This window comes from Archocentrus centrarchus, unplaced genomic scaffold (assembly GCF_007364275.1).
Source record: "Archocentrus centrarchus isolate MPI-CPG fArcCen1 unplaced genomic scaffold, fArcCen1 scaffold_30_ctg1, whole genome shotgun sequence".
In the NCBI taxonomy this organism is placed as follows: domain Eukaryota; kingdom Metazoa; phylum Chordata; class Actinopteri; order Cichliformes; family Cichlidae; genus Archocentrus; species Archocentrus centrarchus.
This window is the reverse complement of record NW_022060259.1, coordinates 1550860-1695038: the sequence shown is the minus strand read 5'-3', so window position 1 is coordinate 1695038 and position 144179 is coordinate 1550860. Positions and strand designations below refer to the sequence as shown.

General features: G+C 41.7%; 5 protein-coding genes across 9 annotated transcripts; 3 read left to right on the top strand and 2 right to left on the bottom strand.

Annotated features, from left to right (window-relative positions):
- The first annotated feature begins 61295 nt into the window (after positions 1 to 61295).
- On the top strand, positions 61296 to 73448 carry wdr45 (WD repeat domain 45). 3 transcript variants are annotated; one of them, XM_030724061.1, is made up of 12 exons: positions 61296 to 61423; positions 61568 to 61684; positions 64311 to 64385; positions 64968 to 65072; positions 68919 to 68984; positions 69354 to 69459; positions 69542 to 69636; positions 69718 to 69797; positions 69884 to 70092; positions 70537 to 70638; positions 70720 to 70865; positions 73042 to 73448. In XM_030724061.1, the coding sequence occupies exons 2-12, from the start codon at positions 61636 to 61638 to the stop codon at positions 73149 to 73151; spliced, it is 1143 nt and encodes a 380-aa protein (XP_030579921.1). In that variant the 5' UTR covers positions 61296 to 61423; positions 61568 to 61635; the 3' UTR covers positions 73152 to 73448. The 3 variants fall into 3 exon arrangements, with proteins under 3 accessions (XP_030579921.1, XP_030579920.1, XP_030579922.1); XM_030724060.1 differs by having other exon boundaries at positions 61313 to 61684; XM_030724062.1 differs by lacking the exon at positions 68919 to 68984 and having other exon boundaries at positions 61313 to 61684.
- Positions 73449 to 80199: 6751 nt separating this feature from the next.
- Positions 80200 to 82015, bottom strand: lage3 (L antigen family member 3). Its single transcript, XM_030724019.1, has 3 exons — positions 81931 to 82015; positions 81301 to 81429; positions 80200 to 81204 (listed from the first exon to the last, which is right to left on the bottom strand). The coding sequence occupies exons 1-3, from the start codon at positions 81960 to 81962 to the stop codon at positions 81090 to 81092; spliced, it is 276 nt and encodes a 91-aa protein (XP_030579879.1). The 5' UTR covers positions 81963 to 82015; the 3' UTR covers positions 80200 to 81089.
- A 745-nt stretch (positions 82016 to 82760) lies between these two features.
- LOC115776344 (cGMP-dependent protein kinase 1-like) lies at positions 82761 to 107616 on the top strand. Of its 2 annotated transcripts, XM_030723979.1 has the most exons (22): positions 82761 to 82864; positions 82951 to 83048; positions 85439 to 85675; positions 89059 to 89185; positions 90567 to 90633; positions 90713 to 90812; positions 94885 to 94998; positions 97451 to 97556; positions 97650 to 97713; positions 97839 to 97916; positions 99916 to 100010; positions 101251 to 101316; positions 101424 to 101498; positions 102170 to 102266; positions 102351 to 102490; positions 103447 to 103536; positions 104343 to 104484; positions 104570 to 104733; positions 106747 to 106869; positions 106948 to 107010; positions 107092 to 107158; positions 107234 to 107616. In XM_030723979.1, the coding sequence occupies exons 3-22, from the start codon at positions 85462 to 85464 to the stop codon at positions 107330 to 107332; spliced, it is 2091 nt and encodes a 696-aa protein (XP_030579839.1). In that variant the 5' UTR covers positions 82761 to 82864; positions 82951 to 83048; positions 85439 to 85461; the 3' UTR covers positions 107333 to 107616. The 2 variants fall into 2 exon arrangements, with proteins under 2 accessions (XP_030579839.1, XP_030579840.1); XM_030723980.1 differs by having other exon boundaries at positions 82828 to 83048.
- A 2589-nt stretch (positions 107617 to 110205) lies between these two features.
- Positions 110206 to 120011, top strand: nadk2 (NAD kinase 2, mitochondrial). 2 transcript variants are annotated; one of them, XM_030723998.1, is made up of 12 exons: positions 110206 to 110987; positions 111068 to 111156; positions 111239 to 111327; positions 111510 to 111591; positions 112055 to 112138; positions 113180 to 113319; positions 113458 to 113551; positions 113740 to 113835; positions 115277 to 115332; positions 117366 to 117419; positions 117507 to 117630; positions 117718 to 120011. In XM_030723998.1, the coding sequence occupies exons 1-12, from the start codon at positions 110766 to 110768 to the stop codon at positions 117854 to 117856; spliced, it is 1269 nt and encodes a 422-aa protein (XP_030579858.1). In that variant the 5' UTR covers positions 110206 to 110765; the 3' UTR covers positions 117857 to 120011. The 2 variants fall into 2 exon arrangements, with proteins under 2 accessions (XP_030579858.1, XP_030579857.1); XM_030723997.1 differs by having other exon boundaries at positions 113692 to 113835.
- A 4215-nt stretch (positions 120012 to 124226) lies between these two features.
- skp2 (S-phase kinase-associated protein 2, E3 ubiquitin protein ligase) lies at positions 124227 to 131404 on the bottom strand. The gene is made up of 10 exons (XM_030724024.1): positions 131265 to 131404; positions 130438 to 130691; positions 130212 to 130323; positions 129121 to 129264; positions 128801 to 128935; positions 128205 to 128303; positions 127969 to 128096; positions 126192 to 126243; positions 125603 to 125710; positions 124227 to 125264 (listed from the first exon to the last, which is right to left on the bottom strand). The coding sequence occupies exons 1-10, from the start codon at positions 131276 to 131278 to the stop codon at positions 125045 to 125047; spliced, it is 1266 nt and encodes a 421-aa protein (XP_030579884.1). The 5' UTR covers positions 131279 to 131404; the 3' UTR covers positions 124227 to 125044.
- Between the last annotated feature and the right edge of the window lie 12775 nt (positions 131405 to 144179).

Genomic DNA, 144179 nt, shown 5'->3' with positions numbered 1-144179 from the left:
CATCACTTGACCCAGCAGAAGAGTTTCAGTCATCACAGTACAAATAGCATTAACAACGGTTACAAATGATCATCTTATGGCCTCTGACAGTGAACTCATGTATCTGCTTGTCCTGTTAGACCTCAATGCAGTGTTTGATACCATCCATTCTCTTCCACTTATCCTGTTCAGGGTTGCAGGCGGCAGCTGACATAGGGCAAGAGGCAGGGGCCAAGGTGAAATCAAACCTAGGACCTTCTTGCTGTGAGGCAGCAGTGCAGACCACCACACCACTGTGCTGTTTGATACTGTTGACCATAATATTTTATTACATACATTAGAGCATGCCATAGGTATTAAAGGTACTGCGCTGCAGTGGTTTGAATCATGTTTATCTAACAGACACCGATTTGTTCATGTAAATGGGGAGTCTTCTTCACACACTAAGGTTAATTACGGAGTTCCACAGGGTTCCGTGGTAGGACCAATTCTACTTACATTATATACTACTCAAAAAAATTTAAGAACCACTTGTAATCAATAATTAATCATTTTGCATCCAGTCAATTAAACTTCTGGGATATTGATCTGGTCAATTAAGTGGCAGAAAGGGTTGTTAATCAGTTTCGGCTGCTTTGCTGTTAATTAAATTAACAATAGGTGCACTAGGGGGCAACAATGAGACAACCCCCACAACAGGAATGGTTTTTCAGGTGGAGGACACTGACTTTTTTTCTTGTTTTTTCACTAGTTTTGCATTTGACTAGGGTCGGTGTTACTACTGGTAGCATGAGGTGATCTCTGGACCCTACAGAGGTTGCACAGGTAGTCCTCCAGGATGGCACATCAATAAGTGCTATTACCAGAAGGTTTGATTTCCTACAAAAAGACCTCCAGCAGCCACTGGTGTGAATGTCTCTGACCAAAGAATCAGAAAGACTTCTTGAGGGTGGCCTGAGGGCCCAACATCCTCTAGAATGCCCTGTGCTCGCTGCCTTTTGGTCTTTTGCCCTCCCCTCACCCCCAACCAGTCGCTGCAGATGACTGCCCCTCCCTGAGCCTGGTTATTCCGAAGGTTTTGTCCTGTTGAAGGGGAATTTTTCCTTCCAACTGTCACCACATGCTTGATCATGGGGGGTCATTTTTATTGTTGTGTTTGTATTATTGTAGGGTCTTTACCTTACAGTTTAAAGTGCCTTGAGGTGACTGTTGTGATTTGTGCAATTTGGGTCCTCAGCTCCACACATACGGGACAAGTTCTGTTCGAGCAGCATGGACCGAGCAGACACAGGAGGTTTTTTACCTGGGCAGCCCAGCTCTGTGGACTATGAGTCACTGATGTGTTGGCTAACCTGGGCTATGTGGACCATTTGCCTGGTTGTACTCAGCCCTACAAGCCTTAGAAACATGGTGGAAATATTAGAAACAAGAAGATCTATTTTGGCTGCAGAGAGCTCTGGTTTTGTCATAATGAAGGTTCAGAGTTGGACTCAATCACTAAGAAAAAATAATTTAAAAGGTTTATTGAGCACAGCGGGCTCACACGTATTCAGGGAATAATATTGTGCAGTGGGTCCAGAGCCAAACAGCAGGTAAGTCCCCAGAATCTCTCTCACAGGAATCACTCCACACTTGTCTCTTGGACACTCTCCAACACGGGGCTCAGTTGGGTTCTAGAAGAAAAGAAGGCAAACTAGAACACAGCGTAAACCTGAGGAGCCAAACCACACTGCCACAGTTAGTGCAGCAATCAGGCTTTGACTAGAGAATTTCTTCCGGAGGTGATGAATGATTGCCAGCAGGTGTGAAGACTCAACCAGGTACAGGAGCCCAGGAGGAATCCTGCCCCTGAAACACAGTCAGGGTTACCCATTCACACACGCACATGCACACAGACAGAAGAGAGGGAGAGAGAGAGAAAGTGGTGTTAGCAGAAGAGGACTGGAGGACACAACAGGTTTTGTTAAAGCACAAAACCAGAAGGGAGCAGAAAGTCTTCTGTTATTCCAGTAGGTAAAAATGAACCTCCTGAAGTGCCAGTTATTGCTGCCGGCCACCACAGAGACCACATTACAGCCATCTTGGCCTCTCTCATATCTGTTCCCATCTCACTGTCTGCCTCCCCAGTCCCAGAGATTCAGCCGTTCCCATCTGAGCCAGCCTCACCACTGCCTGTCACAATGTTGATCTTCTAAGCTCCCGTACCACAGGAGACTGCTATATGTCTCTGGGCTGAAGTATCAGCAGACTACACCCTTTCTAGCATCTGAGATGTTGCTGATCTGTCGGGGGGGGGGTTTCCCTTATCTTTCCCAGTTCCAAGCTTTTGTGACAAATCGGATGAATAATGATAGGATGCTTGAATCCCATGAGTCATGAAGGCAGTTTAAGTTTTTCCTTCACATCTCATCATCTTTTCTGTTTGCAAATGAACTTTGTCAGCAGATGAGGAGACACTGCTCATTAAAATATGTGTTACAGTCTGCCGGTTCATCCAGACAGTGCTGTAATGGATCATGCAGTTATTATTGTGTTTGCACATTTGTCACGCAAACAGAACCTCTTGCTTTTAGTAGGCACTTATGATAAGACACATATGCCAACATCCAGGTGGCAAACATCACTCCAGTACAAAAAACAAGAACACTGTGTCCCAAATAAAAGGATCTCTCTCTGTCCTCATAAATATGTGCGTGTGGGTGTCAGTAAACTGCAGAATGTATATTAATATTGAACAGAGCTTCACAAGTTTGCCTGTAATATTTCACCGGCAGGATTTTTATAGTACCTTTCTCTGTCACGACAGTTGTCCTCTTGTCATATTCTATCTTCTTTCAGCTCTTTATGAGGCAAGGTTAATGAGCACAGTAGATGATGAGATGAGCTGCTTTAATGGTGATTTAAAGTTTTAATACAAAGAAAGTGTTCCACAAAGGTTTCCTACACAGTGGAAACTTGAAGTGCCAATCTTAATGCTGTACAGTGTGTCTGTCTGTGAGGGCAGTGAAAGTGCTTTTTAACAATTATGTGCAGCCAGAAAGCTAAATAGAGACCTAATATTGTAACTTCCTTGAATAAATGAGGGTGTGCACATGCAATATTCAGAGGGTTCAGCAGCTGCAGTCACACTAGTTGAACTTGTCAGGCCCTCAGCTAAAACTTGCTGCATCTCAGCATTAATGATTCAGCAGTAGTTACCATTGGACTGAATATGTGATCTGTGTTTCATATATTGCTCCTTTAAACCCCTGCAGGACACTTCATGGGAAATGTTTCATGATGAATGCTTTGTGCCTTCTTCAGGGCATTTTAGTTCACTGTAGACATTTAATGCTGTGCTGGTAGCAATCAGCACGGTTCAGTAAATGGTAGAGTGGGTGATTGCTGGACTCACAGAGGCCCCTGTCCATCAGAAACACCCACTGCCCCTTAATGTAGGAGTATGAGGGAGTAAAATAGACTAGTCTCTGATGGACTTACTGAGTACAAACCTGCAGATGGGCACAGAAAAGGGAAAGTGTAAGTGAATACACACTAATACCAGCCATACCTGCCTAATATTATGTGTAGTGTACTTTACTTACTTTATTCATCCATAACGTGTGGATAAATTGTGGCTTCAGTAAAGTAGCTACTCTCAGAGAACTGTGATAAACTAAATGAGTCTATAATCCTAACTGGGCTGTCACTGGATTGTCATTATTCTGCACAGTTTTAATACACATTAATTTTTCGCTTTTTTAATAGCAGTAGACACCTTAATGGGAGTTTAAGAAAGATTGACATGAATGCATAGAGCATTGGCTTTAAAACTCAGGCTGATCGGTGTTTATTCTTTCTAAATATTTTAGGTCAGTTTTTGCTGCATTAATAGAGGAGGTTGAATTCTCCTAGAGAAAGATGTTTCAATGCTCCTTATTCATTACAACCTCTGCTCTGAAGTAATGTTTTCACTGGCTGTTCATATTTAAAGCCTGCATCTGCAAAGTGCCTAATGAGTGTTTTTTTTTTTTTTTTTTGGTCATCTTTGAAATATTGTAGTTCCAACATAGCAGATACATGTAAATATCTGACATTGCATATTAAGTATAGTAAGATTCTCTGAGCACCTCATTTGACAGCTTTTAATTGTTATAATATTGTGTTATCTTATTCTTCTCTGAAAAAACTACCCAAAAAAAATCTTTCACTTTCTTTTTTTTTTTAACTTCTTTTTAAAATAACCAAAAATTCTGTTTGGATTTGGAAAAAAAAAAAAAAAAAAACAGTGCTTTTCAATCTTGTGGCATTTTGGATTTTATTAACACAGCTAAACAGGGCGACACATTCACAGCAAACCTGTTTGGATAATATAATGATAGCATCCACACCCACAGAGCTTCATCTTTGTAAATGTTACAATACCTTGAATAGATGCAGCAAAATAAACAGCAGAGGGTATACATATTTTTCTTTCCTCATATCTGTCCTTACATTTATATTCTTGGCTTCCTCGAGACAGGGAGAGCACAATAGGCCTTTTTTTCTTCTGCTGCACATGTTAATTTAAAATGACTCCTTGGTTCCATCTATTGGGGTGACACAGCATATGTCTGAGGCCACAGACAAGTCATGAATAAATGGAATTGATGTAATATATGTGTTCTAGCAGAGCAGTCTGGGGAAAAATGGTGACCACAATTCCCAACAAGATCTGTAATATGTAGAGGTTCTGACAGGCACGCCTTCATTCGTTTCATCATTTGCAGATGATGACAATAGTCATGACTCATGCAAACAGGGAGCTAGGGCAGAATACACAAACGCACAGAGGGAGGGAGAAAGCTTCCTTCTAAAAGTTCTCCCACTATATATTTCTCTACATTTCCTTCTTTGTTCTCACCACAACAGCACCATCAGCATGGATCTTCTGACATTCACCAACATTCACAGGGGTTGAGACCTCTGTGTCTCACCTTTTCCCTCTTTTATTTCCTTACAGGTCTGTCCCTCAGGCTGGTATTGATCTAAAACCTCTTGTAGGCTCAGCTCGAACAATGAACTGAGCAGCAGCTGCTGTTACTTTTCCAAGTTATATTTTCTAAAGTTAAGTAACTTCTTCCACTTTGGTTATGCCTGATGGAGTGTAGACACTGGTGGTGGAGCAGGGGTGAAGAAGATCTAGATATCAAAGTGACTAATGATGAGCTCACTGAAGCCCTGGATGCTGACTCTTATGAAAATTTGAAGTGGATGTGGTGGAGGAGGGTTGTATTGATCTCAATATGAAAAGAAATGAGCAACCCATGCTCATTCCCGAGTTGTACATGTACATGAGCTTCTTTGGCAACAATGCAAACGCAGGTGTTATCAATCACATTCATTAAAGATGAGCCCCTCAACTGAACAAAATATTCATTAATGTAATGTAAACACAATTATTGCAGAAGTAGCACCGGGTTTTTGCACAATGTCATGTCAAAATGGCTGCTTTAGTCTAAAGCCAAAAATCTCTGCTGGTCATTTGTAAAAGCTGTTAATTTGACCTGTAGGCATGTTTTTCCTGCTCCTCCATGAATCGCCACCTTATAGTGGAGGAGCGGTTTGTGTGTCCCAGTGATCCTAGGAGCCATGATGCCTGGGGGCTTTGCTCCCTGGTAGGGTCTCCCATGGCAAATTGGTTCTGGGTGAGGGGTCAGACAAAAAGCAATTCCAATGACCCCTACGGAAAAGACATTAAGGGAAGAGTTTACCCTGCCGGGGATAGCGTTACCAGGGCCCCACCCTGGAGCCAGGCCTGGGGAGGGAGCTGGGGAAAGCACCTGATGGCTGGGCCTTACCCCATAGTGCCAGGCCAGGTGCAGCCCGAAGAGGTGACATGGGTCTTCCTGTAGACCCACAACCTGCAGGAGGTGTTGTAGGCACTGGGTGCAATGTATGTCAGGCTCTGGTGGACCGATCCCAAGGGTGGCTATCGGGACATGGAATGAACCTCTCTGGTAGGGAAGTAGCCTAAGCTAGTGCATAAAGTTGAGAGATACTGACTAGATATAGTCTGGCTCACCTCAACGCATGGCCTGGGCACTGAAACCAATCTCCTGGAGAGGGGTTGGACCCAGTCTGGAGTTGCCCTTGGTGAAGAGGGTGAAGCTGTGGCAGGTATTCTTGTATCCCCTCGGCTTTCTGCCTGTACACTGGAGTTTTCACCAGTGAATGACAAGGTTGCTTCTTCAGGCAGGAGAATGGGTCCTGACTGTTGTCTGTGATTAAACACCAAATGACAGTTCAGAGTACCCAGCCTTTTTGGAGTCACTGGGTGGGGTGCTGAAGGGTGCGCCATCTGGTGACTCCATCATCCTACTAGCAGACTTCAACACTCACATGGGCAATGACAGAGACCTGGAGGGGTGTGATTGGGAGGAACAGCCTGGTAGATCTTAACCCAAATAATGTTTTGTTTTTGGACTTCTGTGCAAACCACAGTTTGTCCATAATGACTCCATGTTCGAACATCAGAATGTACATAAGTGCACGATGCACCAAGACTCCAGCAGAACTTTGACAGAATTCTAAGGGTGGCTGGACCATGTTCCGCTCCTCCACTGCTGAGGCTGCTGCTCAGAGTTGCAGCTCCAAGATATGGCTGGTGCCTGTCATGGTGGTAATCCCCAAACCAGATTGTGGACACTGGAGGTGAAAGGAGCCATTGAGCTGAAGGAGTCATACTGGGCTTAGCTAGTCTGTGGGACTTCTGAGGTGGCTGACGGGTACTGGCAGGCCAAGCGGAACGCGGCTCAGGTGGTGGCTGAAGCAAAAAATTTGGGTGGGGGAGGACTTCAGTGAGGCCATGACAAAAGACTTTCGGATGGCCTCACAGTGACAAATGGGTATGACAAATATTGACAGAAAACAGCCATACAGGTCAAAAGGATAAATAAATGAGAAGTCTAAAAATCTAAAATATGTCAGTAAAAATTAAACAAAACATCTACAGCTCATTGCAGTCATTGGCAGGTTATTTAAAAGTGCCTTAAACTCTAGTATTCGCCATGATTTCCTGAAGGCTCTGGATGCAACACAGTCACTGACGAAAAACTCTGGTTATTGGCGACTCTGTTTTGAGAAACATGAAGCTATGTGAGACACCAGCAACCATAGTTGACTGTCTTCCAGGAGTCAGAGGAAATTTGAAACTGCTGGCTAAGGTTAAATGCAGATTTGGTAAAATAATAATAATTCACATCGGCAGTAATGACACCCGGTTACGCCAATAGGAGGTCACTAAAGTTAATATTGAATCGTGCATAACTTTGCCAAAGCAATGTTGGACTCTCTCTGCCCCTCCCCAGTCAGACCAGGAGTGAGATGTTTAGCCACGTGTTCTCCTTAAATTTGCTGACTGTCTTGGTGGTGTCCTAAAAACAATGTGGGTTTTATAGATAATTGGGAAAGTTTCTGGGGAAAACCTGGTCTTCTTAGGGCAGATAGCATCCATCCCACTTTGGATGGAGCAGCTTTCATTTCTAGAAGCATGGCCACATTTACTAAACCCCCCAAAACATGACCATCCACATTTGAGATTAGGAAGCAGAGCTTAACAGCTTCTTTCCACCCCCAAAACCCAATCCCCATAGAGACGGTGACTGCTCCCAGACCACCAAGAAACAAACCAAAGCAAAACACAATTTAAGCATAGAAATTCACAAAGAAAGAACAATATAGCATCCTCAACTGCACCAAAGAGTAAAACAATTAACTGTGGATTATTAAACATTAGGTCTCTCTCTTCCAAGTCCGTTAGTAAATGGTTTAATAATTGATCAACATTTTGATTTATTATGCCTTACAGAAACCTGGCTAGCACTGTATGAATATGTTAGTTTAAATTTATCAACACCCCTGAGTCACAATAATTGTCAGAATACTTGAAGCACGGGCCGAGGAGGAGGAGTAGCAGCAATCTTCTAATCCAGCTTATTAATCAACCAAAGACCCAGATAGAGCTGAAATTATTAGAAAGCCTGACTCTTAGCCTTTTTCATGTAACTGGGAAACTCAAAAAACAGATTTATTTTTTGTTATTTATTATCCACCTGGCCCTTTACACAGAGTTTCTGTCTGATTTCTCAGATTTTTTTATCTGATTTTGTGCTCAGTTCAGATAAAATAGTTAAAGTAGGTGATCATAACATCCATGTAGATGCTGAAAACAACAGCCTCAACACTGCTTTTAATTTATTATTAGACTCAATTGGCTTCTCTCAAAATGTAAATGAGCCCCCCCCACCACTTTAATCACACTCTGGATCTTGTTCTGACATATTGCATAGAACTGAACATTTAACAGTATTCCCTGAAAACGCCCTCCTGTCTGATCATTTCTTAATAACATTTAAATTTACAATAATGGATTACACAGCAGTGGGAAATACATTTAATGACAGTAGCTGTCTTTCTGAAAGTGCTGTAGTGCTGTAGCAAAGTTTGCCATGTGCCAACACAGCGCAAAGCAGCTACCTAAACCCTACTCCACACGTGTCAAACTCAAGGCCTGCAGGCCATATCTGGCCACGAGATAATTTAATATGGCTATGATTAATGGTAAATAGCACTCCAACCACTTATACTACAAATCCCACCATACACTGCAAAAGACCTGTGCACTAACCAGTTTTCCTGTGTTGCTAATGACACATTGATCAGTGGTCAGTGGATAAAAATATCGGTCAGCACTTTTCACAGTGGCATTTAAGCTAGTCTGACCCCCCAAAAATGGCCAAACAAAAAGTGGACTTTGAAAACAAGTGGGAAGCAGAGGACCTGTTCAGTGACATCGGAGGCAAACCCTGTCTCTTTTCCCCACCTGTGATGTGTAGAGAAAAGAGTGAAACTGTGGGACAGATGTGGGAGAAGATGCAGAGGGAGACCTGCACAGGTGAGCTGACAGTGCATCACTGAATCACACACCAGGAAACACTGTGCAGCAAAGTCCTGAAGACAGAATATGTCATAATTCAATTCAATTCAATTCAATTTTATTTATATAGCGCCAAATCACAACAAACTGTCGCCTCAAGGCGCTTTGTATTGTGGGTAAAGACCCTACAATAATACAGAGAAAACCCAACAGTCAAAACGACCCCCTATGAGCAAGCACTTGGCGACAGTGGAAAGGAAAAACTCCCTTTTAACAGGAAGAAACCTCCAGCAGAACCAGGCTCAGGGAGGGGCAGTCATCTGCCGCGACCGGTTGGGCTGAGGAGAGAGAAAAGACATGCTGTGGAAGAGAGCCAGAGATTAATATCAATTAATGATTAAATGCAGAGTGGAGTATAAACAAAGTAAATAAGGTGAATGAGAAACAGTGCATTATGTGAACCCCCCAGCAGACTAGACCTATAGCAGCATAACTAAGGGATGGTTCAGGGTCACCTGATCCAGCCCTAACTATAAGCTTTATCATAAAGGAAAGTTTTAAGCCTAATCTTAAAAATAGAGAGGGTGTCTGTCTCCCGAATCCAAGCTGGGAGCTGGTTCCACAGAAGAGGCGCCTGAAAGCTGAAGGCTCTGCCTCCCATTCTACTCTTAAGTATCCTAGGAACCACAAGTAAGCCAGCAGTCTGAGAGTGAAGTGCTCTATTGGGGTGATATGGGACTATGAGGTCTTTGAGATAAGATGGGGCCTGATTATTCAAGACCTTGTAGGTGAGGAGAAGGATTTTAAATTCTATTCTAGATTTAACAGGGAGCCAATGAAGAGAAGCCAATATGGGAGAAATCTGCTCTCTTTCTAGTCCCTGTCAGTACTCTAGCTGCAGCATTTTGGATCAGCTGAAGGCTTTTCAGGGAGCTTTTAGGACAGCCTGATAATAATGAATTACAATAGTCCACCCTAGAAGTAATAAATGCATGAATTAGCTTTTCAGCATCACTCTGAGAAAGGATGTTTCTAATTTTAGAAATAGCTTCTGAATTTGATGACGTGCTTTATCACACAGGTGCGATTAGCTTCCTGAGGAAATTTGTCACTTCATGGAAAGTAAAAAAGAAATGAAATAAGAGAGGAAACTAAATAGCTTTTTTTTCCTTTTTCTGTACTTTTTTCTGATATCACATCAAAAAGTAAATTAGCAAATTTTAATCAGATTGAAATGTTCTCATTTTCCCTGATTTTATTTTTCAAGAAAAATGTATTTTATTTAATGTGTTGAGAAAATATTGCTGTATTATGGCTATTCAAATTCATGTTGCTGATTAAAATATTTTCAGTTTTAGACTGTTCAATAAAGGTTAATCCTGTTTGGCCCGTGACTTAGACTGGTTTTTCAATTTTGGCCCATTCTGTGAATTAGTTTGACACCCCTGCCCTACTCCCACAGAGGTGGATTATCTCGTTAATAGAGTGACATCCTCACTGCGTGGGACTGTGGAAACTGAGAGGAAATGGTGGTGGAGCTAATTTAGAAGCTCTTCATTTAGCCTGGAAAGAGTTTGTCCTTCTGACAGTGCTTTGCTTTGGCAACATGTTCAATATATAACCTGTTAAGTGATGTTTTAAGTTTGTATTCATGTACAAATAACTGGATTTGTCTTAACATAGAAGCTTACAGTGCTATACATGTGTACACACAAAAAAGTCATAAGAGCAAAAACAATGGCTTTTAACAAGAATGTCACAGTTCTTATACAACTAACATCTGCATGCGGAGGAAAAGAACACAAAATCTACCCAAAAGTCACAGATCCAACATGTCCCCATGCTGTGACTCATTGGGCTTTGCTGGTGCCCTGTGTGCAAGGCCACTGTCAACAAAGTGCTGTGGGGTGTGTACAAATCCTGGCCCTTGAGCATATGTGCAAAATGGTATGGCTGCTGCTGCTGGGTCATTAGTTGCCCAAGAAGTGAGAAGCCCTCTCTAATACTGGCCGTTATTGTGGTAATGTTCTCAGAAGTCTTTCAGAATTGCGTCTCTCCGACTCTTACAGTAGGTCCACCATCCTGCTCTTGAGGTGGAGGTCTTCCTGTACTGCTGGGTCTGAGTGCACTTTCCGTTTTAGTCTGTCCTTCCTGTGGCCAGGCAGCTTTGCCTTAAAAACAAACAGCAGTATTGTCTTGGCACTGTGGTGAATATCTGAGAAATTTTAAAAACACACACCCACAACCCCTTAAAGCAAAGTTTATGAACACTTACGTCTATAGCTCAGCCCATCAGGCCTGTAACACGCTGGGCAGAACTGAGGAGCCAGCTGGGTCATGGCTGTGTTGGTAAAGGCTGGCAATGACAAAGAGCTCCATCAAGTAAAGGCTGTGCTGTCCTCAGCACTGTCTTCTAAGGCAAGGCCCACTTCCAGGGTGTAATTGTTTTGAGACATTTCCACTGAAAATGTTCTTGTGTAAACGGGGCCTCAGTGGACACACGCTTACCTGGCTTAGAAAGCACCTCCCTGTTCCTCCCATGCCCCATGGTTTCCCCCTGAGCCCTTCGAGTGAAATAAATCTATTAAAACAACCTCTTGTGTTTGTAGTGGTGCTGAATTTGGGTCCAAAGAATAACTATTGGCCTTTCGGCTGTGACAGTGTTTGGCAAAAAAAAAAAAAAAGACTCGTCTGAAGTTTCATGGTGTGACGAGGACTGTGAGAACTTGAAGGGGTTTTAAATATGAGGGATGTTTGTTGCACATGTGAAAGTCATGCTCTCCAGCTTTAAATCTAAACTGAGAAGCATTTACATGGACCCAAATCACTGATATACATTTGTCACATAAACAGATCTGAGCTCTCACAGCGGCTGAGTGAGAAGACAGCAGTAAGTAGTCTTTTGATGACAGCAGGTCACCAGAAACCTCTAATCATCCTCACCTTTTGGACAGAGAAAAGCCAGCACACAATAAAGCTGCTGTTATGAATGCAGCACTGCAGCTCTTCAGTCCTCTCGCTGTGCTCTTTGGAAGTGGAGGAAATGCCAGCGTATACCCTTCACTCAAAAGCCAAGGTAATTAAATGGAAATGATCAACAATCTGTGCGTCTCCCACAATTTCCTCAGTATTTTACCACCCTGCAGAGGAGGAAGAAAAAAGAAAGGGATTTTACAGTCAGAGTAGATTATTTCAAACCATAAAATCCTTCAGCGCAAAGTCATAAACTGACCTTCAGCTCAGTGATGCTATAATGACAGGTGATTAACCAATCTGGGGAGAAATCGAGAAGTTTAAGGAGAGGGGAAATGTTATCTTACAGTACCATCTGATTGACTTCTGGAAGAATGATCACTGTGATGAGAGGGTAGCTTCAACAGAGGATGCAATGGGAGAGAAATAGATTGTGAAGATGAGAAAAGATAAAGGCAGAGAGCTGAAGACAGATAAAGGGATACTGAATCTATTCCTCACTGATTTTCTGCACTATATGCCTCCTCTAGCTAGGTCAGCAGTCTGAGTAATGAATGGATATTTCTGATCATTTTTCACATTGCTTCCTTTCTTCATACATTTGCACATTCTACACACTGCTGCAGCTCTGTGGTGTTCTGGTTGGGTAACTGCTCCACTTTATATTTGGGGTTTAATGTTCAGTTCATGTTTGATTAATAATGCATAGGTGTTCATGCTTTCCATAATTAATCATTTCAAGATTAATAATTTGAACATTTGAGTTATGTTTAGCTAAGGTTAACCACCTAAGGTAATAATATTGCACTGTTTGTAATTAGAAGCTAAAATAAATGCTTACTACTTTAAACACGTTGGTGCAGTTCCAGTATGAGAACCTTAGAAGATGTTAGGAGAAGGGAAAACTTAGGGACTACACTGTAAACCCAGATTTTGATTCCACTTAAAAATATTGAGTTCATATTACTTAAAATTGCCTAGAATGTGAACATTACTTGTTAATGCTGAGTAGACTGTACTTTTTAAAGGTCTATCTTATTGCAATCATGTGTTTGAGTTCAAACAAGTTTAGTTTATACCAGTTTTAACAGACAGGATGCATAGAGGCATGATGGTTCACAGTGCTACCTCATGGGTAGAATACCATCTAGAAGGTCTGGGTTCAATTCCGGCTTGGCCCCGGCCTCTCGCTGTTTGGAATAGTAGAAAGTTGGTGTTTTTGTTCACAACGCTCTCTCGTATAGTTTTTTTTTATTGGTCCATGGACAAATGTTATTTGTAAATGTCAATGTACCAGCATTCAGCAGGGCTGAGTTTTATCATGTTTATTTACCAAATTTAAACAGACACAGTTCAACACTGTAAAAAATATCCGTGTTACTGGGCAGCATGGTGGCGTGGTGGTTAGCACTGCTGCCTCACAGCTAGAATAGCTATCTGATAGTCTGAGTTCAATTCCACTTTAGCCTGGGACTCTTGCTGTGTGGAGTTTGTGTGTTCTCCCTGTGTCTCTATAGGTTTCCTCCCACAATCTGAAGACATGCAGTTACTGGGGTTAGGTTAATTGGTCTCTCTAAACTGCCCACAGGTGTGAATGTGTGTGTGTGCGCAACATGCTGGTGACCTGTATGGGGTGTACCCTGCATCTTATTGCCTTGTCAGCTGGGATAGGCTCCAGCCCCCACCACCCCCACACAACCATGAAAAGGATAGAGGGAATTGATTGATAAAAAGACATTTCATTTTTTCATGAACTATAAAAGATAAGTTTGGTCAGTGAGAACATACAATTTAGTTCAACTGGAAATGGAGTAGTGCTTACTTAACAGGCTGAGTTAAATGAACTGTTTCATTACTTTAAAAATTTAAGGCAACGAGTTACCTTGGTTTTTTTAAGTAGATTCAACTTATCCGGGTTTACAGTGTAGGGATAGGGATCATCTTTAGCGTCGGGGAAAACCAGAGGCTGGGCAGAGCAGAGGAAGTTTTCAGATGCTTGTTTCAAGATTCGTTATTGTCATCTCTGCAGTTGCGAGATACAACAGAAACAAAACAGAGTTTCACCTGGAACGAAGCAGTGCAAATAAATGCAAATAAAGTTCAAAAGTAACTAAAATATAAATATACCAAGATATAAAAACAACAATAAGGCCAGCATCCAGCAGCATTCACACTGAGTACTGAGAGTCTCAGTGTTTAAGAACATGTCCTGTACTGTGCAATTAAGATTGTGCAAATGTTAGATTTGTGTTCTATTTATATAGCAACAAATCACAACAAACATTTGCCTCAAGGTGCTTTATACTGTAGGTAAAGATCCTACAATAATTACAGAGAAAACCCAACAGTCAAAACGACCTCCTATGAGCAGCACTTGGTGACAGTGGGAAGGAAAAACTCCCTTTTAACAGGAAGAAACCTCCAGCAGATCCAGGCTCAGGGAGGGGGGGTCATCTGCTGTGAGGGGAGAGAGACAGGACAAGAGACACACTGTGGAAGAGAGACAGAGATTAATAATAACTAATGAATAATGAGTACATTTGAGTAAGAACTCAAATTCAGTTCCACTTATTTATCAAGTTAATCCTAAAACACTTGACTCTGACCATGACTAGCTCCTGTTTTCTTTAAGGCAGAACTCCCTGCTTCATTCCTGTAAAAGAAATTCTTACCTTACTTGTTCCAAGTCCTGTTTTTTTCTACTCCTAGTCATTCGTGTAATTTAAAAACTGCTGCTGGTTTCGGGGTCTAGCTTCTTTGAGTCCAGGCTTTTGGTTAAACATGACACACATACAGATAGAAATGTAGAATTTTTCAAACTTCTCTCTGTTAACTGTAAAAAATCAAGCTGTTTTCTCTCAGTTGGGGTAGACATACAGTCAGACTGAGCATCACTCAGATCTCACAGCTAGCTTTATGTTAGCATCATACTGTAGATGAAAAGAGGAATAAACCTCAACAACCTAAACCTTCTGCCACTAACCTTAGTATTCATCAGAGCAGCATCCTCCTGTTCTGTTAGACATAAATAATGCATGAAATAATTCAAACTAAAAAGTTATGTGAGGGGTGGAACCCGGATCCATGTGCCACCCCTTGTGGGCAGGGTTTTATATAAGGGCAGAAGCAGGTTATTATGGCAGCCGTTTGTTTGAACCTGGAGTTGTGGTGCATGTGTGTGGAATTCCCTGGCATCGTGTGGTGTTTCCTGGAGACTGATTGACTTGGATGGCCTACCTTCCCTTTTGACTGGGGTAGACCAAGGGGAGACTGTGTTCCTTTTTTCAGGTTAATGTGGAGCTTAGTCCTAAGGATCATATTCAGTTTGTAGGATGAAGGTTTCACTTCCCTTCAGACTGATGTTTGTAGTGAACCCCGCTGAGTCTTCTCATACCTGTCAGGGTGCGAGCTTAAATTGGAGACAGGTCACTAAAAGCAGGGGTGTGGTATTGTAGGATGGATATTCCCTCTGAGGTCATTTGTTTAACCCCCTTTTGCCCCGTCTTTCACAGATCACCAAGCTGCTGCTTTGTCGGTGTGGATTTCTTCTGGTCAGAAGGTCTCCAGCATTAACCTGTCAGATTAATGCTGGAGACCTTCTGACAGTGTGATTCCTGTGTTTTTATTTATCCACCAGAGTTGGTCTACGCAGACTTTGGGTACCGTGATTAATTTATTGAGCCTAACTGTGTTTGTTTTTTGACAGTTTAATCACTGCAGGGGAGCGTGCATGAACATTTTTCTCACTTTCAGATGGGTCGTGGTGGATTTTAGTGGTTGTGGGAATAAAACACATTTGGCATGTGTTTTGCTAACTTTGTTTGCAGTGTAGTTTGCTGTACATTTGAGGTGCAAACCATCGGGGTTTCTTCATGTTTTTTTAATTCCCTGCAGCAAATACCCTGTCTGGGTGTTGGGCAACTCATTGAAGTGCAGCATTATTTCTTCTTTTCTTTCTTTTAAAGCATTTAACTTCTTTTAAATAAAGTTTTATTTCTGACAATTGTGTATATTAAAATTGATTCCTTGTGAACTGAATGCATGCCTGCAGCTTATTCCTTCTATTAAAGTGGTGTGTGTCGGTACAGTGTCAGTCGGTTGAACATGTGTCCTTATGTCTTCCAACAGCCACATTTTCTACAAGTGCCTTCAATTCTTTCTCTCTGCTCTCATATATGCTGTGTAATATATAGCAAGTTGTCACTATTTTAATTGTTGTGTGTTTGTAATTATGCCTTTGCAGGTCTTGTGGCACGCTCTGTCCTTCAGCTTGTAGTCTGATGCGTTGCATCAACTAGTAGAGAAAAGGGGACAACCAACATCCAGGAATTCCAGAGAGCGGGATCTTCAGTGTCTTCTTGAAAAAATGAAGCATTTGCAAACATTCTTATATCATGTACTTTTCTTGACCAGCCTATACTTTTTTACTACTAAAACTGCAGTTTATAGTAAACTACAACTTGCACTGTTTGCCTTTATGATCATAATAATCTGCTCTGTTGACACCGAGGCTATGATGGACACATGCTGAGGTCAACCACCTGAGCGTACTGTGGAAATCCCCATCCATCCCTGAATGTCACTTAAAACAGTCCCTCTGGGGACTTTGACAAAGTATGGCTTTTGTAAATATATAATGAGGGAAACTGTTTCATTTATCATGCTGACAGTGGAGATGTCCAAAGACATTTGAGACTGAATGATGTTCCATAACGTCATGGGTATCAACTATTGAAAGGCCCCAGCCAACTGACCAGGTCATGTTTGTAAATGAGAACTGGTTCTCAAACATTTTACCTGGTAAAATAAAGGTAAAATAAATAAAATAAAAATACCTCTCAAAGTAAGATCTGAGATCTGCATCCCTACCCCGTCTGAAGTTCCTGGAAGGATGCTAAGAGGTGGCAAATGCACCAGATGACAATTATGGACAGGTCAGCTGCATATTTGTCATAAGAGGAACCTATAATAATACAAAATTTACCCACATGATTAATAAAAATTTCTTGCTATGATGTATTCTTATGGTATGTGTCAGTATTCTTCCAGCCTCCGCCTTGACAGTGTTCCTGTTCACTGTTATATCTACTTGGACTTTGATTGTTATAACAAATGTCCAAGTGGTCCACTTGTTATACCTTGGAGTCCATTTGGGTATAACATAAATATATTTCATATAAAATGTATAGCCGGTGCCCAGAACTTAGATTAATCTCTGTAAATGGTTTTCTCACTTCTTGGGTATGTAATATAGCACTTTTGTAGGTTCAATGACCATATTTTCAAACTTTACCCCTTACTTATAGTTTAATTGAATAAGTAAAGAAAAGGTGTCTCCAGGTATATACATTGGTGGTGCATCACCTGCTATGAAGAGAAGGTAATCAGGAGTGACAGTGGAAGACAGCAGCACAAAGGCTTTCCACTGTGAAGCAGAATTAATGGCACCCACACAGGATCCCACAGGGGAGAAGCTCACAGTGTAAGAGCTCTCCAGAGAAGCCTGTGGGCAGTGCTCTTAATGGTGAGGTATTAAAAATCCCACCCATCTTCCTGGTGAGTGAATCATTTGTCTGATGGTGACTGTTATGTCAGAAAGTACAAGGATAAAAAAATGCATTTATGAGCGGCTTCCTCCTGAAGACAAAAGAGAACAGAGATTTTTTTTTTTGAACAGCAACAAAATGGTCTAAATTATGCATAATTCAGACATCTATTAAGACAAATGCATGTCTGGCATCAGTTCTATTCAAATAAGATTCTGAGAATATTCTCAGAAGACTGTCTGATAACATTCTTGTAAGGCAGAAGTGTTTTCCCGCAGACAGTAACGTGTATGGCTCAAGGTAGTTTCAGATTTAAATTACAAATCTACCACATATATGGCAACAGTGGTCCCGGAATACTCGGGGCAGTGACCCCCAAACTGAGAGAGTGGCTCCAGCAGATTCCAGGAACGACATATAGGATTAAAGAAAAACGTATGTATGCATATATTTTTTCTTTAATCCTGTTTTATGCACTTTTAAAGAATATACCTTTTGTTACATCCTAATGAATCCATAGTGCACAATCTACCTTTCATCTTCTTATTTGAAGTCTCAGCTGCAGTCATGTTTTCACTGCTGACTCCCCCATGTTTCACCTCTCTTTTCCCTTCCTCGCCTCTTCCTACGGCTGATTCGCCTCCTCTCTCCATCAGATGGCTCAGTCTGCAGCTAATGCTTTTCTTTGTGATGAATTATTATTTTCCTGAGATACTTCATAGGGAGAGATTTCAGTCTAGAGAGAAAAACGCTGATGCATGCGACGCATAATAATTACAGGCCTTACAGTAAGTAAATTAGATCACTGAATGAGGTTTTAGGAGAGTCAGAAATATGAATCTGTTTGGATGTTTGGGTTTCATCTTTATCTGTAGCGCTGAACCAAGATAACCTATGTTTGTTGGTGATGGGAGTTGGCATTTTCAGCTGCTTTCTCTTTCATGGTAGATTTCACTGTGGTTATAATACCGCCAGCCGCCTTCCTTCCATCCTGATGGTGTCTGACCTTAATGGATGACTTTTATGTGCTCTGTACAGTAATCTGAAATTAATGGCTATCATTATTTAATGTTTTTCAAGCTTGCTGTTAGTTTGGCAGTGTGTGTCTTGTGGTGGGTAGGTCAGACATGTGTCTCTGTATTATTAGAATAACTTTTCTGTAGTCGTAGCTCTTCTGTCTTTTTTAAAGACTGAGGACCATTATGTTTTACTTATTATTAATAAAATATAATAAATTACATGTAAAGTGCAACTCCTGAAATACCACCAACATATCGCTGTAGTCCTTAAAAGAGTCATTGAGCAGTCATTAATGAAAAGTGAAAATAATAAGTTCTGGATACAAAGTAATGGTTTCATTGGAAACCTTGGGTTTTGTCATTCATGTTGATCTTGCTTTGACACCTAGCATTAAACACATCAATCCCTCAGTGGCAGTTTACTGCAGAACAGTGTGCCACGCCACATTGCAAAACTGGTCAGGAATGGCTTCAGGACCTCCACAGAGATTCAAAGAGGTGACCAAGCTTCCTCAGATCCCAATCCAGCCATGTGTCCCAGAGTAAGCCCAATCCACTGTCACTCCAAACTTCAACCCCCAGGACCCAATGCTTCAATGCTTCAACGCCAGACAGCAAAGACTCAGATTTCCTGTGAGTATGCCCAGACTGATCAGAAGTGTTTTGGCTATACAGTAAGTGTTTTTTTAAGTTGGGGCTTTTTGAGGTACAAGTTTCAAACCTTAAATTTATACTTCTCTTTTAATTGCTGTCACAAACAGTGTCAAACCATTTTAATCTCTTCGTGTGTGTGCATGAGAGGGCGACGGGTGGAAAGGTGACTGTGAAAGAAGTAGAGAAGGTTAAGGTAGATGATTTTAAATATCTGGGTGACAGAGAGTACACAAGAGAGGTGAAGAAGAGAGTGCAGGCAGGGTGGAGCGGGTGGTCAGGGGTGATTTGTGACAGAAGGACAGCAGTAAGAGTGAAAGGGAAGGTTTACGAGATGCTAGTGAGACCTGCTTTGATTTATGGTTTGTAGATGGTGACAAAAAGACAGGAGGCAGAGCCAAAGATGTTAGTATCTTCATTGGGAGTGAGCAGGATGGACAAGATTAGAAATGAGTCCATCAGAGGGACAGCTCAGGTTGAGCAGTTTGGAGACAAAGTTTGAGAGGAAAGGCTGGCATGGTTTGGACATGTGCAGAGGAGGGATGGTGGATAGTGGAGAAAACAAGAAGATTTTTGGATGTAGTGAAGGAGGACATGCAGAGGTTGGTGTGACAGAGGAGTAATGTAGAGACAGGGTGAGATGGAGGCAGATGTACAATACCCCAGTGTTCATACACAGAAGGTATTCAGGGATGGTGATAATTGGCAGATTCCCCACTGGAAAGGATCAGGACAGTCACACATGTAAAATGCAAAAATATATTTACAAGTAAAATTTCCAGTGCTGCTATTGTAGACAGATGGACTGATCCACTTGAGCTTGATGACCAGGAGTCAAAGAGGGAATTGGTAGGTGGGGGAACCCTAAGATTGGATATAGTGGTGCAGCGTGGGGAAATAAACCACATAATAATTTGTTATGTCAGGTGTATGGTTGATGCTTAACAGTCCTTGAAACTAAAGCTAACGTAAAGGTAGAATTCAGCGAGTGAATTTAATCAGCATCATCACCTTAAATGTAAATGTCTGCTATCCTTGATGTAACTATTACCACTATCTTAGACATAGCCAGTCCAACATAGAACATCAGTGTAAACTAGCCAATGTAGCCTAGTATTTTAATAACACAGAATTAGTATACTTCAGTTTGTTTTGCAAGATATTTCACAAAAACATAATTCAGCAACACGCCATGTATAGATCCAGTGTGTGATTTAAAAACTCTAAAATTGAGAATATTTTATATTTCCAATTTATAAAATCTCACTTTATCAGCAGTGCTTGTATTTATTGAGTGTTTATGCTCTCTCCTCTTCTGTAGCTAGCTATGAAAAGGAAAAAGGGATGCGTTGAAGGTGTAAGTGGGCTGTGTGATGTCATTATTTTCTCCATGCTGTCATTGGAAGCAACGCCAGGCTGCAGCACATGAAAAATTCACCCATTCAGTAGTAATATACATTGACCTGCCTATCAGATTTTATTCCTCATTAACTGATATTGCGGAACACCATTCCAGATTTCCATATAATAATAATAATAATAATAATAATAATAATATAACCTTTTGGTGGTGTTAGAACTTACAACTTATTCTCTGGGCAATCCAAAAGCAGCTGTAGAGAGAGGCTTCTTTAGTAAATTTTTATTACAGCAGAGTGCAGCAAAATAACCAGCATTATGCAGCTTGTCATGAGACCAAGAGTCTACACCCCCTCCAGTAGGTGCAAACACAAACACCAGGCAAGACATGTGAACATAATTCAGGCTGCTGCTGATAGATGTGCAGATACAATACAGTGTAGTTATAATTCCTCATTTCAGTTCTTCCTTAAGTGATTTGCAACAGTCCAGATCTGAGAGGAGTAAATCTTGGTTAAAGTCATTTTCTAATGAAGAATAATTTGTTTAAAGGACATTAATGCTAAAGTCGTAGCTCATGTATGACAGCTCACGGCCTGTGAGTTACAGTTTTAAAGAAAAGTAAAATGCAATCATTCTTCATCTGTGTAGAAAAAAAAAAAAGCTTTATTTTGCCTAATTTAACACACATCAGGACACCCTAGGTCACAGGTCGATGTTTGATTTTGTAATCATGTCATCAGATCTGCAGCCATATATTGTAGACGTTTAGGTGAAGAGAGGAGCTGAGCTGTCAACTGATCACCCCCTGGTGGTGAGAACTTCAACAACATTCTGAAGGAGGCTGAGGACACTGAGTCAGAATGGACCGAGTTCTGCACCTCCATTGTGGAAACTGCTGCACAGAGCTACAGCTGCAAGGTGGTGCCTGTCATGGTAGTAATCACCAAACCAGATGCTGGGCACTGGAGGTGAAGGCAGCCATCAAGCTGAAGAAGGAGTCCTATCGGGCTTGGTTAGCCTGTGGGACTTTTGAGGCAAGTGGTGGGTACTGGCAGGCCAAGTGGAATGCAGCTTGGGTGGTGGCTGAAACAAAAACTTGGGTGTGGGAGAAGTCAAAGTAATTCTGGCAAACAACAGGCAACTCAGGACTGGAAAGCGGTGCTCTGTTCACATAGTGTATACTGCAGGTGGGTTGCTGCTGACTTTAACTGAGGCTATAGTCAGGCGGTGGAAGGAATTCTACAAGGACCTCTTTAATATCAATATAGAGGAAGCAGAGTCTGGGGATTAGGGGGTTGACTCGCCCATCACTGCAGGTGAGGTCACAGGTGGTTGTACAACTCCTTGGTGGCAGGGCCCTTGAGTTCCTGAAGGCTACGGGTGTTGTAGGGCTGTCTTGGTTGGCACACCTCTGCAACATTGTGTGTAGATCTGGGGCAGTGCCACTGGATTGGTAGACTGCAGTGGTGGTTCCCATCTTCAAAAAGGGGGACTGGAGGGTGTGCTCCAACTTTTGGGAGATCACCCTCCTCAGCCTCCCTGTAAGGTCTATGCCAGGGTGATGGAAAGGAGAGTTTGTCCATTTAGTCAAACTTTGGAGGAACAATGCAGTTTTCAACCTGGTTGCAGAACACTGGACCAGCTCTTTATTCTTTCAAGGATAATCAAGTGTGTGTGGGAGTTTGCCCATCCAGTCTATATGTGTTTTGTGCTGTGAAAGTATGGGGTGTCTGGCCCATTGTTAGCCAGTCATTCCCTGTACCGTATTTTTCGGACTATACGTCGCTCCGGAGTATAGGTCGCACCAGCCAAAAAATGCATAATAAAGAAGAAAAAACATATATAGGTCGCACCGGACTATAAGTCGCACTTTTTTTGGGGGGGGGGGGGGGGGGGGGTTGATAGAATCCGAGACCCAGAGCAGAAATTCCATCTTGAACGGCAATTTAAAATAATAATGGATTAAAGAACAGGACGAACACGGTTACACCTACGTTATGCTAACGTAGCACATTCAGCTACATGACGCACAATGAACACGTGTTCGGTATTGTAACGTTGTAAACACACTTCCAAAGTCGGCGATATTCACAACAAAGATCGTCTTTATTAGCAGAAAAACGGCTGCTGTAGGCCACAGCCACGCCAACCACAACTACAACAGCGGAACAGCAACACACACACACAGGCAAGCTCTCGGTCTTTTTCTCTCTCTCCATGCTGCCTTCACGAACCTCCCGAACAGTCCGAAATCCCACAACATCAACACGCTCTCTAACTAAGAGAATCGCTACAGTATGTTAACGTAACATTAAGTTATTCAGATAACCATAGCATAAAGAACATACTAACAAGTTAACCAAACCATCAATCCATTGAATTCTTCATCCTCGGTGTCACTTCTAAACAATTCCGTACACTCCGTAGACGAAGCGCCGCTTCCTCTTCTGTGTCACGTTAGTCAGACTCGTCGTCAGCTGCAGTTCCAATTATTCCAGCCTTTCTGAATCCCAACAGGATGGTTTGTCACTGAAGCCCATGTTTTCTTGATCCATCCAATGACTTCCAGGAAAGTTGGGTGGCGCATTCTCCCAGTTGCCGTTAAGCTGTGCTCTCCGTCCATCATCCACTGCGCCCACAGGTTACGCAAGACTGCCTTAAAGCTGCAGCTCACGGAGATGTCAAGTGGCTGGAGTATTTTGGTTCATGTGTTATAAATGTCACATATACGTCGCTCCGGAGTATAGGTCGCACCCCCAGCCAAACTATGAAAAAAAGTGCGACTTATACTCCGGAAAATACGGTACAACTGCAGTGAGAGCTTGGCCAACATTGCCAGCGATTAGTCGGTCTCATTTGCAGTGGGTGTTGGACAGGGCTGCCCTCTGTCACTGATTTTGTTTAGTCTGCCTCAGTGGCCTCAGAATCTCATCTCTGCTTTTTGCAGATGATGTGGTTCTGTTCGCTTCATCGGGTGGTGGCCTCCAGCGGTTTGCAGCTGAGTGAAAATTAGCACCTCCAATTCTGAAGCCATGGGCCTCAGCCGGAAAAGGCTGGAGTGCCCACTGCAGGCCAGGGATGAGTTGGTGCCCCAAGTGGAGGAGTTTAAGTATCTCAGGTTCTTATTCACAGGTGAGCAAAGAAGGGATCAGGAGACTGAGAGATGGATTGGGGCTACAGTGATCTGGACACTGCACCAGTCTATCATGGTGAGCAGAGAGCTGAGCATAGAAGTGAAGCTAAAGATTTACCTGTTACTATATGTCCCTATCTACTGTCACCAGCTGTGGGTATATTTTGTTTTTTTTTTGTTTTTTTAAATAGATTTAGATTTTTCTGCTACTGAATTGAGCTCATTATTGTTGATGTGGCTGCTCTGTTGGAAATGTGTTAGCACTAACATTACCAGCACATATCCATGGCCACTGTAAAAGTGCATACTGACAGGATGATGCAGCTATTGTAATGTGCCATGAATCCATGAAGGGACTGCAGTAATAAAGAAAAGCACTGCAGTTAATGTTGCATGGATCTGGCCTTCCTTTCTTTTTGTGGGATCATAAAAAAACTGCCTTTGCAAGCTGTTATACTAAAATGTGGGCTTGTTGAGATCAATGTTGGCGTGCAGTTACCATGTCGTTTATCCCGTCTCTCTTCCCTCTGCCCCAACCAGTCACAGCAGATGACCCCCCCTCCCTGAGCCTGGTTCTGCTGGAGGTTTCTTCCTGTTAAAAGGGAGTTTTTCTTTCCCACTGTCACCAAGTGCTGCTCACAGGGGGTCATTTTGGCTGTTGGGTTTTCTCTGGAGTTATTGCAGGGTCTTTATCTGTAAAGCGCCTTGAGGCAACTGTTTGTTGTGATATAAATATAATTGAATTGAACTGAACTGAATTGAATTGAATGCAGTTCACATAGACTGAATGTATGTGCTGGAAACATTACTTCTCACAGACTCACAAGAGTGTGAGAGTCTCACTTCTTACGAGGCTGGACCCACGGGTACTGTACATCTTCCACAGGTTACCCACAGGGACTCTGGTCAACTGGTATCAATAACATAACACACACACACAAAAAAAAAAAAAAAACAGGTCTTCACCAAAGTTTAAAAAAAAACATCCTGATAGTAATTTTGCTTGCAGTCAGTTTCACTATTAAAGTTTGGTTTGACTTGTTTTTTTCTCACCTTTCCTCATTTTTACATGTATAAAGATGTAACATTTCATATAAAATCTGGGATCTCAGTATTTGATGGGGTGGATTTCTCTTCCACTGCCTTTACGCTGTACAGACGCCACTGACTCTTTTAAACAGACAAGCTTGAAATGACGTTGTTGTTTTATTTTGTATTCTGTTGCTTTCTATTGTTATAACATGTTATCATTTTTTTGTCTTTTACTGTGAAGCATTTTGTGATTTTTTTTTTTAATCTGTGAAAAGTGCTATATAAATCAATTTTCCTTTCTTGGTGACTATTACTCAGAAGTCTTCTTTATACTTTTCTTTGAACTCATGTAAATTAAAATCTTGACATTTTGATGGACTGCTTTAGATACACATAGACACATCTGAAATCATACATAACTGTCTATATGTATTAAATTGTCAACAAGCATGTGTGTGTCACATCCTTATTATGTTGTCCAGTTTTGTAATTGTTTACTTTTTAGAAATACAGATGCTTGGTTAATGAAGTATGTTTTGTTTATTGCCTTACTACTTTTAAACATGTTTAGGATTAATATTGTAGGCAGAAATGCTAAGAAATACTGAAATCATAGTAAATATAAACCACTGAATATTTTTCTGTGATTGGTATTATTATGGTATTATAACCACGGGGGTTTCTGAGTGATATTCTGCTCAACTCGATAATGTGTGAGCTTTTCTTTCTCAAATGAGATTTTTCAGAAAACCTGTCCACTCACTGAGCATCAAACTTGTCTGAGATTTTTATTAAATGCATCAATGGTATCGATTTGAAAATCCTACGTCACATCTTTCTGGAGTTATTGCGTTCTCAGTGTTAAAAGTTGGCCATCTGTCCAGCAGAGTGACAACAATACCCCATCAGCTTTTTCAGCCTTTTCATCAGGTAAATTCAAAGGACTTTTTTTTTTCAGCATACTGGAGAAAGTAATCCTGATCTACACCAAAACAGTCATGTTAGTTCAAAGTATGTGAAGCTGTCTTACTTTTGGCTCAAAAGGTTCCTCTGTGGCATATCCTTGCTTGGAGGTAGAACATTTACGAGCAATGGAAACAGTGACATCAGCGCTCAGAGGGTCCTGTTTACAGTCTGACTCTGCTGAGCTGAAGGCAGCTAGTCACAGTGTGACCTAGAGGAAGAGGAGGAGTTGAAGACTGAAAAGGCTTTTTTTGTAGAGCAAGAAGTTCTTCTAAAACATGTTTCATCCCTAAACAACAAACAATTTTTTTCTTTGACTTGTGTTTTCAAAAGTAATTCAGTAGAAGTCACAGATTTCCTGCCCCCAGCTGCCCCCAGCTGACCAGTAGGTTCAAACCTACTGGTCAGCTGGGGGCAAGTTTTCTGCAAATCAGGTGAACACAATAACTTGAGAAAGAGGTCACCTAGGATTTTCACATTGATACCAGAGGCACATCTGTGAAAAATCTTAGTTTGAATTTTGGGGACTTTGACCTCAAAGTCAGAGGTCTGAAAATCTTGTGAATGCTATAGCTCAAGGAGGTCACGTTTTTAAAATGCCATGGGTGCATTTATTCAGAAAGGATGTCACACAGGCTCCTCATACTGATCGTTGAGCTGCATCTGCTGACGGTCTGACACATCGGAATTTGGCAGCTTTGATACAATTCATGCATTTTTTATTTTGCAGGTTTCTCAGTGGTGCAGTGTAAATATGCACTGTAGCTATACCAGAGACACTGTTCCAGTCTTTTGACATTCAAAGCTTTTCCTTAATTTGCATTCAATGGATTTTCATAATGACAATGATAAAAACCCTTCTGCTGTCAGATTGCTGTAACTGTATGCTTTTTCAGAATTTGATAGCAGACGTGTTAAAATAGGATCCACCCTTGTTGTTTCATTTTTGTTGTTTTGCCTTTTATGTGAATGTGGCCTGGAACCTTCTGTCAGTATTGCTGCAGTTTGGGGTCAGAATGATGATGAGGTTCACAGATTTAAGGGCTTCATTTTTTATTTGTTACTGTTATTATTTAAATAGACCTTTGACAAATTACAGCCAATGAAGTATAATCATCGTTTGGTCATGCTTACTGTCATGACAATGCAGGTGAGAATACACTGTGATTCAGGGCATTCATACAGTAAAACATAATAATTTATGTTTGCATCTGGTGACCTGGAGAAAGATATGAAAGAGTAACACAAAATTCACTGCTGGTCATTGAAGGTCCACAAAGCAGTGACTGCACTCTGAAGAAGACCGCGCTGCATATCTGAGGTAAAATACCACACAGCTAATATACTGTATTAGTAATGTGTCTTCCTTTTATGATGACCCAGCAAAAATAGCATCAAAAAGGTGTCTCACTAACAAACAGCCTTCAGGGACAGAGGAGATGGCTCTGAGAATTTGCTGGATGTAGCAGCTCATCTGGAGTCTATCCCAGCTGCCATGGGGCAAGAGGGGGGGTACATCCTGGACAGGCCTCCAGTCTGTCACAGGACTATGTAAATGCATATAAATAAAAAATGTATAAAGGGGCTACAAAATATAATGTTTTGTCACAAACTGAGCAGAAATACAGTTGGAAATATATTTTTATTGGCAGAAGAGTAAGTTGTTGTTTTGAAATGTGACAATACCAAATTTAGTAACACAATCTGTATTTAATATGAGGATGTTTGAAAACATCATTTTGAGATATGGATGAGCAGTGAAGAAATTTCTTTCACACATTCATATCCCCACAAGGATCAACTGTAATATGATGTGTGCTCAAAAAGTTGGAAATGGGCACATGTACAGGTGTACCCTGCCTCTCACCCTGTGTCAGCTGGGATAGGCTCCAGCCTCACTGTGACCCTGATCAGGATAAGTGGAAGAGGATGGATGGATGGATGACTCATCTTGTGTACCATGAATTTGTCCCCCAGGCTGAAAATGTCCATCTGATGGAGAATATTCAGAGGAAACCATCTAAACTGTTGTGCAGGCATAGCATTTTTACCCATCTTCACACATCATCTGCCCCCTTCACTAAATGTGACCTTTGTCCACTTCCCGGAAGAATGAAAATTAATGTATGTGAATGTATCTATATATTGGCATATAATGCATAAAACATAAGGTCAAATGAGTGATCTTCACAGCAGCTCCTTAACATATAGAATTACTCACTGTGAGACAGGACAGGCAGACACAGCAGATATTTGAGTGCTTGGAGGTATTTTATTTACAGTGTGCTCCATGACTTGAGAAAATAAGACAAAATAAATGAAAAAAACCTCAAAAGTAACTAAACTTTTCCTCCCACTAACATCACTGGGATAGATGGCTGCATGAAGCAGAGCAACCTCAGATGACAACTGTAACTGAAAAACTGCCAAACATCTAGAAAAATCTCCAAAGAATGACTCTTTGACCCCAAAAACTCTGCAGCGTAACCAGAAGGGATTTCACACAGATAGCTTGACTCAATTGCAGCATAAATGCATGACTAATAACTATAACCCCGAACTCACTGCAAGCTGCCTCTGATGTAAATATCCACACTAAACCAGCTCCCAAAATCAATTATCTGCCACTCGGGCTGGTGAATGACCCTCCAGCTTGTCCTAAAGGTGCGTACTCCAACACACACTGCAGCCACTCATCAGGTGTTTTACAAACTAAAAATATTCCCAGGAGAGGTACACTGCTGATGTTAGATGTAAATTTTCAGAAATGTTTATTTAACACAATAAAATCCAACAGTTCAGTCAGTCACTGCTGCAGCTGTGGACATAAACAGGTTATTAATGAGGAGATGGAGATCTGTGATAAGCTCCAGGTTTTAAAAAAAGACTCCAGGAATTATCACAAAATAGCCAATAAAAACAGATAATGCTCCTCTAAGGAAAGCTGGTAACCTGGTAGACTCCCATGTTAAAACGGTGGGCGGTGATTGACAGGTGTTCTGACACAGGTAGCTGCTAGCTGTCTGCTAGCTCTCCACCATGAATTAGTCACTGAAGTAGGCCTCTCTGCCATGTTTGTGCTGTTTGGAGAAGTTCAGTGGAATTAACTTTGGTAAGTGAAATCATTTATATTTTATTAGTTTATTTAGCACTAATTAGACATAAGTGTCTGCACATTTCATCAGTACAGTTTATGAATGCTGTTTGCTAACCAAGCTTGCCAAAAATGGTGACTTCTGGCTCTAAAAACTAACATGGCAGCTGTTAGAGTGACACTTAAATATGTGGAAATCCAGTGGGTGATGTTATAGTTGCTCTATCCATCTTTTATATAGTCTATAGCTGCAGTCATTAAGTTTCTGGCTCTAAAAACTAACTAATGGTGGTTATAAAAACATGATGCTGAGGTTTCAAAGTGTTCAGAGGGGTGACATCATGGTGGCTACAAGCCCATCGCAGCCAAGCTGCCTCTTCTGTAGTGGCATGTGGAGCTTTCCCTTCAGACTACTTAACTGGCATAAACAGAGCAGGTGAATTACCTTTAAATAAAACACATCTGTATGAAGCTTTACATGTATTAAAAAAGAACAAAAAGATCTATGAATAATAATTTGGCAGTGAGACTGTTGGAAAATTGTCAATTGATATATTTGGTCTCATGTTGGAAAATATGTGATTATCTGAGTAAAGATGAGTATGCTGAAATGATTTAACTGATATGAAACAGATCTAAATAATTTTTTTAACATGAAAATGTAATTCCTTAACAGTTAATGCAACACTTTTGTTAAATGCCTTGAATTAAAGCTGAAAGTCTGCACTTCAATCACATCTTGACTGTTTGATTTAAAATCCATTGTGGTGGTGTACCTACTGAACCTAACTGTATGTGATGTGCTGTTTATGCTACATTTAGTAAACATTTTTAAATTCTGTTTTTGCTTTGTTGAATTTAAAATACTTTTGCTTTCTTATATACTTTTATCCAGTATTATTTCATTTTTAGTTAGCTCATTCACCCCACAGCGAGCAGGATGACTCTGAGACCTGAAGGGCAGGGTGGCTCAGTGGGTGAGCAGGTGACCATGTAGAGTACATGGCTGTGGTGCAGGCAGCCTGGGTTCATGTCTGACCTGTTGCCCTCTGCTGCATGTCTTCCCCATCTCTCTCCACAATTTCCTGTCTCTGTTCTCTATCTTCTAAAAGGCCAAAAAAAAATCCTTTTTATGCTGCAAAGAGAAACCACCAGTTGTTGTCAATCACTTTCGCCTTGCAAAGTTAAGACACCGTAGAACCTTCAGCATCACTTATTAAAGGATTTAAGTGAGTATATGTATATATTTGAGCCTCTTTGTATAATTTAATAATTTTCCATAATCACTTATACGTGTGTGTGTGTGTGTGTGTGTGTGTGTGTGCGTATGTTTATAATACCTTGTGGGGACAATTTTCCTGACATATACTACGTTGTGGGGACCAATTGCTCCTTGTGGGGACTGGAACCTTGTCCCCACAAGGGGAAACCCTGTTTTTGGGTCAGGGGTCAGAGTTAGGGCTAAGGTATGAATTGAGTTTAGGTTAGGGTTAGGGTTAGGTATGTGATGGTTAGGGTTAGGAAAAGGGTAAAGGTAAGGTTTAGGCTGTAGAAATAAATGGAAGTCAATGGAAATTCCCCACAAAGATAGAAAAACACACTTGTGTGTGTGTGTGTGTGTGTGTGTGTGTGTGTGTGTGTGTGTGTGTGTGTGTGTGTGTGTGTGTGTGTGTGTGTGTGTGTGTGTGTGTGCGTGTGTGTTAGCCTCCAAAGTCTGACATTTAACATGTCACAGTAAGCCCCCGAGCACAACTGTTACTTTCTAACTGGATAACATCCCCTTTTGTTGGAATCAAACACAATTGAATTATTACAAACACTGACAGTAACACTGTCACAGTTTGGTTGGTGCTATCTCTTGCTGACCTATCTGTTCATTTATTCTTTTCCACAATTATCCATTCAGCACATAGAAATAATGAGGTAATAAAACTATGCCCGGTAGCATCAGGAAAAAGACCCCGAGTTGACTGATTTAGTCATGACTGTCCTGGTCCTGGGCTGGAGCCCAGTGTTTTGTATTTGTTGAAATTCCTCTGTTGTGTTGCTGAGTTTGCCTCTGGTTTAGATTCCTTGTTTGTTATAGTTTCTGAGTCCTGGTCGTAGTTATGGTTATTTGTATTTGAACCATGTTTTCCATGTTCACTTCTCTTGTCTCCATATTTAGACTGTGGCGCCCTCCCTTTAGTCTGTCCCCTTTGCCTCCTTTCAACATAACCAATACACCACATTAACCTTAAACATCTGTCGCAGTAACACTGATCCATATAACTCTGATGGGAAGTATTTTTCAGAAGTTTTATATGTAGTGTGCTTTTTTTCATAGTATTTTATTGGTACTTTGTTCTGAAACATTCCTCCACCACTTGTCATGGTCAGCTAATAGTAAATAAATAATGATAGTACTAATAAAATTTTACAATTCTGGAGTGTGTGAGGAGAGCATCGCTTTCCTCTCCTGAGTCACCTGACAGTTTGCCAGAATAGCTTTGAGGCCATCCGAAAGTTTTTTTCCATGGCCACCGGCCAAGCTTGGTCCGCTTGGCCTGCTGGTACCCGTCAGCTGGCTCAGAAGTCCTGCAGGCTAACCAACCCTGATAGGACTCCTTCTTCAGCCTGATGGCTCCCTTCAATTCCAGTGTCCACCATCTGTGCCTGGGATTACCAACATGACAGGCACCAACCACCTTGCAGTCACAGCTCCATTGTTGTGGATGCTGCATGGAGCTGCGACTGTAAATGGACACACAAACCCCTCCACCACCACGACAAGGTGGTGATTTGCAGAGGAGTCAATGCATGCATATTCACTGGAATCTCAAGAGTTGAGTTTGACTCTGTGTAACTCACATAAGCTCAGCACACGTTTGCTGCTACATGTGTACAGCTGATTAAAAACAATGATGCACAGGAAAACACAGAAGCACATAACCAATGTGAGTACTTCCTGTCCATTGGTGCAACTGTCAAGCCAGTGCTTAGCTGTACAGAGGAGAAGTCAATTTTGTCGCCCACCTCTGCTTGGACTTTGTCCACACTAATATGTATCATCCAGTAAACTGAGGTGTCTTGGAAATATTTTCATGCCGACCCCCTTCTCCTACCTTGTTACCTCCTGCATGCAGAAGTGTCCTTCTCAGTCAAAATACTCAAATCTGTGTATCCGTGTGTGTGTTTGCATGTGGTGTATTTATATAATGTACAGTGTAGATATTTAACATATCAGTGGTCAGCTTTAAAGGCAAACTCTCACATGGCATGGGCTTAATATGGTACCATAAAAAAGATATTAAAAATCCAATAGCATAATGGCTTGGAGCTGTGAAACTGTCATTATAAATATGGAGAATTAATATCATATCATATCTCTTTCACAGTTTGAGATTATTCGACACCTGAATGGACTTCCTCATTAGATTTTATGGGAAAAGCCTGAGCTGGGTTGATTAGAGTTGGAGTGGTGTTAAGATCCTATTTTAACCGCTCACCTAAGAAAATCTAACTTTTTGAGCCATTTCTTGAGCACAAAGAGTCAGAGTGGGAGTTCATTCTGAGTCTCTCTTGAGTGGATTATTCTTTCATGACTTTTTTATTCTTCTCACGAATGAGAATGATTTGTTTTATTTATATACATATATATATATATATATATATATATATATATATATATATATATATATATATAATAGTTATATATAAATATAGTTAATAATTATTTTACATTTACTCTGTCCTTATTACTGCTTTCTTATGTCCAGTGTAAAGCATAACAGGCTGCGTGATCCTGGGAACTTTAAAAAGTCTGGATGGAGCGATATTGTTGTGTATTTTAGAGAAACATCACTTCTGTGTAACCTAAAATTCTACATTACAATAACAATCCTCCATATAATTCTGTTGCCATGTTTTTTAGTTACTACTGTTTAGAAATGTTAACATTCACACACACAAAGATGATGCTATACTTGTTACTGCATGCACTGACAAGAACAAAACAAAGAGCAACACAGCTGACAATAATTTTAACTTCAGTGTGGTGGCGCTCATAGTCAGTCTCATCTGTTGCAAGTAATTCTGAATAATTAGTGAAGTTACTGCTGTACTCGGGCATAAATCTGTGAGTTTGCAAACTTGAATCTATTCTGAACTGATTAAAAATAAACCAGAAATTAACTGTTATGAGTTCTGTCTGTGGGAGGGTTACACTTGTTTCACTTTATGTCCAAATATTATTTTAATAGCCTTGTTGCAGCTTTTCATCAAAGAGCTACAAATAAATAAAGGCTCTATGTCTTTATTGGAGTTTGTCTATTATTTTCCAGTAGAAAATCAGTTAAAAACAATGAACTACACAGGCAAAAAATAGGGGGGGGGGGGGGGGGTAAAAATATGGTAATGATTCATTTAACTCTTCTGCTTCAGTGGATCACCCATCTTTGATTTTAATCAAGATTAAATGATGCTGTTACTTAAACCACTGAAAAAGCATGTTTGCACTCCATGAAGACTAACTGACAGAAATACCCCGGCATGTGGGACCGGGCACTGCACCATCTGAGCTGGTGATGTGCAGGAGCTCCACAGGGGACTGTGCTGTCTCCATTTCTGTTCACCTTGTACACCTCAGACTTTCAACACAACTCTGGACCATGCCACTTACAGAAATACTCTGATGAGTCTGCAGTGGTTGGATGTATTAATGGTGGGCAGAAGGAGGAGTACAGAACATTAGTGGATGATTTTGTGGAGTGGTCTGGAAGGAATAATCTGCTTCTGAATGTGAATAAGAGCAGAGGGATGGTTACTGACCTCAGAAAGAAGAAGATAGGTACATGACCCCTGCCTATCCTGGGACAGGATGAGGATGTGGTGGAAGAGTACAGCTAAGTGCCTGAGTGTCCACAGTGACAACAGGCTGAACTGGAAGACCAACACAGAGGCTGGATACAAAAAGGGGATGAGCAGGTTCTATTTCCCTAAGAAGCTGAGATCCTTCAATGTGTGCAGCAAAATGATGGAGATTTTCTATCTCACAGTTGTGGTGAGTGCAGTGTAGTTTGCTGTGGTCTGCTTGTGGAGCAGCATCCGAGCTGGTGACACCAACTGACCAAATAAACCGATCAGGGAGATCTGTGATGAGGTCACTGAACAAACTGTTGTCCATCACGGATAATCCTGAACACCCACCGCTTACTGGACAGGCAGGGGAGCACCTTCTCTAACAGAGTGATGTCAAGTACAGAATCATCTGCTCTCTTAACAGTTTACAGTCTTGCACTATCAGCACACTTAATACACACTAAACCACTGTTGCACTACACTGTCAACACTTTATACTGTGATATTGAACCACTGCTGTGCTGTTTTTTATTTACTACATTATTTAGTATCCATCCATCAATTTTTTCTGTTTATCTGGGGTCAGGTCACAGGTACAGCAGCCTACGCAGAGAAACCCATACGTGCCTCACCCCAGCCACCTCCTCTGCTTATCCAAGGGAACACTGAGGTGTTCCCATTGCTGGCCAAGAGATATAATCTCTCCAGCATATCCTGGACCTGTCCCAGGGCCTCTTTCCAGTAGGACATGCCTGGAACGCCTCACCCAAGAGGTGCCCAGGGTCATCCAAATCAGATGCCCGAACCACCTCAACTGGCTCCTTTTGATGTGGAAGAGTAGCAGCTCTACTCTGAGCCCCTCCTGATGGCTGCAGCCCTCTCCCTATCTCCAGGTGAATTCCCGTCCATGAATTGCCACCCTATCGTGGTGGAGGGGTTCATGTGTCCCAGTGAACACAGGGGCTATGTTGTCCAGGGGCTCTTACCCCTGTGTGTGTGTGTGTGTGTGTGTGTGTGTGTGTGTGTGTTGTGTGTGTGTGTGTGTGTGTGTGTGTGTGTGTGTGTGTGTGTGTGTGTGTGGTACCTTGGTGGTATATTTTGACACCTTTTGGTAAATGTGTCAATGAGGGAGTTGTTGTTGGGGTTTATTTGTTTTTTACTCAATGAATAAAATGACAAATGTTTAAAAGTAAACTCCAGAAAATGAATTAATAAATAGTGGCTGAAACAAATAATGGACAATTAAATAATACATTGGACAGAGAGTGACAGATAGATAGTGCCAGACCAGCTTCACGGACTTTGGGTGATATGTTTATCTTATTTATGACCTTCTCGGTCTCAGAGAAGAATATGTTTATCTTATCCTTAAATGTTTTGCTAATACATGTATATCTGTGTCTAAGGAGAATAAAACCACCAAGTCATGATTAGGAATATATGAGAGGGGAAGGTGTGTGTTTGTTTTACTGAGCTTTTATTGCTGATTGGAGAAGCTTGTTCCATGATGCCGGAACCAACCACTGGATGAACCAATCAGAGAAGGCCAAATCTAAGCCACGGCTCTCTCCAACTGTTTTTGAATTGATAGCCGTTGTAGTATAAAATTGTTATGTTTAGCTTAGAGTGGTGCTTTTCTGAGGAGGGGAGCACAGACAGCTGGCTGGGAAGGCCTGTGTCTCCCTGGACAAGATTGCCCACATGTACATGTGATATCGCCTTCTTTAATAGATTACATGTTATAATTTTTTAATTAAAGTGTTTTAGGTGTCTTCCTTCAAAGTAAGTGTGCCTGGAAAAACTTTGTGCTTCTTTGTATGGGTAAAGATAAAAGTCAGATGAACAGCACGTCCAGGAGGGGGTCATTATCACCTCTTCCTGGATGTGCTGTTGATCTCACTTTTATCTTGCTCGTCTCTTCCAAGTGAGATTGATGTCATGGGAAAGGCAGATCAATATCCATGTTTCCCAGGAGAGAGAGATTAATGTGGGATGAGGAGCTGCTAGAAAGGAAGATAAGTAGAACACTTCCCCCAACGAGACCATTCATATCTTAATTAGCCACTAATGGGACAGAAAGTGACAACTCTGTGCACATGTTCGAACGCACAACGTGTGTGTGAATTCGTGTCATATGAGCATTTAATAAGATTTAAAATCACTGCAGAAACTCTCAAGTGGGCTGCAAAGATGCTTCTGTCTCTAACATCCTTGAATTAATCACATCTTCACGGTGTTAAATAAAGTTCATAGTTGCAGTTTGAATGAGCTAGTTATAGGTGATCGTGACATGATATCATGATGATGTTTACCACATGAACATGTGAAGTTTAGCCAGTTCTAGTCACATATTGCTGATCACTAATCAAGGCTGTAATCTATCACAGCCTGGTGCTACTCAACCTTCTCTTTTGCCGAGGTCTACCAAGCTCAGTAACTAGTAACTGGTTTGTGAATAACTAGTAAAGTAACACTGACCCCTGTCTTAAAGCACACCTTAATAATTTCTGTTTAGTTTAATCTGGTAAACTTCACAGTTATATGGCTATTGTGTCTCTTTGAGTCATGCTAACTGTCCATCATGGTTGACACTGAAATGAGAAGTCTGCTAATACCTAGGCTAACAGTACAAGCTCTCTGTAGGGCTAACAAAGCTATCCATACCTTTTTTTAGAATATATAGATATAAAAATGACATGGGCATTATCATTGACTATGGAGGTTTACATCTACAAGTGTTTTAAACCAATGCTACATTGGGGTGGCTGTGGCTCAGGAGGTAGAGCCGATTGTCTACTAACTGGAATGTTGGTGGTTTGATTCCTATTCTTGGGAAAGCTACTGAATCCCCGGTTGCCACTGATTCATCCATTGGAGTGTGAGGGTGTGTGAATGTTAGGCTTAGGTATAAAAAAAAAACACTTGTATGAATGTAAGTATTAAGAAAGCACCTTGAGTGCTCATACTGAGCAGGAAAGCGTGGTAAATACAGTCCAGTTACCATTTCAGGATTATGTGGCTCCTGATGGTGGAACTGTAGTTTTGGACCATATATCAAAGCTTATGACTGGTCTTTACTCTCCAGAGCTACATGTTTATTTCCTTTTTCTGGGGAAACAAACACCGTACACAACCATTCAATAACTGTTATACTCAGTTGTGCATCTCTACACACTTTATGGCTGATTTCAGGAACTTGATAACCTCTGTGCTGATGACATCACTTCTTATGCACTCGAAACACAGACAGAGACTCACTCAGTTCCCACAATAAGAACCCACAAGGTCATTTTCTAAACAGGGAAGATTCAGTGACTAACACACACCCTTGTTGCCACACCTTGTACATGTTTTGTGCACATTATTTTTGTTATATACATTTTATATATTGTATCAACATCATCTTCCTCAAGTGAACCTCATGTTTTTACTTTTCTATCATATAGTACATATACTGTATATACAGTTATAATGGAGCATGTTCACATTAAATAAGAATTAATATGATTAATAGGAGCGGAAATACAGATCTTGAACTGGGAATCATGCAAAGCATATGCAGTACAAGAATAAAAATACAGATATTTAAGGTACTCTTTAAAAATATGAAGATGATGGGGTTTTACACATTTCTGTCTAGCCTAGTTTGTAGCTTTCAATGACAATTGATTATACATGAGTCATTTTAAACATTTGCATTCAGTCTAATTGAAATTTTGTACCGTCACTAAACATTTTACTAAATTAATCTCCACTGGGGGAGTCTGACCTAATATATAATTATATTATAATAATATATTGGCAGTTTTATCCAATTTATTGCTTAGAACAGATAAATTTATAACAGCATTTATGTAGATTTTAAGAAGAACAGCATCAACACTGCATGTTAATTACTATGAGTTATACCTGCTAGCCACAGACTGTATATCAAAGAGTACATATCTTTACAGCACCGGGCCCTGAGCTGAGTGTTTTTACTGTCCCATCATGGTGTTTTGAAACCACATGTAAAGAGCAAGGGGTGGACCCGGCTGAGACACCAAGGACACTGCACACTCATACTGTAGCACCTTGTCAATCACGAGGTAGGTCAACACAAATGCAGATCCTGAAATAGCCCACTGGTTTAAGGCTTCACTGTTCAACCCATAGGCTTTCAGATACAGACTATCATACCAACACATGTTAAACAGAAAGTTATTCACAGTCTTCTACATTAACAAATTAACATTTGTGGATAAATATGCAGTCAGGTCAGCCAGCAATTATCCTCGGAAGACTCTAGAGCCCCAATTTCATTAGCAGAATGGCCGTTCCAGGGAGCTGTTTACTGTGATTACTTTCAGTCAAACAGAAAGAAATACCAGTTTGATATTTGCTAGAAGGACACATGAGCTTTTTCTGCTAAGACAATACATTATTTTGCATTTTAAAAGGCTCTACACCAAAGTTTATTATTCTCTCTTGCCATTCTCCACCACTCCACCAGAGTTTCAGGAAATTTTTGTAATGTTTTTGTAATCTTACTGGCACTGAACACTCTACTTGAGCTTGCACCATTGTTGGGAATAAATATTTTTATATCCGCTTAAAATAATAACATACCCCTCTGTGAATCACTGCCTTATTTCAGTGGAGAGGTTTGTGTGTTACAGTGATCCCAGGAGCTATGTTGTCAGGGGCAGTTTGTCCCTGGTGGGGTCTCCAGAGGCACACTGGTCCTGGGTGAGGAGCCAGACAAAGAGCCCAGACAGGTTCAGCCCAAAGAAGTTACACGGTTCCATCCTCCTATGAGCCCACCACCCACAGCTTTGTGGATTGGGTGGTGGTTAGAGGCAAAGGTCCTGGCGCCCCAATCCCTGGCTCCCAAAGCTGGCTTATGGCACATGGAGCATGAATCCTCCAATGGAGAAGGAGCCTAAGCTGGTGCATGAGGTTGGAAGATACCGGCTTGATATAGTCAGGCTTACCTCAACACACAGTTCAAGCTCTGGAACCAGTCTGCTGGAGAGGGGTTGGACTCTGTTCCACTCTTGAGTTGCTCTAGGTGAGAGGCAGCGGACAGTGGTAGGTATGCTTGTATCACCCTGTTTTGCCGCTTGTGCATTGGGGTTTTCCCTGGTGGATGAGATGGTTGGTTCCCTGCACCTTTGGGTCGGGGAACAGGTCCCGACTGTCTTTTGTGCCTATGTACCAAATGACAGTTTAGAGTACCCAGCCTTCTTGGAGTCACTTTGTAGGGTGCTTGAAGGTTCTCCATCTGGTGAATCCATTGTCCTACTTGGAGAATTCAACATTCACGTGAGCAACAACCCTGTGACCTGCAGCGTCATGACAGGATCATGACTGTACTAACCACAGTTTGACTTTAAAGAAAACATGTTCAAATTTAAGGGTGTTCATAAGTGCACATGGCACCAGGACACCCTAGGTTGCAGGTCGATGATTGTCTTTGTAATTATATCATCAGATCTGTGGCCGTATGTCTTGGACACTCAGGTAAAGAGAGGCACTGAGCTGTTGACTGGTGGTGAGTTGGATCAGTTGGCGGGGGAAAATGCTGGACAGACCTGGTGTAGTCAAACATATACTGAGGGGGCACTGTGAATGTCTAGCAGAGGCCCCAGTCTGTGAGATCTTCAAGTCCTACCTCCCGCATAGCCTGGATTGCATTCCGAGGGACACTGGGAACACTGAGTCTGAGTGGACCATTTTTTTCCACCTCATTGCTGTGGTGGCTGCAAGGAGCTGTGGTTGCAAGGTCACTGGTGCTGGTTATGGTGGTAATCCCAGAACCAGATGGTGGATGCCAGAGGTGAAGAGGGCCATTAGGCTGAAGCAGGAGTCTTTGCAGGCTTGGTTAGCCTGTGGGACTTCGGAGGCAGCTGACTACTACGAAACGGGCTCTGGCAAAAACTCAGGTGTGGGATGAGTTCGGTGAGGCCATGGAAAAACCTTTTGGACTGCCTTGAAGGGATTCTGGCAAACCATCGGATGACTCAGGAGAGGGAAGCAGTGCTCTAATTACACTGTATAAAGTGGTAGTGGAACACTGCTGACCTCAACTGAGGATATAGTTGGACCTCCTTAATCCCACCAACACACCTTCTGTAGTAGTAGCAGAGTCTGGGCATGAGGGGGATGAGTTGCCCATCACTGGGGATGTGGTCACTGCTGTAGTTAAACGACAACATGGTGGCAAAGCCCCTGGGATTGATGAGATTCCCCCTGAGTTCCTGATGTTGCTCTGGATGTTGTAGGGATGACACGTCTCTGCAAAGTGCCAGGAAGTTCTATACCATGGTGCTGGAAAGGAGAGTACGTCCCAGAGTACGATATTTAATGGTGCATGGGAGTTTGCCCATCCAGTCTATATGTTTCATGGATTTGGAGAAGGCATTCAATCGCATGCCTTGGGTATCCTTTGGTGGTACTGAGGAATGTGGGGTGTCTGGCCCATTGTTATGAGCCATTTATTCTAGGGGTGGGACTCGATTAAAAAATTAATCGAATTAATTACAAGCTTTGTAATTAATTAATCGAAATTAATCGCATTTTAATCGCATTTCAATATTTAACATGATAAATATTAATTTAAGTTTAGTGATGAATAAATCATATACATAAGCTTAAACTTCAAAATCTTGTTTATTTTCCCACCAGTCTGCTACACAGACCAACGAAGGGAGGAAGTGCTCCTGTGATAAGCAAACTCCTGAAATTAAAGTTAAGCATCATAACTGGATAGTTTTATTCAACATTAATGTCTCACTTGTTATAGTTGGAAATTAATCATTCTCTCAGCTGTATTCCTTGATGTTGAAATGTGTTATGCTTGTTTTAACAGCTTATTTTGAATTAAAGATTTAAAATTAAACCACAAAAAGGAGAAAAAGTTCGTTCTCCGTTTAACAGCTGCTTTTACACAGCTGTGCTTCGCACTCACGGTTGCTAGGCGACATGAGCTACACAGAGGTGACGGCAGCTGATATGAAGGCTAGCTGCTCACTTCCGGCCTTTGTGGTGTTCGTGGGCTGCGAAAGACGTGGGCCGGGTCCTTCGCAGGATGCGGCCCCTAATTTGGACATTGTACGTCGATATAATCTGTATGCCGGGAACTCGCGCACTGAGAAACGTTCCACGGTGCAAAGTGCGATTAAAATGCGTTAAAATTTTTAACGCGTTAATTTCCCCGTAATTAATTAATCGAAATTAACTCGTTAAAGTCCCACCCCTAATTTATTCACTTTACAACTGCAGCAAGAGCTTGGCCCACACTGATGGCAGTAAGTCAGATTCATTTCCAGTGGGTGTTGGACTCTGCCAGGGCTGCCTTTGTCACTGATTCTGTTCACAGTTTTTATGGACAAAATATTTAGGTGTAGCCAAGTGGTGGAGGGTCTCCACTTTGGTGGCCTTGGGATTTCATCTTTGCTTTTTTACAGATGATGTAGTTTTATTGGCTTCATCAGGTGGTGACCTTCAGCTTGCAGTGGAGCAGTTTGCATCTGAGTGTGAAGTGGCGGGTATCAGAATTAGCACCTCCTAGTCCGAGACCAGGCTTCTCAGCCGGAAAAGAGTGGAGTGCCCACTCCGGGTCAGGGAGGAGTTGCTGCCCCAAGTGGAGGCGTTTAAGTATCTCGGGTGAGGGAAGAGCGAAGCAGGAGATTGACAGATGGATTGGGGCTGGGGCTGTGGCTGCAGTGCGGATGCTGTACCAGTCTGTTGTGGTGAAGACAGAGCTGAGCGTAAAAGTGAAGCTGTGGTAGCTGTGAAGCTGTGTCAGTCTACGTTCCTACCTTCACCTATGGTCACGGGCTTTGGGTTGTGACCAAAAGAATGAGGTAGCAGATACAAGTGGTGGAAATTAGTTTGCTTTCAAAGGGTGGCTCTCCCTTAGAGATAGCATGAGGACTGCAGTGATTCAAGAGGGGCTCAGAGGAGAACAGCTGCTTCTCCACATCAAAAGAAGCCAGTTGGGTGGTTCAGACATTTGACCAGGATGCCTCCTGGGTGCCTCTTGGTTGATGGGGTTCAGGCATGTCCCACTGGGAGGAAGCCCTGAGATAGACCCAAACTTCAGTGTTTTTTGAAGCTTCCACATGGTTCATATCCCATCCACGTGGTTCTTATGTGAGTCGGACAGATATTGTTCTTGTGTTAAAAACGTGTAGAAACACAAATGTGTGAAATTGAAGAGCCCTGTTCCAGACTCAGTGAGGACATTATATAACTGATTTAACATCAGGATGTCCACACATACGACGCTATAACACTAACACCATATTCTGATTCTATATGATCCAAACTTAACAGATGACCCAACAGTCTCCCGCTTCCTGAAAGTGAGAAAGAGTCCATTTTTGAAATCGCACACTCACAAGTTTAAAGTACTCCACAGCACTGTCAAGAATGTGACTCATGTGCTTACACAACATCTAGTCCTACATAATCATTAATGTGTAAATGCAGAATGAAAAGGGCTGTCTTCCTATCTTTGTGAGGGCCTTTTTGTTGCTCACCTCTCTGTAGGCCCAAGCTGGTTGCTGCTGGGCCAAAGAAGCAAAACTCAGAGTGAGCTGATGTGGCTGCATTAGTAAGAGTGGGAGGCTACTCCATTGTTTTCTGAAACACGGTTTGTCAGACTCTGTGACTCAGACATTCCCATCATGTAACAGTTAAAACTGAGCTTTGTGTTTTGCTCCTGCACTCAGGCAGTGTTTACAAAAATGATTAACACTGATAAATTCTCTGGGGAAGGATAAATAGCATCACACATCTCTACAAAGTAGGGAAGCTTTTAACCATATAGCCTTTTTGAATTAATGAAAAAAAAAACTAAATAAAAAATAATAATTTATTGTAATGATAAGGTTTGGCACCAGGTCCCAATCACTACCAATGAATTCAATTCAATTCAATTCAATTTTATTTATATAGCGCCAAATCACAACAAACTGTCGCCTCAAGGCGCTTTGTATTGTGGGTAAAGACCCTACAATAATACAGAGAAAACCCAACAGTCAAAACGACCCCCTATGAGCAGCACTTGGCGACAGTGGAAAGGAAAAACTCCTTTTAACAGGAAGAAACCTCCCGCAGAACCCGGCTCAGGGAGGGGCAGTCATCTGCCGCGACCGGTTGGGCTGAGGGGAGAGAAAGACATGCTGTGGAAGAGAGCCAGAGATTCATATCAATTAATGATTAAATGCAGAGTGGAGTATAAACAAAGTAAATAAGGTGAATGAGAAACAGTGCATTATGTGAACCCCCCAGCAGACTAGGCCTATAGCAGCATAACTAAGGATGGTTCAGGGTCACCTGATCCAGCCCTAACTATAAGCTTATCATAAAGGAAAGTTTTAAGCCTAATCTTAAAATAGAGAGGGTGTCTGTCTCCCGAATCCAAGCTGGAAGCTGGTTCCACAGAAGAGGCGCCTGAAAGCTGAAGGCTCTGCCTCCCATTCTACTCTTAAGTATCCTAGGAACCACAAGTAAGCCAGCAGTCTGAGAGCGAAGTGCTCTGTTGGGTGATATGGTACTATGAGGTCTTTGAGATAAGATGGGGCCTTATTATTCAAGACCTTGTATGTGAGGAGAAGAATTTCAAATTCTAGATTTAACAGGGAGCCAATGAAGAGAAGCCAATATGGGAGAAATATGCTCTCTCTTTCTAGTCCCTGTCAGTACTCTAGCTGCAGCATTTGGATCAGCTGAAGGCTTTTCAGGGAGCTTTTAGACAAGCCTGATAATAATGAATTACAATAGTCCACCCTAGAAGTAATAAATGCATGAATTAGCTTTTCAGCATCACTCTGAGAAAGGATGTTTCTAATTTAGAAATATTGCGCAAATGCAAAAAGCGGTCCTACATATTTGTTAATATGTGCATTGAAGGACATACCTGGTCAAAAATGACTCCAAGATTTCTCACAGTTTACTGGAGGCCAAAGTAATGCATCCAGAGTAAGTATCTGGTTAGACACCATGTTTCTAAGATTGTGGGGCCGAGAACAAGAATTTCAGTTTTATCTGAATTTAGAAACAGGAAATTAGAGGTCATCCAGGCCTTAATTTCTTTAAGACATTCCTGCAGTTTAATTAATTGATGTGTGTCATCTGGCTTCATGATAGGTAAGCTGAGTATCATCTGCATAACAATGAAAATTGATGCAGTGCTTTCTAATAATACTGCCTAAGGGAAGCATGTATAATGTAAATAAAATTGGTCCTAGCACAGAACCCTGTGGAACTCCATAATTAACCTTAGTGTGTGAAGAAGACTCCCCATTTACATGAACAAATTGGAGTCTATGAGATAAATATGATTCAAACCACTGCAGTGCAGTACCTTTAATACCTATAGCAAGCTCTAATCTCTGTAATAAAATGTTATGGTCAACAGTATCAAAAGCTGCACTGAGGTCCAATAGGAAAGTACAGAGATGAGTCCACTGTCAGAGGCTCTAAGAAGATCATTTGTAACCTTCACTAATGCTGTTTCTGTACTGTGATGAATTCTGAAACCTGACTGAAACTCTTCAAATAAACCGTTCCTCTGCAGATGATCAGTTAGCTGTTTTACAACTACTCTTTCAAGAATCTTTTGAGAGAAAGGAAGGTTGGAGATTGCCTATAATTAGCTAAGACAGCTGGGTCAGTGATGGCTTTTAAGCAGAGGTTTAATTACAGCCCGCCTTGAAGGTCTGTGGTACATAGCCACTAATAAAGACTGATTGATCATTTTTAAGATTGAAGCATCAATAATTGGAAAAACTTCTTTGAACAGTCTAGTAGGAATGGGATCTAATAAACATGTTGCTGGTTTGGAGGAAGTAACTATTGAAGTTAACTCTGAAAGATCAACTGGAGCAAAAGAGTCTAAACAAATACCAGCAGTGCTGAAAGCAGCCGAACATGAAGAATAATCTTGAGATGTTATGAATAATTTTTTCTCGAATGTCTAAAATTTTATTTGTAAAGAATCCATGAAGTCACTACTAATTAACGTGAAAGGATACTCGGCTCTACAGAGCTCTGACTCTTTGTCAGCCTGGCTACAGTGCTGAAAACAAACCTGGGGTTGTTTCTTATTTTCTTCAATTAATGATGAATAGTAAGATGTCCTAGCTTTACGGAGGGCTTTTTTATAGAGCAACAAACTCTTTTCCAGGCTAAATGAGCATCTTCTAATTTAGTGAGACGCCATTCCCTCTCCAGCTTTCGGGTTATCTGCTTTAAGCTGTGCGTTTGTGAATTATACCACGGAGTCAGGCACTTCTGATTTGAAGCTTTCCTTTTCAGAGGAGCCACAGTATCCAAAGTTATACGCAGTGAGGATGTAAAAACTATTGACGAGATAATCGACCTCACTGGGAGCAGAGTTTAGGTAGCTGCTCTGCACTGTGTTGGCACATGGCACTGAAGAGCATAACAATGAAGGAATTAGATCCTTAAACTTAGTTACATCACTTTCAGAAAGACTTCTACTGTAATAAAACTTATTCCCCACTGCTGTGTAATCCATTAAAGTAAATGTAATGTTACTAAGAAATGATCAGACAGGAGGGGGCTTTCAGGGAATACTGTTAAGTCTTCAGTTTCTATGCCATATGTTAGGACAAGATCCAGAGTATGATTAAAGTGGTGGGTGGGCTCCTTTACATTTTGAGAGAAGCCAATTGAATCTAACAATAGATTAATGCAGTGTTTGAGGCTGTCATTCTCAGCATCTACATGGATGTTAAAATCACCCACTATAATTATTTTAATCTGAACTGAGCACTAAATCAGATAAAAAGTCTGAGAAATCAGACAGAAACTCTGAGTAGGGACCAGGTGGACGATAGATAATAACAAATAAAACAGGTTTTTGAGTTTCCCATTAGGATGGACAAGACTAAGAGTCAGGCTTTCAAAAGAATGAAACTTTGTCTGGGTCTCTGATTAATTAATAAGCTGGAATTGAAGATTGCAGCTAATCCTCCTCCTCGACCTGTGCTTCGAGCATTCTGACAGTTTACTGTGACTCGGGGGTGTTGATTATTTAAACTAACATATTCATCCTGCTGTAACCAGTTTCTGTAAGGCACAATAAATCAATATGTTGATCAATTATTAAATCATTTACTAATAGGGACTTGGAAGAGAGAGACCTAATGTTTAACAATCCACATTTAATTGTTTTATTCTTTGGTGCAGTTGATGAAGCTGTATTATTTATTGTTCTTGAATTTTTATGCTTAAATAGTTTTTTGCTGATTTTAGCTTTGGTTTTTGGTGGTCTGGGAGCAGGCAACCGACTCTATGGGGATGGGGTTTTGGGGGGATGGCAGGAGGAGAGAAGCGCAGAGAGGCGTGTAAGACTGCAACTCTGCTTCCTGGTCTCAACCCTGGGTAGTCAGTTTTTAGGAGGGTTAATAAATTTGGCCAGATTTCTAGAAATGAGAGCTGCTCCATCCAAAGTGGGATGGATGCCGTCTCTCCTAACAAGACCAGGTTTTCCCCAGAAACTTTGCCAGTTATCTATGAAGCCCACGTCATTTTTTGGACACCACTCAGACAGCCAGCGATTCAAGGAGAACATGCGGCTAAACATGTGGCTCCTGGTCTGATTGGGGAGGGGCCCAGAGAAAACTACAGAGTCCGACATCGTTTTAGCAAAGTTGCACACCGAGTCAATATTAATTTTAGTGACCTCCGATTGGCGTAACCGGGTGTCATTACTGCCGACGTGAATAACGATCTTACCAAATCTACGATTAGCCTTAGCCAGCAGTTTCAAATTTCCATCAATGTCGCCTGCTCTGGCCCCTGGAAGACATTTGACTATGGTCGCCGGTGTCTCTAGCTTCACGTTTCTCAAAACAGAGTCGCCAATAACCAGAGTTTGTTCCTCGCGGGTGTGTCGCCGAGTGGAGAAAAACGGTTAGAGACGTGAATAGGTTGGTGGTGTACCCGGGCTTCTGCTTAGGACTACGCTTCCTCCTCACCGTCACCCAGCTGGCCTGTTTTCCCTGCTGCTCGGGATCTGCTGGGGGGGAGCTAACGGCGGCTAAGCTACCACGGTCCGCACCCGCTACAGGGGCCTGGCTAGATGTAGGATTTTCCAGGGTGCGGAGCCGAGTCTCCAATTCAGAAAGCCTGGCCTCCAGAGCTACAAACAGACTACATTTATTACAAGTACCGTTACTGCTAAACGAGGCCGAGGAGTAACTAAACATGTGACACCCAGAGCAGGAAAGTGCAGGAGAGACAGGAGAAGAAGCCATGCTGGTAGTGAGTCGGCTAAGGGCTAAGCTACTAGCTGAGCTAAGCTAGCGAATTTCTAAAAACAAATAAAGTGAGTAATGTGAATACAGGTGATTCAGCAAGAGTATGCTATTTAAAGTAGGTGAAGATTACACTAAAATAATGTTATTATCCAGATAAATCGAGTTATACAGAATATACAGCTACAGACAGCAAAACACTGTGCTCCGAAACAGGAACAGGAAGTGATACAATACCGCAGTGAGAGCCAACACCAAGGTGTCCAACAGAGGAGCAATCTGTGTCCATTTGGATAAGGTATTTATATGAATTGGAATCCTCCCATTATTCAGCGTTATTGTGTGCTCCAGATATCCTGTGAGTGCTAAAATCAGATTAAACCAGATTAGACGGTTATTGAAGGTGCCATTATAGCTTGATAGAGCTGTGGAGAGATGAAAAGAGATTGTGCACTGATATTTTACACCACAGCTTCATCCTTGATTGTAACACCTTATCCATGTATCTTGACTCCAAGCAGCTGTGGCTCTAATAGTGAACACTGATTGTTTTGTTCACTAATGATCAGTACACAGTGATCTCAAGAGTAAACCCATCTCAAGAACTTCCACAAATGAACTGGTACGTGTGTGTGTGTGTTTATTTATATATATATATATATATATATATATATATATATATATATATATATATATATATATATTATATACATATATATATATATATATTATATATATATATATATATATATATATATATATATATATATATATATATATATATTATTATATATATATAGATAGGTATGTATGTATATATATATCTATATATATATATATATATATATATATATATTGTATATATATATATAATAGAGAGAGAGAGAGAGAGAGATTGCTGAATGTGAGAGTGTGAATGTCTGTCTGTCTCTCTGTGATAGCCCTGTGGCAGGCTGGCACCCTGTCAGGGTGTACTCTGCCTCTCGCCCTATGATAGCTCGGACAGGCTTCAGCCTGGATAGAAGAAGAGAATGGATGGCTGGATGGATATTTAAATAGCCCTTGGTATTTATCAACTTCTCATGTTCCTCTTCTTGATGTTGCCATCACATGGATTTGCTACATCTGTGACTACAGCCTTCCTCCTCTCCTTGTCTACACTGCTATGTGAGGTTGGTTAACCATCACCAGTTTGTTTATCTGTATCTGAAAGTCCCACAGGAACTTACTCGGCCATTCTCAACCACTCTTGGGGCCAAGGTTCTTGCCTCATGTGGTAAACCCCAGCCTCTGTTGACCTTGGTACTTGTAGCTCTCCTCTGTATCTGCAATTGTGGCCAGACAGTGCTCTCTCTCTCTTTGCTCCAGCTGCTTTCTCTCATACTCCTGGCTGTTGTTGTTTTGAGTGGAGGTGCACCTCTGGGTTAATTGCAGGATGCCGTCTACTTTGGTATAAATTTACGTGGGCTGTGGGTCTTGCTTATTAATTCCTCTTGCCTTCCCTGGTGTGCAGCAACTCAGCCAAATGAAGCCATCTGGATCAGGTTTTACGACAGCTGTGGGTAGGCTCCATTTGGGTAGTGACTGAAAGAATGAGATCGCAAATACAAGCGGCAGAAATGAGCTTCCTCCGAAAGGTGGCTGCACTCCTCTCCCTTAGAGATAAGGTGAGGGCTGCAGCCATTCAGGAGGGGCTCCAATGAGACACTGTTCCTCCACATTGAAAGAAGCCATTTGAGGTGGTTCAAGCATCTGAGTAGGATGCCTCCTCAGCGCCTCTTGGGTGAGGTGTTCTGGGCATGTCCTACTGGGAGGAGGCCTCAGGGCAGACCCAGGACACGCTAAAGAGATTATATCTCTCGGCTGGCCTGGGATGGATGGATGGATGGATGGATGATTTTCTGTTCATGAGTCAGCTCCTTCAGACACATTTTATGTGACTGAGAAAGCCACCTCAGATACTGGTTGCATGCACCTCTTGAAACTATAAACTGTGCTTGTGTGAAGATTTCCTCAGACACTGTATATTATGCTCATGTGCTGGACTCTTTTAAGACTTTTGCTTCCTCCGAGGCTTATGTGTGCCTGAGTATCCCGCTTCTGTCCCAGTTCCCAGGGTGAGGGTGTCAAAGGTCCAGCCTGACCCCGCACCCTTTCTTGTTCCCAAGGTGAGGGCATTAAGCCTCAACATCAACTCCATTCTTTGGAGGAGATGGCTGTGCATCCTCCTGAGCAGTCTCCAAATCATCTGAGTTGCAAGAGGATCTTGTGCGACTGGAACATCTGGACTATCCAGTGCAACTAGTCCATCAGTGGAATGTAGAGCCCCCGCGCCACCTGAGCCAAAGAGTGCAGAGCCAGAGCTTGTGGGTTCCAAGCTGCCTGAACCTCAACCTGAACCTGAACCTAAACTTGAACTTGAACCCGTGGAACAGTACAGAAACAGCATTAGTGAAGGTTACAAATTATCTTCTTATGGCCTCTGACAGTGGACTCATCTCTGTGCTTGTCCTGCTAGACCTCAGTGTAACGTTCAGTACTGTTGATCCTAATATACCAGGAATAGCAGGAATGTCTTAAAGACATTAAGGCCTGGATGACCTCTAATTTCTTGCTTCTAAATTCAGATAAAACTGAAATTCTTGTACTCGGCTCCACAAATCTTAGAAACATGGTGTCTAACCAGATACTTACTCTGGATGGCATTACTTTGGCCTCCAGTAACACTGTGAGAAATATTGGAGTCATTTTTGACCAGGATATGTCCTTCAATGCTCATATTAAACAAATATGTAGGACTGCTTTTTTTTTTGCATTTGCACAATATTTCTAAAATTAGAAACATCCTTTCTCAGACTGATGTGGAAAAGCTAATTCATGCATTTATTACTTCTAGGCTGGAGTATTGTAATTCAATATTATCAGGCTGTCCTAAAAGCTCCCTGAAAAGTGCTGCAGCTAGAGTACTGACAGGGACTAGAAAGAGAGAGCAGATTTCTCCTGTAATCGCTTCTCTTCATTGTCTCCCTGAACCCTCCCTTAGTTATGCTGCAATGATGCACTGAGTATTTATTCTTCACTCACCTCTTTTCACTCTGTTCATATTTCACTCTCCATTTGATCATTAGTTTATATTAATCTCTGTCTCTCTTCCACAGTGTCTTTTGTCCTGTCTCTCTCCCCTCACAGCAGATGACCCCCCCTCCCTGAGCCTGGTTCTGCTGGAGGTTTCTTCCTGTTACACAGTAAAAGGGAGTTTTTCCTTCCCACTGTTGCCAAGTGCTGCTCATAGGGGGTCATCTGATTGATGGGGTTTTTTTCTGTAATTGTTATAGAGTGTTTACCTTACAGTATAAAGCACCTTGAAGCAACTGTTGTGATTGAATTGAATTGAATTGAACTGAAGATCAGAGACATGTCTGAGTCAATGGCTTTTCTCAGTGAGTTGTGTTATCAGTTTTTGTCAAGCACTTGTTTGCTTTAGTTAAGTTGCTCTTATTAACTGTGAAGGACAGTTGAGCTGGGTGCACTGGGGGCATTAGGCAAGAATGAAAGGGAAAGACGTCTGAAAACAAAAGGATTTGACTCATTTATAAACACAGGCCTAAGCCTGAGCTGGTGCTGCCTGACACCAAGCCAGAGAGCTTCTTGCCCGACAACCATCAGTTTTCTGTGGTGTTACACTGGGGCTTTGAGCTGAACTTTATTGTCCCACATGGGAAGTTTGCCTTGGATAAACAGTGCTACATAGCTACATTCACATAGTAAAAACCAACACACACAAAGCCAAAAATAAATAAAATACAAAAATGTTCATCTCATGCACTCCAACAAATATTCAACTGCATGGCAGTGTGGCTCCAGCCATTTTAATCTGAGTCCTTATTTAATAGTGCAGTAGATGTTGGGAGGGATAAGAGCTTGCTGTTTCACAGCTACTTGCTCTGTAATGTCTCCCTGAAGGTAATAACTTGTACTCTGGAGAAAGGATATGTGATGGATCCTTAAGAATTTTATGAGCATGATGTACAACAACTGTCTAATATTTTTGACTGGTACTCTTTGTTTCCTACAATCTTCATGGCAATTTTTACCAGTTTCTCGATCCTCGATTTTGACTGTAAGCAAGCTGAACCCAGCAACCATCCCATATCTAATCAAACTTTCCAGCACTGCATAATACAAAGTATCCATAACCTTAGAGGAAAATTAAGCCTTTGAGCTAATTTTTCACATAAAAAGTCAACGTGTTCTTGTCCATATAGATGCCCAAATACTTTTACAAGCTAACCTGCTCTATTGTGCATCTATCTATTACCACAGGTGCACGTATTCCCCTAGGGCCAAATATCATTTCTTTTGTTTTATCAGTATTCAAAATCAGATAATGACTTTTCCACCACACTTTGAAGTCATTCATCTCCATACGGTATACAGTTGGGCAGTCACCTGCATGTAAAAGACTTGAAATAATAGTGTCATCAGAGAAATTAATTACTCAATTATTTGTATGTTCCCCTCTACACTCATTGGTGTACAAGGTGAAAAGAAGAGGAGAACTCACAGCTCCTTGGGGCACCCCTGTGCTACAGTATTTAACTGTTGATAATGTGTCATCAACCTTGACTGGTTTTGATCCATTTGTCAAAAGAGAAAAAATAGTATCTATTTTTATTTAATAGAAAATTATTAATAATTAAGGGATTAATTTCTAAGAAGCTTCTGAACCAGCAGATGTGGACAAACAGTATCAAACACAGAACTAAAATCAGCAAATAGAACGTTTGCATATGCTTTTGGATCTTCTAATTAAATGAGTGACACTGGCTGTGGATCAGGAGGTACAGCAGGTCATCTACTAATCAGAAGGCTGGTGTTTTGATTCCTGGCTCCTCCAGTCTGCATGCCAATGATGGCGTCTTCAGTGCTGCACCCCTCCCTATGTGCAAGTTTTAGAGGGTCCAAGCTTGCAGATTTCTCCGGGTTCATTATATTAACAGTAATTCTCTCCAAACATTTCATTACTGTGCATGTTAGTGTAGCAGACCTAAAGTCTTTGTTCTCACTAGGACACAATAATTTTGGCATAAGAATGACTGTAGATTTTTTCCACAACTCTGGACCTTTGGGAAATAGGGCACCAAGCATCAGTTTATTCATCTGCACAGTGTTTCAACAAAGAAGCAGAGCGGCTATCAGGCCCCACAGAAACCTTTCTGAAAAATGATCAAACCTGCTTGATTGAATTTTCACGGTCAGACTCACACCCACCTCGGTCTGCAACCTCAGCCATTAAAGAAGTAAATAAGTTCTGTGCATCAAATCTTAAAAAGAAGTTGTTCAAATTATTAGTTTTTTCAGAATCACTTAAACTGGTAGACTGTTTCTTCCTAGAGGTCATATTGGTAATTAGTTTTTTTATAGTATCCCTCATTTTTTATTATTCACCCAAATAAAACTTTATTCAACTGGTGCTTTTCTCTAGCTTTTCTTTAGCATTTTGTTTATTAAATACTTAAATACTGACTTTTTTTATTGATGCAATCTTTAATTTATTTAGTGATGTATGGTTTACTGTTTGGGAAGTGAATAACCTCCTTTTTCAGGATATTCTCAAAGTCTCTACACTGTTGCCCATTCACTGCAGCACAGTTCTGTGTAGGGGCCTGCTGGATTTTAACACACATTTATATGTTGGCATAAAATGGACTGTATGATGATCTGGGTTGGAAAGAGGGGAAAGAAACCCAGCCTTATAGGCATTATTAAAGTTCCCGAAGCACTTGTGCAGCACTTTGTTTTTACGTGTACCCCTTTTAAAATACTGATAAACCCCGGCAGCAGAGGTTCAAGTGGGCAATGATTAAAATCACCAAGAATAAAAACAGGAGCTGCTGTTGATGGTGGACACATTCAGCCAGTTGATTTGTAGCTCTCACTGCATTTCCACTGGGGGAATATAGACAGCACATATATCCAAACTCTCTAGGTAAATAAAAGGGTCTCATAGAGAGACAAAGCACTTCTAGATCTGGATCGCAAATCTCATAGTTAATTGTTTGCACCATTCATCATTCACAAACACACACATGCCTCCACCTCTGGATTTCCCTGAGGTGACGTCCCTATCTGCCCACACACATGAAAAGCCTTCAAGTTGAATCAATATGTTTGAAAGGCAGATGAGACCTTTGAAACATATTGAAAGACCTCATCTGCCTAAAACCTTTGGGAAAATGTTTTATTTTTCTAAGTGAATGAATATTTGCCAGTGCAGGCTAATATATTTAGTCTATTTTGCACAGCCTTATCTCTCGGCTGGCCTGGGAACGTCATGGCTGGGGAGAGGGAAGCCTGGGCTTCTCTGGTTAGGCTGCAGCCCCTGCGACCCAGCCCCAGATAAGTGGATGGATGGATGGATGGATAGATATTTTGCACCTACCTGCTGTAACTCATAAAGATAACTGAAAAATCAGCCTGAAGCTGTGCAATCATGTTATTCTTATAATAAGCAAATTAAAACATGCTGTTATTTAAAAATATATATATATATATATAAAGCCTTTAGGGGTTGCCACAGCGGGTCATCTGTCTCTATATCATCCTAACCCAGACTCCTCCTTTGTCACACCAACTCTCTGCATGTCCTCCTGCACTACATCCATGAATTTTCTCTGAGATCTTTCTCTTTTCCTCCTGATTACTCCATATTCAAAAACTTTTGTCGGATGCATCCACCATCTCTCCTCTGCACATGTCAAAACCATCTCAGCCTTTCCTCTCTGACTTTGTCTCCAAACTGCTCATTCTGTCCATCCAGGTCACTCCCAGTGAAGATCCTAACATCTTCAGCTCTGCCTCCTGTCTTTTTGTCAGTGCTACTGTCTCCAATCCAAACATCATAGCAGGTCTCACTACCATTTCCCTTCTACTCTTGCTGCTTTTCTTCTGTCACAGATCACCCCTGACACTCATTTACACCCTGCCTGCACTCTGTGTTTCACCTCACTTCTGCACTGTCCATTGCTTTGGATGGTTGACCCCAGGTATTTGAACTTGCCCACCTTCACCTCTGCTCCTTGCATCTTTACTGTTACCTCTGTCTCACTCTCATGCACACACATGTATTCTGTCAGAAATGAGCCAGGTCGTAACATAAATGGGGCTTTTTCAGGATCATTTGGACTCTATTTTGGATATCTTTGTGGAGACCAATCATCAGGAGGTTTTTTTGGTATGATGGTTTACTCCAGGTGTTGCCTGGGCAGACTCCCTTTAGTAAGACTGTTTCAGCTGGGTGGCCGTGAGGTTAGTGCTCTCAACTCCAAATTGGGTCCAGCCTCTTCACTGGCTGGGCTATGGGTAAAGGATGAGGAGCTTGCAGACTTTGCTCCACCTTCTTCCTCTTCCAGGAGGCTCCCACCATCATCACTCCTTGCCCCAACCAGAGATGGTTTCCCTCCTGCATTAGCCAATGCAGGAACACTGCCACAGCCTGTTTTTCTGCCCACATTGCCCGATACCATGCTTCCAGAACCTGTCCTGGCTAAGCTGACCAAGCAGCACAATCTGTGCCGGCCAGTTTCGGGAAATTTGAAACAAAGAACTTTGTTTACAGCTCCTGTGCCAGCAAACCCAAAGACTGAGTTCCCTGCGCCTACTAACCCCTAAGCCTAAGCCTGAGCTGGTGCTGCCTGACACCAAGCCAGAGAGTCCTGTTTGCCCTGTTAAAGATCCTCAGTCACCAGTGCCAGCAGACCGAGAACCAGTGGACCCCAAGCCTGCAGAGCTGCTGGAGCCAGCAGATCCTGAGCCTGCAAAGCCACTTGAGTCTGACCCTGAGAATTCTAACATCCTTAAGGGCTACACCCCTCCCTCATCTGCCAGGGTGCGGGAGTGGTGCTGCTCTGTGTGTCCTTTTTCTCCACTCATCTCCCATCCCATTTCATTACTTAAGGTCCCCATCCCTCCGTTGAGCCGGCTAATGGTTTATTTCCCTCTCCCTAGACCTATTCACCTGTGGTCCTTCGTTCCTGAATGCTGCCTGAGAAATATTCAGCACTCATCCCTGTAAAGACCCCATCAGTTCAGCAACTGTGTTATGAACGTTTTTTTGTAAATAAACCATTCAAGTGTTTGTCGTGACACCTGGTTACCGAGTCTGCTTTTTGGGTTCCAACCTCAGTGATTCCCCTGGCTGTGACATCATCTTGGACATTTGAGGCACCTGTCACTTTTTCTAACTCCAGCCTATCGCCCCATCATCAAGTAACAGCAACCTATCATAAAAACGATTAAAATATGGCTGGAAGAAGCATCTTCACAACTACAGGACTGCTCCCATAACGTGGCCATATGGTAGTGACAGTTTTAGCCGACTCTGAACGTAACTCAGCAACATTAGGCTTAAAATGACTAGCGATCACAGATTTTAAAATATGTTCATGAATAAAAACATAACCTATATCACTAAAAGCAAAACATTTATTTAGTTACAGAAATTATGTGTTTGGTAATGACTGTCTTCAAAAAGAAAAATTCTGATTTTCATAATTTGCAACACAATTACTCAGAAACTGTAATTCTTCCCTACTCCCTATGCAGCCATTAGAGAGAGAGGAAGTCTGTCTTTATTTTTATAAATATGTGACTGAAAAAAACATAAGTCTTCTTCTTTCAATTGTGACAGGAAATCATGGGACAACTTTTTTGATACTTTGTGAATTTATGATAAATGAATTTGAATATTTAAACTTCCCTTCAAAATATATCAAAAAATGATACCTAAGATACAATCAAATTAAAAATGTTAAAAATCATTTAAATCATATTTTCATTCATTAAATTTAGATGTTAGAGTTTGGGACAGCTGCCTCCAAATAGAAAGCCTCATAAAAGGAGGATATCAAATAAATTTAATTTAGTACTATCTGAACCAATTCTTTGGGATTAAATAGTGTCACAACATGACATTAGTAAATATCAAGGGTACAAATATTTAATTGTTTTTTCAAATGTGTTTTTTAAGTATGGGACTGCAATTTGAACCAATTTGGTAGAATGTCCCAACTGTAGGATTTATTTCATGGAAACGGTATTCCATGGAGCACAACAGTGAGCCATCCAAATTCCCCAGATCTCAATCCAATCGAACACCTTTGGGATGTGCTGGACAAACAAGTCTGATCCACGGAGGCCCCACCTCGCAACTTACAGGACTGTTGCCAACATCTTGTTACCAGATTCCACAGCACACCTTCAGGGGTCTAGTGGAGTCCATGCCTCAGTGGGTCAGGGCTGGTTGTTGAGGTGGCAAAAGAGGAACTAGAGCAGATCATCCAGAAATCTGAAAGATTGGTATTTCGATCCCTGGTTGCTCCAGTCTGCATGCCAAAGTGTTGCTGGGCAAGATACTGAACCCCGAGTTGCTCTTTATGCGTTCACTGGAGTGTGAATGTGTGTGTGAATGATAGAAAGCACATGTAGAAAAAAAGATGAATGTGTGTGAAGGAGTGAATGAGGCTTGTACTATAAAGACAGAGTAGAAAAGCACTATATAAGAACCAGTCCATTTATTAGGCACGCGGTTATAATCTTATGAATGTTCAGTGAATATCTTTGTTATTTATTTAGAATTTTTCATGCTCAACTTCTGACTGAAAATAAGATTTAAATTAAAATGAATCTTATATAGTGTATCACAAAAATGAGTACAGCCCTCACATGTCTGCAGGTATTTAAGTATATCTTTTCATGGGACAACACTGACAAAATGACACTTTGACACAATGAAAAGTAGTCTGTGTGCAGCTTATATAACAGTGTAAATTTATTCTTCCCTCAAAATAATTCAATATACAGCCATTAATGTCTAAACCAGTGGCAACAACAAGAGACTACACCCGTAAATGTCCAAATTGAGCACTGCTTGTCATTTCCCCTCCAAAATGTCATGTGACTCATTAGTGTTACTAGGTCTCAGGTGTGCATAGGGAGCAGGTGTGTTCAGTTTTGTAGTACAGCTCTCACACTCTCTCATACTGGTCACTGAAAGTTCCAACATGGCAAAGAACTCTGTGAGGATCTTAAAAGACGAATTGTTGCTCTACATGAAGGCTCTTATATAAGCTGCACACAGACGACTTTACATTGTGTCAAAGTGTCATTTTGTCAGTGTTGTCCCATGAAAAGATATACTTAAATACCTGCAGAAATATGAGGGGTGTACTCACTTTTGTGATACATTATATATCTTCACTTATGAGTTAAAATGAACCTTTAAAATTTACTGATATGCAAAAAATGTTGTGATGAGACTTTTTCAATAGAAATCTGTAAATAAATATAAGTTGTAAGTACAATTAGCAAAAACCACAGGAAACCTAAAAGCAGAGAGATTTAAACTAATGACACCTGCAGTCTGAGAGCAAAGTGCTCTATTAGGATATTATGGTGCAGCAAAGTCTGTAGGATATGATGAGGTTTGATTATTCAGGACTTTGTATGTGAGGGCAAGGGATGAGAAGCTAATATGGAGAAATACAGCCTTTCTAGTCCCTATCTGTACTCTCACTGCAGCAACTGAAGGCCTTTCAAGGAGCTTTCAGATTATAATAAATTACAAAAGTCCAGCCTGGAAGAATGCATGAACTAGTTTTTCAGCTCACAGTGTTACTTCCATCCAGGGTAAGTATCTGGTTAGACTAACGCTAATTATTCTTTTCCTGAAATGCATATTTAAGTGTCCTTGAATGGTGATGCAGTTGTCTTATTGTTCAGTGGATGCATGTCAGATCAAATGATAATGAGTGGAAATCAGTAACTGGTTTCTAAGAAAGAAACATGGATATTCTCTGAGATTAAAGTTTAAGATTTCAAAGGAAAACTCTTAAATTTACAAAAAAATCATGAAGTCTGTGTTTGGCACTTTGAGCTTCTCCCTTATTCCCCAAGATGTAGCCCACAGAGGGCGGCTCTGCATGTGTAATTTGGCATAGATTTTACACCAGATGCAGCCCTTCATTTATTCAGGCTTGGGACCTGCGGGAGGACTACACCAGCTCATGACCCCCTGAGGCCGGGTTTGTGTCTCCTCCCAGTCTCGAACCAGGAATCTTTCACATGTATTAACCACACATACTGCACAGAACCACTGACATTATAATGTCTAACTAAGTAAACAAATAAATAATATAAAAATAACCAGATGTGATTTAAATAACACATTTTTTTCAATGAAAAAAAAATACTGAAAAAAATATGTTTTTTAGTTAAGCAGCCACTTCCTTTTCAAATTTCCATTTCACCTTTTTTCCCCTGGAGCCAAACCTCACACAGAGCAGTGTTATAACAACAGCAAACTAACTGAATGAGAGTGACATTATTACTGAATATTTATACATACACAACATACCATAAGCATGACCTCATACTCTCTGAATTCACAGTTTGCATGGGATGCTCACAAATGACTCCAATATGAATACGGCGCTGTAGCCACAGTGTTTACATTTTGTGGGATAAACATTTTTCTTCTGGCAATTTTCGTCATGTTTGTGATCCCGTTTGGATTTCAGACATGAAGCGAGCAGCAGCGTCCTGATTCTTCCTGTATCATCTTCAACCACCACAACCAGCTGCTTCAGTACACACATTTCTTTCTGTTGATGCTTCTAAGGTGCCTGAAAGGAGTGTATCATCATCCTAATGGACCAATCAGCATTAGCAGCACTCTATGGAGAAAATCAACTTCCTTTTAAAAAGGTTATCGTCATTTTATTTAATTTCAGACACATTATTGATATACTCTGTACTGTAAGCGTCTGTAGGAGAATAGTGGGTGTATTAGTGGAACGTGCTTGGGAAACAAAAGGCCATGCATCAGGCGTGGTAGGCCTTTGTCTTGCTCAATGAAGGAGACTGATTCAACACAGTCCTCCAATCTGTACATGTGCAGTAAATGTACCACTGGTAAAGTATATTTTGATTTTGTTATTTCAGAGTGCTTTTGCACTTGCTGTAGGTGCTGGTCTGTTACAGGAAAGCTAAACAAAATGATCTCTTCCAGGCTAGATGAGTCACTATAGCTTATTAACTGATAACTTGGGGCAGGACTTTCCCGTAGAGGTGTGTCATAAACTTTAAGTTCAAAAACAAAACCAGAAGTTCAAAACTAATGTTAATGAAGTACCGGGGCAGCTATTGCTTCATTTTATTTGTCCAGATTAAAGTTAAAGCAGTTCCTCAGGAATCTGTGAGCTGAAGTGACTTTAATTTTTTGGTAATTATCAGAAATGTGTAGATAAGAGAAAGATTTTTGATACTTTTGATATTTGTTATATTCATGCTATGTGTGATTCTAATAGATCTTTGTTTTTCTTTGAAATTCCAGTCAAGCACTAATCATTATCCACTGGTGATTTTAACTGTTTGTACTTTTAATATAAGTTTAATATAAGTCCAGGTGTAAATATTGGGCTAGTGATTCTTCTTCAGGGCTTTCTGGTGGCACCTGGTGACTGGTAACATTAATAGTGCTTCACATTATGCTGTAACCTCTGTTTATCCTCTCAAGGTGACTGTGACTCAGGAGGTAAAGCAGGTCACCTGCTAATAAGAGGGTTGGAAGTTCAGTCCCTGGCTACTCCAGCCAAAGTATCCTTGAGCAAGATACTGAACCCCAAGTTGTTCCCGATGTCTTTAAAGCCTTTAAATGTAGGAGAAAGTGTGTTTGTGTGAATGAGGTTGTCATGGTCCTGGGCCGGTGGCCCAGTGTTTTATGTTCATGTATAGTTCTGTTTTATTATGGTTTCTGTCTTCCCATGCTGATGTGTTGTCCTTAGGTGTTTAGTCTGGGTGTACTATGTCAGGTGTCGAATTACTTCCTGTTTTATTTTGGTAGGTTCTGTATTTTGTGGTCTGTGTGCTTTGGGTTTAGTTTATGTCTTGTACTTCCCTCCCAGCTGTTTTCATTTGTTCATTACCTTCTGTGTATTTAAGTCTTGTGTTTCCCATGCTTGTTGTCGCGTCATTGGTTGTTGTCCGCTGTCTCTCTTGTATGTTCAGTCGTGCCTCAAGTCTCTCCCCCATCAGGTGTATTCTGGGGAGAATTCATGGTGTTCATTTGTAAGATAAGTAAATAAAGTGTGTGAGTGAATTTCACCCGTCTTGGAGTCTGCATATTGGGGTCCTCCTTCCTGCTCAGCGGCCAGCCATGACAGAGGTGTGTTGTATAAAACACTTTGTGCTCATGTGGAGTAGCAAAGGGCTATATCGTCACCCTCTTAAAATAATGGCCTGTCATTTTTTTAAAAAAAAGACAAAAAACGAAACCAAACTTTGAAAATATGATGATTTAGGCAAAAATTAAACCTTTGTTTAAAAAAAATTACTTTTAAGAGGGTGAAAATATAAGAACCAGTCATGTACCATTTGTTCGCTAGTAGAACCAGTGGATGTTTATTAATGGATTTACAATTTCTGTATAATCAATAAAGCTACTTGTTCTGGAAATTTTTGAAATTTTTGACTTCACTGTTTGCTTAAATTTTAAAATAGTAGTCATCCCTCTCCAGGGCATGTATTGAATATAAAAGTGGGCTTTTTTTCTAGAAACGGTGGTAAATATTCACTTTTAACTTGTTGCTTCAATTCAGTCCTGTTCACTGGGGACAATGAAATGCAGGCAATTTCCATACAATGGGAGCAAGAACTGGAATGGTTCTTAGTTCTGCTCTGGTTGTACAGGAGAGCTGGGAGCTGTGTCACAGCCAGCTCACTCCACACAGAAACCTCTGAGTTCAAAGGACGTCATGAAAATGAGCCATCCATCCATCCATCCATTCTCTTCCACTTATCGGGGGCCAGGTTGCGGGGGCAGCAGACCGAGCAGAAAGCCCAGACCTCCCTCTTCCCAGCCACCTCCTCCAGCTTATCCAGAAGGACCCCAAGGCGTTCCCAATGCCAGCCGAGAGATATAATCTCTCCAGCGTGTCCTGGGTCTTCCCTGGGGCCTCCTACCGGTAGGACATGCCCAGAACACCTCACCCAAGAGGTGCCCAGGAGGCATCCTAGACAGATGCCTGAACCACCTCAGCTGCACCTTTTGATGTGGAGGAGCAGCGGCTCTACTTTGAGCCCCTCTTGAATGGCTGCACTCCTCAGCCACCCTATCTCCTCCACCTGGGGCAGCAACTGGTCCCTGAGCCAGAGTGGGCACTCCACCCTTTTCTGGCTGAAGACCATGGCCTCAGACTTAGAGGTGCTAATTCTCATGCTCATGAAAATGAGCTGGTTGGCTAATTTTGGGAATTTTGAGCTTCACTTTATTTGTTCGTATGGATTCCATTCACAAGCCATTGTTCACTATTTTCAGAACTTGATATGACTGTGTTTTTATTATTATTATTATTATTATTATTATTATTATTATTATTATTATTATTAATGTATCGATGTAATGCATCTGCTTAAAAATTCAAGTATTTACGTTTACTTCTTTTTAAACGAAACAGGAAGCGGAACTAAACCGGAAGCACGTGTCAGTGACGTCTTTACTCGAGAAAACAAAAACAAACCTGTGTCGCAACCTCTCCGTTGTTCTCTATCGGCGTTTTTTCGGCGCTTAAAGTCGTTCGTATCTCCCCTGCTCTGCGTCTTCGTGGTGAGACTTTACATATCTGTGCCCGCGGAGAGATAACCAGGACCCGAGCTGAGCCTGAAGTATCTCGTTGTGTTGTGCTTAAAGCGTCCAGAGGAAAATGAAGACTGCGGCCTGAACAGCCGTCCTGTTCTTTTGTCTCCTCAGACTGCCCTCCGGTTCCCGCTGCAGCTGTAGTTTGCCGGTAACAGCTCGTTAACGGAGGTTGGAGAGCCATGGCCCAGCAGAGAGGAGTAAACAGCCTGCAGTTCAACCAGGATCAGAGTAAGCTGCCTTTGTTCAGGCCTCATTTATTCAGTTTTTGCAAGTTATTATAGGCCCTAAACTAACTGGAGCTATTGAGGAGAAATATGGCGGATTTATAGACAGAGAGGTAAATAAGGGTTGAAACTTTTTATTCGGATTAATACTAAAGGGCAAACATGCACAGCCAAAAGAACAAGGTAACAATAGTTCAGATAATACAACAGAAAGGTGGTAACGGTGGTAAGAAGTCCTCTGGCTACACAAACAAAAGCCTTCAGGGGAGATGGCTTTGTGTTCTGAACTTTTCAACATAAAAGCACGCTTTCAGAAATAATGCATCTGAGGGTTTTTGTGTGTTTTATGTTTATATACAAAATCCCTGTCTTTGAAAGTTTTGGGTTAGATCGACTTGATGTTAGGAGGATTTGAATTAAATGAATTTAAATGCTTACACATCACAAAAGTGTAAATAATTAGTTTAAGTCGCACATAATAGAAACAATTTTCCTCAAATGGGAAACAATCTAACCCACAGTGCATGAAACCTTTATCATTACTACACTATTGCTGTTGAATTATTCCTGGTATAAATTGACTCAATTGACTCCATGGGATTAAAGCATCAGGGAGTTTTTAAGGCACAAGCTGCAACCATTAAGTTGACTAATATACTGTGCAATTAGCCTAAAGTTATAGTTAAGCTATATGTTTATACACATACAGAGTTAGTATGAACTATCCATTAGTTAGCTATTGTTACAATAGCTAACAGCTAAAGTTCTCACCCCGGCACAGCGTGGGGTGATCAACCACTAGCTAGACCCCTGATATGTTCCCCATCCTCCCTGCCAGTGGTCTTTGTTTGTCCTTCATGTTCGTGTCCTCTACCAGAGGCCTGGGAGCTTTAGAGTCCTGCACAGTACCTTAAGAAGAAGTCCTCTCACTAGGACTTCCTGGACAGAGATCTCTGATGTTGTTCCAGGAATCTGCTGGAGCCATTCTCCCAGTTTGGGGGTCACTGCCCCGAGTGTTCCTATTCCCACGGGGACCACTATTAACGTCACCTTCCACATCCTTTCTAGCTCTTCTCTGAGCCCTTATCCAGCTTCCCTTGTTCCTTCTTCCTGATGTTCCCATCACTTGGTATTCCTACATCTATCACTACGGCTTTTGTCCTCTGTTTGTCCACCACTACGATCTCTGGTTGGTTAGCAAACACCAGTTTGTCCATCTGTATCTGGAAGTCCCACAGGATCTGTTGTTCTCGACCGCCCTTGGAGGTATATTCCTTTTTGACCTCGGCACTTCCAGGCCATACTGTGCACAGATGTTTCTGTATACTATGTTAGTGCCTCGGTACTGTCTATTAGTCCAGCTTTGTCCAGCCATTGGTGGGACTTCTTCTATCTGCTGGTGGTACATGCCGTGCAGAGGCCTCCACGATGGTTCCTCTTCTTCATGCTCTTCTTTCTCAGGTTTCTGCTGCCTGAGGTACTCACTAAGCACATGATCATTTGTTGCCATCTTCCTGATGTATTCATGGATCTTCATTGTTTCATCCAGGATAGTGGTTCTGACACTCACTAGTCCTCGGCCTGCTTCCTTACGTTTAGCGTACAGTCTCAGGTGCTGGATTTGGGGTGAAGCCCTCCATGCATGGTAAGAAGCTTTCATGTCTTGATGTCAGTGGCTTCTGTCTCCTCCTTTGGCCAACATATTATCCCAGCAGGGATGACCGGCAGGGTGTAGGTGCTGTTTGCCTGGTTCATGTTCTTCCCATTCGGCTGACTCCTCAGGACTTGCCTTACTCTCTGCAGGTACTTGGCAGTTGCAGCTTTCCTAGCAGCCTCTTCATGGTTCCCAGACCCCAGCCTCTGTCGACCTTGGTACTTGTTGTCAGTGTCTACAGTGTTGCCTTCTGGTAGTGCAGTCCCCTCAGTTCTGTCTGCCTTCCTTCTCTTTGTTACCATTCGATGTGCTAACGTGCTATCGTACATTAAACTGCTCCCTGTATGTTGGCTCCAACAACCTGCCAGGCAGAAGGAAAACAGGAAGACCTCAGAGAAGATTCCTGGAAGTGAAGGATGACATGCAGAGGGTTGTGTGACAGAGTAGGATGCTGAGATAGGGTGAGATGGAGGCAGATGATCCACTGTGGGGCCCCAAAAGGAAACCTGCAGCATGGCTCTTCCAGACAGTGGGCCATAATCCTGTATGCACTGTGCATACTTCCTGCATCTTCTTGATAGTTTTATGACACACACAAATTTTTGGGCTGATAAATATTTATGGAACATTATCAACATTTTGTCAGTGCTGGATTTGGCTTGTCTTTTGTTTTGCAAAGCAAATAGATTGCTCATTTTTATGCTAATTATCATAAGTAGTGAAGATTTACTGAGTGCACGGGCACCAAGTCTGCTACTGTCAGTGTTACTGTTATGATGTAGAGCTGGAACTGTAGAGGCAGCACAATAGAAAAATACCTAATGTCCCCACCTTCTGGATGTGGTCCCATGGGAGGTTTATTTTTGAATTCTAAATGGCTTCAGGCAGCTAACATGTTGGATTCACTAAAGCTGAATAAGAGTGAATCATAGGTTTGAATCTTTTGTCTTCCCGTCTTCACTCTTATCGTCACCAGGCTGTTTCTGCTGTGCTATGGAAACTGGGGTCCGGATTTACAATGTGGAGCCGCTGATGGAGAAGGGCCACCTCGGTGAGTCCTCTTTCAAACAGGGTGTTTGCAGCATTTGGACAGCGTGCATTTTTCCTGGGAAGATTTCAGCAGTGCCTGGCAGATATTTCAGAGATTTAAATTCAGACTTTCTAGATATATTATTAGTATTTTTATTAACCGTTTTCAAAGGTTTTATGAATATTTTCAGACATGTTATGAGTTTATATATGTTTATATATTAAACATTCTCAGGCAGAAATATTTCAGTCAATATGTGTATACAATCATTACATTAGTCATTACATATTTATTTCCCCACATTTTACTAATATTTTAGGTGTTTCAGTAAAACACTTCATTTAGTAGCAGCCTCTAAAGTCTGTGATCTTCATGGTTCCTAGATCTGAGCTGAGTTTTTTTGACAAATTTATAATGATAGTTGCTTCAGTGAGTTGGACAAGAATTTGATCATTGCTGTTTATTGTACCTCCAGTGGCCTGATCACAGCCAGTAGCTGAAATAGCAGCCAGAACTATGACTTTTAGAACAAGAATACAAGGAAAACACGTTCTCATGCATCTTCCCCTAAAATGGACTTACATATGTGTTTGTGATTTGCAGACCATGAGCAGGTCGGCAGTGTGGCCCTGTGCTCCATGCTGCATCGATCCAACCTGCTAGCCATAGTTGGAGGTGGAGTCAATCCTAAATTCTCTGAAATATCTGGTGAGTTGGTTTAAATCAGACATGGGTATTGTACGGCTCCCAGGCTGCATCCAGCCCTTTGATTGGTCCGAGCCAGCCTGTGTGAGGTCAATAGGACATTAGGATTCAAACATAAATAAGTATGCATCATGCAGCTTGTCCCATCTCGGCCACACTTCAATAAACTCCCCATCAGAGAATGACTTACTGTTTTTTTTTTTTATTATTATTATTTTGTGGGAAATCACAATACAACTTTGTTGCTTTCATTTTGAATGTGATTGCTATTTTTTTTTTCTTACACATGTATGGAAAAAATAAAATGACACACAACATATATGCATTGGAGCAGACATTTATGAGAGATGTTTACTAGCCCAAAATATGTGAGCTCACGTTAAAAAAAGGCTGATGTAAACCAAGGACCTCTAAGTATTTATTTGCCAAAGTCAGAGGTAAAGGCGCGTGCTCGGTTTGTGGAGAGCAGATTGTTGTGCTTAAGGATTACAGTTTGAATCACAAGTACAAGAAATACAGAGAAATACAAGAACTTGACTGATGTAGAGCAGGAATGGACATCTGAACCTTTGTTAGCAAAGCTGCAAAAGTAACAAGGATGTTTTCCCAAGTTTTACACATTCAGGGATGGAGCAGTGAAGACCAGCTTTGTGATTTCCAACAAAAACCATCCTCTGATGGGGAATTCAACAAGGAGCGTTTATATGCCGAGAGAATAAAGAAGCATTTGACAATTTGGTCCTCTTCAGGCAAACGCTAACAAGATGGAGTGAGGCCATTTTGACATTTTCTCCTTGGCTCTGGGCGAGAGCTGTGATGTTCAGCCCAGTTACTCATCTTTGTAGGGTCTTTACCTTACAAAATAAAGCGCCTTGAGGCAACACTTTATGATTTTGTGCCATATATATATATATATATATATATATATATATATTAGGGGTGGGACTTTAAAGCGTTAATTTCGATTAATTAATTACGGGGAAATTAACGCGTTAAAAATTTTAACGCATTTTAATCGCACTTTGAACCGTGGAACGTTTCTCAGTGCGCGAGTTCCCGGCATACAGATTATATCGACGCACAATGTCCAAATTAGGGGCCGCATCCTGCGAAGGTCCCGGCCCACGTCTTTCGCAGCCCACGAACACCACAAAGGCCGGAAGTGAGCAGCTAGCCTTCATATCAGCTGCCGTCACCTCTGTGTAGCTCATGTCGCCTAGCAACCGTGAGTGCGAAGCACAGCTGTGTAAAAACAGCTGGTTAAACGGAGAACGAACTTTTTCTCCTTTTTGTGGTTTAATTTTAAGTCTTTAATTCAAAATAAGCTGTTAAAACAAGCATAACAACATCAAGGAATACAGCTGAGTGAATGATTAATTTCCAACTATAACAAGTGAGACATTAATGTAGAATAAAACTATCCAGTTATGATGCTGAACTTTAATTTCAGGAGTTTGCTTATCACAGGAGCACTTCCTCCCTTCGTTGGTCTGTGTAGCAGACTGGTGGGAAAATAAACAAAATTTTGAAGTTTAAGCTTATGTATATTGATTTATTCATCAACCAAACTTAAATTAATATTTATCATGTTAAATATTGAAATGCGATTAAAATGCGATTAATTTCGAGCTTGTAATTAATTCGATTAATTTTTTTAATCGAGTCCCACCCCTAATATATATATATATATATATATATATATATAGAGAGAGAGAGAGAGAGAGAGAGAGAGAGAGAGAGAGAGAGAGAGAGAGAGAGAGAGAGAGAGAGAGAGAGAGAGAGAGAGAGAGAGAGAGAGAGAGAGAGAGAGAGAGAGAGAGAGAGAGAGAGAGAGAGATAGATAGATAGATAGATAGATAGATAGATATAGATAGATAGATAGATAGATAGAGAGATAGAGAGATAGAGAGATAGAGATACAAATTGAATTGAATTGATTTTGGAGGATTTGGCAGCAGTTCGTCAATGAAAGGGACTGACAGGGAGTGATTTGTTCATGGAGGTAACTGCGTCCTTAGATAAGTTTGGGCTGAAATGGGACGAACAGGTGTTAAAACCCATGGCTAACCGAGTCTGATGGAATAATGTTGGACTTTTGATGCAGATCCAAGATAAAGTGGCTGAAAATAACCCAGAACTGAAATAGGCATTTTTGCATTGTATTGTATCAGGAGGTACTGTGTGAGTGCTAAAAAGTAACCATGTTGATGTTGTAACTTCATCAGAGCCGGAGCACTGAATCACAGACACTTTGTTGCAATTTCAGAGGAGTATGAGACTGAATATAATGACATCAGCTACCACTAAAGAGAACCCTTATTGGCTTCTCTTCGTTGGCTCCCTGTTAAATCTAGAATAGAATTTAAAATCTTTCTCCTCACCTACACGGTCTTGAATAGTCAGGCCCCATCTTATCTCAAAGACCTCATAGTGCCATATCACCCCAACAGAGCACTTCACTCTCAGACTGCTGGCTTACTTGTGGTTCCTAGGATACTTAAGAGTAGAATGGGAGGCAGAGCCTTCAGCTTTCAGGCGCCTCTTCTGTGGAACCAGCTCCCAGCTTGGATTCAGGAGACAGACACCCTCTCTATTTTTAAGATTAGGCTTAAAACTTTCCTTTATGATAAAGCTTATAGTTAGGGCTGGATCAGGTGACCCTGAACCCTCCCTTAGTTAGGCGCCAATAGGCCTTCTGGGGGGTTCCCATGATGCACTGAGTGTTTCTTTTCAGTCACCTCTTTTCACTCTGTTTATACCCCACTCTGTATTCAATCATTATTTATTATTAATCTCTGTCTCTCTTCCACAGTGTGTCTTTTGTCCTGTCTCTCTCCCCTCACAGCAGATGACCCCCCCTCCCTGAGCCTGGATCTGCTGGAGGTTTCTTCCTGTTAAAAGGGAGTTTTTCCTTCCCACTGTCATGTGCTTGCTCATAGGGGGTGTCTGCGTTACAATAAGAAGTAAAAAGAGTATGGACCTCATAGCAGAAATTCCTGAGTTTATGTTTAGTACATTTCAAGGCCCTCAGATGCAGAATAGAAGACCGTTCTTGCATTTGCTGCTGATCTGCCTGTCCTTTACATTTCCATCACTGATGTTGAACCTGACTGAAATGTTCAAGTCCAAAACAGGCCAGAGTTCTCTCACTGAAGAAAAAAGTGCTGTGCATTTTGTTGACAGTTGTTTTTGGAAATGTTGAGTAGTAATGAAAATGTTGCCGTTCTATCTCAGTGGTTGAGCAGATGCACGTATGCCTTGCAGCTGAAATGCAGCAGCATGGGTTTGAGTCTGGCCCTTTGCGGTGTACCTTCCCCCGGTCTCTCTCCCAGCTTTCCTGTTTACGCTGCACTGCTGAACTCTCAAATATGGGCAAAAAGTCTTGAATCTTTTTTTTTTTTAAATTGCAGTTTTTACTGTGCCTATTTCTGACTTTCGTTACCTAATTGTAACATCTGCTCTTAGCAGTAGCAATTTATAAACAGATAAAAATCAATGAAGCAGAATTGAGTTCAGTTTATTGGTGCAGCCCTCCACAACAGTCCCTGGGTTCCCCCTGCGTGTTCACATGAAATGGGTGGTGTTAGCAGCATCTGACCAATCTAAAAGTGTCGCTTCATGGAGCCTGTGACTTTTCTTCCACAGAAAATGATTCCTATAAGTGCCGCCTACTACAGAAATGGAATAGAATAGTCCTTTATTGTCACTGTGTATAGCAAAATGAAATTGTGGGTGCTCCACCCAAGACGTAGTCAAGTTTCTGTGCACTCAGATAGTAAGTGTAACACTGAATACTGCATTTGCAGAGACACTCATTTCTTTTGCCTCCTTAACTGTTTTTTTGCAAAGGGCGTTTTTGGCGTACAAAACTCCACTGTGTGAGGCAGGGGCAAACGGAAAGCGCCGGAGACAAGGGTGAGGTATTTGACATGGGGGCAGCGGGGCCATATAACAGAACTATAGGTCTATGATAAATAAGTAAAGTGACAGCAAGTGTTCTGAGTTAATACCAGTTATCCATCCCCTTATGTAAAATTATAACTGTCTAAATCAGTCAGCATCAATATGTGACTGTTTCTTCATGCTGAAAGTGAGAAATAAACTCCCTCCTTTCTTTGCTTGTTTGTGCTTTATGGACGGTGGATAACCTCCTCTCCCACCCGACAGTAATGCCAAAGGGGGACGATTGGACTGCGTAGCAAATCACCCAGCCCTGTTTAGCATCTCTTTGCTGTCATTTTCTGTCTGCTTGGCCACTGACTGAAAACAGCCCCTTTGTTTCAGTGTTGGTCTGGGACGACGCTCAAGAGTCACGAGACCCTAAAGACAAGCTGGCGCTGGAATTCACCTTCACCAAACCTGTTCTTGCTGTCCGCATGAGACACGACAAGTGAGTTTGTCATCACCTCACACTCAGACTGTATATGTCATTGAACTGTCAAAATGATAGTTACTGTCTTTGTTCCCTGTAGGATCATCATTGTGTTGAAGAACAGGATCTATGTGTACAGTTTTCCAGACAACCCTGTCAAGCTTTTTGAGTTTGACACCAGAGATAACCCCAAAGGTCACTGCTTGTGTAGAGCTCTTTTTTCCATTGCAGCATCCTGCCTGGCATTTTAAATACATTGAAGTCTTTTTTTTCCAGGTCTGTGCGATTTGTGTCCCAGTTTGGAAAAACAGCTACTGGTCTTCCCGGGTCATAAATGTGGCAGCCTGCAGCTGGTTGTAAGTTGCACAGAAACCGTTTCTTCTGAATAAAATGTTCAGGTAGTAAAAGCTGGAGTCTAATGTGTTTTTGTTTTATTTTTCAGGACCTGTCCAACACCAAACCTGGCACATCATCTGCCCCTTTTACCATCAATGCCCATCAGAGCGAGATTGCCTGCGTGGCGCTCAACCAGCCCGGCAGCGTGGCCGCTTCAGCCTCTCGCAAAGGAACTCTCATTCGCCTGTTCGACACGACAACCAGGGACAAACTGGTGGAGCTGCGCAGAGGAACGGACCCTGCCACTCTTTACTGGTACACACTCAAGTAGTAAACGGGTAGTGCACGGGTGATCCAAAATACGACTGCTCTGCACAGCCTGCAACCTGCCCGGTTCTCCGCGCGCTCCGTCACACACTCCCCCATTCAGCGATTTGTCTTTTATCTAACTGCAGTCCTCTTTATATTTAATTATCAGTTGCATCCAGCTAGCTCTGGCTCATGTTATAATACAAGCTGCTAGGCAATACCATGACTGTTGTTTCACATTCATTTCTATGGGGTCAAAGTGATGTTCTCAGCAGCTCTAAGCACAAGTGGTCATAGTTTCTTTTTCTTTGTATTCAACACACCCAAAAAATTTATTCTGTATGATGAATAAACCTATTTTAGGAAAAGTCATGAAATATGAGATGATGGGTTTTAATTTAACAGCTACATGATTTTTAAAACGATACTTCTTGTTTTTCATTCTTTCAGCATCAACTTCAGCCACGACTCGTCCTTCTTGTGTGCCTCCAGTGACAAAGGCACAGTTCACATCTTTGCACTCAAAGACACCAAACTCAACCGTCGCTCTGCGTAAGAACACCTTCTGCTAATTATGTCCCGTTCATACCCCCCATACAGTCCTGAATGCCACTGCTCCTCTTCCTCCCACAGGCTGGCACGTGTCGGGAAGGTGGGTCCTGTGATTGGTCAGTACGTGGACAGCCAGTGGTCACTGGCCAGCTTCACTGTGCCTGCTGAGTGCGCCTGTATCTGTGCTTTTGGAAAGAATACTTCCAAGAATGTCAACTCAGTCATCGGTGAGGGGAAAAGTCTAAATCTAAATGTTTCCTTTTGTCATATACAAAACGCTGCGCTGAAATAGTTGTCACTGAAATTCAAACCTAGCATGTTATGGCTGGCTCATTCACTGCATAACAAAGGAGGGAGAGCCACAAAGTAACAATTTTCACTAAGTCAGTATTTGAGGAAAAGTGAACAAACAAAAACTAGGATAACTACGACTTTCCAGGAAGGGAGATCCTTCGTGGAATAAACCAACCTGTATGGGCTCTCAAGCAGGTTAAAAAATGGACTGGTTCTTATTTAGTGCTTTTCTACTCTGCATGTGTGCTCAGAGTGCTTTATACAACATGCCTCCTTCACACACACACATTCATACAGTTTTCTTCTACATCTAAGTTCTTTCTATTCAACATTCACACTCTGATGAACACATCAGCAGTGGTTCAGAATCTTAAGAGTTTCTACAGTTCAATAAAATGGACACATTTGTAAGTTTATATGCTTTACATCCTCCCATTCATCATTCTTCCATTCACATAGTTGTGGAGTCCCTAGTCAGTAAGCACAGCAGCACATCATCATCTTAGATGATTGAATCCAGCTTCGCTAATCTGATTCACTTGCAGCAGAGACCAAGTTCAGCTGTTCCTGGACCACCCTGCTGATGAAGGACCTTATCTCATAATGGAAAACTATTGTTATCTGGCAGGCCAGGACACGAGCATATTTCATAATGGGGTGTAAAGATATGTGTATTCAGCCTGAACTGTTTGGTAGAGGATGTTCATTTCAGGATAAGACTTCCTCACTTCAGGGTGAAATCTGTGCTTCACCTCCTAAAACAAATGCTTGTGTTTATAAGTCTTGGATAAAGTAGTGACTCAAACCACAGGTTTGAATCATCCTGACAGAGAAACAGCCAACCCAGCTGAATATGCAGATCCCCCATTTATTTCTATATTCTCATTGGATTAAAGCCAGATCATCGGGTGAACCCTGCTTACTCTGAAAGGTTTTGGGGCAGATGATAGTTTGATGAGATTTATAACTTTGCAATATAAAAACACATTTTGTCACTTTAAGAGCACTTGGATTCTTGTGTAGTTACTCTATTTTGGCCATGTTTCTGTCACTTAGACTTCACACCTTTAGTTCTCATATAGTGTGACTCACAGATCCACTCAAGGCCAGGCAAGTAGCATTTACATAGTCAGGAAATGCCTCCCTCACTTTCAGGCTCTCAGCTGTAAACATAAAATTTGTTCCTCGGCTCAGTAACTCCATCGATCTACAGAGCAAGGTTCTTCCTTCAACCGCGGCTCAGCTAGTGATGCTCGTCTGACTCTAGCTAAAACTGCTGATAAAGAATTATCACAGACAAACCGCTAATTTACACTGAGCTACTCTCACCCACTGACTTTAAGCCACAGACCCTCATCAACCCTCCGTCCTGGTTGTTTTGTTCTGTCTGCTCATCTTCAAGACAGGAGTGAAAACTATTCAGCGTTCACATCATTGTGATTGGCCCTAAAATCTCCCCATTTCCCCCCCCCCCCAGGTTCATAGGCAAAAAAAAATAAATAAATAAATACAGGTAGACCTGAATATTTACATTTTAAAGTACGAGGCAAGAATTTAAAAATTTTCTGTCATCCACATGAACAGTCGACATGCTGGTTCAGTCCTGTTATGTTTCCCTGTTCATTAATGGAAACACTGCACAGAACGTGATGATGCAGCAAATCATTTTTAAAAGGCTGATTCTTGAGTTTATTTCTGCTGGCTGTGCCAGTATGATGATACATGTGTCATGTAACACAAACATAATCCAGAACACAACTCCCACAGTAACCTTTCTGAAAACAGTCAAAATATAATAGTGAAAATATTACACTCGCAGTGTAAGTGAGCTTTCATTCAAACTGAATAAAGTGTTTGTTATATCAGAGCTTTCCTCAGCCTTGTTCTCTGGGACGGGCTCCAGATGTGTCATTTTGTCCAGCCAACCATCTGCAACATTAAAGTGGCAGAAATGTAAGAGCAGGAAAAGCAACAGATGACGTGCTTCACTTGAGAGATATGAAGTATTTTTTTATTATTATTAAAATATAACAAAAAGCTACAGTGCTACAGTCTGTGCCTTTAAAAAAAAGGAATGAGGTCATTGTAGTTTTGCTTTGTCTCCTGCAGCCATATGTGTGGATGGGACCTTCCATAAGTACGTGTTCACCCCTGATGGAAACTGCAATCGAGAGGCCTTCGATGTGTATCTGGACATATGTGATGATGACGACTTTTAAGGCCACACAGAGAAACCAGTTAAAATGTGGAAAACCAGGATTATGAATGGAAACAGACTGATTTTAATAAATTGTTCTCTGCTGAGAAGACGGCCGAGGAATACAGACTTAATGTAAAAAGTCTCTCATATGAAGTTTTATGCAGAATCAGTTTTACCTACAAGTGTATAGCAGTGTGAATATAAGGTTTTCTATTGGCTCTTAACTGTAAACCATCACTTTGACTGGTTCATGTTATATGATAAAAAATGTATGTGTTGTATTCAATGTGTAATTAAAATCACACTGAAATTTAAATTCATTTTTCTAAGAATTCAGAACATAAATACCTGTTATCTGTTTACTGACATTCACTGATGTGTGCTGCACATTTCGTAGCATAAATAGCACTGAGAGGCCAGAGGTGATGCAGCTTCTGATAGTCTGGCAACAACTATTATGCTGTGTTTTACAGTCACTGCACACTAGTATCCCTCAGCTAGCAAGTAGCATTTGTAGGCTGTACTCTGGTATCCCAAGCAATAGCCCATTGTTGTGTGTCTCTGTGTGTTATCCCTGCAACAGGCTGGCGACCTGTCCAGGCTGTACCCTGCCTCTGCCCTATGGCAGCAGGGATAGGTGCCCCCTGTGACCCTGATTTGGATAGGCTGAAGAAAATAGTGTACAGTAAGAAAATCAAAGAAAAAAATGGTAACACTGCTGTCAATTTTTTACTTTTTTTTTTTTAACTCTTTTATACACAACTATATGCCATCCACCCATCAACCTTCTTCATCACATCCAGTTCATGATTGCAGGGAGGCTGTAGCCTATCACAGCAGCAAGTGATAGGCTACAGAAAAAGCCCACACAATCACAGGGAGAACAAGTCGCTAGCTGTTCAAACTCAGAACCTTCTTGCCATGAGGTTAGTATGATATATTAATTTTGGTGCTATCAGTGTAGCCATAAATGTGAAAGTCAATAAAATTTTATTTATGTAGCACCAAATAATAACAAACAGCTGCCTCAAGGTGCTTTCTGTTGAAAACCCCAACAATAAAATATAATCCCCTGTGAGCAGCACTTGGTGACAGGTGAAGGAAAAACTCCCTTTTAACAGGAAGAAACCTCCAGCAGAACCAGGCTCAGGGAGGGGGGGTCATCTGCTGAGAGGGGAGAGAGACAGAGATTAATAACTAATTAAATGCAGATTGGGGTATAAACAGAGTGGAAAAAGAGGTGAGTGAAGAAAGTGCATCATGGGAACCCCTGACCAGAGCAGGCCTATAGCAGCATAACTAAGGGATGGTTCACGGTCACCTGATCCAGCCCTAACTATAAGCTTTATCAAAATGGAAAGTTTTAAGCCTAATCTTAAAAATAGAGAGGGTGTCTGTCTCCTGAATCCAAGCTGGGAGCTGGTTCCACAGAAGAGGGGCCTGAAAGCTGAAGGCTCTGCCTCCCATTCTACTCTTAAGTATCCTAGGAACCACAAGTAAGCCAGCAGTCTGAGAGCGAAGTGCTCTGTTGGGGTGATATGGTACTATGAGGTCTTTGAGATAAGATGGAGCCTGATTATTCCATTATCCCTGTTAAAAGGGAGTTTTTCCTTTCCACTGTCGCCAAGTGCTGCTCATAGGGGGTCGTTTTGACTGTTGGGTTTTCTCTGTATTATTGTAGGGTCTTTACCCATAATACAAAGCGCCTTGAGGCGACAGTTTGTTGTGATTTGGCGCTATATAAATAAAATTGAATTGAATTGAATTGAATTATTCAAGACCTTGTAGGTGAGGAGAAGGATTTTAAATTCTATTCTAGATTTAACAGGGAGCCAATGAAGGGAAGCCAATAAGGGTTCTCTTTAGTGGTAGCTGATGTCATTATATTCAGTCTCATACTCCTCTGAAATTGCAATAAAGTGTGATTCAGTGCTCCGGCTCTGATGAAGTTACAACATCAACATGGTTACTTTTTAGCACTCACACAGTACCTCCTGATACAATACAATGCAAAAATGCCTATTTCAGTTCTGGGTTATTTTCAGCCACTTTATCTTGGATCTGCATCAAAAGTCCAACATTATTCCATCAGACTCGGTTAGCCATGGGTTTTAACACCTGTTCGTCCCATTTCAGCCCAAACATATCTAAGGACGCAGTTACCTCCATGAACAAATCATGTGTATTAGATAAATATGATTCAAACCACTGCAGTGCAGCACCTTTAATAACTATAGTATGCTCTAATCTCTTTAATAAAATGTTATGGTCAACAGTATCAAAGCTGCACTGAGGTCCAACAGGACAAGAACAGAGATGAGTCCACTGTCAGAGGCTCTAAGAAGATCATTTGTAACCTTCACTAATGCTGTTTCTGTACTGTGATGAATTCTGAAACCTGACTGAAACTCTTCAAATAAACCGTTCCTCTGCAGATGATCAGTTAGCTGTTTTACAACTACTCTTTCAAGAATCTTTGAGAGAAGAGGAAGGTTGGAGATTGGCCTATAATCAGCTAAGACAGCTGGGTCAGTGATGGCTTTTTAAATGTGAAAGGATTGAAGGTGCAGCACCTAATTATTGTGTACATATCCTTCCTGGCATTCACTGATTTCATGTTTACTGAGGCTTTTACAAATAAATACCTTAGATTGCTTCCTTACTTTGTAGTCTAACCTGCAGGTAATCAATCCCCAGCGGAGGTGTTTTTATTCTACAGGTGCTCCACCAGGTGTAGCAGTTCCTTCTTACACCCCATCATTTGTTAAACCTTTGCAGCACCCATCGTACCTCCACTTGTGCAGCAGAATCTACTCTGACATTTTAAACACTAAACTGTGTCCTTGCCCTCACACTGATACTGACACATCCAAGGTTTGCTTTTAGCTTTTGTTGTTTCACCATAGCAGGTTACATTCAGCTTTTACAGGCACTTGTCATTTGTGTGAGTGGGATGATGTTTAAATGTCAGCGATGGTGAGTCACTTGTTTAAAAGCAAACCTGATAAAATGCACTTTTAATATGTTTTGTGGTCTCCATTGTCATGGTTTAAATAAATTTGTTTTACTGAGTGGTACTAAAGTGTCTGCTACTGCAAGTCCAAATGGAATATTTCACTTTCATAATACCTGATATGGTATTTTTCAAAGTAAGAGTGATCACACTATATGAACAGGCTGCAGAAACATTAAAATGCCATTTTTGATGGGGATAAATGTTGGATCTCTGTATTATACCAAGCTTTTAAAAATATGTGGAATTTGGGTTTTTATTGTACAACATGTCTGTGCACTGGAGGCTCTTAAACCGCATCTTCATTATCTCACTCTTCTGGACTTAATTTTCTTCTTTTCCATGCACCGCCCAAAAATCCTCAGACATCATTGCCACCGTTCCTCTTGCTGACGGTAATAAGAGCACATTAATCAAAGTGAAGAGGAGATCAGAAGAGATGCATGAGAGGTGATAAAAGGCTCCTAGGAATGAGTCTATACAACTCAAAAGCTTTATCTATTTAAATCTGGCCAACCTCCTGTTCAAGGTCATCTTGAATTCCTGGCTGCTGTTTTTAGATCATAGAAGAAGAAGTACTGTTATGCCCCTTTCTATTTGTCTCTCGTCACTTAAAATGTTGATCCTATAATGTGATTTTCATTTTCGGAGTGGGGACAAAGTCACAGAGCGGCAAATCTGCATATAGAGCAGGTGATAAAGACTGTGTCGCTCTGGTTGTGTTCATAATACGCAGTTCAGATTATTTCCTCTGACTGTTCTCATTCAGCACCTTAGGACATACAGAACGCCACATCTCAGCCTGGTGGGGAAAAACATGCATGTCCTGTCACACTCTTTGTCCTGGCTGAGAAACTGTGGACTTTTCATTTGAAATCTGCTTGGTTATAGACAGAGACCCTGCATATGTAATGTGATGATTGCAAATCTGATAGCCACAGTGAAAATCACAGTGCACACAGTGCAAGTGTGGGATTTGCAGAGTGGTCTAAAAATAGCAGCCACATTGGAAGCTGCTGTGAGAATATAACCTTAAACAGGTGATCAGGAGAATTTAAATCAAATTTACAGGATATGCAGTATAATATGCAGGTATTGCACATACAGCCCAACACAAATGATGACTGCATCAACTTTTAGGCAAATATGATGAGTATGTTAAAAATAAGCTGAATGTGCCTGGGAGAACCTCTGTTAGTCGCTGAGTGAATGTGAAGCTAATTAACTATCTAGATAGCTTAGCTTTGATAGCTAAACTCAGCGATGATGATTTCACTGATGTCCACTTTATGGTCTCCACCTCCACAGCCAAAAAAGACAACTGCCACTTTTTTATACAGTCTGTGGCATATCTCAAGTAAAGTCAGTGATCACTAGTTGATTGACATAAAATTAAAATGCTGCTATTAAATATTTAATCCTATGCCTCGCACTTTCTGGCTCCAGCTGGTTAAATGTGAACATTAGCTGCTTTTCTGTGTCGTATTAGACAGTGAAAGACAAACACAGCATGCTGCCAATAGAAGCAGCTTTGTTTCCTCCCAGTCAGCCTCTGCACTCACACATCCTCATATATTGCTCCTTTTCCTGCAGGGGGCCTCGGTAATGAACATTAATGCACACTCAGATACAAAATACACATACAGCTCATACATGCTAGTTACTGTTCACATCATTTTCCAAAAAAAGCCGGCCTGTTCTTTAAGGTCAAGCCAAAGCAGCTCAATCTGATTTACATCCACACTTTGATTCGGTCTCTCCAAAATTATTTTTGATTGCAACATTTTAAATTCAAATGAATATGCACTCACTGCCATCAGTGTTTAGTTTTTTTAGCCTGTTCCATGAACTGCAGGCTTGACCAAGCAGAGGTCAAGAAAGGTCAATTAATAACTCAGGAGTCACTGATCGAAATAGCTTTGTTATTGCCTTAATTAATGCACTGTTCTTGATTAAGGCACCTACAGGGAGCATAAATCCATCTACACCCATGAGGGTCCACATGAATTAAATAATGCTTTAATTAATGCTTTTTCATGCATGAAGTCATGCATAAATTCATGAGGCTCCCTTACACTTAAGTGTCAATGTAAATTGTTTTTATTGCCTGTTAATGAATTAATTGTAATTTAGTCTGTTTATTTATTCATTGATTAATTTATGACCACATTTATCACATTTCTTTTTGTTTAATGAAATCATTACTACTAATTCTGTGACTGTGACTTTGTAGGATTCAGAGTAAAGTGTTTTTAAACTCCTGGGCCTTTGGTGCAGCGCCTCAGTTAATCCTCTGCTGAAACACGGCAACTTTCTTCTGACAGAGCAACGTTTGAGCTGCAGGTAGCTGTGCAGCCTGTGCTCACAGGTCATTCAATTCAATAATCTCAGATTCAACAAATAGTCCCTTCAAGGTGCTTTATATTGTGGGTAAAGACCCTACAAGCACTTGGCGACAGTGTGAAGGAAAAACTCCCTTTTAACAGGAAGAAACCTCCAGCAGAACCAGGCTCAGGGAGGGGGGGTCATCTGCTGTGACCAGCTGGGGGTGAGGGAGGGAGGCAGGACAAAAGACACACTGTGGAAGAGAGCCAGAGATTAATAATAACTACTGTAATAATTAAATGCAGAGTGGGGTATAAACAGAGTGAAGAAGAAACACTCAGTGCATCATGGGAACCCCCACCCCTCACATGATCCAGGCCTAAGTTTACGCTTGATCAAAAAGGAAAGTTTTGGTAGTGTGTAGCATTTGTGCAGAAAATGTATGGTAAATATTAGGAACACAAGCAGGAGATACTTGAGGTAGAAGTCTGTGATGATGTCACTGAAGAACTTGCTGTTGTAGGCACTCTGTCACTGTATGACATCCACAAGCAGAAAAAAATGCCTTAGCCTTTGGCTCAGAGGAACTTGTCTGTAGACTAAACTCATAATTTGAAACTTTGAGCATGTTTATTATGAACCTCCTCTTTTGTAATCTGTATGAGCAGAGCAGAATACAATGAAGCTGGAGTTCTTTTCTCTCTCTGACCTAATACCTAAAGCCTCTGTGACTGCTACTTTCAGCTGTCACAGGTGTGTGTGTGTGTGTGTGTGTGTGTGTGTGTGTGTGTGTGTGTGTGTGTGTGTGTGTGTGTGTGTGTGTGTGTGTGTGTGTGTGTGTGTGTGTGTGTGTAAAAAGCAGAACATATCGTCCTTACAATCATATTCTCCAGTTAATAAACTGTATCTTAGACACAGAAACCTCAGTTTGTCTGTGACAGGACTCATAATTATTGTAGGGTCTTTACCTTACAATATTAAGTGCCTTAAGGCACAACTCTTTGTTGTGATTGGGGGCTATATAAATTAAACTGAATTTAATTGAGGAGCTGCTACATAAATGTGCTTATTGTTATTAGGTTGGGATGTTGACTAAGGACTAGTCATGTAGCACCCCCTGCTGGTCTTGCATGATTCTGCTTCTTCTTTCAGCTGCTCCAGTTGCCACAACAGATCATCCTCCTCTGTCACACCAACCCTCTGCATGTCCTCCTTCACCACATCCATGAACCTCCTCTGAGGTCTTCCTCCGTTCCTCCTGCCTGCCTGGCAGCTCCATATTCAACATCCTTTATCCAGTATATCCAGTATCCCTCCTCTGCACATATCCAAACCTCCTCAGCCTAGCCTCTCTAACTTTGTCTCCATACTGTTAAACCTGAGCCGTCCGACTCATTTCTAATCTTGTCCATCCCGGTCACTCCCAGAGACAACCTGACTATCTTCAGTTCTGCCTTCTGACTTTTTGTTCATCATAGCAGGTCTCACTACCTACTTGTATCCTTCTATCTTTCTGTCACAAATCACCCGACACTCGTCTCCACCCGCTCGACCCTGTACAAAGGTGCTACAGTATGTATGTATGTCTGTACCAGTCCATCTTCCACTGTGTACTGAGACTGATTTTCAGGTCACACTCAGAAGGAGGGAGGAGATGAGGAGGCACAAATGAGTGAAATGAGAAAAGCCTGTTTGGTCTTTGTGGAAACATTTATTGACATGAATACGTTTCCAAGCCTTTTAGTATAAAATATATCCATCACAACTTATAGCGCCTAAAAATAACTTAAAACAGTAAAACCAAATCTGTACCCCAAAGGGACCTTTGAACAGCTGTGAAAAAATGAGCCAAAAAGTTCAAATTTTTACAAAATTCTATCAATCTGATGATCTAGAGCTCAAACCTGACAGATCACTGGACACAGCTTTTTTTAATTCATTGAATTTAGTCTCGGTTTCCTGTCACTCACTCATGCTGTTTGGATGAGAAAGCTTTATATGAACACACGTTCAATGAGAGTATCCTTCTAGCTGTCCACTTTCAAAACAGTAAATTTATCATTGCCTGTGAGGAACAGTTCAGGAACATCTGAGAATTGTAGCTACAAAAACAGATGTTACACTTCCCAGTGGGCAGTGCACTAGTCCTCGTGAGTTTCAGGAACCAAGGACAACATTTTAACAACATGATCAATGTTGTGCTCTTATCTTCAGTGGATATAATGTAACACTACAACATAAGAATATCAACAATCCACTCTAAGACTAGACTTTACCATAGGCTACATTTTATTTCTATTGGGTACAATTTCTAAATATTTGTAAAATCATACATTTTGTATTTTTGAAAAGAATTCCTTTGCTCTAAATCCCATCCAATAACTTGTATGTGAATATGTTTCAAAGCACAGCTGTAGAGGTTCTTTAACTGAAAGCTTGCCCCCTCTGTACACAGTGAAACCTGGTTGAAGTGGAGCTATCTGGGGTGACGGTTGTTTAAGCTTATTTAATCAACCTTCACAGTTCCAGTTTGTAGCACCTGAGTTAGGTCCGAGGATCAAAAACGCCATAGGCCAGTGAAAGGATCAAAAAAGAGAGTCCCAAATCACTCGTGATGAATCACATGGCAACAGGTGGACCAAACATGTCCATGGTCTCCATGACAAGTGACAGATGATCCAGAAACGAGTTCACCGACACCCGAAGGATTCGGGCTTCATCAGCACTCCACCTCCTGAAACACAGCAACAAAGTGTCAGTGAAAAAGGCCACAGGCCTCAATGCTCTGCATGAATCAGGCTGAAAATGAGCGAAGAGCAGATTATCGTACACGGAGAGTGTGCTCCCAGACACTGTAATCACTTTGCTTATGCCACCTTTCCGGGGCTCTCGGTCCGGAGACAGGGACCGCAAAGCAATGGTAGCCTCATGGGATGATGGAAAGGGAACTTCCAGAGAGCTGCATGAGGGTCAAGGAAGACTGAAGGACCTCAATGAGGCTGGGTGGCAGCCTCAGAAAGAAATCTTTTTTAACTTAAATTTAACTTAAATTCATCAGTGTCAACCTCTGATGAAAATAAATTTTAAAAATACAATGAATTTTATATTTTTAAACACAAAAATGAAATAAATTCACCCTTTCTGTGAGTTTTAGCACTAACTGCTTCTGTAGTAACTGTTCTCTGCCTTTAGAGGTGACCACTACTGTATAATGAACTCGCTGCAGGTAAATACAACTGTGTCCACACCTGAGAACTTGTACTTGTCCTAAAAACTCTGCCCCTTTCAAAAGTACATAAACCCTGTAGTACCAACAACACTGACAGATCCCTCAGTGAGACACACTAACACACACAGCCCGCAGGACAAAGCACACAAACAGCCGCAGCCCTTTCATATAAACGTCGATGCGGCGAATATGGTGAGCGCTTTCAGACAGCACACTAAAATAAAAGGATACAACTCCAGCTTGCCTGTTCCATCCGTCGCCATTGTTGTGTTGAAGTTAAGCGAGTGAACCGGAAACGGAAACGTTTCCTTTGAGAGGGGCGGGAAGGACGATGAAGGGGCACTGCTTCCCCCAGCGGCAGTGTGCAGTATTACAATAGCAACGCACAGCGCATGCGTACAGTGTACTACTAATCACGGGTATTATAAAACTAAACTTAAAACTAACTAAACTGGGTGTGACCAACACTTTAGTTCATAAAATAAAAATGAAAGATAGACTTTTGCAAAATAACAACAGTAATAAAACAAATGTTATCATTCACTTACAAAATTAAACTCTTCTTCTGCCTTTAACAGAAACCAGTGTGAGGAGGTGCTCTGAGAGTATTTGCATGAAGACATGTCAAGTGTCCATCCCGGGACAGGCTCTGCATGTATAAAGCCGCCAGTCTGAATAAATAAGGCTCAAAGAATGCCGACTTTTCCCAAAACTAAGTTTTTAAACGCTCCCCTCTCCCATCCCCACTGGAAGTTAAACTTCTCCCACAGATGCATGTGTCCTTGTTATAATGTCCTTGCTAAGTCTGCTGCTCCTTCATCCAACCAAAATGTTTTTTTATATATATATTTAAGAAGGACGTTTTCTGCTCAGATGTTACATTTTTGCATATTTCTCTTTTTTTCTAATCCTTTTTGCTAATAGACCTGTTTCACAGCAGAGATTTGGACTTGTCGGGATTATTGCAGGTTTATTTATGATGGCTGGTTGGTCACTTGTTTTTTCTTTCAAAATTAACACTGTGATTGGGCGTTTGCTTAAATTTCAAAATAAAAGTGCGGTGTGACTTTTATTTTGTAGAAACGCTGTCAAAATCAGCTGTGGTCGTCTCCGCGGCGCTCCTCTGTCCGACTGAAGCTCATCTGACTTCGCTTTGTTCCTAAGAGTGTGTTGTATTATCAAATCCAAGACATTACATTCATGTATTAATTTGATTTAATTATTGATGTATTGATTAACGGCTGCGAACAGGGAGAAGCAGGTCCAAACAGCCAGAGAAAACGATCTTCTCCAACTGGACTCGACTTGTTCTTGCAGCGTTTGCATGATCGCTGCATTTGACTGAAAAAGTGAGTACAAGACGGATTTATATTAAAAAGCTAAACTAAACTTTAAAAAACTGGTATTTATGTAACTGCTGCACAGATTAGGATGGAGATACTGGGTCAGCGGGACCGATTGGGGAAGTCCAAGTGCAAAAAGCAATGAAAATGTCATTTCAGCACGAGTTCTGAATAAATAATAAATGGAGGCAGAAACATGTTTAATCTATTATAGCTCATTTATAACCAGCCTGTAGTGACTGGGATCAGTTTTACATCAAAATTAGGCTGATCTTTTTTATGATCATTGTGGAGTCTTTTCTTAATAATTGACTGAATTTAGTCTGATTTAGCCCCTCACTCAATGAGTAATTCTTTAATAAAATAAACGATGAATACCCTGAATACCCTCTTTAAAAAATAAGTGTGATTTTTTAAAAAGGTTTGTTTTTTTCCCCCTGATTCAGTGAGCATGTAAATCCATGTACTACAATACAATTTACAGATCACAGTGGAAAGCTACAAAACCTTCACATATTGTTATTGTAACTTTTTGAGTAGTTAAAGATTTCACTGCACTTTTTTAAACTTTGAAATCTAGAGGATGAAAATGGACCCTTTGAAACCCCTGGTGCAAACTGTTGGAAGGTTTTTGAAAGTTCTGATGTGATGAAAGGAAGGAGCAGAGCTGTCAGCTGTTCACCACCTGGTGATCAGTTGGATCAGCTGGCAGGAGAGGATGCTGAACAGGCCTGGCATACCCAAACATACAGTGAGGGTGCACTGGGAGCGTCTGACAGAGGCCCCAGTCTGTGAGCTCTTCAGCTCCCACTTCCAGCAGAGCTTTGGCAACATTTCAAGGGTGGGGGCACTGAGTCTAAATGGACCGTGTTCCACACCTCCATTGCTAAGCTGGTGCTGGTTGTGGTGGTAATCCATGAACCAGATGATGGACACCAGAAATGCAGGGAGCCCTCAAGCTGAAAAAGGAGTCCCAGGACTCCAGATGCAGGTGATGGGTACCAACAGCCAAGAGCAGTGTGGTTCTGGCAGTAGCCAAGGCAAAAGGTTGGGTGTGGGAGGTGTTCAGTGAGACAATAAAGCAAGAGTTTCAACTGACCTCAAAACACCTCTGGCAAACCATCAGGTGACTCAGGAGGAGGACTTGAAGAATGCACTTGGCTGCACCCCTCAGGATATCCTGTCAAGGGTGCCTTGAGCGTATGGGATATTGGGCACTGTTGTGGGCTATTCATTCCCTGTACAACCATTGGAAGAGCTTGGGCCACTTCATCTGCAATAAGTCAGACTCATTCTCAGTAGGTGTTGCTGCCTTTTATCGCTGATTCTGTTCATAATTTTATGGACAGAATCTCTAGGTCAAAGTGTGAGGCCATGGCTCTCAGTCAGAAAAGGGTGGCAGGACCAAGGTGCTGCCCCAAGTGGAGAAGTTTACTTGGGGTCTTGTTCATGACTGAGGGGAGAGTGGAGCAGGAGATTGGCAGATGGATTGGGGCTGTGGCTGCAGTGATGGGAACTCTGCACTGGTCTGTTGTGGTGAAGAGAGAGTTGAGCGTGACAGCAAGGCTGTCGATTCCCCACCCTCACGTGTGGTCAGGAGTTTTGGGTAGTGACAGAAATATTGAGATCATGGATACAAGCGGCTACAAGCTTCCTCTGAAAGGTGGCTGAGCTCAGCCTTAGAGACAGGTTGAAGAGCTCGGTCATTCAGGGCTGGAAGTAGAGCTGCTACTCCTCCACACTGAAAGACTGAAAGCGATTCGGGCATCTGACCAGGATGCCTCCTGGGCACCTTCAAGGAGAGGTGTTCTGGCCACGTGCCACCGGGAAGAGGCCCCAGGGCAGACCCAGGACATGCTGGAGAGATTGCATTTCTTGGCTTGCTTCTTGTGCCCCCGGAAGAGCTGGAGGAGGTGGCCAAGAAAGGGAGACCTGCATGTCTCTTCTTAGACTGCTGCCTCCATGACCTGATAAGTGGCAAAAGATGGATGGATGGATGGATGGATGGATGGATGGATGGATGGATGGATGGATCCCCACAGTTAAATATCTATTTTGTGTTAGTTTCTCTTTGTAGCCCAGGAGAATCTCTCTGGTCATTTTGTGTCTCTTTGTAGCTGATGTGTGAATATTTGGAATAATTTCCTCTTTTTTGTATCTGATTTGTGTCTCTCTGTGGCTGATCAGTAAAGTTTTTCATCCATTTGTTTAAATCATTTTAAGTATTTTGTAGATGTGAGAGATCACTGTTGCACGGCCCTTTGAGCCTGGGCTTATTCAGCCTGTTCACTAGCTTTAATGCATGTTAGTTGTTGTTAGCTAGCAGTCTAACAGAAGAACTGTCCAGAACAGGTTTAAACGCTCTCCCTCCTCTGTCTTCTCTTCTTCCTGCTCAGTATATTTGACGGTGTTTGTGTGCATGGCTGTGTCAAAAAGTACCGGCACCCTGCGGGATCTTCAGCTGGCTCTTCAACTAAAGATCGAGGAGCTGCGACATAGAGATGCACTCATCGATGAGCTGGAGCTGGAGCTGGACACCAAGGATGATCTGATCCGACAGCTGCAGATAGAGTTGGACAGGCATCGCAGCGCCTCACAACACACCGCCACCTTGGGAGAGACAGCAAACACAGGTGTGTCAGTACAATTACCACACCTGCCAGTCTAGCTCAATTTACCACAAGGCAATATCCACCGTGTAAAGGAGAATCTAAATTATTGTCTTTATATGAGTTTTCTCTTTTTTCAGCAGGAGTCACAGAATGCATTACTTAAGGATGCAGTGAATCAAAAATTATAATCAAATGCCAAAATACAATACACTAAAAACTGATCTGTAAAGTTATGTTTAGTCAGTATTAGTTTTCTGTTGCACAATTTAAATTGTTGAATTAACACAACTTTACAACTTTGTTGTTTTCATTCATGTCAAGTCTTTATAGTTATCTCATGTTAACCAAACATGAAATTAACTCAGTCACAGGGGGGCACAGGCCAGTGAACTCCTAGTGCCAATCCCAAGTAAATAGGGCTAAATCAAACATACTCATGAAGACCAGTTTTAAAGAACAAGGCTGATGTGCAGAACTGTAGGAGCTACAGAGGGATAAAGCTGATGAGCCATACCACGAAGATGTGGGAACGAGGCGTTGAAGCTGGGTTAAGAAGAAAGGTGATGATCAGTGAGCAGCAGTGTGGCTTCATGCTGAGAAAGAGCTCTACAGATGTGACCTTTTTCATGCTTGACTGATTCATATGTCAGTGTTAAATGGCTTAACAAACAAAAAAGAAAAACATTTATCTGAAAATGGTCCGGACAAGGACTCGACCGATAACGAGGGAAAGGGCCTCCAGTGTCCTAGGAGGGACTTTGGAGGACTTCGGAAAGCCCGGAGAGCTGTTGCTCCAATCATTTTAAAAACTAAAGTCTGGCTGTTGGAAGCAAAATATGAAGAAATGAAGGGTGGTTCAGGATTATTACACAGTACTGTATATATGATAGAAATGAAGGAAAAGCATAATAGGCCCCTTTAATCTCACAGCCTGAAGAGTATAATGCTCAGTCTGTGTGTATGTACAGCACCAGTCAAAGGTTTGGATACACTCACCCAAACTTTTGACTGGTACTGTATTTATTTGAAATGTATACTATTATTACAGCTACTATTTAACACGTTTGCATTTGTCTGTTGTCTTACTTTAAAGCAGTAAGATTATAAACAAAACATACTTCTTTAACAAAGTATCTGTATTTTGTCAATATGACACAATTACAAGCTGAACTTCAATTTAACACAATAATCATGTGACACACACAACTCACATGTTTGAAATACACTGATGGTGGGCAAAGCAAAAAGGAGGACCCAAATGCAGACATGGATAAGGCAGCAAAAATAATTTACAGAAACTTTAACAGCTGATTCAGCAAGGGTAGGTCACAGGAAGGAGAGCACCAGAGATGGGTAACACAGGTTAGGTCCTTCCAAGACAGAGGACAGGGTAGTTAGTTTATAATCCAGAGAGCGAGGTGAATCTAAGAGGAGTGAGAGAATAGCATCTAATGTAGAAGAGTGAGCAGCTTTCATTGGCAGTGGTGGTAAAACAGTCCTTGGGGGGGATTGTTTGTTGTTGATGGGTTTGTGGTTTCCAGGAGGGCAGGCAGGGTCAGTTACTAGGAGGAGCGGGGGGGGGGGTCGCCTGACCACTGCAGTGATCAGGCAGTAGCAGTCAGGTGAAGCGAGCTGTATACAAAGAACACACAAGTTAAATGCAAAAACTATCTCAAAAGCACGTAGTAGGCTGGAGAGTAGTTACCACGAGGGATAGCTGAAACTCTGGCAAAGACAGAAGGCTTGAACTGGTCCATAAATGGCAGGAGGAACTGCAGTCAGATGAGTGTCAGGTGTGTCAGGCTGCAAAGTGGGAATTTCAGGCATGGAGAAGAAGAAACCACCTAACCAATGCAGTGAGAGGGAAAAAGCACTTCCAGAGCAACAGCAAGCAAAGCAGGAACACGACAAATACAGTATAAAAGCACTCAAAGCATATTGCTGGACCTCTGGGCATCTGACTAGCAGCCCAGGAGGCATCTTAGTCAGATGCCCGCACCACCTCAATTTGCTCCTTTCGATGTGGAGGAGCAGCAGCTCCACTCTGAACCCTTCTTGAATAATTGCACTCTTCACCTTCTCTCTAAGAGAGAGGCCAGCCACCCTTCAGAAGAAGCTCATTTCCGCCACGTGTTTTAAAGATCTCATTCTTTCCTGGATCACCTGGAAGAAGCAGAGATGATTGGTTCCAGAGCCATGCTTGACTATATCTAGCAGTATCCCTCAACCTCGCGTGCTAGCTCAGGTTCTTTCCCCACCACAAAGGTGACCACCGTGGGTGGTCGATCTACAGGAGGGCGGACCCATGTTTCCTCTTTGGGCTGCATGCAGCGAGGCCCCAAGGGCCAAAGCCCAGCAACCAGGGAGAGTGGCTGGGCCACTGGGAGACCCTACTGAGGGAAAAGTCCCCCAACAACATAGTCCCTGGGGTCCTGGGGACACACAAACCCCTCCACCACAGTAGGTGGCGATTCGCAGTGAGGATCATCAGTTGTGTGGTTTGAAAATAAAAATGTGATTTAAACACTTTGAATATAGTTTGAATACTTATCAATACTACAGAACCTTGGCAATGACACTCAGAGGAAGTACTTGCTCCATAAGGGCAAGCAAGTTTTCCTCTAACGCTGCTTCTCCAGCCTGTGGGGTTCCTCAAGGCTCAATCCTAGGCCCATTTTTATTTTTCCTTTCACATCCTTCCTTTAGCTGGCATCATTTAATCTTTTCTGGCATTTATTACCATCTCACATTCCTGTTTCTTTCAATTAATGAACATTTCTACACTATGAGCTATTGTCTTCTCCACTGAATTTTTCATGCATTTGTGTCATTGTGCCTATTTACTGACTTAAATAAATTATCTCACACCTCCAAGTGATAAAAAATATTGCAGCCAGACTCCTAACTCATTCTAAAAAGCAAGCTCACAATACGCTTTACACTTACACTTTATTTTAAAACATTTTGAAAGCATTTAATACGTGCCATAAAATACTAGAGACACAAACCTCCCACAAATGGTCATTCAGTGATTGCAGAGAAGATCTTAACAACTACAGAGAGAGATGCAACGTCTGTCTCTGTAGTTGAATAACAACAATTCAGAGTGATGATGAACAACTATACAGTTTTGTAGGTGGCCACAAGCCAGGAGTATTTGTGGCTGTACCTTAAATCTCTGTCAGTGTGTTTTCTTTTACAACCAAAAGTGACTAAACCAGATGAAAGTTCACACTGCTGAACAAATTACTCACCACTGTAATAAAGACAGCTTGTTTTTATAACATCACCATTTGTTATATTCCTTATTTTGTCTTTTTTTTTTTTAAATCATGTAGAAGCACTGTTTGTTTGGTTGGTTTTCGGATATGACTGAAGTGTTCTCTTTGCTCTGGGTGGATAAGAATCGGCTGTACAGACTCCAGATGAGCCTCAGCGCACCAAGAGACAGGCCATCTCTGCAGAGCCCACAGTGCTGGACCTCTCCCAGCTCAGTGACGTTACCCTCACGAGCTACTGCAAGAACAAGGAGTGAGTATAGCAAATCATACTTAGCCAAAACAGAGCAACTACACATCTTTAAAAATAAATAATAACTTGTAACCAGAACCATTAATATGTGATTTCCTGGGGGAAACAAGCATTTAGAACAAGACAAAAACATGATTTGACAACTATTTGAAACTCGTGTTTACACTGGAAACATATTAAATGTTGAAGCTCAGGCGCATTACTGTTTTTTGAAAGATGATTCACATTTTGAATTTGTTTCCAGCAGATGGTTCAAAGAAATTGGAACAGGGGAGTATTTGCCACTGTTTGGAAATTGAACCACCAAGGCCAATCAGATTTTTGAACCATGTACCAAAATATTCTCATCCCAGAGTGTTATGTAATGCATTTTGGCATCTGACAAAACTGCATTCGGTTTCTTTTGGCATTAGTGCCTTGATGCGCCAGTTGGAATAATATTGGCCACCAAGAGATAACAGTCCAGATGTAGAGACCTACAAAGTCCACATTAAGAGGCTGGAGGGGTGCTGGTTGCACAACGTAAAGGGTTAAAAATCCAGGGTTTATCTCCCATTTGGACCTTTGGAATTTTGCGGTTGTTTTTTTCACACTTAGTGATTAATTTAATTTTCATTCACTTTTTACTTTCACTTTCACTCACTGGTTAACACTGCTTCCTGTAGGAGAAGTCATTAAAAACAGCAGAAGACTGTGGTTTGGTTTAAACAACACAGCCATTCGCAGTAGAACCCTGCACAGTGAAAAATGATGATCTGGGGTTGGCAGATCAGTCTCTTTATTGTCATAACCCAGTATTTCTCTCAAGGACATCTTCACTGACAAAAAAGTGAAAGGACTGAGAAAGTCCAGAGACAAAAAAAAAATCATTGTGTGTGCACTCACACATCTCCATATCATCAGGGATGCTGGCTTTTGATATGTATCCTGAAAACAAGCCAGATGATACCTCTGTGCTTTAGCCCAAATGCAATTTCAGTTTTTGACTGAAGCACAGGATAGTTTTTCTGCTTCACCTCAGCCCATCCAACATGAGCTAAGGCCCAGAGAAGGCGGTGGCATTTCTGGCTCATATACATTTGGTGTGGTGTGTTGTGGTGTGGTGTGGTGTGGTGTGGTGTGGTGTGGTGTGGTGTGGTGTGGTTTGGTTTTACATGTGTGGGAGTATTTTTGCAGTGTTCCAAACTGCTCCACATCTTTACTTTTTTGGTACTCGTGTTCGTGAGCCTAATTAATAGTGAAATGCTCCATCTTTTTTCTTTTTTTTTTGTTTTTAAATTAGACAATTTTTAATTGAACATAACTTCTCATTGCATTGTATTTTTATTTTCATGTCTGATGAGGAAGATTTTTTTTTTTTATCCTTTATCTGTATGTGCAGGTCAGGTGAGCTGATCCAAAGGGCTCTAATGGACAATGATTTTATGAAACATCTAGAGCACGGGCAGGTAACAGCTGCATGCAGGCTGATTTTTAAAGATCATCATCCTTGTGTTTTTGTTGGCTCATTTGTTGCTTCCTGTGTAGATCCTCACCATCATGGACTGTATGTATCCCACCAGCCTGGCCAAAGGATGCTGTGTGATCCAGGAGGGAGATGATGGATCAACAGTCTATGTCCTGGAGGGTAAGTCTTTCTATTGAGTACAAATCCTGTAAAATAGAACCAGACTGAAATCCCAAGTCTTTAAATCTTTTCAGAAAAATGTGCACATAACACCTTTTTAGAAAGCACTGGCCTGTTTTTGCTTTGCCCCAGATCACAAAATAATCACTTCATAATGAGATAAAACAGAGAAGCTACAAACATGCGATACTATACAGTGCCATGAAAAGTATTTGCCCCTTCCTGATGTCTTAGTTTTTGCAAATTTGTCACAGATTATCAAACACATTTTAATATTAGATAAAGATAACACAGGCAAATACAAAACGCAGATTTTAAATGATAACTTCTTTTATTAAGGGAGAAGAAGCAATCCAAACCCACCTGGCCCTATGTAATAGGGTAATTAATTAAGTATTTGCTCCCTCTTGTTAAATCACCAGTTAACTTTGATCAACCACATCTTTTTGAGAAGCTGAGTTCAGTTTCACTTGCTACAGCCAGGCCTGATTACTGCCAGAGCTGCTGAATCAAGAAGTTACAGTACTTAATTAGAACTTGTCTAACAGAGTGAAGCAGGCTAAAAGATCTCAAAAATCAACACATCATGCCACAATCTAAAGAAACAGGTAAGAAACAATGTCACTGACATCTATCAGCCTGGAAAGGGTTACAAAGCCATTTCTAAGGCCATGGCACTGAGTTATTGCCAGTCACCCCAATAACTTAGTTACAGCTGATTTTTCACTGCCCCCCAGTCCCTGTGTTGGAGCCTCCTTTCCTGCTCCCTGTTTTTTGTGCCACGTAAGTTTGTCAGCCTGAGCTGGTATCTGGGCTAAACCTGCCGCCTTCCTTTTGCCTGTTAGTGAATGACCTTTTGCCACCCCTGCATCTGTTTCTGAGCTGTCTGTTCCCTCTGCTGTGCTCTGTCTTTTGGGCTGTCCCTCCAGAGCAGTCCCTCTGCTGTCCTTCTGTTACTTTACCTTCTGGCTGTCCACTTAAACAGTCTTCCCTGCCCTCCAGGTTCTCCAGTTTCCATGTGCTCCCACCTTTGAGTGCCTGTTTCTGGACATTGCACCAAGCTGTATATTTAATTAAAAGTAGCCTCAGATATTTAAAAAAAAAAATGTCATGATTAGATCATAAAACACAGCAGTGGCTGGGCTATAACCAACAAAAATAAAAATCATAATGTGGCTGCTCCAAATGTCACATTTAACTGACACTTTAAAATGAAGGTCCAAAGTAAGGCTGCCTCATTCTTTTCAGTGCCTGTTACTTCACCTTCTCTCTGCTTGTGCCATGTAACATTTCACACGGTCTGTCACTTTGTAACTGAGTTGCTGTGGTTCCTAATTATTTCCAGTTTTTAATAATACCACTTATAGTTGACTGGATTATCTAAGAGGGAAGAAATTTTATGAACTGAATTGTAGAATGAGCCATTCTTTCACAAATGTTTGTGGATTTCATACACCTGTGGCAATGGGACTGAAAACACCTGAATTCAGTGACTAAAAAGTGTGCCCCCACTTGTGTCTATACAGTGTACAAAAGTCAAATTTATGTTATTTGTAGCTTGTAAGTTGCTAACACTCTTTCGAGCTGCAGATGTATAATAGAGGCCCAAGTTCTGGTTAATAACTACAGTCGTGAAAAGAAAGTTCCAAGCTGACTGGTTATGAAGTGTTAATACTGTAACACAGCCTGCTAGCTACAATGGGTGAATTTAATTAAGTTTACTCAGAAAGAAATGAACAGTCTCTAATTTTTATGGTAGTTTCATTTTAATGGAGCGGGACAGAACATCAATGGGCAAAAACACATCACATAAAAGTTGATCAATTGATTTTCATTGAATGAAATAAGTATTTGAGCCCCAAGAAAAACATGACTTAGTATTTAGTGGTCAAACACTTATTGACAAGCAGAGGGGCAAGATGTTTCTTGTGGTTGCTCACCAGGTTTGCACACATCTCAGGAGGGATTTTGGCCCACTCCACTTTACAGAAGCTCTCTAAATCCTTTAGGTTTCTTGGCTGCCACTTGGCAACTCGAAGCTTCAGCTCCCTTTAAACAGAATTATGCACGCCTTTTGCACTGGCAGTGAGTGGAGTCAGGTAGGGTCCCTTACAGAGGTCAGGTCTCTCTGACTGTAATTGTAAACTTTGCACATTGCCACTGCTGTAGCTTAAAGTTTGTCAGCCCTCTACGGACCCCTCTGGACTGGGACACCAAGTAGTTGCCTGCCTTGTCTGGTAACAAGAAGCATCTCTGGACAGACCCCTAGCTAGAGAAGTTATATGCCCTTATGTTAAGCTATTAACCACAGTTGACTGGCATTTATATGAGCAGTAAATATGAACTAATTACAGTCAGGGGTAAACAGCAGAAGAAAAGGGTGCATATTATATAAATGGTTGCAGACAGGGGTTAAGGTGGGATCTGGGGGAAGTCTGAGATCTGTTGCCTAGAACTGTAGAAGATCAACAGGACCCTAAAAGCCTTCATCAAGAACTCGGCTGGAAAGTGGAGCACACTAATTTGAAGCCAACTTCAACTTGTCCCTGGTAGAGGACCCAAACTTGGAGGACAAAGACCGCCTGCAGGGCCAGTGGGAAAGTAGTTCCACCACTGGCAGCCTGTGCTTTTCACTGATGAGAGCAGGTTCGCCCTGAGTGCATGTGACAGGCATGAAGGGGTCTGGAGAAGCTGTGGAGAACGTTATGCTGCCTGTAACATCATTCAGCATGACCAGTTTGGTGGTGGGTCAGTGATGGTCTGGGGAGCCATATCCATGGATGGATGCACAGACCTCTACAGGCTATACAAATGCACCCTGACTTTCATTAGGTATTGAGATGAAATCCTTGGACTCGCTGTCAGACCCTACACTGGTGCAGGGGGTCCTGGGTTCCTCCTGGTGCACGACAATGCCTGGCCTCATGTGGTGGGAGGATGCAAGCAGTTCCTGGAGGATGAAGGAATCAATACTACTGACTGGCCTCCACACCTGCGTGACCTAAATCCATTAGAACACCTTTGGGACATTATGTTTCAGTCCATGCAACACCACCAAGTTGTACTTCAGACTGTCCAGAAGTTCAGTGATGCCCTGGTCCATATCTGGGAAGAGATCCTCCAGGACACCACACTGTCATTTGTGGACCTTCTGGTACTCTGTGGCGAAAGCCATCAGGCTCCACGGTGTCAAGCAGAGTAACTGCCTTGCTCCTACAATCTCTTCCGTGCTCTTGAGACTGTGCTGGAAGACACAGCAAACCTTCTGGCAATGGCACGTATTGATGTGTCATCCTGGAGGAGCTGGACTACCTGTGCAACCTCTGTAGGGTCCAGGTAAATGGACTAGTTCTTATATAGCAATGTTCTACTCAAGCACTCAAACCTTCCGTACTACAGCCACCCCACTGATAGCATGAGGAGGGAAAAGGTCAGCATCCTCCACCTGTGAAACCATTCCTGTTTGGGGGTTGTCTCATTGTTGCCCCTCTAGCGCACCTGTTGGTAATTACATGAACATCAACGCAGCTGAAACTTACTACCAACCCCCTCTGCTACCTAACTGACCAGAGCTCGCTCGCTCTCTCTCTCTCTCTCTTAGCCTAACCAAACCCAACAGTAACCAGAGTTGCACCAGTCTATTGCACAGCTGTAAACTGTACCACAATACTGCAAAATAACCAGCTTAGTCTACACTAAACTGTTTAGTATTCTCACACAGCCTTTGAATATTGCAAAATTATTATCAATGCTTTTAAGACATTTCAAAACATGAAATAATCTACATGCTGAAGAAAAGAAACAGGACACACAACACACAGTTTAACTGGTGTGTAGGTGGGACCATGTGGTGGCATCAGCTTAAAGCTAATTAACTAACTTGCATTACTAAGTATTAAACTGCCCATCAGACTTAATTACTCATTAGCTGAAAGTACCAGAATGCCTGATTGTTTCAGCTCATTTTACCCCCGGCTGCAGATTAGTTTTCTGACAGTCAACTAACTGATTAATGATCTGGGCCAGATGAACCAAACCATGAGTGTGAATAAGTCTGTTTATGTGTTCACAGAGGGGACTGTGGAGGTAACTAAACAAGGCAAGAAACTGTGCACCATTGGACCAGGAAAAGTTTTTGGAGAACTGGCCATCCTTTACAACTGCACCCGCACGGCAACTGTAACAGGTAAGCACACCCCTCAGCCCCACCAACCAAGCATACCCAACCAATAAATCCAGCACCTACGGGGGCACATGAAGCAGGCGGTCTGAGGTTTGGCCCCCAGGAAATTTTTATGTGTCAGTGACAAATAAATGCAAACTATCAAAGGTTAAACACAAATATGGCCTCTGCTCATTCTGATATTCTCTTCTGATTAAAAACAATTCGTCTGTCTAAAACTTTTAGACACTTTTGAAAGTTTAGTTCACTCAAAAACACAAAAAAACATCCTTTTACATCATTTTAGAATAGCTGATGAACAGGTATCTGAAAACAATATTTCCTTTTTATATCTTTATCATACAAAATCATGTATTGCTAAAATAATTACATTTTTGTCATAATTGGGTCAAGGTAAAAAAAAAAAAGAAATCCCCATTTTTACCATACGGCCAAAAAAAATAATCACGTCCCTCAAAACAGATTCATCTGATACTGTATACACAGCTGTGGAGGGCCAAGAACTAGTGCCAAACATTCCAAAGACAACCACATGCCCACCCCAGCAGAAGGAAGAGGGATGTCCCTGACAGAGCCCCCCGGGGTGCAGCCAGCCTGGTCCCCAAACCACCATCCTGGGCAGGGTGTAGGAAATAAGGGTGTAGAAAGATCCCCACCCCACCCCCAACTTGTCAGTATTAGGAGTGATATAATGGGTGCATGTGTTGCTGGATGTGAATGTATGAGGTGAGGTGAGAGGTTGCATTGAACAGCAAGCAAAGCCACATGAATGGCTCTACCCACTGTGCCTTTTAATCCTTGGAAACGTATGGGCAGTAGGACCTTCTGTGTGTGTTATTTCAGTGATTCAGTGTTTGGAGAGTGGCATGTTTGTGAGACAGAAGCTAAAATGTCTTTTGGGGGCGGGGTTTGTTGTGCCCACCATCACTTGTTAGTTTGTTTTTTTGTGTATGTGTTTTGTGGCTGACAGCAATGCTTTGGTTTTTAATGCGGTAGACAAACTGATTTCTGTGTGTTTTTGTGTATGTATGACATTTAGATGCCTAAAGCCCAGTTGATAAAACCATGTTTTGTGCACATTTACCTGAAATATCTTTTCCCACACTCATCTCTTGACAAATAATAACCTCTAAACAAGCTAGTCCACTCACCTTTTCTCCTCTCTGTCTGAGGCTTGCAGCCAGTGTCCTTGTGTGGTTCAATGGTATTCAAGTTAATGAAAGTGATGAAGAGCACAGTTATGTGCGCTAAAAGAAAAAAATAGCAGCCACATCTGAGAAATATCTCGTTCAGAGGAAAAGCACGTAAATTCTGAAGGAGAGATTCGTTTATGGAGTTTGTGCACAGAATTTTAACATTAACGATAAAGCAGTGCAGTTGTAGCTAATTCGTTGATCTCTGGACATGTGACGTTTGTTCTTTCAGTTGTTCTGTGATCTTCTGCAATATAATGATGCTGTAGTCTCCATGTTACTATGAAGAAATGCCACAACAGTCAAGAAGCCTTTATGTATTAGCATATGGCACAGTGTCATAGTGATGCATATGTGAATAGATAGATAGAATAGATAGACAGATAGATGCATATGTGAAAAATACATCAATTCCCACTGAACTGATGTATTTTATTCTGTAAGTACCAGGTCATTAGTGATTGTAGTTATGTATTAAAGTGTAAAATTAAAATGGCCTCTGAATATAAAAAGGCCATCACACTCAGGATACAGACTTCACTGTGGACATTTTGCTGAGTAACCATACAGAGTATGATGATGAAGGCTGAGTGTTGGGCTGTGAAAGAGGTTTCAGAGGGGAACAGAAGGAACAGATTTATATTGGATATGAAAAGACATGATGGAGCAACATGGAGGGAGATAGGGAATAAAATTGTGGCAGCCATTCAAAACCAGTTAGTTGTCACATTTGTAATCATTTGTCCTTCATGAGCTGAAGATATTAAGATGCTGTGTGAGAGAGGAGCACATCAGGATGTCACAGACATGAGCACACACTAAGCTAAGCCTTTTGACCACAGGATATCATTGTGATTACAATGTGATAAATCCAGAAGGTCCACTTTGTTACTTCATTATTTATTTATCCAAAGCGTATTCAGTGTATGGAAGCTCTGACATTACATAGTTTGACCTGTATCTTGTACTGCTGTATCTGATGTCCTTGCCTCCAGCTATAGGTAGCACATAGGTCCTCTACACAATCATTAATCAAGAAATCATGCTATTCAAAAGTCATGGACATCATTGCAAAGTGCAAAATTGTATGTATTAAAAGATGGGTATGCTTTTGGTTTGTCTCTCCTATAAACACAGACATTTTTTCTAATGTATGTGCAGATATGTTTCTGCCACTTTCTGCCTATAAAGGTCTACAAGTCCTTGTGAATAAAAGTAGATCTCTCTGTTTTAATAAGAAATATTTCTCTGTATATCTTCAGCCCTGACGGACATCAAGCTCTGGGCGATTGACAGACAGGGTTTCCAGACCATCATGATGAGAACTGGTCTCATCAAACATTCCCAGTACATCGACTTCCTCCGCAGGTAACAGTTCATACATACACTCAGCGCTTCACAGTTTTCAGCTCTCACCACATGAGAGTGACTCACATCTCTCACTGTAAACTCTCCTCCCAGTGTTCCCCGTTTTCAGTCGCTACCTGAGGACATTCTCAGTAAACTGGCTGATACTTTGGAGGAGGTGAAGATTTCTTGACACTTTTCTGTTTATAAGACAGTTTCTGTTTCTACCATCTGTTCATCCTTCTGACAAAAATGTCTCACATTTGCACACATGATTCACTTCCCTCCTCTGATGTCTCTCAGACCTGTTACAATGACGGTGATTACATTATCCGTCAGGGAGCCACCGGAGACACATTCTTCATCATCAGCAAAGGCCAGGTGAGGAAGATGGATTCACAAGTAGGAGTAAAGAGAAGAACATCCCACAGAGAGAGGAAATAGGTGTGAGCAAAGAGAGCGGTATATGCTGTTAGTACAGAAGATGTTCATATTAAACAAAAACATCAAATACTGACATCAGTGTGTGTGCAAGCTCAGACTCATTTTCAGACTATTATCTTTCCACTCTTGACTTCATATGATGACAGAGTTGTTATTTCAGTTATGGTCACCTCCAGTAAACAGCCCCGCCAATGAGAAGAAAGCTTACGGGGAGGTGAAGGGCGCTAAAAAGAGCTGCACAAAGGCTCAGTATAAAATAAATAAAGATTATTAATAACCAGCTGCGATGTTACGTTACTGTCAGCTGCTTTCTGCATGTTCACAGCTGTTTCAGCTGGTTTGCTGCTGCAGTCTGTTTACAATAGGACAATGAGTTTAGTTCATTAATCTGTTTGTTCCAAAAAGCACTAACAGCAGATCCCATTACTGACATAACGATGTCTAATGTGTGAAGCTTCTAATTACCGGCAGCAAAGCAGGGCAAACAGATACACCTACTGAATAAGACAGCAGGTTTACCCTCACACAGAAATAATTGTTCATGAGACACACAATAGAGAATAGTATAAAATATCACAAAAATGTATTGTGGAATATCGCTTGATTTTAAGGAAAATTGGTGGGCACATATGTTACAGCAGGTATATTAATCCAGTTCTCACAGAGTTTATCAAATTCAGCACCTCTGTCAGTAGATGGAACTGAGGCTAATCTTGAGTGACGTCCCATTCTTAATTCATAGGGTTTAATATGATTTCGGCCCACCCTTTGCAGCTATAACAGCTTTCCACAGATTTAGGAGTGTTTATATGAATTTCTGATCATTCTTCCAGCAGCACATCTGTGAGGTCAGACACTGATGTTGGAGAGAAGGCCTGGCTCACAGTCTCTGCTCTAATCCATCCCAAAGGTGTTCTATCAGGCTGAGGCCAGTCAAGTTCTTCCACCCCAAACTGGTTCATCCATGTCTTTATGGAACTGCTTTGTGCACTGGTGTGCAGTCATGTTGGAACAGGAAGGGGCCATCCCCAAACTGTTCCCACAAAGTCTTGGTATGCTGAAGCATTAAGAGTTCCTTTCACTGGAACTAAGGGGCCGAGCCCAACTCCTGAGAAACACCCCCACACCATGAAGGCCACATGAAGGTTGGAGGTCTGTGGACTTGTTAGCTTATAACTTAGCACTTCGTGCTTCATGCATATGGAAGCTTCTGCCTCCAAAAAACAAGCATATTGGCAGTGTCCCAAAAGAGATTGAAACTGCTGTTTTATTTAAGTTAAATGAAAAGCATTTAATATATGCTGACATGTTTCAGTCTGTATCTGTCTAATATGTCAGTGGCACTGTGGTACAGAGGTTACCATTATTGCCTCACAGTAAGATGGTTCCAAAGATCTGCATGCCAAGTTAAGTTGACCATAGATGAAAGAATTTGAATGTTCAGCAGGTGCTATACAAATGCTAGTCCAATTCCCAGTGTATGAATGAGCAATAATTAACGTTAATATTATTTTTTTATTATTATTATTATCTCTCTCACCAGAGGTTCAAGATTGGTGTTAGTTAAACTTGTACTTCCCCAGCGATAAGCTTTTGTACTCTTAATGGTACAATACTGTACTTTTCCAAACAGCTGAGCACTTCATACAGGAACAATGACTTCTTACCTGCTTCTGTGCCTCGAGTCATGCAAGCATCCTAATCAGTTCTGACTGAGAGAGGAACGCATCTGTAAACCTTTTATTTTCCATCCTTAAGGCTGCGGTATGGAGGAAATGTTCAGAATATATATTTGTGCATAAATGCTAATGCCATATTATAAAAAGGACCTAATTCAAGATCCTTAAGTTACATTTAGAAAAAAGACTCTAAGTATAATTTAGCATAAAATGGAAATACTCCAGTTTGTGAGTAAATGCACGTGTTGTCTGTGCAGGTGAAGGTTTCTCAGCAGCTCTCAGCCAGTGACGAGCAGATAACTGTGGAAACGCTTTCCAAAGGGGACTGGTTTGGAGAGCTGGCTCTGGAAGGGTAAAACACCCATATATACATGAACACACATGTCATATTTTAGTAATAATAATAATGCATTAGTCTTATATAGTGCTTTTCAAGGTACCCAAAGACGCTTTACAATTTCATGCACCATTCATTCACACCTCAGTCATACAGTCGTAAGCTACTACTGCAGCCACAGCTGCCCAGGGGCAGTCTGACAGAAGCGTGGCTGCCAATTTGCACCTACGGCCCCTCCGACCACCACCAAACACATTAGGCAATGTGGGTTAAATGTCTTGCCCAGGGACACAATGACAGCATGCGCTCAGAGGGGGACTCGAGCCAGTGACCCTCTGGTTGCGAGGTGAGCACCTGCACCTACCCACTGTGCCACTGCCACCCCATTCAAAAATATTTTATCATTAATTTCTTAACACACCACATGGCAGTAAGCCAAAACATTATGCCTGCTTACAGATAGTATTTCTGTTTTTTCACTGACAGCTTGGTAAAGATCTTATTTTGCATGTGTTTGTTCATCTGCCCCTACTTTCTAGAGCTGCACACCACTGAGCTCTAAACTTTGGATAATGTTACAGCTGCTGCTGGACCTACAGATACTCTGCTGCTAACTTCACAGCTCCTCTTGGCTTTGTGGAGCTTTGTAGCACCGTTCATCGTCACTGCTATCAATAAAAATCAGGTCCATTTAACCTGCTCAGCAGACAGCGAGAGACAATCTGGAGAACATGTTGGAGCGTTTGGCAGCTAAAGATCCTCGTTCAGCAGCCAGTGGAGACCAAACAGAGCTAACACCGGAGAGAATAAAAATGACAGAAATGACTCCAAACAAATAACACTGTGTTGAATTTACCAACTTTTGGCTGACGAGTTCAACAGATTATATTCCTTAACCACGGTAATGGAAGGGCAGAAAATGATCAGATGACCCATTTTGTAGTAGTTTTGTAACAGTGAGTCTTCATAACTGGAAATAGAGTACCAGTCCAAACCCTTGTGTGTCCAAACCTTTAACTGGTACTTCATGTAAGCTCTCAGAAATATTAAACAAGAAGCAAGTTCATCTGAAATGGCAGTTAAATAACGGTACCTTAAGATTAACATCACTGGAAAAAACATAACTTTTGATGATTAGACTAACACATTTCTTGAAAGTGTTGCTACATGCATACACAGATGAAGTGGCAGTCCGAGTTGACCTTGTAAGCATTAAGCAGTGATACAAAAAGCTATTTCTTCCTTTCTGTTGCAGTGAGGATGTGCGCACAGCCAGTGTCACAGCTGTGGGAGATGTCACATGTCTGGTCATTGACAGAGAGTGAGTAAGGACCTTTGTTCACCAGAATTGCAATTTAGACACAGCAGTGGAACCGTGGTTCGCTTTTAAAGAGGCTTTTGTGTTCAGCTCTCCACGTTTTGTCAAAGGTCCTTCAAACAGCTGATTGGAGGACTGGATGAAGGCAGCAGCAAGCAGTACGACAGCGATGAGGTCAAGGAGAAGTGAGTTTATTGAAATGTTTCCCGAAAAGAGTGCTTGAACTTGTGTATTTATTGTATATAATGTAAGAGCCACTGTAAACATTTTTCTTACTTTGTCTTCCTCATTCCTGAAATGTTCCTTCAGTCTGTAATTCTTCTAGAGTCGCGCAGCGCTGTCTTCAGAACATCATACTAATACTGGGTCCTTAAACAGCCTCAGCCATCCTCTCAGATCTGCTTGCATCATTTCTGCAGCTTTCTCAGCTGCACATTATCACTCCTGATCTCCCATTTTTAAACATCCCACATCAGAAGAACTAACTGGGGAGGTCTCCGAAGTGCACTGCACTCACTATCATGTTCATTAAATCAGTTTAAGATCACTTTTGTTTTGTAACTTGGTTCATTATCCTACAAAAGTAGCGATTATAAGATGGTAAACTGTGGCCGTGACTGAGGACTAAATCATTTGCACAAATACGTGCACTATGTCTCAAATTAATATAGAGTTTGTGCCTATGGTTAATCAACAGAATCTGAACTTCAATATAAATACCATGAATTAGGTGTAGTAGTACAGCAGTAAGGTTTTTGTTGGTAGTGGAAAATTTATATAGCTTTGCCTCGGTACCTTTACTTAACTAATGGATCTGAATGTATCTGGAGAGGAATTGTTTTGTATCTTTCTGTAGATGGAGAGCAGAAGCTGATTTCTTCTCGAGTGTTTCACTTAATGATTTCAAAATCATCTGCACTCTGGGGATCGGAGGCTTCAGTCGTGTGGAGCTGGTAGGTGTAGATGTGAGACAGTACAATGTTGCTGTTGATGAGTAGGTAGGTACATGCTTTCTGTGTGTGTTTTTGTGTTTTCAGGTTCAGTTAAAGAATGATCGCAGTCGCTCGTTTGCCCTCAAAGTGTTAAAGAAACGTCACATCTTGGACACCAGCCAGCAGGGTCACATCCTCTCTGAGCGCCGCATCATGATGGAGGTCCACAGCCCATTTATTATCAGGTCAGACTGACCTTTTAGTGTATGATGTATTCAGACGTGATTGAAACTGTGCTACGCTGCTTAAAAAGATCAAAATTATGCCAGGAGATGGTTTTTCTTTACAAACTGGACGTAGTTCATAAGAGATTACAGGATGACTCCACCCTCAGCAACAGGACCACCCTGAACACAGACCGAGTGTCTCTCCACTTGGAACGGTATTTTCTACACAATTAATTTTTCTCAGCACTGTACTTATAAAATAGATAAGTGAATCCTAGTTATAGTAGTAATTAGTAATACTTTTATGTTATGTGGTCCTATTCATTTTCCAATTTTTCATTTCCAGGAAACCCGACCCAACCTATGGAAATACAGGAATATGATGCATCCATACTCTTAGCTTGGAAGGACGTCCTTTTCAAATGCAAAAATGACACTAAATGGACAAAAGTGTTGGGCCACACATTTGAAATCTTTGAATTAAGATATTTTCTGTCTTGTTGCCACAGGTTGCACTTAACCACTCTTCCTGCCTTTACAAACATTTGTGAAATAATGGGTCATAATGGGTAAAGAGCTCAGTGAACTCGAACACTAACACTATGCCACTGTTGCACCAAGTCAGTTTGTGAAATTTCTTCTCTGCTAGATATTCCATGATCAGCTGTTAGTGGTGTTATTGCAGAGTGGAAGCCTTTAGGAACCACAGCAGGTCAGCCATGAGGTGACAGTCCATGTAAAGTTACAGAGTGGGGCTGCTGAGAGCTGAGGCATAGAGTCACCGGCACCCTGACTCAATAACTGCAGAGTTGCAGTCCTCCTCTGGCATTAATATCAGCACAGAAATTATGCACTGGGACCCTCTGCATGGGTCTCCACAGCCAAGCAGCTAATGTATAGTTGGCCCAGTGCTTTTGTCCACATAGCCTTGCATTAAATTTCATTTTTAAGCACACAGTCTTTGTGTTCTGCAGATTGTATCGTACTTTCAGAGACTCCAAATATCTCTACATGCTGCTGGAGGCTTGCCTCGGAGGAGAGCTGTGGTCCCTACTGCGAGACAGGTGTGTGTGATTCTGTGTTCACCTGCACACAGTGCAGCAGATAATAAGCTTGGATCTAACATCCTCCTGTGAGACTCCAACAAACCGATACATCAGCAGGGATGCATTGATATGCACTTGTTAAGGAAGCAGTATCTGCCCTTCAAAATGCATGTTGGCCCAAAGGCAAAAATGTAACAGTGCTGTCACTGCCGCTGGTGAGAGAGGCACACACCGGATGGCGTATTTTCAACTTCCAGCCTGAAAATGTGGATCAGGTATCTCTTCCTGTTAAAGGGGAGTTCTTCCCACCATCACCAAGTGCTTGCTCATATCTGATAAATGGGATTTTCTCTGTAATATTGTAAAATATTAAGTTCTTTAAGATGGCACATTTCAGTCAGATAGGGATCTGATGAATTCTGAAGGCAGGTCAGTAGTTCAGGCTCTTGGTTGTGTTTCTCACGTGGTTTCTAAGCTGTTTTTCTGGCACGCTGAGGTGGGCTGCGGCCATGGTAGACTGACATTAACATCTACCTTAATGCCAGGAGCCAAAGTTTCACAGCAGAACATAATGCACTGATAAACTCACCTGTCAGTGGTTTTATAATCGGGGACGACATCAGAAAAATGTGAAATACAACAACAGAAATGTGACAACAGGAAGTGTTTCACGAGAATGGATCTTTATTCAGAGAACCAGGGTCTGTTTTCTGTAACATATTATTGACATCTTTAGCTTAGCATAATTAATTAGCTGGTAAGCTAAACATGCAGTAATATAATCATATAAAAAGCTAAAGACATTCATATTGTTTCTGTTTCAGGGGTTCTTTTGATGACAGCACCACGCGTTTCTACACAGGCTGTGTTATTGAGGCCCTGGTTTTCCTGCACTCCAGAGGAATCATCTACAGAGACCTCAAACCTGAAAATATCATACTGGACCACCGAGGATATGCCAAGCTGGTGGGATGTGTTTCCAGCTGCAATATCAATGTGGTTCAAAGCATTTACAAATGGGAAAATGATGGTGTTTGTTTCCTTCTGTTAGGTGGACTTCGGCTTTGCTAAGAAGGTTGGTCTGGGTAAGAAGACATGGACATTTTGTGGGACTCCTGAGTATGTTGCCCCTGAGATCATCCTGAACAAAGGCCATGACAGCTCAGCTGACTGCTGGTCTTTGGGAATACTGGTCTTTGAGCTGCTTAGTGGAAGGTACAACTGCAAAATCTGTACATGCTACATGTCACAATCATGTCCTTACCCCACACTGTTGGTCTTTGTCTCTGGAGGGCACCTGCAGATGTGCAATAACAACAAGGCATTATTATTATATGAAATATAGAAATGTATCGCAGTTTTAACTGATCAGGTGTATCATCAGCTACAACCAAAGCTGAAAGAAAGTTGTTTTGATTCTCTCTGTCAGAACCAAGTTAAAAGAACCCAACTGTAGAACAGAGGCAGACAATTTTACAACAGGAACACATGAATTAATGGTTAAAGTTAGGCAGTGTCTGAAAGTCTGTAGTAATAGCAGTGCAAAGTGAGTGGCTGTTACTAGGTGGGGCTTTGGAGGAAAAGGGGAGCCAGAGCAACAAGAGGTTCAGGGTATCCAGAGGAGAGCTGCCAAGAGTCTGTTGAAAAATGGAGTGGCCCAGGGGCATGAATCTGGCTGGAACTGGAACTGGAGGGAGGAGAAGCAGGGTGACACAGGGTGATCAGATTTGCAGGTTCATTCAAAAGGCTGGAAGCAGACTACCTACTGACACACCTGAAAATACACCTGAACTGAGACTAAAGTTAAGAGGAGACTGGAGCAGCTGGCCTGACACTCAGTTCAGTGTTTAACATAACCAAAGGGCACTAGGGTTACTGACCAGGTGCTGCAACATGCTGTTGTGTTGGTACTTGTTAACTTCAGTGTTGACCTCTTAAGGAAGCCGGACTAAGAGCCACCAGTTTGTCTTTTACAGAGCTAATTTTTAAATGGACAAATAGCCACATGAGGTCATGTGATGCTACAAATAACTGTAATAATTCAAAACATTTATCTGAAATATTACCCACTGACGCAGTATGCTTAACCCTCTGAAGTCTAAGTTGTCATCAGTGACAACTGTAGCCCTGTGGTTTGAGTCAGGGGGTCATCACAGTGATGACTTAGACCTCAGTGGTAAAGTGAAGGCTATTTTTTTAACAGTTTTAAGATTTACAGATTATCTACATTAATTAAGTAGACAACTGTGACATTATAGAAATAAAACTATGTATTTTTAAAAAAACAAACTTTGTTTTAAAATGTTACACACTCCTGAGAGCTTGTAAAAAACCTGTTAGATGAAATGATTGTTTTAAGATGAACCATGGTAGAACCACATGACACTTTTAAGGCCATGGCCAGTTTATCTGGATTTAAAAAACACACACACACATTAAAAATCACTTAATCTAAAATTGGAATATGAATTTATGTGTGCGCCACATTCATAGTGTTTAGATATTTGTTGTAGATATTCTTATTTCTTGTGTCTTTAAATGAAATAATCCTCATACATCTTTGAGCTTAGATAACAGTGCATGACCATTATAGGTGTTTTGACTTAACGAGTCAGCTACACTAAGAGGATCAGTCCCCATAAACATGTAATATTTAGGGTGGAGAACAGATCAGTCCTGCACATCAGCTTGGAGGACTCTTACTCCATCCCTGCAGAGAAACTGTTAGCCCTGAGGTAAGCACACCTGTTGGTAAAAAAAGGCAACATCAATGAAGCTCCAATACCAGGTTTCACTATCGCAACAGGTAAATAAAGAGCAGGACCCAGTGGACAGAGGAATATGAATGTGTGCTCTTTTGGACCATAAAGTTTGGGTTGTCAACAAAATCACATTTGATATTTAAATATAAGTAACCAGCTGGAGCCTGACAGAAAAAATGCAGGTCACAGCAAGTGAAGATAAAAATGTGGATCAAACAAATAAGCCTCATGGATCTATAATATCTGTTAAACTCAGTCACACTGATTTTGGTGATTTCCTGTGGAAAAGATGCTGAGGTTCAAAGTTTTTAAACATCCAGCGTACATGTCAGTGTTGTGCTTGAGGAAGTTCATGAAGAAAGGTATGAGGATAATAATTATAGTAATTTTAATATGTTAAGAATATCTTATCAGTAATAATTCTGAATAACCCAACTTTTTTTTTTTGTTTTCACTCTGTCTCCAGTCCTCCTTTTTCCGGCTCTGATCCCATGAATACTTACAACATCATCCTGAGAGGCATTGATATGGTCGAGTTTCCCAAAAAGATAACCAAGAGTGCCGCTAACCTCATCAAACGGCTCTGCAGGTTCTCCTCGGCTGCACAGGTACAATCAAACAAAGCGCTGGTTGTCACCCATTAACAGTCTGCGTTTGTGTTCTTTAGGGAGAATCCTTCAGAGAGGCTGGGAAATCAGAAAAATGGAGTGAAAGACATCCAGAAACACAAGTGAGACAGTAAAGACCAACTTAAGTGTTTTTTCTGTGGCCGATGAGGCTGTAGCCATAGCAACATGCTCTTGTCCTTCAGGTGGTTCGAGGGCTTCAACTGGGAGGGTCTCCGCCAGGGAACCATGGACCCGCCGTTCATACCCACAGTGGGTATCCTTCAGCGTCTCAGTGATGTTACAGCATTCTGATGGGACCTCTAACTTCCTGTGCTTCTCTATCAGGTGGATGGTCCATTTGACAGCAGCAACTTTGACTATTTTCCAAAGGATGAAGAAGACCCTCCACCTGATGAAGAGTCCGACTGGGACCTTGAGTTCTAAACAGGAAGACAGGGAAAAGCTGACTGAATAAAGAAAAGGTAGAAATAGGAGGAGGTGATGTCAGTTCACAGAGAGCTACTGCTGATTTCTATTCAGTCAATGTGCAAAACTGACATGTGACAGAATTACTGCAAATGAGTAACAGGCTTACTGTGTCTAACATTACAAGGAAATTTAATATTTTCAAAATTAAGTAGAAATTTAAGAAGTACAATGAGGATAATCACTAATACAATGTGTAAAAAAAATGTGTATTTGAAGTAAAAGTACTTTTATGATATTTACTTATGACTACATTTCTTTTTAATATGACAATATTTTAAAATTGTTTTTAAAAAATTAAGGCAAAGATTTCATATGATCCTGCTGACTCCTAAAGGAACCAGCTAAAAGATGAAGATGTGGAAAATCTGGGGGAAAAAAATTAAAAGATTGAAAAAAATAGTCATGTTCAGAATAAACCACACAGTTTAAATTGTATAATAAATGTTTGTGCAACATAAAAATGTGGTGCACAATCATTTGACTGCACCTTTCTGAAATATAGTTAGTGCTGCTTTAATCCGAGCACACAAGACTGCACTGTACTCATGCTCACTTGAGCTACCAGCAGATAAGCAGTATCTGAAAGTCGTGTCCTTAAGAAATAGGAAAGACCTGAGAGCATCCACCATGCAGGACATCTGGAAAGCATCCGTTCCTGACCGCAACGAGCCAATCAGAGCGCAAAACATATTAGCCACTGATGCTGTTGTACCAGCAGACAAACAGCGAAGGTTCACAACCACAGAAGACAATGTTGGTGGTCAGTTCCCACTAACTGCATGTCTTTGGTCTGTGGGAGGAAGGGGAGGACCCGCATAGACACGGGGTGAACATGTAAAGTGAAAGAGGATGGATGGATGGATGGATGGATGGATGGATACAGGGGAAGGGTCCTGCTATGGAAGCTTGGACACAGAAGGTCATTGTAACTCTACTCAAAAAGTCTTGAACACAAACCAGTTTAATGATTTAACAGGTCAATTCATAAGTTGTGTAAAGATTTTTTTAAATTTCCTTTAAACAGACTTTAAAATCATAATACACGCTTACACGGCTTTCATTTCCATCCAATTTACCTCCATTTTCACACAAACATTTTCCATTGCACTGATAAAATACAAGAGCAAAAACTCTGAGACTTTAAAAAAAAAAACAAGGATAGGGCACTGCAAGGATGTAATTAGAGGAGGTCATTTGAGCTCAGTATTAAGTTATTGAAACTTTATCTAACAATTTTGGACTGTGACACTTAGCGAATAAATTCTTTTAGGACGCTTGAGCCTAACATTATCCGGCAGAACATTGGCTTATAACCAGCTGTTGTTGTTCACTGTCAGCTGTCTGGAGAGGGAAGGGTGGCGTGTCTAATCTGTTGATTCTTAAGTAACTGTGACAATATCAGGAATAAATAAGTATGTTTATGCACTTTTTTGTGTGTGAGCCCTGACTTCAGTTCAGTAGATGAGGTTTGAGGTGAGGAGGATGAGGATGAGGTGAAGATGAGGGAGGAGAGAGCTGTGGTGGAGGAGGAGAAAGACAAAATGAGAAAGAGATGATGAGAATATATACATGTACACATGTTAAATGGTCATATATAGTTTAAAGGAGCTATTCATTTATAAGGTGTATAATTTATCTGGTCGGTCTCTAGCTGCAAAAATAAAACGTGGTTAGATGGAACAGTGATGTCCATCCAGGCCACTGTATTCAGGATGGCGGGGTAACATGGCAGCTTCCACAAACTGGCTCCCACGCCTTTGCATTTTTAATGGATTGATTCTAAGTTAGTGAGAATACCTCAAATTGCTGGAGATTACACACTACACACATTACACACTATTCACTATGTAGTACCGACTGGTACATTTAAGAGTACAGAATTATTTTTTTCTAAGAAATAACCTAAAAAATGACTTACTGTACTTTTAAGTACACTGGAACATGATTGTTTTTTGTAAGTACTGAGCTGTGTATTTGAATGACTTGTTTCACTATGTTTATTTTCAGTATTTGTTTGCATTTTATTTACTGAATCAGTGAATAAAAGAAGACGAAATCATTTTACTGGGAATTAAATGGATCTGTGCTACTTTGACGTGCCTCAGAGTTCCTTTAAAGAGTTATTTTCCTTCGTGTCTCTGGTTGGAGCAGTGAAAGTGTGCTGGAGGGGAGGTTAATAAAAACTAATGCATGACAGGTATGGAAATATTTATCAGTCCCTGATGACCTTAATGAACTCAACAGAGTAGTGCAGACAGTGCTTGTGCTAAAGAGGCCATGTTCATACAAGTACAAATTACAAAAATATTGATAAATCACTGATTTGTACGTGAAACATTCATATGTACATCTGAGTGTAAGTACTGTTAGTGTATATGAGCCAATGACAGATTCCCTTGAATAAACACCGCTCAGAGAGGGCGCTGTCTTGGCGGGGGTTTGCGCTCTCTTCTTGTTTTCACTGTCATTATGAGCCCTGAAAATGTTTCATGTCACTTATTCACATTTTTCTTTCTTCTTTTATTTCTGTGCAGTATGGAAACCTGCGGCGCTTTCACTCAATCACTAAAATAAGGTTTTTTGGTATTTTTATCAGGTATTTAGACGGTCCTTCGGCAGGAAAGCCATAAAAACATTATAGCAAACCAGCCAGATCCGCTACTGATCCATCTTTCCACCGCCCAGAACTCCTTATCGGTCACACAACAATGCTACACCCACCGAAAGCTGCAGCTCATCCACCCAGCAGTCAAAACAAAACGTCACTTCTCACAATCCGAGCGGCCGCCAATCAGGTGCAGCGCTACGTAACGTACGTACGACACGAGTACGTGCAAATCTGCGTGGTTTGTACTTCCACTGGTATCTTATGTTGTCGTGTTTTTCACCTTCTTATGCGTGTAACCCCATGTTTCAAGGGCTTCGGGGCTGAGCAGTGCGGCACGGCTTGAGTGTGGTCTGCGACCACAGTCAGCCCAGTGGAAGGATATGTGATAGGCAGGTAGCGACTTGTGACCAGGCTGCTAGCTGCTATTAGCTTGTTAAGCTCAGCTGGTGGGGTTTAGCCCCGCCGGGCATGGCAGGGAGAGTAACTGCTTAGCAGCGAGGCTACTGCTGCTCTTGCTGTCTTACTACTGCGGTTGCGAGGAAATCCTCGACTCGGACACTTAAATACAAACGTTTCCATCCAGCAGCGCGGGACGAGCGTGGTGACCGTCCTTGACAGCTGAGAGAGAGCGTCACTGGACTGTGAATGGGCGCTTCCAGCATCTGTCCGGGGGACTGACCTGAGCAGGTATGCGCGCTCCCTCACGGCAGCACTGAGCAGGAACCTCACTCGCTCCTGGCGCCTGGGTGAAGTTTTTGGTTGGAGGTGCGTTTGATAAGAATGGCTCGCCGCTCCGTGCTGTGCCTTGGGAGTCTAGCTGTCCGCCTGCTATATGGAAACACTGTTCGCCCCCTCCACCCTTCAGTTTGCAGCGCATCACCACAATCGACAGCCGGGTTCAAACCGGAAAGAGTGGCGGTGGTCACAAAGACGACGCGCTATGAGTTCGAGCAGCAGCGCTATCGCTATGCAGGAGTTTCTGAAGAAGACCTGAAGCAGCTGGTAAGACTGCACCCATGTGACTACCCCAAAGCAAAAACATCACCTCGGCCCTTCACCCAGTCTTTTACTGTGTTGTACAGCTTGCTATGAAGGGCTCCAGCTACAGTGGCCTGCTGGAAAGACACAACATCCACACTAACAATGTGGAGCACATTGTGAAGAGCCTGCAGTAAGAGATCACCTAACAGCACCTTTCTCAGAGAGATGAAGGTTTGCAGCTGGCAGGCTTTCTGAATTCTGTTTGTTTTCAGGAGAGAAGGCATTACTGTACGAGTGGTAAAGAGAGGCGAATATGATGAAGATGTAGTGCGATGGGCAGATGCCATTATCTCTGCTGGAGGTAGGATTATTTTGCCATCTTACATGTAATTTGTACTATATCCTACTCTATCTGTAACAGTGATTCATAGGTAGAACATAAAAAATCAAGCTTCTATGGTCATTACACTTTACTGTTATACTTTGTCCTATCCAGCAGTGAGTACACAATCCATGTTGTCTAACTGGAAATTGTTTTATTAGGTGATGGAACAATGCTGCTTGTGGCCAGTAAGGTTCTAAGCAAGGACAAACCAGTGGTGGGAGTTAACACGGACCCTGAAAGGTAAAACACAGAACGGGCCAGTTTGGATATGGCTTGTATTGTCTCGTCACAGTGGATCCATTGTGTTTGTTGGGCTTCATGCTGTGTGCCTGAGATGACCATATTAGGGATATGCGCTCTCACTGCCATGATACAGACCCAGGAGTGGGAAAAAAACTGTCTGGATGAGAGTGTTTGAGTTTTGGGCTCACAGGAATTATTTGCACTGACTTCCTTATTTGAAACTTTGGCCACATTCAGTGGGAGCCTCCAGCATTGCAGCAGTGTACATATACATGACAGAAAATAAAGGAAACGTATTATAGATCCATATTAATAAAGACTGAATGTTTTATTGAAAAATTTCAGCACAGTGGTGCATAAACAAATGAGTAAGTTGAACCTTTTGTGGGATTAAACCACATGATTATCATTCAGCATTATTTTCACCTGAGTTCAGTGCAATTTTCTCTTTATCCTAAAGGTCAGAAGGTCATCTGTGCCTGCCTGTGCGATACACTCGTGCTTTCCCAGAGGCACTGGAGAAGCTGTGCCGTGGTGAGTTCAGGTGCGTATTTTTATCTACAGATCCTGACTGCTGTCAGGCCTTCCTCATTGTTAGCACGCTGCCCCATCTCTCTGTATTTGCTCTGTCAGCTTTTTCTGGCCCAGGAGTGACAGCCTGTAGTTGAGGTCAGAAATATTTGGACAATGACTGGATTTTTGTAACACAACCAAAGTTGATTTTAAATCACTAACCTACCAATGAGCCTCAAAAAATGGGGGCCTGTATATAGTTAATGCAGTGCTTTTGTTAAACCGCTTGAGGTCAAGTCTGCACTTCAGTCACATCTTGATTGTTTGTGCACCACCACAGCAGATTTTAAACCAGAGGCAAAATTGTGTTATTGTCCTAATGCTTAAGAAAACGAATTGCCTTATAAGTTACAACCAATGGATTATGTCATGTTAAGAGTTGTACAGAAAATATTCCATAATTTCTTGCTGCTGGCCATAAAGTACTGAACACCTTGGAGCTGTTGGCCTGTCATTAGCTTAGAATTCAAGAGTTTAAATCTGTGTCTGGGGGAAAGTCACATGATGTCTAAAACCCCAAAGCTGTGTCCTCAGACTGAGTCGGATATCCTAAATCCAGTTACACCGTCCTGTAAAATTTGCCCACCTGCTACTAGAGCTCGCTGCTGCCCGGCGTGCTTCAGAGTTTCAGTAACCGTCTCCATTAAGAATGAATATTCAGGAAACCATCTTGATGTTAATAACAGGATACATGTCAATTACCCTTTAATTCCTTCATATTCTGTTGATTTAATGCTTCAAAGTGAATCTTTTCTGCTCATTTCCATCTCCATATTTTTATTCTTCAGTGCTACTAAAGTGGCTTTATGTGAAAATAAGGAAAAACAGAAAGGTCTGCTTTAAACATATACTGCACCTTAAAGGAGCCTTAAGGAGTTCTGATTTAGAGAGAAGTGTAGAAGATGTAGTCATTTTCTAAGTGCAGAAACACCTCACACACTGGTTTATGTCACAGCTGGCGCTGCTCTGAGATGCACATCTCGTCCTTTTACGTTTCCCTGGCTGTGTTCAGGTGGCTGTGGCGTCAGAGGATCCGTCTGCACTTAGAGGGCACGGGAATAAATCCCAATCCAGTGGACCTGCACGAACAGCAGCTCAGCCTGGAGCAGCACAACCAAGCTCACCGCTTCACCTCTATGGACAACCTGAGCAGTACGAGCCACCCAGCACGCATGCCCGATCCAGTCTGTCTGTTCTCCACCGCAGCTCATTAATGAGTTTACACAAGATGTGATATTGGACCTATATTAATGTTTGTTTCTGAGCTCCTAATTCAGTGCCTCTTTGTAGGAACAGGAGTACTGCACGAGACCTTCTCCAAGCCTAGCCTCCTCCCTGTTAGAAGCCTAAATGAAATCTTCATCGGAGAATCTCTGTCTTCCAGGTACCTCATTCATCCAGGCTGGTTCTTGAACTCCATCTAAACACGTGTGCATGCTGTAATTCTCATTAATCCTCAGTCCCTTTACCAGCATGCTGCACGTTTCTCCGTCACTCATCAGGAAACATCTCTGTCCACCACAGGGTGAAGTTAAAATCCTTCAAACCCCATGTTAACCTCTTGCTCCATAGGGCTTCCTACTACGAGATCTCAGTGGATGATGGTCCGTGGGAAAAGCAGAAGAGTTCAGGACTCAGCATTTGCACAGGAACAGGATCCAAAGCCTGGTACACATAAATTTAATCAACTTTAAATGTTTCTGTAGTTCCCGATCCTCTCTGTGTATCGAGCCTTTTCTCAGAACTATATTTTAGCTCTGCTAACACTATCTGATGTTTTGACATTTGAGTCGAGTGCAAATGGAATAAAGGCCCTCACAGGTCCATAGACTGCAGCCATGCCTTCTTCACACAACTGAGCTACACTGTTACTGGAATGGTAGCTCAAAGCTAAGTTTTAACCCCCATGAACACAGATATTTATCTAATAGTGCTATTTTGATTTTTAGTTTCCCCTCTGCTCTTCCTCTGACTGCACTGCAATGATAACCAGTGGGCCTACATCAGGTCATGTAGTTAGCACCAAACATACCATTAAGCTGTTTCTTGTTGTCCGTGGAAAGTTTTTAATGTGAAACTGCAGCATTAGAAAACATTTTGAAAGTTTTCAGTAAAACTAAACTCCAAACCACAAATAGCGTTTTACTCTGAAAGCAGCGACAGCTTTCAGAGTTTCCTGAACCCCAGGAAACTGTTTGTTCCTCTCCTCAGCAGCACAGTCACACACAGGACTGTAAAATCAGTCATCCAGTGCAGACAAGCTCCTCCTCTTAACAGGTTATTCAAACTGCCTTAGACAGCTTTACAAACTCTACAGGCTCATGAGTGAGTTTATCTCCAGCAGTTGCATGATTGGAACAATACAGAGCACTGACATCTGGCAGGGTGTGCAGAGAGCACCTCTGATATCTGATGTTGTGCACTAACAGGTAGCTAGCGTGCACCCTTGATGTTCTTGTTAGGGCTGGACCCGTGCAATATTTGAAGCTGGATCAGGTATCTGAGACAACAGGCTGCTCAGTGGCATCAATCTATTCTGCTCAATTCTACGTTTTTCTGCATTTACTAGGCCACACGTCAGCATCAGTGCACTGGCTATTAACAGGAGGGGAACCTTAGCATGGAAAGGGCTTAAAATGGCAGCAGTTTGGAGGTATTTCACACCTGCCTTGCCATCATCATTTCTTTTTATCTTTGCATTCGTTTTTTATTTAACCGCAAACTCTGGTCAGACGAGTCGGCACGACTGAAAAGCTCAGACAGCGGTGCTTTCCTTGTCTGCTTCTCTCTCACTTGTGTTCAGTGAAACACTCGCTTGGAAGCTCTCATTCCTGTTACAGAATTGTGTTTTCATCAGCTTGATTCATATTATTCAACTTCACCTGTCTCTGCACCTCTGCAGTAATGTTTGTGTGTGATGGTGAGGAGGTGCACTCAGTCAGTAACAGGGAAGGGATTCTAGCAGGACACCAGTAAGAGTGCAAATTAAACAACATAAGTACCTAAGTTAGGAAAGCTGTTGCTGTGAAACATGGTGTCTTACAAAAAAAGAATGAGAAGAATCCTGTCTACACTCTTCAGCTCACTCATGATCTCTTGCTGTCCGCAGGTCATACAACATAAACAAACTTGCTGAACAGGCGGTGGAGGAGGTTCTGAACATCGGTATGTACTGCAGATGTGCAGGTTTTGAGACTAATGCCTCCGAGATTCCAGCAGAGATTTACAGGATCTGCAGTAGCTGTCTCTGAGTGCTGCTCATCAGTCAGTGTAGCAAAGTAGTAAAACCTAACCTGTCTAGAGAGAGAGAGAGGGTCCTTTGGGTCAACTAAGGTGTGACGTCCCATTTGTCTCATTGCCAGTCTTACTGATTTGTATATGAAAACAAAAAGGCTATTTTTTTTAATTATTATTATTATTATTAATTTATTTGGTTTGATTTTTTAGGGCGCTCGAGCCTAACGTTGGCTGCCATAATGTTAGCTCATAAACCAGCTGCTGTTGTTGTTTCATCTACTCCTGTCAGCTGTTCCGAGGGTCACATGTCTGATCAGCTGACAATGAGTAACTGCTACAATATCAGGAATAAACATAGTTCCATTAAAATAAAGAAGGTATAAAAACAGCTCACTGTGAAACAGATATCACACTTAGCTACTACAAAATAACCCCACTACATGAATTATTGTACTGCCTCCTCTTCACCGTCCCACGCTGCTCCGGCTCAGTCTGCAGCTCTTCACCTCCTCAGCTCTCCTGCTCGGGCCTGAAAGCCGTTCAGATTTCACTCTTGATTTGCTCAGATTAGTTCTCCGCACTCTGCTCAGTTCAGCTGCGGTTCTGCTCTGCACAGCCAGCATCTTTCCCGATTCCACACATTCAGTCATCCGCTCTGACCGGCTCTGTCCTGGCTCAGCATCCCATCAGCCACCTGTTCACCCCCGCAGTGATTATTCATCTTTTAGCTAACTACAGTTCCCTGTATATTTATCAATCACACCTGGCTAGCTCTGCCTCATTTTACAGCAGCTCTCATAGCCCACATGTGTAAACAAGATATGTAAGTGGCTGTAATCCCTCCCACACATGCCAAAATTCTGTGTGATGAATGAACCCATAAATAAACAGCTACATGATTTTTAAAATGCTGAGGGATCAAAGTGATGCCCCCTGGGTGTTCTAGTGTTAAGGCTACCCTTCCCCTTAACCGTCTTCCTTCTGAATGGCTGCCTTTTGTAAACAGGTTTGAACAGCTGCTGTGCTCTCACCCAGAGCTGTGTATCTGAGGTGACCATATTATTGATGCCCTCACTGTGGTTTCAGACAGATCCATAAATACAAAACTGTCTGAGTCTTTAGAGCCATCTGGAGCACACACACGTAGCTCATTACTTGGACCTTTGGACATGGTTAACAGCACGTATGACAGAAAATGAGACATAAAAGGTCCACATTAAATATGCAGCTTGTGGATCAGTTAAAAATAAATGTAAAAAACCTGGGCTCACTTTATCAGTTATGGTAAATGGTCTAGTTCTTATATATCTCAAAGTGCTTATACAACATTCCTCATTCACCCAAGCCCGCTTTTCTACACCAAAGTGTATCTAACATTCACACTCCAATGAACACATCGGGAGCAACTTGGGGTTCAGTATCTTGCCCAAGGATACTTTGGCGTGCAGACTGGAGCAGCCAGGAATCGAACCGCCAACCTTCCAATTAGCAGGCGACCTGCTTGACCTCCTGACCCACAGTCATTCAATTAAACTAGAAGTCCACTCTTCCAGTGAGATTAATGCTACTTTTTTTTTTTTTTTTTTTTTAAAGAAAGTTGCCTTCATATTAATATTAGTTATGTGGAATGCAATACAACAGGTAACACCTGTCTGCAGTGTACTATTCTGGATATAGTTACATTGTTTTGGTTGTTTTATTATTATTCTTCTGTCAGTACAGCTGTAATCAGTCCTCACATGTGCACCGCCTTTTGCTTCTGTGTTGGTGTGGCCTTGGATAAGGAGATTTGAGTAGGAGTGAGAGAGAGGTGATAAAACTGTGCTTGTGTTTGCAAATTTGGATAATGGTGGTGTGTAACAGAGAAAAACACTAAAAACAGGTGTACAGGAGCCTGTAGGACCAAAAGTAAAACCTGGTTTCCTGGATTCACTAACTTAATTTTTTTTTTCTTCCTTCAGCAAAGTCCCAGTCAGGTCATGATCTCCCAGTTAACCAAGAATTTGTTGAAAAGGGTGAGCTCACATTCCTCCTGTTGGTTTGTGTAGTTTTAGTCTTTTTTTCTGTTTGTGTTAATCTCTCTGTTGTGTCTGTGTGTTCAGTTACAGACGAATACAACAAGTCTCTGGTGTTCAGTCCAGATGACAGACGCTTGTTCTACAGCGTAAGGGAGCCCATCGTCAACAGGGTCTTCTCCAGCAGTCGGCAGAGAGGCTTTGCCAGCAAGTCAGTGATGCTAATCAGAGCGCGAGGTTAAGAGTTTGTGCTGTAAACAGAAATCTTTGATCTTTTTTCTTTGTTTTGTGCCGTCAGGGTGTGTGTGCGCTCCCGGTGTTGGGATGCCTGCATGGTGGTGGACGGTGGGACTTCCTTTGAGTTCAACGATGGTGCCATTGCTACAATCAGCATGAGCGAGGAGGACCAGCTCCGCACGGTCCTGTTAGAAAACTGAGGCGTCTGACTGACGTCTCTCACACTGACAGTGTTCACAGACGTGTCCAAAGGGAAGTATCAGTCCTGATCCTTCAAGTCTTCAAACAAGACTTTTGCTTCTTCTTTTTTTATTAGGTATATTTTTCCAAATCATTTTTTGATTATTGTTGATACTTCATTTTCAATCTTCATGCTTTTATTCCAAGCTACAAAGATGATGATTCATTTTGTAGAAACAGGATATTGGCATAAACTCCGTGCCACTCTGTCAAGCCCACAAGTGAGTAATTAAACTAAGGCCAGATGAAAGGATTTAAGTTAACAGAAGGCACATTGATTATTGCAGATATTCACATTAGATCGGTCTTCTCTGTCAGTTATATGTAGCCTTGATGATGTCTTTATGAGAATCGGGGGCAATATTCACACTGATCCCGTCTTCCTCCTGAGAAATTCCTAAATGGCAAAAAGATTAGAGACAAGTGGCCGTCAGTGAGTTTTTCTTTAATAAACGATCAAAAAAGAGGGGTTCAATAAGCATCAGGCAGCTAAAATGTTTATTCTGTGAACAGATGAATTTATTTCCATGCCTTCGTAGTTTAAACTTTTTTTTTTTTTTTTTGGTGTTTTAACTACTATGAGTTACAGAACTTCACTCCTACCTTTTAACTAAGCTCACCCATAAAAGCCCCGAGGTCCTTTGACCCCCGAGGTCAGACATAAAACCCACACTGACCCGTGGAGGAGTGTCAGGCTTTAAGGAACTACAGCAGGCCAGCAGGAGCTTTGTGACTATTGCCCCAGACTGAAACAGGAACGAGATTGTGATGCGGTGGTTTCACTCCAGTGTAAGTTATTCTGTCAGTTACTCTGCGGCTCTCAGCCTCAATCCCATAATTTATTGCTGAACACAAACTTTAAAACATCTCATCAGACGATCCTAAAGATGGGAAATGTTGGAACGTTGTTTATGCCGATTTATAAGGAGTCAGAACTTCTGATATCGATTTACCCTTTCACTCTGATGATCACTACAGGTGGCATAACTTGAACTGATTACAATAAAAGTTTTGGCACTTTTCTGTCAAATTAAAGGCCAAAGTAACCACAAACGTCCAAAAGCACACAATAACACAGTTATCATGTTGTTGTATGTGTGTTAGGGATGCTATAATATTTGTTTTTAATTAACAATTTTTATCATGTTGCCATCAACTGTTACACCCCACAATATAGATATGTTGGATAAAAGCAATGATTATAAGGGTTAGGGCTTATTAATGTTCCAGTCACTCACTGCACCCCCACCTGCCTGTCCGTGCTGCTGCGCGGTGCTGAGAGGACCGTGGAAGCAGAGCCGTCTGCTGGAGGAACCGTCACAGCATTTCTAATTGACCCCACGCAAAAAAGAAACGTTTTAATATTGGGCATCAGATACACTGACACTCAAAGCTCTGTTTTATACATTTGGATATATTGTTTTAAGTCATTATCAGCTAATAGTGTCAGCTGGCCGACCCTCCTCAGTGGTGGACTAATCCACTTTTCCTGCCCTTGGAGTCGGTGGTGCAGCAGGAATGGTGCATGTGGGATTGAAGGGGGATGGCAACATTCACTGATGCATTTAAAATATGTTCTAGGGCCTTGTTAACACTAAATAAAATCTAAATTCAGCAGTCCTGTCCTTTCCGAGCATACATTCACCTCTGCTGTGAGTGTTACAGTTTTAAATGTATGAAGGATTGAAGCACAGCGGCTTTAGATATTTTTGGAATATGCTGTCTATTTTTTCTAGCTGTCTGAGCCATGCTGAAATGAAAGTTTTAGAGGGAAGAATTTTATGCACTAAAGACGGAGCTCAATATTTAAAGGGTTTTTTTTTTTTTTTCTTCTCTGGTGAGGGTTAAAGGCACAAGACGGGAAACTGAGCTGTGGAAGGGCTACCAGATCAGTTTGTGCCTGCGGTGGGCATGCCTAATGTCATAGGTGCAAATGATTTTTAACCCACAAATCTCTTGAAGTCAGGAAGTGTTCTCGCAAAACCAATGTTCTGTTTGAAAAATGATCTGGAAAATGTAACATGCAGCATTGCCAAAGGTGAAATTCCTCATGGAAATACTGTCTGTTAGGGTGTGTTTTGTTTTGGAACTGGATAAAATGATATGAAATACAAATGCTTCTGTGTGCTTTCCTTTAAAGTCAGAGCCAGAGATTAATAACTGATGATTAAATGCAGAGTGGTGTATAAACAGGGAAAAGAGGTGAGGGAAGAAGAAATACTCCAGCAGCCTGTGCCTATTGCAGTATGTAGTATGGCATGTAACTATCTGACCTTGAAGGAGAGGTCACATGTGACATTTTAAATCTTTATATGTACTTTGTATATGTTAATACACACCACACTTATAAGAATCATAGTTTCTAAGTTACAAGGCTTTTTGCTCATTTTTGACCAATCAATCATGAAGCTGACCTTGAAGACCTCAGTAAACCGGATTTAATGGATTAACATGACCTCGAGTGTGATAACAACACTGCACTGTGTTCAGGGAGAGGACTCTTCTCATGACACATGGCTATAAAAATAGATTCACATAGCATAATTGAAAATGAGAGTAATAGATGGCAGATAGTGGTTTTAGGCTTTGAAAAATAAATCACAAGGCTAATGGCCAATTGCACTAAATACTTATATAACTGTGTTATATACAACACCAAGCATGTGTAATTTGACAGTAACAGGGATCTACTTCATAGTAACTGATCATCCTTGGCACGCTTTAACTTCAAAAAGTAATTCATTTCCAGAACTTAAATTGGTTAATAACACCCACACCTCATCTTCTAATGCATTTACCTGTCCAAGCCTGCACAGGTGTGTGTGTGTGTCAGCACCATGGCAAAACCACAGCAGGATTCACTGGAGCCTGAGTACCCAACTCCCTGGGATTTCCAACAATTACCTTATTTTTAATGAACCAAATATGAAGCTTCTCAGTTATCTGGTCTTTGTAAGAAGTGTAAAAGTTTAAAGTAACAGAATTTGATTCATTTCCATATTTGTTGCTGTAATCTGTAGTTCTAGTAAGATTATTGTTTGAAGCCTGCTGGTTCTCTCCTCTTGGTGTCGGGGGGGCTGGCTGTACAGACTGAGCTACACTACACACTACAGTGGAGACTGTATACAAGGATAGCAGTGGGAAAACTAACATACTATTCATTTTTATTAGAGATTTACACAGTGAATGAACTGATGAGGTACTAAGTAAAAGTCAAAACACATAAAACAAATGTGTTTGTATGTGAAAGTACAGAAATGTGTTAAAAATATATATTAAAACCACTGCAGTCTCTTACTATAAGGAGCAATCCTGACACGATACACGTGTTTTAATTTAAGTAGCACATTTCTGCGTCTGTCACACAAAAGTGGACAGCAGAGTTTTGTCTATAGTTCTCCAAACTGTTTTGTTGTATGCCACACTGTAGTATTTTGTCACTTTGTATTCACACATTTCAAATTTCCTCTAAGCACAAGAACTGTTTAAAGTCTACATAAAAGTCTATACAAGATTTTAACCATCACAGAAAAAAATATTCATAACCAATCTCACGGATGTATCTTTATGTTCAGCTGATTTCAATATTACTGATATTTATTTTGACTCTGATTGGTCTTTCTGAGATAACTTCAATAGTTACTTCCTCCAAACCAGCAACACATCCATTAGAACCCATTCCTACTATACTGCTCACAGAAGTCCTACTACTGATTAATGCTTCAATCTTAAATATGATCAGTCTGTCTCTATTAATGGGCTATGTACCACAGGCCTTTAAGGTGGCAGTAATTAAACCACTATTTTAAAAGCCATCACTAATTACAGGCCAATCTACAACCTTCCTTTTCTCTCAGAGATTCCTGAGAGAGTAGTTGTAAAACAGCTAACTGATCATCTGCAGAGGAACGGTTTATTTGAAGAGTTTCAGTCAGGTTTCAGAATTCATCACAGTACAGAAACAGCATTAGTGAAGGTTACAAATGATCTTCTTACAGCCTCTGACAGTGGACTCATCTCTGTGACTGTCCTGTTGGACCTCAGTGCAGCTTTGATACTGTTGACCGTATTTTATTTTGGCCATATTTGGGGTGGCTGTGGCTCAGGAGGTAGAACAGGTCACCTACTAATCAAAAGGTTGGCGGTTTGATTCCTGGCTGCATGCCAAAGTATTCTTGGGCAAGATACTGAACCCCAAGTTGCTCTCCAATGCAAGCGGAGTGTGAATGGTAGACATAAAAGCACTTAGCTTACATACATACAGATGGAAGTGAATGGGTGAATGCAAACATGTTGTATAAGCACTTTGAGTGCTCAGTAAGAGTAGAAAAGTGCTATATAAGAACTAGTCCATTTACTATTTTATTACAGAGATTAGAGCATGCCATAGGTATTTAAGGTACTGTGCTGCAGTGGTTTGACTCATATCCAACTGACAGACTCTAATTAGTTCATGTAAATGGGGAGTCTTCTTCACACACTAAGGTTAATTATCGAGTTCCTCAGGGTTCTGTGCTAGGACCAATTCTATTTACATTATGTATTCATATATATGATTTGGCACTATATAAAAAATGGAATTGAATTATACATGTTTCCCTTAGGCAGTATTATTAGAAAGCATTGCATAAATTTTCACTGTCATGCAGACGATACTCAGCTTTATCAGGAAGCAGCAGAGGGACTACCATCCACTTGTCATCAGTGGTGCTGAGGTGGAAAGAGTGGACACTTTCAAATACCTGGGAGTGACCATCTCACAGGACCTGTCCTGGACTCATCACATAAACATCACTGTGAAGAAGGCCAGACAGCGTCTCTACCTCCTCAGGCGGCTGAGAGACTTCAAGCTCCCACTCAAGGTGCTCAGGAACTTTTACACCTGCACCATCGAGAGCATCGTGCGTGGGAGCATCACCACCTGGATGGGAAACTGCACCAAGCAGGACTTCATGGCCCTAAAAAGGGTGGTTCGTTCAGCTGAACGGACCATCAGAACCACCCTCCCCAACCTGCAGGACATTTACACCAAGCAGTGCAGGCTGAGGGCCATGAAGATCCTAAAACAGCCCAGCCACCCCGGACACTCTCTCTTCTCCCTGCTCCCATCAGGCCGGCGTTACCGCTGCCTGAGGGCTAAGACTGAAAGGTTGAAGAAGAGTTTTTACCCACAAGCCATCCGTCTGCTCAACTCTGAGCCCTAACTGGACTATCATTGCACAATGTAAATATTATAATTTATAATCTATAATTCCACGTAAAAGTGTGTATAGTGTATAGTATATAGAGTATAGTGTATAGTGTGAATTACTTATTTTTATTTTTATTCTTCTCATTTATATGTGTGTGTATATATGGTTGCAGGTACAAAATACATTTCACTGTGCATTGTACTGTGTATAACTGTGCATGTGACAAATAAACACTATCTTATCTTATCTATCCATGAAGCCAGATAACATGCATCAATTAAACTGCAGGAATGTCTTAAAGACATTAAGGCCTGGATGACCTCTAATTTCCTGCTTCTAAATTCAAATAAAACTGAAGTTCTTGTACTCGGCCCCACAAATCTTAGAAACATGGTGTCAAATCAGATACTCGGGATGGCATTACTTTGGCCTCCAGTAACACTGTGAGAAATCTTGGAGTCATTTTTGAGCAGGATATGTCCTTCAATGCACATATTAAATATGTAGGACCACTTTTTTGCATTTGTGCAATATTTCTAAAATTAGAAACATCCTTTCTCAGAGTGATGTTATATTTATGTTTGTGGTTGTAATCTGAAAAAATATGGAAAAGTTCAAGGGGTATGAATACTTTTGCAAGCCACTGTACATGAACCACATAACGACCCGGAATTCAGAAGGGATCTACTTAAAACAAATAAACACCAGTGAGAACATGGCACTTCCAGCCAATTTGTACAAAAAAGCCCAGAACATAACCGGCTCCTGACCAGGTTGTGTTCAGCATAACTTACCATGGTGATTTAGAAGGACACACCTTCATGACACAAACTGATTTTAACCTCAGCACAGCTCACCAAGACATTAATTTCAATTAATTTTTGCTCTCCAATTATAGTTTCAGCCTAACGATGGTCTCCTTTACTGGCATCCGGATCTCTTTGGGCCTTCCAATGAATAATTATCAAATGCAAGTTCAACATATGAAATCAATGTATTTGTTCATTTTGTCATGAAAAAAAAATGAAACTGCCTATCAGTCAATTGCCCAATTACTCTTAAAATGGGAGACTTTGCATAAGACAACTAATTTTCAGACAGGAAATGCAATATTCACGCTGGACATTTGCACTTCATTCACATCTTTATTGGGTTTAAATTCATTGGGTTGGTGCAGAGGCAAAATTACATTAACCTGCACACCAAACTGTACGTTTCCTTAACTTTGTCAAGGAGCTGTTAGTTTGAAGTGGTTTATCTGTAACGAACAGTTCACACGTTAAAACACATGTTCCTCTAAAGTTCACGCTGAATAAAGCAGTAACACGGAGCACTGAAGATGCACACCAACATAATGAATGTCTAGTTGTATATAAGTAATGAACACTACTTAGAACCTTTTACATTGGTAACCACATCCACACTATTCAGCTGCTTGGATCACTGCGAGCAACACATTATATGGAAGGGCACAAAAGTAGCATCTCTTTAGCAACGACGTGGCGATACAGGAAGATCCAAAGCCATCATTTACCATTAAAACAATTATTAAAATCTGAATGTCAACATATAATGGCAGAAACTGATGTTTGGCAAATATAATCTGTTCATCCTTATTTAGAAACATCAATTGATCAGCACCTTTTCAACCACGCTTCTCACAAAAATTGTAAAAAATAAACACATTAGAACTTAAAACGATTTTTTTTTTTAAAAAAGGTTTCCATTAACAAACTTGACTTTTCTAAAATGACATTTCTTTACAAGCTTGCATGCTCTGGATTTAACAGTTGTACAGTTATGCAAGCGAGACTAAAAGCATTTCTTTAGCAGCGAACACTGAAACACAGCTGCAACAGAGCATACCAGGTCAGACCTGAATGCACTGGAATGCTGCAGGACCAACGTCTCTGCATTACAAACTAACTGTGCTAAAGAAACAAGGAGCCATGCTCGTTACAGCACAAACCGCAGTCGACACTTCTTGTTCCACATGATGCGGTCACTGGTGGAGCCAGCGGGCCTGCTAGCCGGTGTGGGCCGGGCGATGGTGGAGAAAGGTCTGGAGTTGATGCTCACATGAGGCATCTCCTTCTTCATAGAGGGCAGCTGGCTGTCCTGCACCAGTCCAAACACATCCAGCTGGCACAACATGGGGAACATCTTATCCAGGTCACTGCAAACACACCAGCTGCAGTATTAATGGTCATGATTTTCAGACAGTCTGACCGTTTGATAAAGCAAAAATAAACCAAAGTGTCAATTTTAGGACATGGACAGGAGGAGCCGGAGATTGACCCACCAACCTTCTTCTCTATCACCTGAGCCACAGTGTGGTTGTACCTGAATAATCACAGATATCAAACTTCTACAACTGTGTGCCTGTCGCAAAATTAAACTAGCAGGTGCAATCAGCTGGACTGTCAACTGTGGGACACACGTCACATCAGTGCTGGTTTTGGGACACTGGTAGATCTACAGAGGCAGGGATGGAGCTGGGAGGGAAATACTTACGTGAGAGCAGCAAGGTGAATGTGATAACAGCGACTCAGGGACAGATGCAGCAGATGTTTGAGCTGTTTGAGGACAGGTAAGCAGTCAGCCATCAGCAGAGTGCTGTCACTGTGACAGAAAGACACAAGTTAAAAGCTGCAGTCTTCCTCCAAACAGACACAATCACAACACATTTCCAACACAAAAAAAGTTTAATTTGCAACATCAAATAAATGAGACAAATTAAAGGAAAACCCAACAAATTCAAAAGATGTTGGGCCACCCCATGCTCCTGGACTTTGACCCAAAGTCTCTGGACTCCACTGAAAGGATGAAGATACTATAGACCATTTGGTGTTTGGTAGAGAACAATAATATCCTTTGGTGTTGGGTCAGGTTAGGACCTGAAGGTCACAGTATTTGACTGACATGATTTCCATCCTCAACCCATTCTGTGAGCTCCCTATTGGAGGCCATCCTCTGAACATTTTTAATGGAGGTAATTGTTTCTTCCAACATCATAATGAAGAAATTTAATATTTGGAAAGCGTCAAATATGTAAATCCTAGACACAAAATTGTTACAATAAATAAAGAAAATAAAATCTTACCTCAAATCTAGCGTCGTAATCTGGGGGCATCGCTCCACCAGCACCTTCACATCTGTAAAATGAGACATGACATCAGGCAGTGCCAGAATGATGGAACAGAAGCAGTTCTGTGAGTTTAAACCTCTTGATTACTTTTTTGCAAACGAGAGTCACACAGAAAGATACTTCAAACGTGCATCTCACAAGCAATGTAAAAGCTGGCTACATGTGAATGTTTAGCTCAAGCTCTTTTTATGACAGACCAAACAACGATATTAATGCACACCTTAAAAAAAAAAAAAAAAAAAAAAAAGCACAAGAGTTTTTTTTTTCATCATCTTTTCTGACTGTTTTTTTTCACTAGTTTTGTATTTAACTAGGGTCAGTGTCACTGCTGGTAGCATGAGGTCATATCTGGACCCTACAGAGGCTGCACAGGTAGTCCAACTCCTCCAGGATGGCACAACAATACGTGCCATTGGTAGAAGGTTTGCTTGTGTCTCAGCACAGGCTCAGAGCATGGAGGAGATTCCAGCAGACAGGCAGTTACTCTAGGGCAGGGGTCGGCAACCCGCGGCTCATCCAGGCTTAATCTGCGGCTCTGTGCGGCTTGCGGAAGTAAATTATAAGTATCCAATTGAAGTGCATTTTACTTTTGTCCGTTCGGTTTTTGTTGTAGTTTTAAATTGAAACATTATTGTGATCTTGAAATATTAAAATAAAATCATTTATTTATTTTCGTTTCTCAATATGAGTCACTCGCAGTATCCGCTAGTATTTGCAGCTCTCACTGTTTTGTTTTCCGTGGAAACCGGGTTCAAATGGCTCTTTCCGGATTACAGGTTGCCGACCCCTGCTCTAGGAGAGCTGGACAGGGCCGTAGAAGTTCCTTAACCCATCAGCAGGACCGGGATCTGCTCCATTGTGCAGGAGGAACAGGATGAGCACCGCAGAGCTACAAAATGACCTCCAGCAGCCACTGGTGGGAATGTTTGAGCAAACAATCAGAAATAGACTTCATGAGGGTGGGCTGAGGGCCCAGCATTCTCTAGTGGACCCTGTGCTCACTGCCTGGCACTGTGGAGCCTGACATTTGCCATAGAATACCACAATAGGCAGGTCCACCCTGTGCTTTTCACAGATGAGAGCAGGTTCACCCTGAGCACATGTGACAGACGTGAAAGGGTTTGGAGAAGCCGTGGAGAACGTTATGCTGCCTGTAACATCGTTCAGCACGAGTGGTTTGGTGGTGGGTCAGTGATGGTCTGGGGAGTCATATCCATGCAGGGACACACAGACCTCTACGGGCTAGGCAACGGCACTCTGACTGGTCCCCATGCTCGCCTGACCTAAATCCAGTAGAACACCTCTGGGACATTATGCTTTGGTCCATCTGATGTGGCCAGGTGGGACCTCAGACTGTCCAGGAACTCAGTGATGCCCCGGTCCAGATCTGGGAGATCCCTCAGGACACCATCCGTCGTCTCATTAGGAGCCTCGACGTTGGCAGGCATGTATACAGGTAAGTGGGGGCCATGCAAACTACTGAGTACCATTTTAAATTGATCAAATTTCAATGCAGCACTTTGATTTTCAGGGTGTCTTCAATTCAGCCTCTGAATTGATTTCCATCAAACGATGTGGCATCCTTTCATTCACATGTTCCTCAGTCCATATCAGTGTAGATATCCAGCATGACTTAATACCACCACAGCGTCTTTTCCTCTTGTCAGTCATTTTATATGTTAGTTAGGCATTTTCAATTCAAAGTTTTGTGGGAATGATGTCCCTCACTCACCATCTAGCATGAGGCTCTCTCTGTAACCGCTGAGGTTGACATGTGTAACACTGGAGCTCAGATTATTAACAACACTCTTCACATGATTATTGTCAAAGCTGCACCATGATAAGTTCAGCTGATCTATACTGCAAAACACACAAAAATCACAGCATGAGTAAATCACAGAGGCAGAGGATAAACAGAAACCGTGGTTACAAAGTGAGTAGCAGGATGAAATGGTTTGAGCAGCTGACCGGGAACAGGCTTTGAGCATTCCAGCGAGGGCGGGGGCGGAGAAGGCGGAGCAGCCGCTCAGGTTAAGCTGCAGCAGGTTGGGGTTCTCGGCCAGAGAGCTGAGAGAGAGATGAATGAATAACCCCAAAAATCAGCTCCAAAACACACCGCTGCACACACAAATACACAAAGATACTAATGTGCCTACAAATCTACAACACATTTACCATTTTTGCCAGTTCATAGTAAAGTTTATGGTAAACAGTTAACAGTATGAGTTTCCACCCCTGGTGAGGTTCTCTCCAAAACAGTACTACTGCAGTATCAACTGAACAGAGGAAATTAAAAAATGAATGACTCCTTCAAACAAAGGCCCATTACCTCACACATTTAAAGTAAAGCCCAGATACTTTTATTTTTGGAGGAAGAAACAGACTAGATGCAAAGACACTGGGAATCCATGACGAGGCCGAGTGCAGTCAATTTCAAATAAAAGGAAAAACAAAAGTGGCTCTTAGAGTCTTTACACAGCGCACACCACATGACTCATAACATAGACTTCACTTATTCATATGTACACTGTGCTCCCAGCTTAAGCAGGCTCTGTTTCTCTCACCTGATGATGGTGTCTGAGAGCTGCAGACCCTCCAGGCTCAGACATTCTAGCAGCGTGCAGCGACAGATGATGTCCTCCAGAGCCAAGGTGGGTATGATGGAGCTCGACAGATCCATCTCAACTACCTGCAGTGGGCTGGAGAATAGACGGGGAAAGGGAAAAAAACAAAAACTGAATGATGCCATCGATCAGGATTTCTTCTTCGGTGCCACACAACATTCTTTGCAGCTCTGTGGTGCAGGCGAATTAAATGGCAGGACATTTGGACAAAGCCTCAGTCTTCCAGAGCAGAAGAAATCCAGATCATATGTTCAACTCACCCTGTGCCTGTTAAGTGCAGCTCTTCCACAAAGGAGCGAGGGCAGCGCAGTCTGCAGATGCCAGTCCTCAGCACCTGCTGCAGAGCCAGACCTGTGTGGGTCAACCCCTCCAGATCCACGCTGTGCCACAGAGACTCATCAAACCTGTGACAAATGCACAGGTGTCATGGAGGCAAACACTACAGAGGCCTGCAGGAAATAACCTGCACACACCAAGCCAGCCTTTGGTCCTGTTATGTTGATGCAATCAGAAGTTCATATTCATATTTGAGAAAAAAGAAAGAAAGTCAAATATCGAGCAGCAGAAACTGATTTATATATTTATTTCTAGGAGTTTTGTCAGATTTTAATGATTTTAAATGTGTGTAAATGTTTCAAGAATGCTGCTTTCTTTAGGAGAGAAATCGGTTTATGTACAAACTGATTATGAGCAACGTGAGAAAATGAAACATGAGTACCAGCCTATTTTTCCCCCCTCACCACTACATGTATGCTAGTAAGTCAGAATCATTCAGAACCAACAGCCTTGTGCATACTATCTGCATGCTGCCCTGCCCCCAGCTCTCTATATAAGGAAACATTCACCTCCAGGTGAGGCAGAGAAAGTGGTGAAAGTTTAAAAGCCTGTACCACTAAGGCAAGAAATAAAGAGAACGAATGACTGTAGAAAACTGAACAACATCTGAGGTGCGAGGAGGAAGCCAGCAGAAGCACAGCTTTCCAAATGTTTCCACGAGTGTGACGACATTTCTGCTGAGACACTCACTGTGGAAGCAAAGTTGATGTGGAAAAGACCACGGTGAGTCATTATCCACATTAACTTACAAAGCCTTAAAAATGGCTTTGTAAATAAATAAAAGCATAATTTTAAACTGCAGTCTGTATTTACTTCAGTTACTGCTGTCCAGTACTAACATTTGTTTGACCTGAAACATGCAAGTGTGACAAATATGCCAAAAATTAAAACAGGAAGGGTGCAATTAAGTTTTCATGGCACTGTACATTTATTTATTTATGAAAGCAGGGGTGTGTAGTTTGTGCACACAGACACACAATTGCACCATAGTGTTAATGGATCACTGAATACTCACGCCAAACGCTGCCAGCGCTTGCAAACTGCAGATATTCTGACCAGGTCGTGCAGAGGGAGGCAGAAGAAGATCCTGAGGAGGAGCTCGTCTGGTAGGTGGTCCCATGAGATGCCTGCACAGGAGAGATGGGAAAAGAGGAAAAAGCAAGAACAACAAAGAGTCAGGTGCGCCAGTTTATCACAGCTGAAAGTTTTCACCTTAAAGTTCAGAGAGCATCTCCTCCTGCCTGATAGGGATTCTTTCCTCCTCCGCGATCTCCTGCCGAGGACAAACTGGTTGCTGTCGTTCTCCTTCCCCTTGCTGATGAGCCGCTGGTGCTTGTGTGGTGGAGGTGACAGGTGCAGGATGAGGTCTGTAGGGGTGCTCTCAGTGTCCAGGCCCTGGCTGAGGACGCCTCTGGACCTGCTTTTGCTGCTTTTCTTGGGCTGAGACAACATGGAGCCCTGAAGACCAAGGCCGGGCACATTCCGCAGTGGCATGCTGGATGGAAGCAGACGCTAATCAGACACTCATACCCAAAACTGTCGGATTGATTTAACAAGGCTTCATGTTTTCATGTCATGTTCTCGTACTGGAAAAGCCACAGACTGGTTCGCTAGCGGCCCTCTGGAGCAGAACCCCCTGTGCCCGCCATATTGCTGCCGCTACCAGCGGTGTGACCGCGCAAACGCGAACAGCAAAAACAGAGAAACTCGGCCCTGATCTCGGTGCAGATGTGCATGCAGACCATGCAGGGTTTTACTCTCGCTCCATGATTAGCTTACTGTACATACAGCGGGAAGAAAGGAGACGCTGGCGGACACGGAGGGAGGAAAGCGCGGCATCAGTTCACACTGACGATGCAACGACGCTGCCGCGATACTAAACACACAAACCAGCACACAGCTGACTTCTTTACACTGGCTCAGAAACAAAACGCGGGGTTTTGAGTTGAACACAGACAGACAACCAGACCAGCATTACGGACGGGAGCGCGTTTTCACATGTGCAGCACACCTGTAAGGTAGCTCCGGGGCGCTTGTTCCAGCACAGAAACACAATGAAGAACCGTACCTGTCGCTGGACATCTCCTGCGGTCCTGACCAACACGAGTAATAAATATGAACCTACACACACAGCTCACAACTGCCAACGCTGACTGCAGCCCTCCAACACAGACTCTTTAAATTCGCCGCCAGCAGCCCGGCGCCCTCTTTCCGCTACGTCACGGACGTGCCTGCACGTGACATAGATCGTGTTACGTCATGCGTATTCGTGATAAGCCCACGTTGCATTTCTAGGTAGTATTTGGATATTTAGAGTATTGATCTCTCTCTTTTTTCTTTTTTTTTAAATCACACAGGTAAAGTTACCATCTGGGTCAAGACACAAGCGAAATAAGTTTGTATTCATCATCATCAAATCAGACAATAGCAGCAGAAATCGATTTTTTTTTTAAATTTATTAAAGCCTGTCATGTCTGGCAGTTTTTGCAAACGGAATCATGATCCGAATGCATTATTGTACCAAACATATGTGCTTTACAAGAAGAGCGCTATAAGTTCTCTATAGGCTACTCTTGTTATTATCTGTCATTTCTTTTAGTCATTCATTTTGATTATTGTCCACAAAATATGACTGCCAGGTCTAACAGGCAGGAAGGAAAGAGTGAAAAAGTAGGGGGGGCAGAACAAATAAGGGGACAGACCTAGGTATACATATATACATACACACAATCGATTTTGATCCTCAGTGCACCCTTACTCCACCTCACAGACACATATGTCTATGAGGTGGAGTCATACACATATGTGTCTATGACTCCACCTCCACTACAAAGGCACCTGTATATTTTTGCCCTCTTTCATTTAGTTTGAATGACCTTTATACATCAGTTCTCCTCCACAGAGCCTGACTTCTTGTTTCACAGAGTTTGAGTTTTTTCATGAACTCACAATAATAATAATAATAAAATAAAAATCAGGAGCACAATAATACCATCTTGTAGACGGCTAGTACTGGCTTTGGCTGCCCCAGAGTAAAACATTTCAAATGTGTTTGGTGGAAGTCATTTATATTCTTTGTGCCCATCTGAACCACCTCAATTATTAAAACCAGGAAAAATGCATGTCTTTGGGCTGTGGGAGGAAACCGGAGTACCCAGAGAAGACCCACGCAGACACGGGGAGAACGAGGTGGAATCAAACCCAGACCTTCTAGATGTCATTCTAGCTGTGAGGGAGCAGTGCTAACCACCGTGCTGCCCGGAAATAAATTATTAACTATATTATTATTAAATCCAGAAAGGGCAGGAGGCCCCCTGCTGCTTCACTGATCAGCAATAGACAGAGTGTTGGAGTAAATATGTGACCTGACTCTGCTCTGTGTTTCACAGCATCATGGACCGTGTTGAAACTGTGAATGATTCACTAAATGATGCTCAAGTTAGAGTTGATCTTTCTACACAGGAATGCGGCTGCTCTTCTCCATCAGTCCGTTACAGCTGCAAAGCCAACAAACCCTCCCAGTAATACTTCTTAGGAGACTCTTCACAGCACGGCTTTCCACCTGCAGGACGTCACAGACAGCAGGCTTGGTGCACGACTGCAGTTCAACAAGTTGGAATAAGAAGCTGCATTTCTCATCTTTGTAGGGAATTTTGATTTAGATGGTCAGGCATGTGTTTGACACTTGGTAGGGATATTTCTAGGATTTTTTTGAGTCTTTTATTTAGATGGCGCCAATTTTCCCATTGAAGCAGAGGTGGTATAATGGTCACATAATGAAAAGCTGGAACGAAACAGGATCTGCATCATTCCCCTAAAAGTGTATCTCCTTCTAGCGTGGGACTGCAAGCACTGAAAGTGACAGTCTGTTTCTGATTTGACTGTTTTCTCTGTCGACTGTTTCCAGACACAGCAGTAAAAATCAGAGGCTGATTTAGTCACAACAGCAAGCAAGAAGGAGCAGGGCTTTACAGAGGCTGGCCTCCGTAGTTTAGGAAAATCACTGACCTCACTTTGAAAGCCCTCCACACTAATTTTAGGTGCCGTGGACACAAAGATTTTTGTTTATAACCTTTTGTTAACCAGGTCTTATGTATGGGAATATTCACTCATGATTAAACACAGCCACTTTGAGAAGAGTCTGACCTGAGTATCTAACTGTTCACAATGATGTTTTCAATGAACCTTTACTGCAATCTTTTCTTGTCCTGTAGTTCCCTAAAATTTCAAAGCCTGGTTTAAAATCCTAAGAACACTGAAAGTGGTTCCTGCTCTTACTGACCAGAAAAGATTTAAGTGATGAATACTCAGACTCTACTTTTGAATGTTTTAGTGGAGAAAAGAGCAGCCAAGCTCTGAGGAGAATCTCACTGTGCCCGACCCAGCTGGGGTAAAAAATGATCCTAAGGTACTGACGATTCTTCCCCATGACTTCATTCAGTGGAACTGCAGCAAGTTTTGGTTGAAAAAACTGGTATGTGAGAGAGAGACACGTGTATACAGGTACATATATGTATGTATGTCATCATAAACATTACAACAGGTTCAGTGTCCTGCTGAAGGGCACTTCAGGAAAACAGCACAGGAGGAGACATGGACAGAAACAAAATGTTAACATTCGTAGTTTTTTTTTTTGAAGTATTGCTTTTTTCCAACCACATCACTAAATATTTTGCCAATTCAAAATATTGATAAATTATCTTACATTCAGACCTTGACAAGTAAAAATAGAAAATGCTGACATGGCACTCGTGGAAATTGATGTTTGTGATGGAGACAAACTTACTTGTTCTATGCAAAAATACATTTTACATTATAGTATTAGTCAAACGAACATGATTCACCATCACTTGGAAAGAAAATGCACAGCTGTCTGAGTTGGATTAGATGATTTTAGGTTTAGTTAGAGATTACATTCAATTTAAGTTCAAGTAAATTCAATTTTATTTCTATAGCACCAATTTTCAAGGTGCATTATACTGCAAGGTAAAGACCCTGCAGTATAAGAGAGAAAACCCCAACAATCAAACGACCCCCTGTGAGCAAGTACTTTGCAACAGTGGGAAGGAAAACTTCCCTTTTTAACAGGAAGAAACCTCCAGCAGAACCAGGCTCAGGGAGGGGCAATCATCTGCTGGGACCGGGTGGGCGCTGAGGGGAGAGAGAAAAGAGAAAGAGCAGCATACAGACAGATAAGGAGGGAGGTGGAGAGGAAGATAGTGAGGAATGGGAGCGAGGGATTTAGGTAACAACACAGCAGGGGAGGAAAACAGGGAAAGAGGGCGACAAACAGGAAGAACGAGAGGGAGATTGAGAAATATAGAGGAGAAAGAAAGGAGAAAGGGACAGATGGAAGAAAATGGAGGGAGGAAGTAAGCAGGATAAAGACTGAAGGCAAGGACACAGAGTAAGGGTAGGAAGATGGAAGATAGGAGGAGAAGAAAACAGTGAAGGAGGGACAAAAGTAGGAGCACAGGAAGAGATAGATGGAGGACTAAAGGGAGAGAGAGAAAGAAAGACTGAAAAAAAGATTAGAGGCAGGGAGGGAGGAAGCCAAAGAGAATGACAAGGAGGGAGAAAGCAAGGGAGGATCGGAAGGAAGTAGGAAAAAAGAGGGAGGGAGATAAGAAGAAAAGGAAGGAAGGAAGTAGGGAGAAGGAAAAGGAATGAGGCAGGGACATAGGGAGGAACATAAGAGGAGAGAAAAAGAGGTAAGGAGGGACATGAAGATATGAAGGGAGTGAGATGGAGGTGTAAAGAAAGGGAGGGAGAAAGGGATAAGGAAGGAAGGAAGAAAATGAGGGCGTGAAGGAAGGTGGCAGGAAAGACACGGACTAATATAGGAAGATGCAGCGAGAGGACAGAAAGCAAGGAAAGGAAGAAAAGAAAAGAAAGACAAAAGGCATAACAAAGAAATATAAGGATACTGGAGGAAAATAGTAAGGGAAGAAAATGGAAGGATAAAGATAATTAGGGAGCGTTAGGAAAGAAAAGAGGGAGAGAGGGAAGGAAGAAAACAAGAGAGGGAAGGAATTTAAAGTCCTGAAGGAAAGGAGGGACGAAGGTAAGAAGCAGCAAGATAAGAAGCGAGGGAGAAAGTGAAGAAGGACGACAGGAAAGGATGGAGGAAGCTAGGAAGAAAGGAAGGCAAGGAGTGCATGAAAGGAGGCAAGCAAAGAAATTGGAAACAGTAGAGGAATACAGGGAGGAAGTGGAGAAAGATCAGTAGTAAGATAGGAAGGTAGGGAGAAAGGGAGGAAGGAAGACAGGGCTGAACATAGGATGGAAGAGAGGGAAAAAGATTTAAGGCATAAGGAAAGAAGATGGGGGGCAGCGGAGAGGGGGAACAAAAAGAAGAAGAAATACAAGGAAGATTGGAAAGAAGTAAAAAAAGAGGCAAAGAGAAAGATGGAGGAAGAGAGAAAGAGAGGAATAAAAAGGGAGGAGGAAAGGAAGGACGATAAAGATTGGAGGCAGGGAAGGACAAAGCAGGAAGATGGGCAAGATGATACGAAGGGAGGGAGGAAGATAGTGAGGTAGATACATAGTAAGGTGGTGATAAAGGGAAGAAGTTAGGAGAGGAGGAAAAGAAAAAGGAGGGAGATCAGTAGGAAGATAAAAAGGACAGGAGGAAGATAAATAGGGAGGGAGACTGAGAGGAAGAGAGAAAGATAGGGAGCAAGTAAAAGAAGCAGGGTGGGAAATGAGGAAGAAGACAGGGATGGAAAAACATGGAGGAGAAACAATTAAGGACTGGAGACAGTAAGGGAGGCGAGAAAAGAGACTGGAGACAGTAGAGGAAGACAGGGAGGGAAGAAAGGGGAGGACAAGATGAAAATAATTAGGGAGTGGAAAGAAAGAAAGAGAGGGAGGGAGAAAAGGAAGGTGGGAAGGAAGGTAGGGACTAAGATATGAAGATGCAGCAAGAGGACAGAAAGCAAGGAAAGGAAGAAAAATAAAATAAAATAAAGAGAGGAGACATAAGAAAGAAATATAGGGATATTGGGAGGAAATTAGAAGGATAAGATAATTAGGGAGCGTTAGGAAAGAAAAGAGGGAGAAAGGGAAGGAATTTAAAGTCCTGAAGGAAAGGAGGGACGAAGGTAAGAAGTAGCAAGATAAGAAGCGAGGGAGAATGTGAAGAAGGACGACAGGAAAGGAGGGAGGAAGCTAGGAAGAAAGGAAGGCAAGGAGAGCAGGAAAGGAGGTGAGAAAAGAGACTGGAGACTGTAAACAAAGACAGGGAGGGAGGAAGATGAGTAGCAAGATAGGAAGGTAGAACGGGAGGAAGGAAGACAGGAGTGAACATAGGATGGAAGATAGGGAAAAAGATTTAAGGCAAAAGGAAAGAAGATGGGGATGCTGCCCTCCCTCTAATTTTTCCGTCCTTTTGTGGCTCTTGCTCCTGAAATGCATTGTAGAAGACAAACTCCTGTAAATAACTAATACGAAAATTACTTCATATTTATACAGTACATCGCCCTGTGTTTTTACATAATTTTTTATTGCGTTGAAAAGTATCAACATCAAACTTTCAATCAAAATGTAACTTTGCACCACAAAGGAAACATTTTGCGTGCATCATGCACATATTTAACTTATGCACCAAGTAAAATAAAATTTTCAAATGAACATTACATTGGGGGAAAAAAAAAAAAAAAACACTTCAATAAGCTGATTAAAGCAAAAGGTGATATTTTCATGGAAAAACAACGCTAGGAAAGTAATTTTAGTCTTTGACCAGCACAATTCAGTTAGGCTAAACAGAAATGGTAAGTAAAAACGATGTTTTTCTATCAGCAGAGTGGGCTTACCTCTCCAAAGCTGGACGCAGGTCTGAGAGCATGATTCTGTTCCCCACCCTGGGCGGAGGAGGAGGAGCCATACTTCTCTCAAAGCAAACTCTTACATGGTTCTGCAAGCTCCACTGCAATAAATGTAAAACACTGAAAAACAAACGTTTTCTAAGTAAATTTAATAAAATGTAATACTAATTTCAAAACATTCCTGCTTACTGTGTTGAGTGGCTTAAACTGCACTACACACGTGTTTCTCCATCTGTTAAACCATCTGTGCCTATAATCCACACTTATTGTCCAACTTTGAAGGCTTTTATTTGCTGAATAAAATAGATATACATAATATAGGTATGTTACAAACTCATGCATATAGAAAGAGCATGGAAAAAAATTATATTCTGATACCAAAACCACACTAACAGCACAAATAATAAAGTTACACCCGATTAATTACTCTGTTAGCGTGCGCTGTTTTACCATTGAAATCAATGAAAACTGTGATCTCAAAGTGCATTACACGCAGAAAAGTTTGATACTTTAATTTTCAATATTTGAATGAAATTTTCAGCAAAGAGAGGCAGAAGTATGGCAAACAGAAAATGTAAGAGCTGAGAAAACAGCAGTTTAATTTGGCTGACTTTTTTTTTTATTTGTTGATTGCACTGGCCGAGATGGACTGTCACTAAATCACTAAAATACACATCCTTGTTTGGTCAGAAACCTGGTTTTTGGAAGACCGCTTCAGCGTATTATATATACATAATAATCTAGTGATTTTGGAGAAGATTCCTTTTCCTACCAAAAGATAGAGTGGATACACATTTTTATCAGACTGTGACTGTGTTTTTCTACCTGCCAAAATCTGTGCCCCCCCGCTATAATCCACACTAATTGACCTACTATGAAGACTTTTATTTGCTGAATAAAGCAGAGTATACATTATAATCTGGATGATTTTGGAGAAGATTCCTTCTTCCTAGCAAAAGCTAGAGGGGTTGCACATTTTATCAAACTGTGTTTCTCAAGGTGACTTACATAAAGGAAAAGTAAGCAGGGATTTATATTACAGAGGCTTACAATCAGCACATTTGTAAAGGGCAAACTAAATAAAGTGCTTCATCAATGTAAATCACCCAGTGTTGTAATTCTGCTTTCTGTGACATTATAAAGGAATACAGCTCATCTGCAGGAGGACAGAATTCTGCTCTGCCTTTGCAGAGGTAAACCCACTCTGCTGATGGGTCTTTAACTGAGCTTTTTCAAAAATAAAAAAAAAATAAACTGAGAAGAAAGTCCCTCAGTGCAGCTTGAAACTGGACAGCAGGAGAGTTTCTATCTTGACATGATCAGTAAACAATACTCCTGTGTCTAATGGAGTAGAAAGTGAAAATGCACTTCAAGGTAAGAAAAACAGAGCCAAACTGAGGGCAAATATGAACCTTCCATAGTTTTTTTACATACTGTCACACATATATTCAGTTTTCTTATGTTAAATATATAAATTCTGCATTGTCTATGAAATATTCACACTGTTGAACTGTTAACTTAGTCTGACACAATGTTTAGATTAGGCAGCTGTTCTGTTTATATGGCAGTGATACCTGCAGCAAGCAGGGTGAGTCTAAAGGGGGGTGTGGGGTGTATGAGACCAAATTATTTCAAGTCTTTAGTAACCCAGCTGGTCAAAGCAGATGGCTGCCCTGACCAGTTGGGTTAATGTACTTGGGGCAGTTGCTGTTTTGGTTCTATACATATTGGATCTTTAAATTGTGAATGTTGTAGTTGCAGGTATCTTCAGTTCTTTCCCTGACCATCGAAAAAGTGTGCATAATTTTGAATCAAATGGTCTGGTTAATGTTGGTTAATGCTGATCTCTAATCATGACGTCTTCATGTATTACAATGTTTTGGATTTTCTTGTAATTGGTGTAGAACTGCAGTCACAAACTCTGTCCTTACTTCAAAGTCTGGATTTTGAGCTCTTATTGTAGTGACTTGATCCACCATGTTGCAGGCCACTGCCGATGGGCTGCTATGCCGGCATGATTGCTTGATTGATGCGTCTCCGTGGGTTAAAAAATGAGTGCCATCCACAACATCCATGCAGTGAAGCCCATCTCATTTATTTCATATTAGTATCCATGACATATAATAATAGCTTGACACAAACAACTTGCGTGCATTTAAAAGAAAGGCTCAATTGCTGGCCACCCCAACCTGACACTACGGTCACGGTTAAAAAACCGTGGGCTTCCTCCCGCTAGCAGCACACCTGACTGTTATTATTCCCTATTGAACCTATTTAACCTTTTACCACCCCCTGATATGCAGACAATCAAACTACAGTCAAATAATGTATATCAAAATAAAAGACAAGAAATGTCAGTTACGCTTGTCATCATAACACAGATACAAATGGTAAGAACAAATCTTCTGAAGTTTTCCAGAACTAACAATATTTCTATCAAAGCTGCAGTTCCATCCCTGATCAGCAAATAAATATTTGGAATTGTATTCCTGCTGAAAATAACCATTATGGTAACATCTCTTCCTGAAATATCCAAAAAATATTCTTCAGCCAGCTCTTTTGACTCCAGCTCTTAGCACATTTGCAGGCCTGGCACGATGAACAGCTGAATCCTGTAGGTAACCTGTAGCCAGCATTTTCCTCAGTGTTCTCAGCGTCAGGTACAATATTCCTGGGAATTTCCTCTATTTCTGGGGGATTTTTGTCATTTCTGAAAAAGTCTCCAATTTTCTGAAATATCTGATCTAGCACGATATATTCGCCAGCCGCCCGAAGCACTCGAATCAGCATCCCAGCCATTCTTGCAGATAAAACAATGTCAGTGTTGGCTTACAATGGCTATGCCATTCGAACCTGTATTTAAGGGTTTTCAAGCATCAAAGGTCAATGTGATGGCATAATGATGTCGCTTCTCAGGCACAACACCTACATCATCAAAAATATGCATGCACAACTTGGCAACGAAGTGAACTGCTACTCCATTCGATTAGGTAAGGACGAGGAGACTACACAGTAGTGACGAGAAAATGAAGCTTTTGTGAAGCACTGAATCACTTGAACCAATTGTTTAGAAAATGGGTTCATTACACGAAGCTTCAATTATAGCACCCTCGCCTGGAAAAGTGCAGTGCTTTTAATTACACACACACATGCAGACGCACACACCTCAATGATCTGAAGCATCTTTGCATTGTTTGAGGCGCACACGTTATTACCAAATTTCATATCAGGTTCTATTTACAAGATGGATGGATGTGTGTTTCTGTTTTCTCAGAGACCCGCAAGGGACATGGGAGAAAAAAATAGAAGAAAAAAAAGCACTTTCGTGCAAATGTTTTAATTTAAGGCCATGCGCCTTTGCGTTAATCTTCATACTACAGCGTCCATCATCACGTTGAAAGGACAGGTGAAAGATTGCCAGCAGAGGTTGTCTTTAATTCACAACTCAGGGGTAACTGAGATGATTAACAAGATGATGCAGTGTCAACAAATCACCTGAACCAGTCTGGGTTCGAAGCACGTATCGAAGCTTCAGTTTCACACTCATCACTTGTTCAGGATCACCTGATCCAGCCCCAACTATAGGCTGTGAATTATACCACGGAGTCAGGCACTTCTGATTTGAGGCTTTCCTTTTCAGAGGAGCCACAGTATCCAAAGTTATACGCAGTGAGGACGTAAAACTATTGACGAGATAATCGACCTCACTGGGAGCAGAGTTTAGGTAGCTGCTCTGCACTGTGTTGGCACTGAAGAGCATAATAATGAAGGAATTAGATCCTTAAACTTAGTTACAGCACTTTCAGAAAGACTTCTACTGTAATAAAACTTATTCCCCACTGCTGTGTAATCCATTAAAGTAAATGTAAATGTTACTAAGAAATGATCAGACAGGAGGGGGCTTTCAGGGAATACTGTTAAGTCTTCAGTTTCTATGCCATATGTTAGGACAAGATCCAGAGTATGATTAAAGTGGTGGGTGGGCTCCTATACATTTTGAGAGAAGCCAATTGAATCTAACAATAGTTTAAATGCAGTGTTGAGGCTGTCATTCTCAGCATCTACATGGATGTTAAAATCACCCACTATAATGATTTTATCTGAACTGAGCACTAAATCAGATAAAAAGTCTGAGAAATCAGACAGAAACTCTGAGTAAGGACCAGGTGGACGATAGATAATAACAAATAAAACAGGTTTTTGAATTTCCCAATTATGTGAATACCAATATATATCCTGGAACCTGGTGGTTGTTTTTCTCAGTGGTTTTCTAAGCAGTCAGCAGACTGAAACAAAGATCTAAAAAGACATGATGAGGACTGCTGTATAGCACTAGAAGAATGCACTGAATGATGAAAAGAACAGAACCTTATGTAGCATCTTAAAAATGTAAGATGAAGCCGAAGGTTTCATTCATCCTGGACATGCTGCAGTTTATTTAAAAAAAAAAGATTTCCAGTTCAGTCAGTGAACATCAGTCTCACCTGCAGCACAAACAAAGCAAATGCAACCCAAACCTTTCTCACATCAGGCCAGAGGTGGCAAAAGTACACACATTTGTCACCTAAGTAGAAGTACAGATAATTGTATTAAAAGCTACTTTAGTACTGATTCATCCCTAAGTTCAGCTGTAATGGTGCAGTGTGGGGAAAAGAATCACTTAGAAATAAGTTACAATCACTTCCATGTTGAGCTCCTATTACAGCTGATTTTCAATCCTTAGGCAGTATAAAGCTAGCATCAGGGTGGAATTCAGTGAGTGAATCTAATAGGCATCATCACCTTAAATTTAATTTGATGTCTGCTGCCCCAATGTAATCTAACACTGACCATGAACAGCTCCTTTGCATCAGTGCAACAATGTGCATTATTGTAAACTCTATGACAGTTCTGCACACCAACAAGTGTAGTGTGCAGAAACTTTTTTTGTGCAAAGAAAAATGATAAACTGAGGTTGGAGCTATCGCTGTACTTATGCAGAGTGTGAACAGGAGTAAAGCTGGGATTTTTGCCTTGCTTTGGCTTGGTTTGGTTTTTTTTTTTAATTATTATTAATTTGGGGGTGGGGGGTGTCATGGTTCTATTCAGAGAAATGACAGAAATCCAAAGAAAACATATCAGAACTTGTAGCAGCCAATTCTCGATAAAATTGATGCAGTAAATGTTGAGATAAGTGGTGAAGCTGCCTTCTGTAGAGCAATTCTACCAGCACAGCTGCAACCACTTCTCTCAGGACATCAGTTTAGTTGGAGGTTTTTTTGTTTTGTATTCTTTGAGAAAATTCTACCAGTCCTTAAAGAAAATCATCAGCCAGCCGAGAGATATAATATCTCCAGCGTGTCCTGGGTCTACCCCAGGGCCTCCTCCCGGTGTGACACCTCACCCAAGAGACATCCAGGAGGCATCCTAGTCAAATGCCCGAGCCGCCTCAACTGGCCCCTGTCAATGTGGAGGAGCAGCGGCTCTACTCTGAGCCCTTCCCAAATGGCCGCACTCCTCAACCTATCTCTAAGAGAGAGGTCAGCCACCCTTCAGAGGAAACTCATTTCTGCTGCTTGTATTCGCGATCTTATTCTTTCAGTCACTACCCAAAGCTCGTAACCATAGGTGAGGGTAGGAACGTAGATTGACAGGTAAATCAACAGCTTTGCTTTAACGTTCGGCTCCCTCTCCACCACGACAGACCGGTGCAGCGTCCGCATCACTGCAGAAGCAGCCCTGATTCGTCTGTTTATCTCCTGCTCCTTTCTCCCGTCACTCGTGAATAAGACCCAGAGATACTTGAACTCCTCCACCTGGGGTAGGAACTCGTCCCTCAGAGGGCACTCCAGCCTTTTCCGGCTGAGGACCATTTGCCATGGTAACCAGAAACAAGAGGATGGAGTGCTGTTGCTTCTGCTTCTTCAGGATGGAATTTCAGAGTACCAAAACACCCTCAGACTTTTAAATATTCCCCCAGCCATGTTTCACTGTGGTTTCATTCTCCCTCTCCTGTTGGTCTCCTTACCTACATTCATTGTGCTTCATCAGTAAAAGAACCTTCCACTGTGAAATGCTGGCAGGTCTGAAGCTGCTCAAAGAATTTGTGCTTTTATTCCCCTCACAGAAAGTTTGGAGATGCTGCTCCACCTCTCAGCCTGCTCCTAGACAATGGTCAGAGTAGAAGTTTGAGGCACTTCTCCTAGATTCTGTTGACATTCCATTCTATACTATGTCATTCTCCTCGTGTTGAATTGACCCACAAATGTACAAATATATACGATTGTGGGATTTGTATAAAATATTTGTGTACAACATGTAAATGCTGGCCCTCACACTGCTCTAGGCAATGTTTATGCAAAATTTCATCAAGCTTGGTCCACTTGTCGAGGAGGGCATGCCCATCAACAGTTCTTAAAACAACTTCTCCCTTAGAGATAGGGTGAGGAGCGCGGCCATTTGGGAGGGGCTCAGAGTAGAGCCGCTGCTCCTCCACATCGAAAGGAGCCAGTTGAGTTAACAGTTAACATTTGTTTGACCTGAAACATGCAAGTGTGACAAATATGCCAAAAATTAAAACAGGAAGGGTGCTGAACATTTATTCATTTATAAAAGCAGGGGTGTGTCATTTGTGCACACAGACACACAATCACACACGCACACACACACTGCAAGAAACTGCTCATCTCAACAAGATCTTGCATTGTCTAGTCAGTATTGTTGTACAGTTGAACTGCAGTCAAACAGAGCTCTGAGTCTGGAGAATAATTTGGTAAATAATTCTGGTGCATAGATAAGAATATTGCAGAGTGGCAGGTTTTTCTAAGCAGTAATGTCCTGATTTAGAAGGATGGAGACGAGCATCTAAATGCAGCAACAATTAGAAGTGGAGCTGTCCTCATGCATGTGCTCGTAAGCTGAGAGTCCTCACAGATCTGACAAATGGCTGGATGTTTCGAGTGTAATGATTTAGTTCATATTGATGGGTATCGTGAAGCTTATGTACTGATCATATTTCCATGTGCTCCCTGTACACAGCATTTTAACATGAATTATCACTGTTATTCAAGTGATACAACTGTATGACTATAATCTGCATATTCCCTCAGACTGAATTCTTTGTGCATCCCTGATACATGTCCTATTGATAGGTTTTGATTCAATTATCAAAATAGAGT

What these genes read in the sequence shown, in the direction of transcription:
- nadk2 (XM_030723997.1), top strand. Translation starts at nt 110,766, where the DNA reads ATGGCTCGCCGCTCCGTGCTGTGCCTTGGGAGTCTAGCTGTCCGCCTG. An exon ending in GTTAACACGGACCCTGAAAG is followed by an intron (nt 111,592 to 112,054) that starts GTAAAACACAGA and finishes TTTATCCTAAAG; the next exon opens with GTCAGAAGGTCATCTGTGCC. An exon ending in CAGAGAGGCTTTGCCAGCAA is followed by an intron (nt 117,631 to 117,717) that starts GTCAGTGATGCT and finishes TTGTGCCGTCAG; the next exon opens with GGTGTGTGTGCGCTCCCGGT.
- LOC115776344 (XM_030723979.1), top strand. Translation starts at nt 85,462, where the DNA reads ATGGCTGTGTCAAAAAGTACCGGCACCCTGCGGGATCTTCAGCTGGCT. An exon ending in AACAGTCTATGTCCTGGAGG is followed by an intron (nt 90,813 to 94,884) that starts GTAAGTCTTTCT and finishes ATGTGTTCACAG; the next exon opens with AGGGGACTGTGGAGGTAACT. An exon ending in AGCGATGAGGTCAAGGAGAA is followed by an intron (nt 101,499 to 102,169) that starts GTGAGTTTATTG and finishes ATCTTTCTGTAG; the next exon opens with ATGGAGAGCAGAAGCTGATT.
- wdr45 (XM_030724061.1), top strand. Translation starts at nt 61,636, where the DNA reads ATGGCCCAGCAGAGAGGAGTAAACAGCCTGCAGTTCAACCAGGATCAG. An exon ending in GTCCGCATGAGACACGACAA is followed by an intron (nt 69,460 to 69,541) that starts GTGAGTTTGTCA and finishes TGTTCCCTGTAG; the next exon opens with GATCATCATTGTGTTGAAGA. An exon ending in GTGGCAGCCTGCAGCTGGTT is followed by an intron (nt 69,798 to 69,883) that starts GTAAGTTGCACA and finishes TTTATTTTTCAG; the next exon opens with GACCTGTCCAACACCAAACC.
- lage3 (XM_030724019.1), bottom strand. Translation starts at nt 81,962, where the DNA reads ATGGCGACGGATGGAACAGGCAAGCTGGAGTT. An exon ending in GGAACAGGCAAGCTGGAGTT is followed by an intron (nt 81,430 to 81,930) that starts GTATCCTTTTAT and finishes ACCCTCATGCAG; the next exon opens with CTCTCTGGAAGTTCCCTTTC. An exon ending in TCTGGGAGCACACTCTCCGT is followed by an intron (nt 81,205 to 81,300) that starts GTACGATAATCT and finishes GCTGTGTTTCAG; the next exon opens with GAGGTGGAGTGCTGATGAAG.
- skp2 (XM_030724024.1), bottom strand. An exon ending in GAGGAAAGAATCCCTATCAG is followed by an intron (nt 130,324 to 130,437) that starts GCAGGAGGAGAT and finishes TCTCCTGTGCAG; the next exon opens with GCATCTCATGGGACCACCTA. An exon ending in AGAGAGCCTCATGCTAGATG is followed by an intron (nt 126,244 to 127,968) that starts GTGAGTGAGGGA and finishes CTCATTTTACAG; the next exon opens with ATGTGAAGGTGCTGGTGGAG.